We start from the raw sequence: 132,037 nt of genomic DNA, 5'->3' as shown, positions 1-132,037 counted from the left end.
TGGCCCGTCCCAGCTTCGCACGAGAGTGCTCGAGCAAGACCGCGCTGAGTACGAAGCCAATGCTCTGGCCGACAAAGATGAGCGAGACGACGCCATACTCAATGTCATAGTACTTCTCCATGTACGGGATGAGGGCACCAGCCGCACTGTCTACCATGCCGTTGCCCAGGTTGAGGGCGCATACGACAAGCAGTCGAAAGCGATTCATTTATGGGTTCTACACAGACGGGAGAGCTTCAGTGGTCACATCGACGGGCGTGGAAGGACGAGACATCTCCTGGTCGGCCTCACGACGAGGAGTCGTTGGGCCAGGCGGTCGAACATGGCGAGAGGGTATCCTGGACAACTCGATGGATTCTGGTGCCCCTGGATACGTTCTCGATACAACTTTGGCCGGTCATTTAGTGATCTGGTGCCTTGATCGTCATGATCGACGGCTTTGGTCTGGTCGACTTCGACTGCAATGTGTAACGTAGAAGCCATGGCGACGGACTCAGAGACTGACCCAGTGCCAGATCAAAGAAATTTTTCATCTATAACTGGTAAATGAAATCAGGAGCGATGCTCAGCCTGAGCTTCCGACTTATATCATGAACATGAACCCCGCAGAGACTTTTTGGCCTGTCACATTTTTGGCGATCATCGTGACCCAGGAGAAACTCCATTAGGAAACAATCCCCACCGACAACGGTGGCTCATATCACCGATGTAAGCAATCGGAACAGAGTGGCTTTTAGGCTAGAACAGCGGGCCTAGAGGGCGCTGAAAGAAAGGGTGTCGTGATTAAGGGACGTTGTCGGACGCGGTAGGGGCCGCCTGAAGCTTGAATAGTAATCTCCGGGCGGCCCGGCAGGAGCGCACTCGCGATGCAGCATTGACAACTGGTTGAACAGGAGTGTCCACCGTTATCTTGTACAAGGGTTGCATACGCAGACCGCTGTTGGCCAGAGGGAAGATGGTTGATGGTAGGTAGCTTAGGTAGAATGTGGCTCTCCGCAAGAAGCAGTTTCGCAGAGGTTAAGATTTATGCGTTTATCGGAGTGTATGGAATAAAGGAGGGCTGCCCCTCAAGGTACCTTAACAGGTGCGGGAAACTCAAAGTCTCAAACCCCACGTCCAGGTCAGGTCAGGGTCCAGAAAAATATTCCCGACTCTGTCTGTACTATTCACAGTCACCCGCTTCGCGCACAGCCAGACTCCGACCATGGGCCGTCCCAAGCGCAATGTCCTCGCCGCGGCGGAGAATACCCTCTTGCCTCCCACAGCCTTGTCGCCAAACCAGTCTGTCGTCCGTGTGATCAAGCCCGAGGGCAACAACCTCTACACATGCGAGTTCCCCGACACAAAGACCCGACTCCTCGAACTTGCGCAGCGCTTCCGCAACACCATCTGGATTCGCAGAGGCGGATTTGTGCTTGCAGAGCTGTATGAAGGACAGAGTGAGGAGGTCAGGGCCAAGGGGGAGATTGTCAACGTGGTTCGCAGCGAGAAGCAATGGCGCAAGCAGCCGTACTGGTACGTTTGCCTGTCTCTCCTGGCGTCTTTGCAAGCATTAGGGAGTACCATTCTTACATATGTGTATCTAGGCCCAAAGAATTCCACGAAACAAGCGATAGCGACTCAGAAAATGAGTCGACGGTCGGAAAGATGCCGCCCTCCGACTCCGAATCGGACTGAATCATATATTCTTCCTGGATTTGGTAGGTAGCTTGACAGCAGACGCATCACCCTCCAGCCGGCCCCCTTCATTGCCCGCGGCCATGCTTATGCTGCGATCCTCGCGCAGGGCGACAGCGCTCATCCCCGCCACAGCGACCGCCAACGTGCCGACGACCTTGAGTGAACTCAGCGGGGTGCTGGGGAAGGTGTTCCATCCGTCTTCTTGCAAGTAGGAGAATGCCAGCGCAATGCTGATGTTGTTGGGAAAGGCGCGGGCGATGAGGTACGGCGTCGACCACGCGACATAGGCGTAGAATTGGTAGTGCAGACTGCGAGCAAAGAGCATGCCAATCACCATGCAAGTGAGAATAGAGGACATGACAAAGTCCGGAGAAAGGCGACTGGAGATGACAATCTCCTCTTTGGCCGTAAAGGGCGACTGGAGTTTGAGGAATGAAGGGAGCATGGAAAGGAGAGTGCGGTCGGCTGGCTTGATCCATCGGTGGATGATAAACGCCGATAGGACGGTGACATGTCCGGCGAGTAGCGTCAGTGCGAACCCACGAGATAGAAAGATATCCTCGGGAACGAAACGCCAGTTCACTGTCCACTCGTACTTAAATTGCCGAGACAACTCGAATGCCTTTCCAAAGTATCCCTTTGCATTCTTCGCCAGAAACGGCACGGCAAGGGCAAATTGTATTTGCACCATGAGCCAGATGAGTCGAAGACTTGCCCAGAAGCCGCGCCCCATGAAAAGCAGGATCACCACAGCAGGCAAGGCCACCAGCAGTGACATTTTGATCCCCAGGCCCAGGGAGAAAGCGACGGCGCCAAAAGTCCAGAATCGCCGCTGGAACAGGTAGATGGTCAGCCAGAGAAAGAGAGCCGCAAAGCAGTCGTTGAAGCAGCGCAGGACAAAGACACTGTGCAGCCGCTTGGAGACTATCAACAGCGCGAAGACGTATGGGGGCATCTTGGCTTTCCCGTAGCACAGCATGACCAGCGCCAATGTCGCCATGTACAAGACTCCAAAAATCTGCTGCGCGAGAAGAATGTTCTCGCCATGGTCGGTAAGATAGTAGAGCCCGGTGAAGGTGTAAACATGTGCGGCGGGATAGACAAGGGGCCCCGTCTGCCCGGTGATGAGGGTGTAGTCGCGCTCACCGGCGAGGAATGTCTTGATCTGTTGCATGTAGGCGACCCAGTCGATCTCTGTGTCTTTCCCGTGTCAGCCACGTGCGCTCGAAGCCGTCAAGTGAAACAAACATACAGGGGACCTTCCAGATGATGAGTGAGGTGAGCGCTGCGTCAGCTAGCCAAAGCAGCGGGGGGATGTATTTGCCGACGGGATCTGTCCCGCAGAGAATATCGAGTGGTATTTGAACCGGCCATGGCCACTTGCCAGGCGCGGTGGCCTCAAGTTCTTTCGCATCTGCCATGGTGGAAAGTGAAGCTTCTGGCGCGTTAATTCCATGATCGCGGCTCGAAATTGGGGTCTAGTGATTCCAGTCTGGGGTGCAGCGCGATAATATTGGGTACATGCATCGCCCCGATATAGCTATCCCTGAAACATCGGCTGAGCAATGTCTCACCAACTCATGACCGACGAAACACCAAGTAATTAAAGGAACGCTCGCTGATTTACTCAAAGCTTGGCCTTGTGTTGTCTCTGAATCTCCTCCACCAGCTCAACGACCGCTTCAGCACAGCCGTAGCTGCCCTGATACCCCCATCCCGAATGCCCATAGTTGTGCACTACGCATGTCCCGTCTGCCAGCTTCTCCTCCTCAATTCTCACGCCTCCCTCTCGGAACGGCCTCAGTCCAACACCATGGCGCACAATACTGAGTCCCTCCACGCCCTTGTTATCGGTAAGCCCTGGTCTGGCAGCAACAGCCCTTGTCATGATTCGCTGCGCAATGTTCGGGTCGGGTTGCGACTCCCAGTTGCCCTTGTCGTAGGTGCCGCCGAGGATCGTACCACCTCCGCCGGCGCGCTGCATGATATACAGCAGCTCAGTTGGTCCGTCGTTGGTGCCGGAGGTAGAGACCATCGGGGTGCACTCATTCCTCACGACGACAATCTGGCCTCGGATCGGCGCCATATTCTTGTCTTCGACGCCTCCGAGCTTCAATGACCCGAGACCAGTGGCGTTGACGATGATGTCTGCTGCCTTGCCCGTGTGGCTCAGCGCCTTAGCTTCGCTAATGTGTGTGAGAATGTGACGCTTGACCACTACGCCTGCTTTCAGACATTGCCCCAGCAGCCAGGGGAGATAGATGGCTGTGTTTATGCAGATGCTGTCGACCTCTGCGCCCGAGTCGTGCCCCGGCAGCACCTCTGAGGAGTCCAACTCGCGATACTTGGGAAGCACTTCTTTGAACCAGGGGTCCTTCTCGAAGAGTCCGTCCGGGAAGTATCCGCCAACCAGGTCCCCGTCTCGACGGTAAATCAGACTCTCTGGTCAATGTTAGTTTGGTGCCTTGCAGCCAGAGACAAGAAAAAGCCCATTACTTTGAAAGTGAATGCCTGCTTCGGAGACTTGCTCCGTAATGCGTTTGAGCTCAGGCCAAGTTCGACGCTCCCACCTGCTGTTGTCTCTCAGGGACATGCTAAGCTCATCAGTATGCTTAGCAGCTATGTAGAAAGCAATAGGAAGTCTCACGGCTGAACATTAGCACCGGCCCACGGGGAGGCATATTCGATGTCGTAGTCACCGGGCATGTGCTTGGCTACGACGGTGATCTTGTTGTTCTTGTTCTTGGAGAGCATCAGAGCCGATGTAAGGCCTGATACGCCAGCTCTGCAGCCATGATTAGTCTGTATCCTGTTCCAGATCAAGTGGTAGGGCACCCCAAGACGACGATAGTTGTCTGCATTGTGGCCATTGTTGCGACAAGGCCGTGGTGTTGCGTGTACACTTGAATTGATCAATTGCAGGTTTGAATGATGAACATGCACAATAATGCGGCATGAGCAAAACAAGACTTCCCAACAGGTAGTTTCTGTGAGCGGAAGTGGGCACCAGCGCCAGCGGGATGCGCATGGCGTCGGCGTAGCCCCGCTTCGGCTGGTCAACCGTTGGAGACTTGTGTCTTCTCGCCATCATCGCATTTGGCAAGCGCCATGCAAGCTCACATCGTATCCAAGCCTTTTCGTTCACTGCAGGTGGCGATGGGGATGCCATCAGCATCTGTTCCAGCTGGGGATAGGGTGAACGGCTCTGACAACAGCCGCAACTCATGGTTTGGGAACATCGCGTTCAGCGCAGCTGCATCGCAATTATATATTCCATTTAGCCAAGCCAAGACAAGAAAGATGACTTGTATTCAAATCACGTTGCTCTTTGCGACTACACCTGGCGCATAGTCTTCCAATCATTCTACCTGCCAAGACAGGTCCAGGTTTACGCCAGCAGAGCCTGCGCCTTGCTCTTCAGACCAGCGGGGTTCGCGCCCATCATGTCATCCACCTTTTCGCCGTTCTTGAAGAAGTAAAAGGTAGGCATGGCCTTGACGCCGAGCTCCTGCGCCGCGTCGGGGACCTCGTCGACATCGAGCTTGATGAAGTAGACGTCCTTGTAGGCTTCCTCGTTGGACATACTGGGGAGAGCAGTCAGCATCAAGTCGATCAGGGTGAGTGCGTGGCATGCGCGAGAACGTACTCGGCCAGGATGGGTGCGATGGCCTTGCAGGGACCGCACCAGGTAGCGAAGCAGTCGACGAGAACCTTCTCGTGGTCGGCAATGGCGGCCCTGAACTCGCCGACGCTGCAATCCATTAGCTACAGCTGTCCTCCTCGACCCAGAGCTACCGACCGGCTCTTCCTGGAACATACGTGTTAACGTTGTGGACAACCATGTTGCGCGATGTGGTGGTGAATGTTCTGGTAGTGCGGAACGGGGTGTTGTATCGAGGTACAGTACGAAGGGCAGACCGGAGGAACGACGACATAATGTACAAGAGACTGGGGCTGAAAAGGGAGCGAGAGGTGGTGGGACTACTGAGCCAGCAGGTGGTGGTGGTGGTGCAATGGCGGACGGACTTGCGGAACCGCCGTGAACTGTGTCGCAATCGTAATGTCAAGGCATGAAAAGCGTGAACCGAACCAAAAAGCAACGCAAATGCAGTGGAGTCCATCGAAGCTCCGATTTGTAAATCTCAACTGCCTCGAGTGTGGAGAATTCTCGAGGCCACTGCCGCGCTGATTTGTCAAAGGTGCCATGACGAGGGTGGTGCCGTCATCTCAGCGCCTCATAGGACCCCTGTCAAGGGACGCTTTGCAGCAAGAGATCAGTGGCTCAGTGGGATGGATTGGTCTTATCACCTCCGGTCCTTCATTAACTCAGATGTCCTGGCGCTGCTGGCCAAAGCTGTGTGCAGCTCGCTGAGGTGTCTACTGTACACGTACTTGTGCGCCCCAACAGGGGCCCACGGGACATCATCTCCGTCGATATGACGTACCGTAACGTGTCCCGATCGTCCCATCCAAGTGTGCACTTGGAGACCCTGTATCACATTTGACAACTCCTTGCTGAGGAACTACGACATTGAGGGGCGACCTGACAAAGCGCAATTTCAGTACGAATGAGGACATCTGTGAACGTTTGCAGCAATATTTGCTGAATACTCTATCCTATTACCATTATGGTACAGGTTGGGACTTGATGTACACCATGCCCTTCCAGACTATAACTTATCCTGTCGTGTCGTACGCCAGGACGATCCAAGCCTTCGTAAAATGCGCCAAATGCCCCTTAGCTGTACTCCAGACCGGGTATAAATGGTTCTGAAAAGGGCAAAAAACATAACGCCTTGCCGGATGAAAAAAAAGTAGGTGTCCCACAAGCGTGCACTTGGCACGATAGCGGCATCCAACGAGCACTTGACTTTTTGCTCGCTTGAGGGGGGGTATCAGTTGTCGGTATATGCAGTAGAAACCAGAAAATCACCGTGTACGCCATGTCCATTGTCGCTCGAGGCAGGGATTGAAGATGAGCAGCGAACTTTGGTGACTCGACCACCACATTGAGGAGAACTGCGCTTTTTTTGGTGCTTGCTTTCAACCTTTTTTTTTTTTGGTGTTATTTGGTTGAACGAGGGTCGTTTGATGACTTGACTTTTTTTTTTTCTTTTTTTCGGTTTTTATGATTTTTGGTCGTGAGAAGGAAAGCTCATAGAGAGTGGATGGACCAATTGTCCGAGAGACAAGGAAAAATTTGCCAAAAGAGTGTGGCCGTAATCGCGGCATCGATTTGAAAGCAGTTCGTTCCTCAGTGTGGGTGTCGGTGATCACCTAAAAGATCAAAAACTCATCAGCTGTCCACTTGACCTTCGACGCTCATTACTCTTCGCTTTGCTGTCAACAGACGTGCGAGGAGTGAGTTCAAGCAACTTGGCACTACCGGCACTAAAATTGCGGGCGTGCCCGCTCTTTCCTAGGTTCACGCTCTGAGCGCGACGCAAGTCAGCCTGCTCGTGAGGTGAGGGCGTCACAAGGGACTCGCTTTCCGCTTCGTCCCCTGATTCAATGTTGAGGAGCCCTTCGTGGCTCTGCATTGTCATCCGATCATGTCTGTGCACGTGTATCACCTGGGGACGGGCTCCAATGGCGCCCCAGCGAGCACCGGATTCGCGAGTGCCAAAGTCTTCTTCATCGCTGCTCGGGCGCCCGTCCTCCGAACGTCGTGGCGCGGGCATGTGGCCCGAGTGGCGATGGGGCGCAAGGCGAGCTAGGTAGTCGTCGTCGGTAATGGCCAGGTCCTCTTGCGTGCTGTTAGATGGCGAGTCACTTGATTGCTCGCGGCGATTGGCTCGAGCAATGCTGTCGCGAATGGCAGAGCGTTTGGAATTGACACGACCCGAAAGCCACGACCCTTCGGAGTCGATAGATGCCAGCGACATCGACATCATGGGCTCTGCCGAAGTCGAGGAAAGATGGGCTGTTGGCCTATTTGAGCTGGGGATAGCCACTGGCTGAGTGGGCGACTGAGCAATCGTTGCTAGTGCTGGCTCTACATCCGGGGATTGAAGTCGCGAATCAGGGGGAGACATGGGGTACTCTGGCAAGTCCTCGCGGAATCGCGACCTCATACGCAAGGCCGCTCCCGCGCTCGTCTTGCGCGCCATGTAGATGCCTGTTGTCGACGACTCGCCACTGGGGTAAGCGTCCTCTCCCTGCAACTTCGCGAGGGCTTCATGGTGAGCCTGCGCAGGATTTTGCGCTGCGGCCGCGGCTTGCATCTCTTCACGCGAGGTGTTCGAAAAAGAAGACGGTGGGCCTCCGGAATGTCGCTTGCTCTTGCCACCCCATCGAATGAAAGATGTGAGGGAGAAACGCCCTCGCTTGGTGTCGCTGGACCAAGATCCTTGACGGGCGTTGCCTTCTTCGTCAATGATCTCAGGTGGAGGGGACATTACACGGTCTCTTTCCGACGCCAAAGTTGATCTTGACTTGGACTTCTTCGACCGCAGTATCCCGGCAAAGCGAGAGCTTTGGCCCAAAGACGTTGCAGAGCCTTGAGGTTCAACTGCTTCATTGTGGTGTTGCGATCCTGCGGTAATGGTGGGGTGCGCGCTGTCCAGCCTCTCAACTTCATTTTCGTCTTCGCATACAGCTTGCTCGGGGGCATCAGGCATCGGCTCTGACACCGTGGAGTGTCGCAGTGCCGGCTCGGGCTTGGACTCGGGCTCAGGCTCAGACTCAGACGTGATGACCACAGCTGATGCTGGATCAATGCCCAAGCCAACAGCACGCCCTGCAGTGCCTCGTTCAAGATTCTCTGGCGGTGGTGTGCCTGCTGCCCGGTTTGCCGCTTCTTGGCGCTTCTGTCGTTCCGCCTGCCGGTTTAGCCGCTGTTGTGCTCTTTCTTGTTCTTGTTGTCGCTTCTTCTCCTGTCTGCGATCTTCACGCTCAATCAGCTCGCGCAAGTCTCGTGCATCCAGCTCGTCGGCCAAATCGTCCACACGACGATGGCTTCTGATTGGCTCCTCTGCAATGGGTTCTTTCTCAAGGTCCTTTCGCGGGTACGTGGCATGAGGTTGGCCTACGTGTCTGCAACCAGTCCAGCGTGTGCCCTGTGAGTAGCGCAATGTCGGCCGTGGCGCCAACGCATCCAGCGCGGATACCTTGAAAGCTCCAAATTCAGAGTCCGACGAAAGGCTCGAGTGAACAGATCCAGGGATAGGTAGCGAAATGTCCGACGCCGGATGTCGTCCCAATCCAGATGTGGCCTTGACACGCCTGCTGTCCTTCTTCATGGGTCGTCCAGCATTCCATGATTCGGTCGCCGGCCGCACAGGGTGAAACTCACTGAGGGCCTTGATTTCCGCAGCCCTGTCTTTTTCCTCTTGTTTTCTCTTGGTACTTTTCCTTCTCGATGGATCACCTCGGCTTGGCTTGTGGTGCAACGTCGGCGTTCGTGTCCAAGGATATGGTTGTGGTGCGTCCACCTCATCGCGCCTGCGAGCGCTCGGTCCGGCTCGATCTGGCGACGCCTGCCGCCGGTGTGCTGGTTCCAAATTATCCTTCTTCCCAGGTGAGAAGCTATATGTGCGCTGACCACGCTCAGCCTTATTCGTTCCAGTGCGCTGCTTCTTCTTGGAATCTGCTCTGGTGACGGCCCCTTCAATTTGACTCCTGATCGGCGGCCCCTCCACATCAGAAAAGGTGACACCGCTCCGAGGGCGCTTGCGCCCGCTCTTGCGACGGAATGGCCACAGCGGCATGGTCAGATGGGGCGTAAATCGCCTGGCGATCTTCACTGATATGTGTCTCCCGTTGTCACTTGTCTGTCGCTCACTTTGAAGTTACTCGGGGATACGCGCTGTTGCATGGTGTTGGATGAGTTTGATCGGCCGTTGGGATTCGTAAAAATGTCGTCGTCGCAGCTTCTGCTGTGTTGCCGTAGTTCAATCTTCCATGAGAGAAATCTCACGCATTCGAAGAAACGATTAGGTTATCGACGATGACGATATGCGCGTTGACAATCCAGGTGCGCCGAGCGAACCGCGATTTTGTTGGTTTTTTGACTGGAATGTACGCGAGGAGGCCGAAGAATACATACAAGCTTCGAGCTATGGTCGGTGCTTCGATTGATTTGGTGTAATGCAGCGTATTTAGCTCGCTTGGATTAGAAAAAAAAGTCGAAAGCGACAACTCGATGGATCAGGGTTCTCGAAGGAATGTGAAAGGAGAAATGACCAGACGTGACGACTTTGTGTCTCTACGGCCGTTGCGTTGTAGATCGGTTGGATGGAGATCAAGCAAGGTAGACGAGACCTGACTTTGGGGGGATGTGTGGGAAGGCGAAAGTGGAAGGCGCTGGCTGGGGGCGTGACCGGTCCAGGATGATCTGGAGCGGTTTGGGCCCCAGTCCTCTTCCTCTGGGCGACTCAAGCGCCCTGGTTGGCCCAATTCATCAAGCTCCACCTCAGCCACACCACAGCTCAAGCCTACATGTACTGGACACTAGCCACTCACCATAGTCACAGTGAACTAGACTGTACTCTAGACTGGAGACTCGAGTCGAGTCTCGACACTCGACAATGGTATGACAGCCTGCTGTTCTACTTTGCCTCCTGCCCTTTGATTTGCGTGGCTCGGTTACTGAGAGAGTTCGTGTTTATAGAGAGAAGTATGTACGGGAACCTGGGGATGGTAGACCCCGAATTCCTGGCATCGTAAGGAAAGCAATGACGTCTTCATCTCGTGATCTCCCCAGTCCTGGTCGGAGGTCCTCAGAGACTCAAAGACTCAGAGGCTGCCCTGCCTGCCAGGCCCAGTAACCAGTACCCAGCACAAGGCAATTTAATCCTGGGTAGCATTCGTCACCGGATGGCACCAATCAAGCAATCGACTGGAACGAGCGATGGTGGCGGCCGTGGCCTCTACGGCTGTCTGAGCCCAAAGATTGGAAGCGGATCTTAGCTGTCTGCCGAAGAGACTGGGCCAAGCCACAGTGCGTAATTATGGCGGCAAGCCTTCTGTCCAACAGTTTGACAGTCTTCCACATCCAGCAGTACTCCGTACATCGTCCGCATGTCACAATGCGCCGTACACGTACGCTCAGGCTGTGCTGCGGCTTGGCGTGCGCTCCAAGCCTAACCCACCAAAGGGGAAGACGGCTCGTAAAGGCTGGCGAGGCGACAATGAATGCGCAAGCTTACCTTATGCAGAGATCAACGAAAGTACTCCGTACAGCAAATGCAGCCGCGTCCGAGTGAGGGGCGTGCCAATGCACCCGAGGGCGCGTTGAGCCTCGAGGGGTAATTATTCAGGTACCACTACTACCCGAGTGCCGTGGTATTGCCATGCGGGTAGCCTCCTTGCCCAGGCACGAAGCCGCTGGAAAGGGTGAGGCTCATCGTAATAAGCATTGTCGAAGCACACAGCAGCAGCAGCGGCAGCAGCATTGAGGTTTGGTTCTCCGTACGGATACCGGATGCGCTGTTTCGTGTTCCCTTGAACCCAAGACTTGTGCGGACCCGCTGCGCATAACTTCTCGTATCCAGTGCTTTTCCCAGTCGCGACGTTTCACGTATCGGCTGCCAAGCAATGTGGAGAGGGTCACTCGTCGTCGGAAGAGTCTAATTATCCTGCGGAGTCGAGCAAAGGTGACCTTTCTTCTGCCGTTCGTCTCCGCAACGCAATGAGGTCGCAGATGTTATGGCATACTATCGTCTGCAGCCGCCCTTGTCACCGATGTGAAACCTTGCAATGGCCTTGTTTTGTTGAGGGCGAAGTTGGAATTAGCAATTGTCCTGGCCCTGACACAGCATGACGCAACGGATGTGGCAGCCGAAGGCTTCTCGACTCTTATCCGTACCTACCGGTTTATCCCTGAATCGGGGGGCTTATAATAGTAACTTTTAGTATCAACGCTAGCTGTGAAGAGATCCAGTAGCGACTCATGTTGAACTTTCATCACTGAAACGCTACTACGTACATCGAGCAACGCACTCAGATCGGGGGGCTTCTCTCCTGGCGTCTGGCTCGCTGATTTGACAGACACCTGGAATCGCGACTCCTCGCAGTGAACCGTAATTTTAGGTCACACAGCCAATGGGCATGCAAGCATGCACTGACCTTTCTTGCCTGCCGGACGTTGAGCAGCCCTTGAGCGGCCTTCGGAGACGGGTAATCCTATCGACGCCAATGGTTTGCAGTTGCCAAGTTAGTGGCGGTTATTGCTGCGGCTAATGCTAATGATGCTACGGGGATATCCCAGTTCCCCGGGTACAAAGATCAACGACTGGACTCCTGGAGTCGGCATGGCGCCCTCGGGTCTGTACCGAAGAGTCAGATAAGTCAGCAATCGGCAAGTCCACGTGAAATATCGGTCCCGACCATTTGCATCGGCAGGAGAACGTGACGGACGTGCTGGACGTAGTGTAAGTGCGACAAGCTTCCGCGCATCCCCGAGATTGCTGCGACTGTTGTACTCTGTGCAAGGGCAAAACGTGCACGGGATCGGTCGTACTGACGGTCTGCGACTCTGCGATAAGTGAATGCCTGTCTGCTTTTGTGGGTCGAAGAATTCGGCGAGCAAGTGCCTTCCCGTTATAATCACAATATGTTACGAAACACCACAAGAGCACTTAGGTACAGCTCAGCAGCCTTTTTCAATCCTCTATTCGGTCTGACGGTGATCGTTGGCTTTTTGTAAGTGAGGACGGGGTGGCTGTGCTGCTTCGGTACCTCAAGAGCCTGGTGCCTGGGTGGAGGCTAGTGGTAGTACTGTCACGTGATCGGCCTGACACCCTGCGCCGTAGCAACGCGCCCCGAGCGCGTTGCTTTATTGACATTGGCACTAATGACGGACGCAACAGCAACACACACACACGTTGCGGCAAGATGGCATATAATCCGCGGCACAGTATTATACCAAATTCTCAGCAAGGCGGCCAGAATCGCCGGAAGAAAGAGGAAGAGGCAGATGCATTTATGAAGCTGCCGGACAGCGAGATAGTTGGCTGCATCTCCGACATTGGAATTCCCTTCACCGTCGCCGACCTCAAGAAACCGAACCCAACGCAAATCCAGTTAATCTTTGAATGGTTCGCCGAACTTCTTCTCAATGCGACCCGCGAGACAATCGAGCCGCCCATGCGTGCCGCAGCAGAGGATGTTTGCGGCGAATTCTCCGACGTCATTCCACCGGACACGCGCAATCTGATGGGCTTCTACGTGTCGCTCCGCAGATTGCTGTACGAGTGCGGGATTCTCGACTTCACATTCAACGATCTCTACAGGCCGACCTACGAGCGTCTCGTCCGGATCTTCAGCTACCTTATCAACTTTGTGCGCTTCCGCGAGTCGCAAACAAACGTAATTGACGAACACTACAACAAGGCCGAAGGGACCAAATCGAGAATCGAGTTGTTGTACCATGAGAACCAGGAAAAGGAAGGGCAACTAGACGACATGAGGCGTCAGAAGAAGGCGATGGAAGCGCAAGTTCGCGAGAAGACCCAGCGGAATGAGCAGTTGAAGGCCCAATTGCTGGAGCTACGGCGCAACCAAGAAAAGGTGGCTGCGCGTCTGGACGAAGCCAAGGAGCGCAAGGGCGAATTGACGTCTACCTTGGAGCAGAAGACCCAGGACAAGATCACGTTGAAGCAGGAGAGTAGCAAACTACGACCGTATATGCTGCAGAGTCCATCCGCACTACAGGAGAACCTGGCGGAATTGCGGGAGATTCTGAACAACGACAAGGCGCATATCGAGGCGCTCGATCGCAGAGCACGCGCGCTGCAGACTTCCACGGATTCGTTCACAGTGGTTTCGGCAGATGTTGCATCATGCATCAAGATTCTTGACGAAGTCGCAACGGAGCTGCACAAGGAGGAGGAGGAAATGGGGCGCAACGCCAAGCAGCGAGATGCTCTGTCAGAACGCGGTAACAACGCGCGGGAGGTCGAGCGGACGGAAGGGCTGCTGAAACGCCAGCTTGCAAAGTGGACTGAACGCACGGAGAAGCTGCGCGAGCAGAGTAACCAGAAGGCCGAGGAGGCCAAGGTGAAAATGCACGAGCTCAGAGCTCTGCACAAGAAGTTGAACGAAGAGCGCACAGAAAAGGCAAAGGAAATGGAAGTGAGAAGGGTACGGATCGAGCAGACGGAGAAAAAGGTACGAATCATGATCTGCCTGCTGGACTGTTACTGACCACTCTAGATGCTGGACCTCAAAGAGAATATTGAAAATGAAGTGCACAGCGCTTATGAGGAGTATCAGAAGATGGAGGCGCACATCAAGCTGTATATCACAGAGATGGAACAGAATATCCAGTGAGGACTGGCTGACAGCCACATTGGGCTTGCTTCATGGCGTTTACGGTGTATGGCAAGGGCATGATGGAATGAGATACCACTGTTTCGGCGTTGGAGGCGGCTTCTGTATATTTGACATTTCAACAGGCATGGGACGATGGATGCGTTACGTGATGGCTTCTTCACCTGGAAGCCTCTCAATTTCAAACCATCGTCCTAGTATGCGCCCAATCTCGACCATGCGTCCAGCCCAAGCGCCCGACTCTCTCATGACTGTGCCGTTCAGTATAGGCGCTTTCTCCTCTGCGAATGAGCTCCATGTCTCAAAGCCATCGCCGCCGCCTCTTGGCTCCACGATGGCTGCTCTGAACCCATTTCTCATAGCTGCCTCGACGAGACTCGCGGCAGAAGTACCCAGACCCTGAGCTGACCACTCGGTCGTCATACGGTGGACTTCGAGAAAGCCGTACGCAATTAGCAATGGCTGCTGTGAATTCTTTTTCTGCTGCTGCTGAGACTGATGTGGTGGCGGGCTCACGCGCGAGTCTGACTGAGTGAAGACGGACAGGAAACCACGCAGATGGGTGATTGTAGGCGCAAAAGCAACGCGGATGTGTCGCGAGACGGAAGTTTGCAACAGTGTTTTCTGTCGTATCTGGGGCAGCGTCTCTTCAGGAAGGGCATTGACTTCATAGATGAACGCCTCCATAAAAGGCTGCCTCGGGGACCCAACGATGAGTGTGGTAGGATGCCAGTAATTGTGCAGGATGAGTGTGACGACCTCAGCAGGCGTGGCTGGATGCAATATGATCGGCCTTGTCATTGTATACGAGATTTCATCTTCGATGGCGTGCGCACGGAAATCATCAATTTGATCTCGTGGTGTTGGAGGATCTTGTGTGTGCAGGGTGACCAAACCGTGAAGATGCCACTTGCTCATTACCCCACTACGTGTCGGTTGAAGCTCAGGTCAGACCGAACATCGCAGCCCACCCAAGTTACCTGCACGTCATATTCGTCCCTCCAACAACCTCTTCTTTTGCAGCCTGTGGCGCCGCAGTGGGCTCGAAGCTTCAAGATGGAGTCCATCGCCAAGATCACGAGTCTCATGGAGACGGGTGCGTTTCTAGGACTCCATGTTCCTGTCGAGTTTGTACTGACGTTCGCTAGCGAGGGAGCTCACGCTTGATGCCGCCCAGGCGACGCGCAACATGAGGACGACGTCGGCTCGACCGTTGGACCGCACCCAAATGAGGACTTTACTGGATAGCAGGACTGACAGGGACGTGCTGGAGGGTCTGCGTCGCGTGATCTCGGTACGCTTGCGCCCACCCCAGCCCCCGTCTGCGATTGGGGGTGCGTGCTAACGACAGCCAGATGATGTACAAGAACCAGAAAACGCTACCCTACTTCTCCAACGTGGTAAAGAACGTCGCCTCGCCGAACCTCGAAATCAAGAAGCTCGTGTACATTTACCTCATCCACCATGCCGAACAAGAGCCCGACCTCGCCCTCCTCTCCATCAACACGATACAAAAGTCCCTCTCCGACTCGAACCCGCAGGTCCGCGCCCTGGCACTGCGGACCATGTCCGGGATACGCGTCCCCGTGATCAGCCAGATTGTGAGCCTCGCGATCAAAAAGGGCATCGTTGACTTGAGCCCACACGTGCGCAAGGCAGCCGCGTTGTCAATACCAAAGTGTCACAGGCTGGACCCGAGCCAAGAGCCCCAGCTGATTGACTACCTCTCGACGCTGTTGGGGGACAAGCAGTACTACGTGGCCGGAGCGGCGGTGGCGGCGTTCTTGGAGGTCTGCCCGCAGAGGATAGACCTCATCCATAAGCATTACAGGGGACTCGTCCGCAAGCTCGTCGACATGGATGAGTGGAGTCAGCTGGCGGTCTTGAGGCTCATGGCATACTATGCGCGCAGGTGTTTCCCGAGACGGCTGGAGCAAGGCAAGAAAAAAGCGGAGGTCAAGGCGGACGCGGACGACTTTTATGGCGATTCCGACGGCCAGCCGCAAGCCGCTCTGGACCCGGATCTGGTGTTGCTTCTCAACGGTATCCAGCCTCTGTTATCGAGTCGCAATTCGGCCGTGGTTATTGCGGTGACTCGATGCTACGTGGACCTCGGGAATCGAGAATACGTGAAGCAGGCAGTAGGACCGCTGGTGGCGCTGCTGCGAAGCGCCCAGGACGTTCAGCAGATTGCGCTGTACAACATTGTCTCGGTGTGCTTGATGCGCCCGAGTGACTTTGTCAAGTACGCAAACCACTTTTTGGTGCGGGCCACCGATGCGGCACCAGTGTGGCAGCTCAAGCTGGAGATCTTGACCATCATCTTCCCACACAGTCCTGTCCACATCAAGAACCTGGTCCTGAAAGAGCTGGAGCACTTTTCGCAAGGCACAGACAAGGACCTGGTGCGGGAGGCGGTGAGGGCGATCGGGAGGTGTGCGCAGACGGATGCGGCGACGGCACCCAAGTGCTTGCGGCTACTGCTGGGACAGATCACCAGCTTGGATGGCACGCTGGCGGCGGAGTCGCTGACGGTCATCCGGCATTTAATTCAGCAAGATCCGGACAATCACGTTGGTACTGTGATACGGCTGGCGAGGAACTTGGATTCAGCGACGGACCCGCAGGCGCGGGCTACGATTGTGTGGCTGGTGGGGGAATTTTCCGGAATCAACGGCGAAGACAACATTGCTCCTGATGTGCTACGCATCCTTCTCAAGGGGTTTGCGGGTGAATCCGAAGCCGCCAAGCAGCAGATCCTGCTGCTGGCCGCCAAGGTGTATCTGCATCACATCAACCGGACGACGGAGAATGACAAGGAGAAGAAGGATGAGGAGCAGAATGATGCACCTATCATGACAGACGAGCATCCCACCAAGAAATTGTGGGACTACGCTATGCTGCTCGTGCGATACGACGTGTCATATGATTTACGAGACCGTGCCAGAATGTTTCGCGCGCTGCTGGCTGTACCACAACTGGCGACGCTCATGCTCCTCGCGCCGAAACCAGCGCCGCAGGCACCGAGTCCATCAGAATCCAGAAAAGGGTTCCGGCTGGGTTCGTCGACACTGGTCCTGGGCGGAGGCGGTGGACTGCACGGCATTCAGGGGTACGAGGCGTTGCCGGACTGGGTGGCGCCTGGACAGGAGCCCGATCCTCGATTACGAGACTCGGAACCGGCACCGTCGTCACGCTACGACGGGGAGAGGACAGTGGTGCCTGCGGGCGAGAAGCTCGACGAAGCGGCGCGGAGTATGCCTAGCAAGACTAATGGTCTGGGCGAAGCCGTTGGTGCCAAGACACTGGACGACTGGTTGGGTGAGGACGATGAGGAGGAAGAGGAAAGTGGAGAGACAGAGGAAGAGTCTGATGAAGAGTCTGAGGGCTCGGAAGAGGAGAGCAGTGAAGAGGACGAAGAGGAGGAGGAGGATGAATCGGACGATGATGGCGAGCAGGACAGGCTTGTCAAGTCATGAATACACAGAGAGATGCAAACCTGTGGAACGAGGCCACCCAGAAATATTCGACAACCCATACAGGACGGGGCGATCTATGCATATGTAACAAATGAACGCCATCTAAATCCCAGTTCGCATCTCCCCCGCACCCTCGTCTATCTTTCTTGTTCTCCACTGCTTACACGGCCGTCGTCCGGGGCGTGTCGTTGCCCGACTCACCCAAACTACTCTCAGCCGGCTTTTCTCTCGACTCGTCTGCTGCTGCGGCTGGTTCTCCTGCAGCAGTCTTGGACTTTCCGTGCCCGTTGCGCATCTGGGGGAAGAAGATGCCCGGGTGGAAGATGGTCAAAAGATACGTGGCAATGAAGATCATTGTGGGATCCAGGACAAGGAAACTCTCCTCGTGTTGCATGATTTCGGAGCCCCATCCGCCTGACATCTCGGCGATTCTATTGGCATTGTTAGCGAGTCTTGTTGCAAAAGAAACTTTTGAACCAGAGGCCCAAGGACAGCAGGAGCGTGCGTACCGGTAGATGCATCGGACAAAGATGACCGTGAAGGCGCCCATGACCGCAATGCCAAACATGCGGAATTTGCGGTCGTGCCAGACGGCGAGCGACTCGGCCGCGGGGTTGTCGTGGTGGATGAACTTCTTGGCGCGGAGCCAGTAGTCGAAGCCCAGGACGCCAAAGATGAGGAGGACGACGACCTGGAGGACGATGCCGGCGATGATCATGTTGTTGCCCGAGTCGAGGAGTTTCATGTTGTCCTTGCCGGCGGCGGCGGCGAGGCCGCCGCCAATGGCCTGGAGGATGAGGCACGAGAGATCGGCGGGAAGGAAGATGCGTGGGTACCAGGCGGGCGGGATGCGGGACAGGGCCGGGTTGATGGTGAGGGCGACGTGCTTGAGCGTGAGGTAGACGGACACGCAGATGAGGGTCGGGGCGAGGATGATGGCGCAGATCTGTAGCTGGAAGGCCCCCGAGTCCCAAGGGTTGTCGTAGAGGAGGATGCGGCCAATGTAGCCTGTTGTCGAAAGAGGTCAGTACATGTGTGTTATGAACATTCCCCTGGATGTAATTATAAGTCCGGAAAGCAACGTACCGAGCGTCTCGAGCAGCAGGCCGAGGGTAATGGCCGCGCTAAACGTCCACGTCCGCTTCCAGATACCCAGGGAAGCGGCGGCGATGGTGCAGAGGCCAAACGCGATGGCGAAGAAGTAGCTCGACCCCAGATTGGGCTTGTAGCCCAGAACGGTGGCCTCTACTGGGCATTGTGGCGAGAGCTCGGTGCAGGTGTCGAATCGGCTCATGGCGGCGTTGGAGGTGCTAGATACGGAGTCCAGGAAGCCACTATACAAGGTAGAGAGATGGTGATGATGGTGCTGCTACTGCTGTTGACATTGAAAGAAGGTTGAGCGAGGGACGCCTCTTTTTTTTATTTATCCAGGAAAGGGAAATGAATGACAGGAAGGCGGTGTTCACTGTCCGACAGGCTGCCTCCCACTTTTCCAAGTGATGACAAGTCGCGTTATTGAAGAGGGCAAATAGGCAATGCGAATGCGCTTCGGGGTCGTCCATCACCCCGGGCGCAGCTGTCTGCGATAGTAGGTGGACATAGGTGGGCAGTCCTTGACTCCTTGGCTCGTCATTCATCCGGCGTCGCTCCACACACACTCGTTGTCGACATCGGAGAGACTCCAGGATGAAATTGATGAATAGATTGCATCAGCGTATTTGCCATCCAACTAGCTTCGCGCGTTCGACCTGCCCTGATCAACGGATGCTATATGCAACCCTATCGTTTGTCGTCCCTTAGCGTGGATGGCGCTCTACGTTTCGACTGTCGAGACAAGGTGGAGGGACAAAGCAGGATCGGGGATGCGTGTCAGATTTGATTTGGCAGCGGTTGGAGGAACTTCCGGTCCAGCGAGTGGAGATGATGCGGCCGCCTCTGCAAATCTGGGTATTCCTTGCGCGCGGATACGTGTATTTGCGGGAGAACGTTCGCCAATCATGTTGGAAGAGTCAAATACGCGTATGGGACGGGGCCTTTGAATGCGATGCTTGGGGCAGTGCATGCAGCTTGACCCGTGCCTTGTGTGCGACTGTCAAAGACGCAAAGGGCTTCGTCGTCCTCCCAACATCATCGTGTTCTCAGCAGAACCATCCTCCATGGTTCCGCAAAGTGGCCAAGCAATGGCTTGTTCAAGAATGCAAGAGAGATGACCAAAGCAAAACCGCAGGGAAGCGAGGTCAAAGACAGGGTGGTTGACGGTTGAGACTCACGAAAGGGCCTGCAAGGAGTCATTTGGCGCCACAGCACCCTCAGCCGGTTATTGTAAAGGTTGGTATACGATATGTATACGGCCAGCTTTTGCTTAGAGTATAGCAAGTCCGTGATCGTGTCAGCGTAAAAAACGACACTCACTACATGTTACTTTCAAAACTCACCGCAATCTTTCTTTGCGTTCAACTACGCCTCACAGCTCTCCGCCTTGCTGATCACCACCAACATCAAGATCATTCATAGATAAAGCAGGAGCCCCATTCAAGATCGTTCATGAACGTCGCTATATGTAGTCAATCGTCCCAAATGTACTTGCTCTAGACCGGTATGACCTCCATGTCCGCTTCCATGACCACACCACCATTCATTCGTCTATATCCTCAACCTTCGTAGTTGTAGTCGTAGGTCGGCAAGCCCATAGGTACTCCGGGAGTAAATGGCCACCGACCAATGCATTTCTGGCCCTCGGCGCAACCACCGCACATCTCCGCGTCAGCCTCAACTCCAGGCCCGACATGGGTCATCTGGCGCTTTCGGACATCGGCGGTGATAGCCCGGAGCTGGCGCTTCCTGAACAGTTCATCCTCGGGCGCACGGCAACGATGCTCCACAATCAGGCCCAGCCCGATGGCAGGGCCGCCGGGGACTGCGACTGCGACACACTCTTGACCCTAGGCGCAGCCTCTGCACTGATCAACTGTCTGGCGCTTGTGGACGTCTTCGGCGACGGCGCGGAGCTGGCACATTTCACGCGCAACGTCCACCTGGCGCTTCACGCTGCTCGGGACGCACATGGGAGAACTGAATCCGATGGCGTAGTTGTCGCACACGAACCCTTCCCTGCATCCCCCGCAACTGTCCTGCCACTTCTTGTTGGCGACCGTGCAGCCTGGGGAGAGGACCTCTGGGAAGCCGGGGATGCTGTGGGAATCGCACACCATGTTCTCAGGGCAGAAATCTCCGCAGCTGATGCTGCGGCTGGTCAAGGCGTCGTCGACCAAGTCCGCGGCGCTGTTTGTCGCGCGTGCCAGCACGGCCACAACGGTGAGGACTGTCTTGGTAAAGAAGAGCATCTTGAACGGGCGGGTTGGAAGGTGGAGCTTGCAGAACTGTGGTTTCGTCAGGTGTTGAATGAGAAGAAGAAAAACAGAGACCAGCTCTTTAGGGAGTAGAAGTGTATAAGTAAAGTGTGTACGATGAAGTGTAGACTGACGAGCCAAGGACTTTTCTCTGGAGCGACCTGTAGCTCGACTTTACACCCTTTGAGCGCGTTCGAGTTGACCCTTCTCGTTTGGAAGATAATCAGTGTCGCTACGCATCATGAACTTCCTGGGAGATCCCAGAACCAGACTCCTCACTAATGACGTGGCTACGACATGAGCAAGTATAATTCATTGAATCCTCCACGTCCAGAGTCCTCTTCTTCAATCCGGGGGTTTGTCTTGAGAGTGGCGTCGCCTATATGTACATGTACGGAAAGATGTGCGTTACCGTGGCCCCTCAGGGGCGGATTCTCACCCGCAGCCAGCTCGAGTACGACGAAAACCACCACTGCTTACATACTCCAGTCAGGATCGACATGTAGATTCGGTCTTTGAAACCGCTCTTTGCCACACTGCAACCCAACCCATTGATCCTGCCAGCTTTTCGGCCGAGCCCTTTCGTCATCCGTCGGGCCAGTCGATCGACACAAAGTAGCATTGCATTCCCCCGAAACAATGTTAGCTTCGCGCGTCACGGCATCGCGAATATGAGCTCGAATATCAGCGAGCTTCTTGTGAACCAGTGGCGTTCATGTCAGTGTATTAACAACCCGGACGGTGTTGGAAAGCGCAGTAGCAGCAAGAACGTTGATCTGGATCACTACCTCGTCAAATTTTCGGAGGAGACGAGATTTTTGCCGGACGCACGTTGTCTGATACAGTCGGAAAGCATCACGAGCAGCTTGGATTGCTTTCGTTCGTTTCCACTTTCGAAAAATCGCCGGTCCTTGGCCCGGCCCCCCGGGGAGTTCGGACTCGGGGGTACCCGGCAGAAAGTACCCGGCTCCCGGCCCCGGCCCCCGGCCTCCGGGAAGCTTGTCGTCGACCGGCACCGGGGAAGCTTAGCGCTGAGGTAGCCGGCAGGCTTCCGTTCAAAAAGCCGTTGGGCTGTTGTCGCGTGTATTAGCTAATGGTTTATCGTATACTGAAGTTCCCGCTATTGCTCAAATAGTGTACACGAATCTCGGGCTCCTATCCCCAAGTGCATTCACATCCTCGTCCGTCATACCTTCAATCTTGTAGTCCTCCTTACCAGCCTTGCGCCGCTTGTTGATCCTGTGATAATGTAGGAGTAAGAAGGAGTAAATAAAAGATCCCAGTCCCAAAAGCCCCATGGACACCGAGTACCCCATAACGTAGCGTGGAGCATCTGTTTTCGGATATAGCTAGAAGAGTTAGCACACTCTGAAGGAAGAGAGGAGCAACAACGACTTCAAACTTACAAAAGGCGCCAAGATGCCAGAGCAATTGCAGATTGTGATTTGTATACCAGATGCCGTGGTGCGTTTTCCATAGCGCGGGTTATTCGACGGGAGCCAAGCCAAAGGCAGACCAACCGCCACGAAGAGGCCGACGGATATAACACAGATAGCAAAGTAGTGGACGGCGGCGCTCATCGAAGCGAGGGATACCCCATATCCGATCATGCATACGACGAGAGATGCGATCTGGTATAGGCCCCGCAGCTGCTGGCGGTCGGAAATCCATCCGACCGCTAAGTAACTGATAGCTCCCAGAGCGTAGCATGGAATGGTGAGAGCTTGGGACTGGGGGGAAGTCCATCGACCAAGACCTGGAGAACAACTTAGTGTTGATGTCACCATACGAATCTGAGGACCCTGCCTTGAATAATAGAAGGGAGGAAAACGGAGTAGCTGTAGAGCATTGTGTTGACAGTGAACTGTCCGAATGCAAAGCACCATGTCTTCCAGTCTTTTGCCGCCAATATGGCGTCCTTCTTGTCAAAGTCTTCGTGGAAGCCGACCTGGCGCTGCAATCGCGCGAGCAATAACTGCTTTTCATCTTCGCTCAGAAACCAAGCACTGCGAGATTCGTCAGCAAGGATGAAAAGCAGAACGACTCCAAAAACGACAGTAGGTAATCCTAGGTGGATGTCGTAAGCTCAGAGTCTCAAATCGATGGCAGACATCTGTATTCTTTACCTTCCAGGATGAAGACCCAGCGCCAACCCGAGTATCCGGCGACACCATCCATGAAGTTAATGCAGTATGCGAGCAGCCCCCCGGATGCCCCGGCAAGGGCAGAGCTCACGAACAGAAAGCCAATGCGGAGGGCAATCTCTTTCTTCGTATAGAAGAGAGTGAGGTAGACCGTCAATCCGGGTAGGAGGCCACCTTCGAGCAGTCCGAGGAGGACTCGGGCAGCAACGAGACCAGCAAAGTCCTGGACAAAGCCGGTACATGTGGAGACAATGCCCCAACTGACTGTGATAAAAGAAAGCCATCTTGATGGCCTGAACTTCTTGAGGACCAGATTGCTAGGAACCTCAATCAAGACATAGGGGACAAAAAGTACGGCGACCGCGATCTGGTATTCAGATCCTTTGAGGCCAAGGTCCTCTTCCAGTCCAAAGAGCCTGGCGTTGCCGATATTCGTGCGGTCCAGGAAACAAAGAAGATAGGCGAGCATGACAGTCGGCACAACGAATTTGTCGATCCTCCGAACGAGCTTGTCCTCAGCCTGATAGTCAATCTCGTCCATATTGCTTGGAGTGCTGCTGGGAGAATGCTCATCGACCTTGGCGGGTGTTTTTTCAGAACACATTTCGAAAAATTCGCTTGACAAGCGCCACTGTAGTGATAATGGCAGATAGGATTGTTGATCAAGAGAGCCAGCCACGGTGAACGAACCAGGTAAATCAAGGTGCGGAGAAGCAGCAAGCAATTCGAGCTAGGCCCGCGACTCCCTGCCTTTATGTTTTACAGAGGGACCTTGAAGTCGGTGTGTCTCAGCAAAAGCTGTTCGTGGGCAAGTTGTCCGGGGAGAAGGGCCAATGTCTGAAGGGATCTCAGGACTCAACCTCCCCACGTCCCTGCGAGGCTGCGAGGCTGCGAGGCAGAAATATCCGGGGTTGCGTAGCGCGGAACGAGATTTCATGAGCCAAGGGTCTAGACCAGTGCAGAATCAGAGCCCCGGGTAGGTGTAATCGTCGACGGGATCACTGGAGCGGTGAACGGTTATGTCTCCTCTAGGAGTCTAGCAAGACGTAACGGACTAAAATCTAGTCTTTTAGATAAAAACGAGATAAGTGAGATCGCAAAGCATATCGGATTACTGGCTGGCGAGGTCGTCTAGATCATCCACATCCCCACGCAATCAATCCACGTCTGCCAACCACTTTCTAGTCCATTCCACCAATGCAATTTTTGGCTTCACTTCTTCCGAAGCTACTAGACCCAGCAACCACGATGAGGTACGAGCACGTCTGCTGGGGCCCCCTCCACGTGCACCAAACGCTTCATCAGGGACCCGGGAGCAAAAAGAAAATCGCTTTGGCCCTCCTGGTGGCCTGCCTAAACGGCACGCTGTCAGCACGCCCCCCCCCCAAAAAGGCGGAGGCTAGGTAAAATGCAAGGCTCAGGGGGGACGGCCTGCCCAGGGGTTGGGTGTTGTTCGGGAAAAGAGAAAACGGGAGTACTCAACTTTGTAAAACCCCAACTCGAACATCACGGGGAGGAACTAGGGACCGCAGCCCGGCCGGCGAAGAGGTGCCAAGGCCGCGATGGCGAAGCTCACAACGCCGAGAATTTCTAATACTGTAAGCGTCATTTCGAGCTTGAAGGACTTACCTTGAAGAAGAAGAAAAGAGAGAAAAGAAAGAAAAGAAAGAAGGGAGAACGTACGCTGACCCGGTAATATACATCGTCCGCCTCCAATGCACCCAATGCATTTCTGTCAAAGTAAATAATGTCAAAAGTTAAAGTTGTCTTTTTGGAGATACTTTGAGCTTATTTGAGACTGTGAAAGGATCACCGACGCACTCCTTCTGTTTGCTTTACACACGGAGGCGCCCCCTGCTCTATGAAAGTAAACAAAGCTGAATACTATGGGTTTCTCTCGCTCAGAAGACTTGGGTCATACTCATTCGAGTCACCCATGACGTCGAGGACATATTGTTTCTGTCTAGTGCCAATTTTCAACCAATTTTTAGAGTTGTTCCATACATGTACCCATTGCAAAAGTAAACAGAACTAGAGATTCGGGTTAAACTTTAGGATTGTAGTGGGTTTGAGTTTCGAGAGGGATTGCCGACGTACCCCTATATCCAACACTGCCGAAGTACAAATGTGCCTTCTCTTTCAACCAGAACCCTGAGGCAGGCACTGAGCTAATAAAATACTTACCCAAATAATGTACCAAGAGTACGTCCATCAAGACAACAGTAACAGGAACCCCTTCAACAACCCCTCTTCGTCACTGTCGCTTCTTTGAGCCCAAACAGGAGTTACTCGGGCGCAAAGTCAACCTTTCTCAGATCCTTTGCCAATCAATCGACTCGAAGAGAAACCTGGAGTTTGTGCAGCCAGTCTGTTTTCCATTTCATGCCTTGTGCCGACCCAGCTACGAGCTATTAGGTACTCAAAGGCCGTCGCCAGAAACGCTGTGTCTTTTTTTTTCCAACAGACTGAACAGCATTACATTGCGTGCGATCGTAACTGATTTAACATCGGTGTAGCCGCCTTTCCGTTCACTCCGCTGTAGCCGTTCAATGAGTTCCATTGCTCGTTTCATGACTGAATTTCATAGTCGAGCACCATTTCTAACCCGCCGCTCGAAAACACTACAATGAAGCGTAGCAATTTGCAATCGGTGCTCCGCCGCAACTTTAACTTGGGAAGTCGGAAGGCCTACAGTCTTCTCTCACCCCCGTTGGAGACCTTCCGCCGCCGCAGCACATGCAGGTCAGCGAGCCATCAGTAATCATACCGACTTACAGTAAAGCTATCATGGATGATTCAGAACATCAGAACTTGCTCGTTCTTTTCAATTGACATATAGTCGGCGAGACTTGGAGGTCAAGGAGTCAATAGTGTGAGGACCAAAACATCAGTGCACGGCCTTCTTTTCTTCTACAAGGTTCCATAAGTAGCACAGCAGTCCAAAGGAAACGTTTCTATCAAACTTCGTATCTCTATCATTATTGCCCCGGCGCCTGGTATGCCAAAAACCTTCTAAGAGGACCCAAAGCAATAGACACCTGACGGTTATAGGAATTCTCTCTTCGAATGTGCTGCATATACAATCCTTCTTTTGCTCCCTCTCATGGTTCTCTTTTAGGATCGTCTTTCTCGTCGAGCTCAGTGATTATTTTGATTGCCGGTCGTCTTCAACTGTTGCTCTCCCGACCTAACAGCGACTCGAGCACTTGGAGCCTTCGGCCAAGGCCACCACCCTCCAACGGCATTTGAGCATATATAGCATTAAACACATTTTCCGATCAGTCCTGAACTGATAAACTTTCAAATTACACACAATCCACCCGTTTACCTTTGTTACTGTGTCGCGACGGAGACTTTGAAGGTCAAAGTTCACCATCGTGGAGCGACTGCGTGACTACACCTTGAGTTTACCACCGCAACCCAGCCCGAAAGCTGGTGGATGAAACACAAAGGTGCGCTCATGACACGAACTTAAGGATAGAGCTATTCTCAGCCGCGACTGGAGACTGATAGACGACTGGGCGTGGCTGAAATGGGCCGACGTCAAACTGAAGCCTTTCCTCATTAGTTTAGGGATATTAGCGTTGTACACAAGAAGATGTGCACGCCATCCATGGTGAGGGTTTCTGATTAAGTCGAGTGAGTTGAATTCAAAGATCAAATTCGGTTTCTTTCCCCATTGTTCATACTTGGCCTTGGGGCAAAAGTAAGACCACTCTTTCTCGATGATGGCTGCTTCTGACTCGGATGGTCCCAGAGAGGAGTAGGTCGGGGGTGAATCCGATGGAGAACAAGCTGTGTTCATGATACGGGGACTTGATAAAAATCTGCAGTGGCGGCTTGGTTATTGGAAAAGAAGTCATTCATAAAACAGTCACTGGGCGACAACAGTGACTTTATATAGTAGTTGAGCAGTGCCAGTAGCGGAATCGTACACTCAACTATTGTGTTCGAGCTTATTTAACGCACTTCCACGTCACAAGACCGTGGAAATAAGCTTTGTGGTCAAGTCAATTTAAAGTCCGGTCCGTTGGAAGGCTGGCACAGCAGCTTCTTACACGGGATTTAGGGTTATTCCCCATGGTTTGGGTTTTGCGCTCCCAATGTTTGGGCCACGATTATACCGAGTCTGCGCTTGATTTAGGGTCATGAACGTGCGTGTGCGCGTGCGGCGCGCGCATATGGTCCACCCACGAATTACCTCGCTGTAGGACAACCTCACGATCGCGAATGAGGTTCCCAGATGGTCTACCTGCGCAGCTCGAGTATTGTTGACAAGATGTCCATGACTGTAGTGAAGGAATTCGATGTCGTATTTGCAGGCTCCTGGGTGAGTTTCGGGAACCGGATGAGGCATGGACACCAGATGCCATCGTCTGTGGGCCAAACTTTGTAGCCGCGTGAAGGTCGGAACCAACGGGCGGCGCCGGCTCGACATGCTCTGGCACCAGACCCAGGGCTTTCAGTGGCGCAAGTCGAGATTGGGTCAGCTTGTCCGGCCCATGGTTATACTTTCACTCTATAGAATCGCGTGCTAGCTCGCACTAAGGCATTCATGTTTCTTAGGTCTGTTTAGGACATGCAATACTTCTCTACAGCTTGACATGTTGAAGGGGCCTGCATGGGCCAGTGAGGAGCTGTGTACGCTGGATAGGAGAAGAAGGGCCTCTGGCGGGGGGAGACGTCGGGTTTCATACCCAGGTGCCTACACGACGCGTCCATCTGATGAGCTCAATCCAATTTTCACCGCAATAGAGAGAGCCAAGTGCTGAGGAAAACCTTACCATTTGCCAGACATGGCAGTACGGTAGCCAGCATCAGAAAGTATCTCTGGGAGCGTGGCCACCATCCAGTTGAGGTACCGCTCGTATTCGATCCCGGTTTCCCTACGTAGTCAGGGAACTGACCCATGTATCTCTTCTTCATGTACGCAGCTTCATCCATTTGACCAAGACCGGCAATGTGATTGTCGGTGCCAGAGAGCAGCATGGCACGCGTTGGCGAGTATGCCTGCGCGGTGTGAAAGTTGGTCATGCGCAAGCCATCCTTGGCCAGCTTGTCGAGCACGAGCGTGGCGATTTCCGAACCATGCGACCCAATATCGCTGAAGCCATGGTCATCAGCGACAATGGTCAAGAAATTGGGTCGCTTGGCGGATGTCATGTTTCTGGGCGCGCTGCTTCCCGGGGGATGAGGAATGGGGAATCGAGTGGATTTTCCTGCAGGCAAATCTGCAGACAACGAACTATATAGATAGCTAATCAGGATCGATTCAAGTCATGCTGCGGTTAATTCTCCTCACTAGCATTGGCGTATCATCAACGCTCTGGATGACACCAACGCGCATTGTCTGGCATCCTTGGACCCTGTCTTCGGGGGTTTCTCTGGTCAGTCGGTTGACTTGCTGAGCCCCACGCCAAGGCCACCTTGTCCGAGAGTGAACTCCGTGGAGGGTCTACCAAAATCATCGAGTCTCTGAATCCATGCTTCACGTTGGCATGCTGTGTCTATTCCTAATGCGTGACTTGCATCTTGATCTGATTGGTCTGAGATGCCAGTCACTTCCAGGGTTCCACGCTGAGCGGAAACTCCCGCGGCATCGATCGCCTGTTCCGAGAGCACGACATAGGTAATCCGCATGTCGGAACCTGGCTGGCGACAAGCCAGCTGCGATGGCTTCAATCGCGCCAAATCGCATTTCAATGGCGAAGAGCTTTTAAGGTGCACCGTGGGTAGTGAGTTGAGAGCTTCGCCGGCACCGTAAGCTGCGTCATTCGTTACCCTGTCCCTGCATGTATCTGTTGCCGCTCTGGCATGATCATAGGTGCCAGCAGATATACCCTTCCAAAGGGGTCCAGGGCCGTTTGAGAGCAGCGTTTATCGACTCGGATTGAAAAAAGAACTTGGGCTAAGTTGTTGAACTACGTGGCTCTACAGCGTGTGCAGATTAACTAAAACTAGTCTTACAGTGCCTGCCTACCCTGAAGCAGACAGAAGTCCAAATACCTCCCCCTCCCACTGCCTGAGAGTATTTCCTCCGCTCTTTGTCGCTTTTGAAAAAGAAAGGATATGAAAACCGCAATTTTCTGATTGGATTTTCTACAGTACAAGAGCAAAAACGACGGCACAGATGGAGCCGAGAATGGTCTTGCTGACAGTGCGCAAAGAACCAACACCCGGCACACTGGTGGGAGTGGGCACGGCGATGGTCTCTGTATCGGAGGAGCTGCTCGGAACCAAGCTAGAGACAAATGAGGTTGGGTCGGCTTGTTCGTTGCTATGTGTTTGGCCCTGCACCGTTCCAGAATGGCCAGCGTACAAGCTGTTGGCCGAGTACAAGGCTGGCTGGACTGCCCCATTGTGGTCCTGTGTGTGCGCCGCGGATTCATTTTGAGTGAGCGAGACAGCCGCTGATTGCGTCCCCACTGCTGGGGCAGGGATCGGCTCAGCGTGAGTCGTGGTGGAACCCACATGCACTGTGCCATGCTGCGTAGTGACCTTAGGGCCATGCTCCATGCTTTCACAAGTAGCCGCCGTGCAAGAAGGCTGGTGCGTGATTGTGGTACTCGCGGTAGCCTGAGGGCAGTAAGTTGTGGTGAGCGTCAGGACCTCCGTCGTAACTTGGTCAAAGGGGCAATCCCAGACAGTGACCGGACACTTTGTCACCACGTATGTCGTTGTGCTGAAGAAAGTCTCCGTAGTGAGTTGAGGTGAAGATATCGTCGACTGGCTGTCCGTTACAGTAGTGGTTGTGGCATGGTGCTCAGTGGCAACTGTGGTGGAGGACCCCACGGAAGAGAGTTCTGTCTGAGTGGAATGGGGTATCTCTGAGGTAGAAGTTGACGTAAGGCTTCCAATGTGCGTCGAAGTGGATGCCAAGTCACTGCTACTGGGAACCGTGCTTATGGGGGATCCAGATGGCGTAGAGCTGGTGGTCAAGGTCGGGTTAGGGGTCGCTAACGTGGTGCTGGGAGTGCTGACAGGAGTCGAGGCGGGTGAGGAAGTGGGCGAAGACGCTGGTGAAGACGCTGGCGAAGACGCTGGTGAAGAAGCTGGTGAAGAAGCTGGCGAAGACGCTGGTGTAGACGCTGGTGAAGATGCTGGTGTAGGCTTGGGAGTAGGCTCGGGAGTAGGCTCGGGAGTAGGCTCGGGAGAACAGCCTAGTACAGAGGGCACGGCGTCCCAACCTCTGCCTATGGCGACGATATTTGACTCGCACTCGCCCCGGGTGCTCTGAGCCATGTGAATGTTTCGGTTGTCCCAGTCAAAAACGACGTACGCGGCCCTCAAGAAGCTTGCGCCCAACGATGGATTGCCTGCTTTCAGTCAGCTCTTACTGAACTGGCATGCTTGCTCTTGTTCGATCCTCACCTGTGCTTGGAACTGCGCCGAGGTAGCAGGTGCCTTGCAGGTTGACTATGAAGTCGCTCAGCGGCACATTGATGGAATTGACCCCAAAGTCAAAGTTGATTGTTGCGTCGGTATCGGCGTCCGAGCATGGTATGATGTATCGCGAGCTGGATGGGTCAGAAGTGGCCGAGGGAAATTCCATGATCAGGTTTTCGAAGATTGCAGGAGGCAGTTTGGAGAAGTAGGAGCTGCTGTCCAAGCTGATCACCTGGCGGCCATTGAAGATGTTCTGATTCCGTGGAACATTGCCGCCATAGCTTACGGTGATCCCATGCAATTCTACCCAATATCTGTTGCACGTGAAGCACGGATTAGCCTGATCGGAATCTCCAATGCGGCGGCAGTCAGTTGCGCTTTTCCACGCCGCCTTCATGTTCGTACCTCGTGAAACCATCTGGACTCTGCGCAGCCGGTACAATCGGGAGCCTATCCAGGGTGCCCGTGTAGCGGGCAGTGTCAAGGCCTCCAAAGATCAAGGAACCTAGCGATGGCAATCAATGAGCTAGACCATGAGATTATTTGTCCGCAATGATATCAATACCTTCTGAATTGCCTGAGCCCAGATCTAAGCTGAATGCGCGACTTCTTATGAACTCCCCCGGTGATGAGATTGTCCAAAACGAGTGGATAGGGACTGTCCCAGCCCTGCGGCGAAGGGGCCAGACCCAGACGACTAATCGAAACTCCTTGAGAGGAATACACGGCGCCGAGGATTTGCTGGGGCAAGGTGGCAGCTAGAACAAGGAGTCAGTACGTGGCGAGAAGCGGAGGTGGTCGTGACTGACATCCGATCTTGACAAAGTCAGAAACATATACCCAACTTGCGGAGCCTTCGGGATACGTCGCGGTCCCGAATGAGCCCATGTCTCTCAGTGTCGAACTCATGGTGAAGCGCGCCAGGCTGGCACAATAGGCGGGATTGGACGCTCTCGCGCACGTGGGGTTCGCCCACGTCTCATGCGACGAAGTGTCAATCATCATCTTGACCATCTGTCCCAGAGACCCAAGTTGGACGAAGACGGCGTAGGGTGACACTTGCTGGGCTTCGGCTGAGGTTTATACCTCGGTCTGTCTCTTCCCTGCCAGGCCGATGTGCGTCCATGGGGAGACAGGCTCTGGCTCGGTCTCAATGGCGAGTTGCAGCACGCCCTCTGGCACAGTGCCGCGTGTCGCCAGAATGACCGAAGCCAGCAGCGGTGTAAGTGCCAATGAGGACCACATCTTTTGGGCGGTTGGGTGTTGGCATTCACGTTCAGAACGGCCGAATGATTCAGAGACGATGCTGCTATGAGAGAAGGGGGGGAAACCGTGATTCAAACCGGACGACTGGCCAATTTCTGTACTTGGACTGGCAGACTGAGACACGATCACAACACCCCTATTGTTTTCCCACTTTGCTCCAGACCATTGGACTTGAGTCAGGGGAGTCAACGTGTGGCGCATGGCGTCGGCGCATTGATCTCAGCGAAGCCCAAAAGGACTGAGACCCTGCAGCATTTCGAGGCAGGTCTCCCGTACGGATCACTGTAAAAAGTAATAACCAGAGCTTGCTCCATCCAGACCACATGGATGGACCCATCAATAAAATACTAGACTACGTAGCGTCGCCGGAACCATGGGCCCAAAGGAGCGTAGTTTGGGCCGATAGTCTTTGTTGGAATTCGATCTGAAAATAGCCGTTTAAGTAGCGGAGCCCGAAGCTCTCAGCTGAGCCAATTATTGCAGGGATCTGCGGTGGGCGCGGCGCGTCTTGGCAAATCGATGTACTTCTGTTCGTCCGTACATGTATTGGGATTTGGACATTGCCATGGTACAACTGCATTTTCATGCGCGCGCACACCACTCTTCGGTCATTCGCGACGAGGCCTTGAATCCCTCTGCTGGCTGACAAAGCCCGCGTCTGTTACTCAACAAGGTTTCTTGGGAAGCAATCGTACGTGGCCTGCGCTATCGACGGCTAGCGTTTTCCAACAATGACCCGCTGCACACAGCTCGCCAAATTGCACTGCGGTACTCCGTACCGAAAGGGACGAAGCGTCAACAGCTCAGCCGCTGTGTTGAGATGAGGCCAGAGACGCTACACTTCGCCCCTTGCTGGTGTTTTCCCGTTTAGCAATAAATATTGTCTCGCCAGCCTCGCCCGTGGGGAACAGCCGAATGGGTAGCTCCACAGCTTGTCCTGTGTACATCCCGATGGTCAGATTCCAGATCTCCTCAAGGGCGCTCACTAGCTCGGTCGTTCGATTTCCGCCGTTTATCGGCGGCACAGAGCTGAGTACCAAGGAGTCGCAATCTTGCTCAATCTTGATCTGCACATCTTCTGAAGCCTCTGCCTGTGGGGTTGTGTCTGTAACTTGACACGCGCTCTTTGAGAAATTGCGTGCATATTCATGCTTTGCTTGATCCCGGGCTGCAGTGTCCACAGCAGGGACGAGGGCGCGCATCGAGCCGGCCGTCAGCATGACCACGGCGATGCCATGTTCAGGGAGCACTGAGAGTTGGCTGCGGTATGATTGTGCTCCACCACTCTTGCCGTAAATCGTGACCGGGTGCAGATGCTCAGGCGTCAGGTCTGGCAGCTTGGGTATCTCCCATGGCATGCCGACTGAGTTGGACAGTCCCTCCGCGAGTGCATATGGTTTGAGCCAAGCCCTCGTCTGTGCTGGGGTGAGCGACAGTGTGTTCGTCAGCAAACCATGGCTGAATTTGGCCCAGGTCAGAAATTGTAGAGACGAGACCTCCTGCCCTGAAGAATAGAGTCAGCATCAAATGTATCGTCGATCCGACGAGCCAGGGCATCCTCCGGTATACAACTCGGGAGGGTCTCTTACGGGGTGTTCAATCCATAGTCAGAACCCCAACTACTTTCCCCGGGCGGAATGACTCCACGATCGTCAACACCAGGTGACAGATGAGTGCCAGTCATTCCCAATTACGCAGAGACGTAAACCTTCATCATCTCCTCGTAACTCTTCCCTGTGAATCTTTCAAACGCAAACGCAAGGACATTGAATGCCGCATTCGAGTACGCCGGCCGCTCCATGATTTCTGTGGATAGGGTATGACTCCAATACGCCTCGCAGATATTCTTAGTCAAGCAAAGGATGCTAGATTTTGCACTCCCACATTTTACAAGCATCTGGGATGGTCTCTCACCTTGGGAGCTGCAGCCACCGTTGAGTCCTTTGACGCCACATGACGGGTACTCGGAATCATTTAGCTTGGGAATGCCGAGGGCTGTAGCGACATCTTTTAATAAATAATACTCCAAAAAGCCGTCTTAGGGTGTTTAAGGTTAGAGTCAGTCAAAGCAAAGGTTTCTGCATGAAATGCGCAATGTTGAGTCCTACAGTCTGCGGTGACACCGGCTAAATTTGAGCCAAGCATCCTCAAGGAGAGCGGACGGGATCCCGTCCCGTATTTTCCACTCGGTATAGTCGTATGTGAGAGTTGAACTCATTAAGTGCCTCCATAACCATATGCAAGGTTCACGTCGCATGACCAAAAGATAGAGGCGTGTGGAACTCGACAAATGTCCTTTGACGACCCCGGCCCTAACTAGTATATGTTCTCTGGTGTGCACGAAGTAAGATGAACCAGGACAAATTCATCAAGTCCCTAGTTAGCTTATGTCCGTAGATGGTTTCGATAGCGTTGATCTCGATTGGGAGTATCCGCGTGCAGTAGACAGCAGCAGGCAGGAAGAGCATTTCGAGAGCATTTCGAGAGCTTTTCAAAAACTTCTAAAGAATATCAAGAAGGAATTGAAGGGAACAGGCAGGGACGAGTTTAGCAACACGTTGCCAGCTTCAATATGTACCTATGTTTGGCGCCTTTGTCATTGTTCGACAACTATCCGCTAACGTCTACCCTAGGGTACCTCAATCATTTTGATATCCCAGCGATGGAGCCTGACGTTGACCTTTTCAACATATAGGTGCAAAAACTTCGTGGCCCACCGAGAATCGTGAATTAACAGTTCTTGGTATGTCTTACGACTTGCACGGTACATGGTATTAGGCTCTTGATTGTGGGCCTCTTGCTTGGCGTCCATGTGCATCCAAACGGGACATGTAATTGCTACGATAAGGAACTTTTGAGGCAAGAGAAGAGGCCGTGGTCTTGGTGAATTGATGATGTCGATGAAGGATGATGAGAAGTCGCGTACAGGACTATTCAACTAGACTTAGTGAGGCCGGGCCACGTTGCCTCACCTCAAAAAAAGGCTGGGTAGGTCGGCACGTGACGCGACCAAAAGGGGTCTGTCAACAGTAAAACTCAACAATCGACTCCTTGAAGTTTGGAGCACTCACCGCGGGTGTTCCGTCTTCATACATTACATCACTTTCATCCGACAAAGCCCGTCTTTTCTATGCCTCCAACCGACCCACGCGCCCCCACGGGCCCCGTGGATCGTAACGCATATTATGAGCCCAAGGCTTCAATAGAATGTCGAACACCGCTCATCGGATTAATCTAAACGAATACTACATCCTCTGAGACCTATTAGACGTGCAAAGATAGGGCAGCTAAGACTCAAAGGACCCGTACACCTAGGGTTTCACGCTTAATAGTGCCCATCTCCTACCTCACGCCAAAGAGCGTTTTCAGCGTGGAATTACAAAGCTCGACCGTTAGCTCCGATACCGGGCTATGAAGAGACGCTACGCAGACCTCGATCCGAATAGGGAGTACACACAGCTTAAGGCCCGTCCTATAGATAATAAGATACTTCCTTCTTATAACCTTGCCCGTCGCTTTAAATTCGACGTTATCAACGAACACCTAGCTGTAAATACCGCGGTAGCAGGTTGTGAGACCAAGGACAGCGATGAGTATTTCATAGCTATCAGGCAGCATTTCACGCAGTGGGTAGAGGAACACGCTCTCAATACTCTGGATCAATACGTGCGCAACGACCATTGCCTTATTATAGACGAAAAGTCCCTCCGCACGCTCGAAGCGCTACCAGATCAAACACAGCCGCCAGGTCCAGTCGCAGACGATAGCAACGGTTATTTCCTACGAAGTCAGCCTAAAGGTGCTTACGTCTAGATACTCGATCGCGAATGTTTCCAAAAGTATATTCGGGCTCAAGCCTCTGGCGGTAGTGTCCGGCTGCCACCCTACGATCACCCTGATGAGAGACGGTTCGAGCTATGGGTTCGTATGTATCTCTGCGATCTAGCACGTGTATGGTTCTTTCGCCCTCGGGGATTTTCGCTCGCGACGTGGGAATCGGTTGTGGAGAGGGATCGAGAGAAGTTCGACCAAGTGAATTGGTGGGGAGACGCGCGGACTACAACTGAGAATAATCACCTACGAAAGGAGAGGCGAGGAGAGTCTATTCTGGACGTAATGACTGCAAGCTGATTAGAATGGCAGAAACTATGAGAAATAATATCAAGGACTTTATTTTCATTTTTTTGACGTATAAGTAGTTATTTCTGAACATTTATTATCTATAGACAAATACCAAACAACACGGGCGCTCGTCTAACCACGGCTAAGTTACTCCCACTACTATAATACAATATCCAACGGCGGGTCGTACTTCATAAAGGCTATCTACGTAGGATGAGTAGGATCCTAGAGCGGAGGTGATTATCAAGTCGTCGCGTCTAGTGTAGCGAGAGTAGAGGACTCGCTTTGTCTATGTTATCTCATAGGTGCCAATCTTAGGGCTGTGACTCTCAAGTCTGGAAGCACAACCAAGGGTTGGCCACCTTCCATGCCACTAAATTCAGAGCCCAAATTGATCGTTGGCCTTGGAAGCTTCAACCCGAGTAAGTCTGTGCTCTTTCTACAAGACATATTATCGAACCAGTCTTGCCACGGCGCCAGCTGAAACCTCATGAACATCAAGGGTCTTAACATTTCGCACGATTCGCTATTGATTCCTGACTACCACGAACGACGGCCACTTGCTTGAAAAACAAGTACTAAGGCTCCAAGACTCTTTCCGGCGCAGGCCCATCATCTAGAAAAGTCGACCCGGGGGGACACCCAGTCTCTCCCAGCGATTAAAAGAGGGACCGGGTGGATCCGGAGGCCTATGACCTTTTCATGGTATCGACGCGGCACGCAAATAATCCGGGCAAGGGGGAGTGTGAGATGCTCCAGTTGCAGGCCAATAATATCCCATGACTTATGCGAGATGGTCTGACTAGACGAGGCAAGTCTGCAAACGGAGACTAGATATATCACGTTTGAAGCCCCGTCCAATAGTTTCCTGTTTCTTCCATCATCGCGACACTACGTGCGCGTATACTTCCTACGAGACCTCGGTACGACGCCCCAGTGGAAAGCCAGAAGGGTGGCCTTTGCCCCGGACCTAAATGAACTCTCTCAGCTCCGATTTCCTGATCTTAGGCTTGACCAGATCCTCATGTGCAATGCAAAGGAGGTCGCTGGTCGCATTTTGTATCATTTTGAATGGGGTCTAGAGTCCGTCAGCTGTATCAGCACACTCTTTTGTGACATGCCGTTGGACGGGTGGGTGCTGTGGTGGCCCAGACGGGCCAGACCCAAGGTGTCGTACACGGATGACTATGCCGACCCGTGCCCTCGGGCAATGCATGCAGGGAATACAGAGAAGGGGATCGTCTCAATACACTCTGCTGCAGCCTGTATGCATCGCGGAGGAGTCATGATGCGCACGGGGTGGAATGCAAACATGAAGAATAGTTGTACTACATGTACTTTTCTATATTATTTGCTAGGCGAACGGAAGGAAAACCAAACTTCTAGTTAATTAAACCTCACGTTCTAGTCCGTGATATTGCGAATGACGGTGTTAAGTATTGTGTGAATAAAAGCAATAATGATTAATATCTAACTCAAGGGCATAAAGAAGATCATCTGCATGTAAAGATGAAGATACGGAGAACCAAGATAAACGCCTTAGCGTCTAGGCCAGCGCGGCGCAGGCTGCCTAATTGGGTTGTTTGGCGCAAACTACCAGACACCCACATACCCTCGCACATACAACCAGAACCTCAACCTCGGCCATGGCAGCGTCATGCGCAAAACAACCATCTCAGAGTCATCGAAGCGAGGATGGTGGTGGTGTCGGAACCAGCCAGTATCTCCAATCATTCATCACTAGCTTGCATTTTTCAATCGTCACCATGACCGCGTCCTACAATCAAGTCTGCTCTCCACACACCTGCTCCTCCTTAGCTTAGCCCTGGTAATTCATTATCTACGTGCGCTCTCCGCAACGCCCCTCCAACCGCCACCTCCAACTCCTCAACGTCGGAAATGCCCAGGCTTGGCGATCCGATGTTGCTTCCCCTCACTTATAGCGCCTCTCGGGACTCACGCCCAAATTGTCCTAGTCGAAGCGGCAGACATTCGTGGATGGATGCCAGGCGGCCCAGGCCTCCTCATCTCAGCCCGTCCAATACATGTAACGCGTTGCTTGGCGAGGCCTTGCTTCTAGCTCTCAGCCCAAGGTACAGAGACCGTTGAGATCGACGACACATTAAGCAGGCACGGGCATTATCGGCTTGCGATATTGCATCACTTGTTTCTGTGGGGAGTACTGTAGAATTACGTACCATGGTCCCCACAATGTACGGAGTAGGTTCCGGGGCTGTTGTGGAGTAAATCTGGGGAAGCGCAGGCCCTAAAACTACCAACTCCAGGGGGCTTGTTTAAGGTTCTTGCTTAAGGTTGGATGGCCCCCGCCTCTGCGCAGGATGGTGCATTGATGTGCGCGTCAGCAGCACAGATCGGCCTCGTCTAGCCTTTCCTTTCTCAAACTACATGTGCCCAAGACACAAGGCCAAGACAAGACAACCTCGGTATCGTGCTAATTGCGTTTCTTGCCGTGTCTGTCTTGGCTGGGGTAAGGAGCAGCGATTGGTCCCTCTATTCAACATAGCCACGTGCCCCAGGTTTGCCCCCTTGTCTTTCTCGTGCCGCGTGCGTCCGTGCTCAGCAGTGACGTTCCGCTGTCTATTAAAGCCCCAGATACCCCATGAATCTCTCTCGTCGCTCAGTTCCCCCTTTGTCAGTCTCCTCCTCGTCCTCCTCGTCCTCCTCACACTCGACACAGGTGCTGCATTATTCTGACACACTTTCGACATCATGGCATACGACGCTGAAAATAATGTCGAACATAAGGATGCCACGCCTCGGTCAGGCTCCGCCGATCACCACGAAAAGGAGGAAGCCCCGATGGTAGAGGCTCTCGATGACGATCCCGTGTACTCCTACAAGGAGCAGCGCAAAATTATCGGCCGCGTAGACCGACGCCTCATCACCGTCGCTGGTATTATCTACATGAACTCGCTCATGGACCGCTCCAATCTGCCCAACGCTGGCATCGCCGGCATGAACGTCGACCTTGGTATGGTCACCGGGTTCCGCTATGTAAGCCTCGCAGGAACAAACCTTGGAAGCTAGCCAGCTAACCCAAACTAGTCCGCCGTCGCCCTCGTCTTCTTCATCACATATACGTTCCTCCAGCCCCCTGCCACCATCCTCACCCGCAAGATCGGTCCCCGACCCTTTCTGTCCGGCATCTGCTTCGCCTGGGGTGTTGTCATGGTCGGCTTCGGCTTTGTCCAAGATTGGGTTGTCCTCATCCCCCTGCGCCTGCTGCTTGGCCTCTTTGAAGCCGGCTACTTCCCGGGCATCGTCTACCTCATTTCGACATGGTACTCGCGCTACGACATGCACAAGCGCTACGCCGGTTTCTACTGTCTCGGTCTCGTGGCCTCGGGCTTGGGCGGCATCCTGGCCTTTGGCGTGCAGCAGATGGATGGTCTCGGTGGCCTCGAGGGCTGGCGTTGGATCTTTATCATCTTCGGCCTCATGACCGTCGCCGCTTCGTTCCTGGGCATGATCTTTCTCGTCGACTTCCCCGACGTGGCCATTGACAAGAACCATTGGAAGTTCATTTCGCGAGACGAGATTGCGTTCATCATGCGAAGGATCGCCAAGGACAGGAACGACGCCTCCTCGGAAAAGTTTAATTTCCGCCGGTGGGCTGCCGCAGGCAAGGACTGGAAACTCTGGGTCTTTGCGATGCAGTTTTTGTGAATATTGACCACATTACCATTGGAGAGGATACATGTGCTGACACAGACTCAAGCTCTTTGACGACCCAGGCCTATGCCCTCGCCTTCTTCCTTCCCATTATTCTCAACACGAATATGGGCTTCTCCGTCGCGCTATCACAACTGCTCACCGCCCCGCCCTACGCAGGTGCCGGCATCGTCATGTTTCTCTGCGCCTGGGTCGGTGATCGATACCACATGCGCGCGCCTCTGCTGCTCTTCACGGCTTCACTTGGTCTGATTGGTCTTCCCCTGTTGGTACGTGCTTCTCTTGCGCCATCTTCTCACAGACAAATACTGACATATATCTCCCTTAGGCCTACGCTGAAGCCGTGGGCGCCCGGTACTTTGGCTGCTTCCTCATTTGCGCCGCCTCTAACGGCGGAATACCCACCGTCATGGCCTACCAGGCAAACAACATTCGCGGCCAGTGGAAGCGCGCGTTTGCGTCCGCTACGCTCGTGGGCTTTGGCGGCCTGGGCGGCATTGCAGGCAGTACCGTGTTTAGGTCCCAAGACGCGCCGCAGTATATCCCAGGTATCTGGGTGTGCATTGGCCTGAATATCTTGATCGTGTGCACGACAGTTATGAACACAATCATCTTCCGCAAGCAGAACGCCAAGGCGGATCGGGGCGAGGTTGTCTTGGAGGGTGAAGCGAGCTTTAGGTACACCATTTAATGGGAGGAGTGATGGACAAATGCGACGTTCTTTTTCAGCAACTAAATCGATTTGAGTTTGATTGAACACGTTACAATAGGTTGTGCTGACTGTAAAGATGCTGACCATGAGGTAATAAAATCCGTGTTTCGTCGACACTGTGATTAAAGTGTGGGCGCGGTTTAAACACGGAAAGCATCGAAGATGTCCGTAGCCATCTATCTGAACAGCACTACCAGGCTTTGTTTTAGAGTCATGGAGACTCCAGCACGTCATGCGTGGTGTACCACACCAGCCGGCGACTCCCACGACTTTCACTTGTAGTGTTTATCAACCCGCTACAGCCTGGCGCTACCACCAAGCCGTCTTGATTTTCGACACCAATCCTGCATCCCTCATTGCTAAGGATCGTGGAACCGAAGCTCAATCTATCGCCGAATGCCTCGCTTCCCCTCGCTTCAAGAGTAGACGCCATGCTGAAGTCCGCGGCTGGTTTCGCGGTGATATATCGGCCATCGGCCATCTCTGCTCTCTTGAGCCACTTACAATCATATAATCGCTCAGATAGCGACACCGACCGAGCAAGGGTGCATGGATACGGAAATGCTGCTCTGGGAACTCTGGTACAGTGTTCTCCACGCATCCAAAAGGACGTGCCAGAAAGACGAGATAGTGGGGGCAAAATAGCTGAATCTTGCTAGGGCTCTCAAAACGGGGCCAGATCCACCACCGTCAAAGATCAACGAGAGGAGCACTGACAAGATCAACGACCTGGAACACGAGTGATTCTCTGCAGACTGTGAAGCACACTGCGCATGCTCGGACTCTCACCTCGGAAGAGGTGGAATGACTGTTTTGGGTGCGGTGCAGGCTGGACAGACGTTGAGTTGTATGCCCGGACAAGCACTAACGTACTCATGGCAAGGTCAACGACTATTGGCGTCTTACAACTAGCTTTATGTGGCGTGTGGCTACGGCGAGATGCTTGTGAAGCAGATCATCCCAACAATTTGACGGGGAGAAGAAATAGTTGTAATACCGTGGCTATAAGAGCCGTGAAGCTATATAAGAAGCATTAAGCCACGAGTAATCAGAAGGGTTAACCTTAGTCGAGCCATTCAAGTAGCCTCACTCTTAGTCCTAGGCGCTGTAGCAGACTGTCTATCCAAAGGACGGCCACGCCCTCAAGGTGTGAGGACATACTCCACGACATTGTCCTCTACGCGCGGGTAGAACTCAAAAGTAAAAGTGGCAGGCTGTCCCAGACTGACTACCTTGTCAATGATGGCCGCTCGAATAATCACATTGTCACTCTCGAAACTCCACTGTCCTTCCCACGTGCCCCTGGCCTGCTGCAGGGGACCAAGGTACTGTGTCCAGTCATCCACAAGATACGTTCCATCCTCGGCCAGTAACTTGACCGTGGCAAGACGTTCCAAGCCTGCCCACTCAATGGGTATGACGAGATCTTGACCGGTGACAGCGGTTCCCTCGGTAGACTCGAGCATGGGCACATCCCACTGGACGATGGTGACAGTCGTGCTGGCGCCGGCCGAGAACTCGATCGTGAGGGTCTCGTACACACCAGGCTCAGAGTCAGCGGTGATATATGTGCTGATAAAGTCCGGGGAAAAGGTGATATACGAGCAGCCGACAGTAAAGTCTGTGCCCCGAGAGAGCTTGTTTCCCTCGGACGTGGTGATGCTCTCGACATTGTTGCCTTTCAAGAGGTAAGGCAGCTTCTTCTCGGTGATGGCGGCGCCAACTTGGTTGAAAATGTAGGCAGATGTCCACTGTTCAGCGGCCGAGGCATCGACAGTGCTGTCGGGCAGAGAGTTGGTCACACCATTGGCGGCGTTGCGGATGATGTCGACGACAGTCTCATCACGGAAATTGCCAGTCTCGCGGTCGAGATGGTCCAGACCATTGTCCCAGATGGCAACGGTGGCGTCAATGTCCGTAGCAGCAGACACAAAATGGTCGAACCACTTCCAACGCGCGGCGGACTCTGTGCTGCGAGGCGTAGCGTCAAACTCACCGACGTAGATGGGTACGTCTGTAAAGTTTCCCCTGACAAGGTCCAATTCACGGTCCACGGCAGCCCTGTCTTCCGTGCTCCCCCAGGTAGTCCTGCCCCAAGCAGAAAAGACAAAGTCGTACGGGCTGTAGTAGTGAATCTGAAGAGCCCAGGGGTTGGGTACCTCGGCAGGAGGCTCAAACCACTGCGAGGTCTTTGTAGCGTCATTGTTGCCGCCGGCAAAGGTGACCACACGACGGGTATTCCAGTCGCCCGTCTCCGAGAGAGCGTCAAGGAAGATGGTGTTGAACTCGTTGACGTGGGCACCATCCTCGGCGGTCTGAGCCGGCGGCTCATTGATGCTCTCAAAGGCCACAGATGATGGCTTGCAAGCGAGCTTCTCGCCGATCTGCACCCACAATGCCCGGAACTTGGCTTGGATTGCCTCGACGTCCGCATTTGGCATACTCACATCCGCCCACTCCCAGCTGTCGTGGTGGACGTTTGTGACAACAAGAAGGTCCCGCTCCAATGCAAAGTCAATCACATCTGACACGCGCTGCAGCCATTGCGGATCAACCTCGTAATCAGGCGCCTCGCTCACAAAGTGGTGCGTGTACGTGACGGGGATGCGCACGCTCTTGAAACCGGCTGCCTTGACGGCGTCAAAGGTCGCGGCGACGACAGGGGGGTTATTCCAGGAGCCTTCGTCGGGGATGGCGTCGAGAGTATTCCCTAGGTTCCACGCTGGGTTTGAAGCCGCCATAAAGTCCTCAGCTGTCATGTCCTCAAAGGTGCCGCTGCACTGGGCAACCGTGGTTTGGGCAAGGGCGAGCAGCCCTGCGAGACTGAGCTGATATTTCATTTTGGTGATACTTGAGCAAACCTTTGTTGTCTAATGAAGATGCAAGTGCTGGAGAGCGATCCGGATGTCCATTCTTGAAGTATTTAAGCACCCTTCCCAGTCTGTTGCTGTAGCGCCACGCCTGCGGGACGAACACGTTCTCCGGTCCATCACCTTCCGCTGCGCAGGATATTAAATAGAGGTCTGTGTTGGTGGCACCGTTCCAAGTCAGGGAATTGAACAGAAACCAAAGGACATGAACCTGCATCTTGACTATTTGGGCGATCCGGACTGCCTCCGCGTTGCTGAATTGGGTCGGGGATGTGTGGGGTGGGGGGGCAAGCAAATAATTTAGAACGGAGGAATATTTTTGTGGCCGAAGAATCAATGGTTCTCTCATTTGACTGTCTTTGGCTCTTGGATTGACCGAGGCGTCTTTCTAAATCCTATGAGAAGCTTCCGACCAGTGTTTATTGAGATCGTTAGGCGTGACGCAGCAATAGGTGGGAATAAAGGAAGTCGGCGACGATGGGGCGAAGACGCTCAAGGGGGCAAGGAGCTTGTTCAGTGGTCAATGATTCGGCCGAGACGGCAGCGGCTACAACAAGTACGGTGGAACATTACATCAACGGCTGCCAACGCTATGAACGGGCCTGATGACTTGACCAGGCTGATTGTCCAAGGTCAGCGAGGTTATCATCTTGCTCGCTCATTGATGCCCCCGAGAAAAGGGTTGGAATGAACGCCTGAGATGGTGACGGGGGGGGTTCTTCCCGCCCCTCTCCCCCAGACTTCGCCCTCCTCTAGGTTACATAAGCGACGCTAGCTAATCCCAGTAGCTCCGCTCAATAAGAAGCGGAAGCGGGTATTCGTCTGCGACCGTGTAATCAAATCACATCAAATAGCAGGAGGGCGAAGTCTTGGGGTGGAGGTGGTGGGGGGAGAACCCCCCTGGACTTACTAGCACTACGAAGTTCATTTAAGGGTGCCCTTTCAAAGTCAATGTCAACAAACGATGTATGTGGCTTGGATGCGCGCGGCTTCATCATTGAACTCCCGCCAACGTCGACGACGCAGACGACAACGACGACTGCATCCACGTATCGGAATCTGTAATTCAAGAGGCGGTGCTTGGGGGACCGCGGATAGCGAAATATCTTGTTATGGCGATGGAAGCGGTCACAGCGGACGACGAAGCTACATAGGTCTCATCGTGCTGAGACTAATAGGTAGGCAAAGGTTCAAGATTCTAGCGGGTCTGGATCTCGGTCTTGTTATATTATTTTGACTCTTGCGCGTTCGAGAGATTTAGGTGTGGCCCATTGAGAATTGATGGCCTGAAACTTTCACGAGTATTCCAATCATCCATCATGGGCTGCTGTTGAATACTAACTAATTGTAGTATAGTATACAACGCCGATGCTTCTTGGCGTTGCCCGCACCATTCTAGACCCGAAACTAAGCAGCATTTCCATTCAGCTGCCAAGGCTTTAAGAGACAGAAGGGATCCATATATCCGTTCAAAGCTATCGATTCTAATCAGTGTCTACGACGTAGGCACGGTTTTAGTGGAGGCGCATGCCATCGTCTACCAAAGAATGCTCCTCCACATGTTAGCAAAAAGGCATAAGTAGCCAAGGTGCCCCGTCTTGGAGCAAGGCATCTGTCTGCTCTGCTGAGTTTAGCCCACGCTCGCGACCATGGCCACCAATGCGCATCAGTCGGACCTCATCGTCAATCACCGACCCTTTGACGAGTCAGATTACAGTGGTCTACAAGTCGCACCCGATACATTCAATGCTCAGGACCATGCCGCGTCGGCTCCCGAGGCATATGATCCGAGCGCTGTTGACTCTAAGGGACGATTCCTCGGCACAATTGCCACGCAGCACGAGAAACATTCGGGGAAATCCCCGGGGTTCACGCATGCCCAGTCGGCGACGTCACCACACTATGCCGGTCTCGAGGCCGTGCATCCAGATTCAGGAGGCGGTGACGGCGAAAAGGGTCTTTCAGCGGAGACTGAAGTGCGTCAAAAAAGCAAAGGGGCCCTCGGGAAGACCTCAGGGTGCTGCGGACTTCGAAGAAAGACGGTGTTCATCATCGCTGCCGTTCTGATCAGTCTCGTCATCATTGGCGTCGGCGTCGGAGTGGGACTTGGTCTTGGGTTGAAGGGCAACGGCACTAGGTGAGTCCTCTACCCCTCGCGATACCCCCGTTGCCGGTGCTTGTTTGCCGGTGTTTCCCGGTCCTGCCGTTGCAGTCCCTATGGGCATCTCAAGCGACCGGGCGCAATCATCGACATGCCATTATGGCTAGAGGCCCGGATTATTGAGATAACCAGCATAGTGATGGTTTTATCTTGATTCTTTTCTTTTTCCTGCGCTTAATCTGCATTGCGAACATTCTGGATACGGGTGGCCTCGATACTGATTTTGCCTTCACTCTTCATAGTCCCGACGCCGACTCCACGGCCGATTCCACGGCCGATTCCGACAGCTCCGGCATTTGCCCCAAGTATGACGGCAAATCTGAATCATTCTTTGATACCGACGACGACTTGTCATGGGAGAGATATTATACAATTGAATGTGGGCTAGACGCTGCTGTTGCCTCCACCTCACGGGTCTTATGGCCCGGGAACTCGTCATTTGTCACCGCCGACTTCAAGGCTTGTATCTTCAAGTGTGACCAGCAATCGGGCTGCTTTCTGTTTTCTTACAATTTCCCCGATCATAACTGCACTATGCTGAAAGCCGATCTGGTCGATGATGCCTTCGACATTGAGAACTGGGCTTCTGATCCAGAAGTAGCAAGCGGCTGGACTTGACAGCTGAAACAAAATAAGAATAAATTGCATTCGATTAATACATGTATGGATCGAACTCTGTGATTTGTGTCTATTTCGAGACCTTGTTTGAACTACATTCACAACAGGTCCTGACGTGATTCTGCACAAGCCTTCACAGCCGACCAAAGTCGATCCCATACTCTGTAGTTCTGATCAAATTATTGCAACAGTGTGAGGGTCAAAGCAACTAGTGTACAACAACTCTACTCTCGGTCGGTTTCTCCTACCAGCCCTGAGCATGACTCGGTCCTCAAGATATACCATGATCCCCCAGTCGTTCATCGCTGCGGCTGTCACACAGCTCATGAGATTACCCACTTCACGATGCCATGATATCCCACCGAACCCGTCAACTTTTCATGTGCTGTTCTCGGTCCCACACTCGATCTGACCAGCAGGGCCCCCCATGCGAAGAGCGCAGCTACGGTCATTCCCAGCTTAGTGATACTTGGGCCTGCTGTGTGTGTCAGAACACTTGAATGGCCCTAACCGCCATGGGTGATGACTTTCCGCCCATGGAACATGAAGTGCATCCGTACTAATCATTCTGTGTCCTGGTGCCTGCGACACTGGCGTAGCCGTTGGCCTTCATGTTGAATCGTCGTGCACAGCGAAAGCGGGTGAATTGCCATCTCGCTCTCTCTAGCCAGCGAGCCTCCTTGTGAAAAAGTCCTCCTGCGATTAATGTGAGAATATTCCAGCGCCAGTGTGCGAACTTGTCCCATGCTGAGCTGTGAAAATTATGCATGCCAGCATACTCTAATGATCTGGAATAGAAGCCAGCGAGGTTCCAGTCAATGAGCCATAAACGACCGTTGGGACCCAGGATGATGTTGCGAGGTGCTAGATCATGATGCACGAAAACCAGCGGAGTGTGTGTAAAGACTTCGACATCAGGGCAGGTCGAATGCTCGATAATGGTTTTCTTGAATTCACGTGATGTTGCGGTGAAGTTGGCCCAAAAGTTGATAAAAGCGTCAATTTGCTGCCTGCTGGTTTTGGAAGGCAACCCGAAACTATCTTCAAGATAGAACGACCTGCACTGACCAGTTGCAAGTGATCCTCCCGAGTCTGAGCCGATTGATTGCAATCGGTTGACAATGCGACGCATCTAAAAGGCTAGTCGACTACTGATAATCCATCCGAGTCTTGGCCATTGCGTATCAAGCGGGAATCTAGGTACCCGCTCCATAATGCAGTGGATCACATTCTTCAACACGAACGATGCGTCTGATTCGTGGGACAGCTATGCCGAGACTAGCTGCAAAGTCTAGAGCTTGTATTGCATCTTCGGCCTCGATATCCCGATAGACTTTTGACACATACATAAAGCTGAGAAAGAAGCTTAATGTGACGGTGTCCTCGCTGGTAAGGTAGCGTATCGATGAAGTGCACCAGCTAGGTATCGCTCCAAGTCAATAGCTCATTGTTGTTGAATTCCGAGACCATTCTGCTTATATAAGGAGAGGCGGTCGCGACGGCTCCTGGGAGACATTGGTTTGGAGAGGTCTATGTTGTTAAGTTGTCACTGCCTCTTGAGATTTCCAAAGTAACCAGCGCATACTCCTAAGGATTCCCGTTCGCTCCGACTCGCGTAAGATTTAATTCAATAGGTTCAGCCACACTAGGAAAGCTAGATATCCTTAATATCAAGCCTAGGAAATCCCATAGGCCACGGTATTCAAGCCCTTGCTTACGTCATGCCACAGCGTATATCCAGTGCTGCGTATTCGCATGACCATCCGCTTCACGAAGTCGAATAACGGGTCCGAATAGTAGCAAACGCTTTAAAGGGGCAGATTTCTGTGAATAGTATCCACCTGCACCTTCATGCTCGCACAAGATTGTACCATCCTTAGATCCACGTATGCGACACACGAACACGTCTACTCAATCTCCTCCTGGATTCCGGAAAATGGATATCCAAAACCTCTCGCTTATACCCTTCTGGAAAAATACCATTGCAGAACCGCTGCAATGCCAAATGCAATGCCTTGGATTATGAGCCACCCCCAAAAGCCAAATGTAGGAGGTGGTGAGCCGTCTCGGCCAAAGTAGAGGTAGAGGCAGACCCAAACAATCGCCTGAGCAGGCACAAGACAAGCGATACGAAGGAGGAACCCGTTGAAGAGCCCTGAATTTTGTCTCGATGACGTGGTGGTACGTATTGTGCTGTTCTCTTCATGTTTCGAGTCGGCCATGATAATTGTGAATGAGGTGTGGTCGTGCAATGTAGATGAGAGGATGCACGGCTGTAAGCGAAAGTCGCCTCCAGAAAACGATAGTGTTCCCTCGTTGTGTTCTGTGTCTAATCTAGATCTATAGTTATAACATGAGACGCTGCGCTGTTGCCTAATATACACATTCATTCAAAGACAGGGAAATTACACGTGCGGAGTAGGACGTCAAAATGACGAAGAACTCTTGGCATGAAGTCTTGTATAGCACTTCTTTCGTCGCATGCCTCACTTGTCGATGTGGTATCACGTGTCATGAAGCAAGGAAAGGGTAAAGCGTAACCTCGCGGAAGCAATATGCAGGATATTGACCAAAGAGGCAGGGTTGGCATTCCTGAGACTCATCACCTGTACTCATGGTGAAAATTCGAAGACGTGGAGCATCACAGCTCCAACCCAACCACGTCCATGCCAAGATCCAGAGAGTCCTGCGTTCTTTCGAATAAGTTAGGAAAGGAATGGAACGTGGGCGAATTATCAATGTCGCTCCCACGATAAAAGCTCGCAGGATCCGGCTGCTGGATATAATGAAGATACATGCCACCCTTGACAATCAGCGCCGGGACGGTGTCCAGATGGGCAGACGCGAATGGATCAAGTTCGAGATCCAGGTATTGTCGTGCTCTTCCGGGGAAGAAAATTTGGGACAATTATTTCTGCTGTATTGGCTGCAGCACTGGCAATAGCGAATAAGGGGTTCAGGAGCCTTCCACCGGCGATTATTGTGTTTCTGTCTTATGTAATATGCCCCAAGCCCTTATTCGTCCGAGAGCGGGATCTGCACATGTGGGTTGGGACACGTGCGGAAATGGCATCCGTAGTGGAATGCGGCTCATCAGATTGTCGGTTATCGTACATGTACTTGGCGAAGTCTGGATGCGTTCTAGTCTAGTTTCTTCAACCTGAGGCTTGACGGCTGGGCGCGGCTCGTGGGAAACGGCCCGTCGCAGAGCTCACAAAGGCCTTCGAGTCCGGGTTCAAGAGCAGCACGGATAGCACGGCAGACTACAATGACAGAGGAGACACCTAAGTTAGTCTAGATAAAGCCTTGCTCTCTTCAGCTTGAGGACTGAGGCATCGACATTCTCAGCCGCGCTATTGTTAGCCGAAGACCGCTGCGGCCGACGTGTGGCCGCGCTTGTACTATGGGGTTGGAAGACACTGACGACTGCGAGTGTCATCCTGCAAGTCTTTGTCGATGCCCCGATTGCCCAGTGGTGGTGAAGGGCAAGCTGGACGATCGGAACGACGGGATATTGCTCGAGGAGCTGTTCCCGAGAAAGGTTAGTTAGCTCCAGCCGCAGCTGCCCAGGGAATAGCCGCTGAACATTGCATTCGCATTCGAGCGGGCGGCCCGGTCTACTCTCTGCACTTTCTCGACAGCCGTCTTTCTCTCCATGGCTGGTCAGGCCATAGGTAGACAGGACAATGTGCTCACCCTTTCGCCCTCGATGCGGACGATGGACGTGTTATCTCCAATCGCCTCTGGAACACGGGGCCGCCTTCCGGGGCCACTTGCACGTCTCACACGGGACGGGATGCCAGCGCCCCAATACGCCTTACGTCTCCTGCACGATTGACGCGCACGGATCTTCATCCGGCGCTTCGTTCTGGGCGCGACCGCGTGACCGTCCCAGACTAGCTGCTAGTGGTCTGGTTTCCCGAGCGGCTCGAAAGTGTGGGAACCGCGTGCCAATTGATGGAATCATGGAAACATAGATCACCCCATAAAACCAGGTTGAGACAAATGGGGTGCGGAGACGGACATACAGGGACCGTCTCTCCGCACGGGATCTGGCACCGTCTGGGGATGGGCAAATGGCAACGAGCTGGCGTAGCCGAAGATCCGAACCCCAGCCTGGTCCCCAGGGCCCAGGTCACGAACCAGCCACTTGGGGTTCTAGATTGGTGGGGACGGGCAGGGGAGCATGTGAAAGACGGAGAGCTGAATTTACCTGACGCAGGGGACATTGTTTTATTGGCCCTTTGCAGGCGCGGCGAGTGTGTCTGAGTCCGGCGACCCGGACCGATGACCCAGCGGGGTTATATATGTGCGCCTTACTGCGGCGATCCCCAGCATTGCGCTCTGGACTGGATATAAACCATGGAGTGGTCGCCTGCAGAATTGTAGAAAGTCCCAAGTCCCTCAGCGCTTTTGCTTGAGCATCTCAAGTAGCCAAGTCTCTTTCCGACTGGACTCTGCTGCACTGTGCTGTACGACCATGGCTGACTACGATCACAACGCCCACGGCGAGAGGATGGGGGAGAAGGACGCACACGCACCTGTGGTAAGCACTCGAGAATTGCCGCCCATGAATCATAGACAGAAGAGAAGACCTCTAACGCTGCCTGCTTCTACTAGGAGATCGAAGTCGCCAATGTCAAAGTCGCCCAGGGATCCGGCGCTTTCCATGAAGCCCTCCTCAAGGAGCACCCGAGCGTCTTCCACCCGCGTATCATGCTCCTCTTCGCCTGCACCCTCGTTGGATTCTGCTGCCAGACCATGAACGGCTTCGATGGTTCCCTGTTTGGCGGTCTCCTGGCGAACAGCAAATTCCTCGAGTACTTCGATGGCACCAATGACGGAGTCAGTTGTCCCACACTCTTGCCGATCGGCACAATAAATAGCGACGCATGCTAATACGGAGCTTCCAGATTTGGGCTGGTCTCGTCAGTGCTATGTACCAGATTGGTGGCGTCAGTGCCCTGCCCTTTGTCGGTCCCGCCATCGACACCTGGGGCCGTCGCGTGGGCATGTTCATGGGCGCCTTCATCGTCATCATCGGCACCATCATCACCGGCTTGACTCGCCAGAACGCATCCGTCGATCAATTCATGGCTGGCCGCTTCATCCTCGGTTTTGGTGTCGCCATTGCCAGTGCGGCCGGTCCCATCTACGTCGTCGAAACATCCCACCCCGCCTACCGCGGTGTCGCCACCGCGTACTGCAATACCTTTTGGTTCACGGGCTCCATCTTGTCTGCCGGCTCGGTCCTGGGTGCTCTCAGCCTGCCCGGTACTGCGTCGTGGCAGATTCCCGTCTGGCTGCAGGCCCTGTTCTCTGGCTTGATCTGCATCGGCGCGTTCATGATCCCCGAGTCGCCTCGATGGTGCTACGTCAACAACAAGCGCGACAAGGCCCGCGAAATCCTCACAAAGTGGCATGGCTTGGGCAATGAGCAGTCGCCCTGGGTGCAGCTGCAGCTCTCCGAGTACGAGAGTCATCTCAATCTCGAGGGTTCAGACAAGCGTTGGTGGGACTACCGCAAGCTCTTCGACTCGGCGTCCTCTCGCTATCGAGTCGCTTGCAACTGCGTGTTCGCCATCTTCGCCCAATGGGCCGGCAATGGAGCCTTGACATACTTCCTCCCCGCCGTCTTGGACACAGTCGGGTACTCGGCAGATGGTGTCCAGGCTCGCATCAACCTCGGCTACGCTTGCTTCCAGTTCTGTTTCGCCCTGCTTGGTGCCGCCTTCGTTGACCGCTTTGGCCGCCGTCCCTTGATGCTCTTCTCCATGGCAGGCGCCTGCGTCTGCTGGGTTGGCGTCAGTGCGGCTGCCGGTATCTACAACAACTCGGGTGGTGATAACTTGGACGCGGCCCGGGCTGTCATCGCCATGATCTTCATCTTCGGCGCTGTGTACTCCTTTGGTATCACACCTCTGCAGGCCCTCTACCCTGTCGAGGTTCTCTCTTTCGAGCTGCGTGCCAAGGGCATGGCCTTCTGCAATCTTTCGGTCAACGCCTCTGGCTTGCTGAACCAGTTCGCCTGGCCCATCAGCCTGGAGCAGATCGGATGGAAAACGTACTTTGTCTTCCTCGCCTGGTGCGCCGTCCAGACCACCGTCTTCTACTTCTTCTTGCCCGAGACAAAGGGACGCACGCTTGAGGAGCTGGATGACATCTTTGCCGCTCCTCGCCCTGTCAAGGCATCGCTGCAACGCGCCAAGGTTGCCGTGAACAGCGACAACAAAGTCCTGGCTGTGGAGGAGAGCTGATTCTGCGCGATCCATCTTCATCTGCGTCTATACCAGCTTCCTGGTGACTTGGCAAATCTGGTGTGCAGGAGGCGAGGGCTCAAGTGTCATCACATAGGCGACGCGGAATGCATGTACATGAGCCATCGGGGTCACAAAGCTGCGAAACAAATACTCAGAGAATTGGGACGATAGCCGAGGAACTCCTCTAATATTTCTATCTTAACTTTCTTGTATCCTCATTTAATATACCGCGACTAAATGTTTCCTCCGCAATCTGACTCCACGGATCCTGGATGTAGTGCAGACAACAGACCCACAGCTGCCTTGGAAACCACAAAGCCCTCGTTTACACTCCGGCACGGGTCTCGTCTCCTGCCATTCCCGGTTTCGACAAAATCAATTCAATGGAGACAGGTGCTCGGGGAAATCCAACATGTGCTGCTTGTCAACCAACATGAGAATTAGCAGCAAGCACACCTAAAGGTCACACTCGGTAGATCTATTAACAGCCGCCGCCGCCGCCGCCGCCGACTCCCGCAAGTGCAGTCAGCCCCCCTGCCCTCTTTCTCATTTTCATTCCCAAACCTGACAATCCATCTGCAGGGGTCAGTCGTTCCAGATCTAAGAGTGAAGTCAGTAAGTACCGTTCTTCAGCTACTCCATCAAGAAGACGTACGGTCAGTTTTGGCCTGACGACTCTCAGCGACTTGCGACCATATCCTCAAGCACCATGCAGCAACGACAGCGTCTCTGAAATTCGTCTGCATTGCCTGCATGATTTTGAGCTGGGGTTTGTCATCACTCGTCAACGCCTCCTGCGCAATCGTCTGCCCCTGCGAGTCGGTCCAAAAATACTTGCCGCCCACGAATTTGGTCTTTGCGGATAGTGCAGTGGTCGGGGGGTTGTAGAAGAGAGGATCGCTGGAGGCACTGCGGCCGGCGCTGAGCAGGACCTTGTACTTCGTCTTGGACAGTCCTTTGCTCTCAATATTCAGTTCAATGTTGCCGAGGCCGGATTCTTTCGCGCATGTTGCGAAATAGGCTGGTTTGTCGGTTCGATAGTGCGAGTTGAGCGGGTGGACGAGATAAAAGACGAGAGATCTGGAGGTGTTGGACGACTCGGAGTCTACACGTTCGAGGCGGATTGATGATCGCTCTTGTTTCAATGCTGTGAGTTTTCGACTGATACCGTATAATGGTTCTCCGTTCTGTGAAATGTGGTCGTCATGCAGTGTGAGTATTGTTGGCTCGACCTCTTCCTCACATGCTGACGTCTTCAAAGGTGTGGAGTCTGCGGACTTGATCTCACGCAGAGGTGTGCTTTCGTCCATGTCAAGAATAGGTCGCATTCTGGAACTTGGAGCCTTTCAAGTGATAGAATGAACATTGATTGAACATGAACTGATGAGAATAGGAGTGTTGAAGTGGCATCCGTACCACTTGATGAATGGAGCTGGAAAACTGGAGGAGTCAAGTGGCTCAAGTGAGTCAAGTCACGCGAAGCCCCGCCCGGCGCCGTGTGTAACGTGCTCGTGTTCTCCATTTCTCGGCGCGGGCCGGGGTGGGCCACCCGGTGGCATGCCGTAGTCTAGACTGTCTAGTACATGTAGTTATTCTAGACGTTTCCCTAGCAAATAAGCATGATTCCTGAATTACCTGTGCTTGATGTTGTGCCGCTGCTCTGTCGGCGCTATTACATTATCATGATGTTGATTTCGTCAGGGCTTGCTGAGCGACCTGAATGTACATGCACCGCGGTATCTCAGCTCCCCCACGTGATACAGCAATGCCAGCCAGCCAGCCACCAATCATCGAGCTGTGTCAAATCATCCCTTGCGCAACACTGGTGCATAATGGCTACCCTACAACTGCGCGCCGACCCCATGGACCTCCGAAGGTTGCTCGCAATGTTGGATACAAAGCTCATGAAAGTAAGGCTTTGAAGAGAAGCTTTGCCCAAAAATCTTTCGGGTTTCAGATACCAGCAGACTGATGTGTGCAAACAAGCTCTAGTGTTTTATGGAATTCATTTTAAAGATAAAACCTGGATTAATGAAGACAAAATCCCATATCCCTGTGAGTACCAGTCATGGACTACCGGTTCCGGTACCAACCAAGTGGGTCCGGCGCTATCTTCTCGAACCACTTTTTGTGAAGAAAGGAAGACGCTCACCGCCATGGACAGACATGGCTACGACTTTCTCGCGCTCACGAATGACGCCCGATATATTTAGTTTTTGGTGGAGGCAAAGGCAAACACGAGTAGAGTTAGCAGAGAACAAACATCAGAGGCAGACATCGAGACCACACTCGTAGACTCTTTTTGCTTACTTGTTGAGGAGAATCAAGGGCTGAACCGGCAGTGATACCCGCCCCAGAGTCAGCAGCACCAGGCCCCCACCGGGCCCACCCCCCCCCCCCAAGAAAACCCAATTCATCGCCCGGACTCCGTTCCCCGCGTCACATGTACGAGCATTATGAGCCTACCACTGCATCTAGGCTGCGGCGTTGTCTCTGGCTCACTCTCGTACGAGTACGAGTTACTTGTAAAATCTGCTCCTCCAAGTATGTATACAGCAGATATGCTCGTGTTCGGTTTTACAGCAAATTCAGAGCATGGTAGATCCGTATCCGTACATGGTCATCTCATCATCCATACCATGTGTACGATGTACTTGGGTGGGATAGCAAAGAGGTATCTTCAGTCAGTACTCGGCCCTCATCATCAATCATCTTGGATCGATGTCCCCTCTCCACAAAGGCAAATAGTCTTCATCACAGATAATTCTCTCGGCTGGACTACGCCCCCTTTGCCAAACCGGCTGTCCAGCTCCTCCGACGGAACCATGATCGTCTGCGGGAGGCCTTGCACAAGTGGACTGCCGCGAGGCCTGTTCCGACCACGGTCGCGCAGAGCAGAGCCCCAAAGACGAGGTAGTGCTTGCCAATGACGAGGATCAAGGCTGCGTCCCAGCCGTGCCAGCTGCTCGCCCCGCCGTGGGTGAAGAGGGGCGTCGTGACCCTCCCGCGCAGCATGTGAGGCTCCATGCGGCCCTCGGCGTCGGCCAGGACGTACACGGGCTGGTCCTGCCGCCCGGCCAACAGGTCGCGGACATGCGACATCCACCGGTTCGTGAAGAACATGCAGCCGGTGCTCATCATGTTCTCCACGTAGGGGATGCGCATCGGGACGCCCCAGAACATGTCGTGGTGGGGCACCTGGTCGAGGACCCGGGCCAGGAAGGGGTGACGGGGCTGCGCGGCGATGAAGGCGTTGTTCACGCCGGCGGGGTACGCCCCCGGGGTCACCAGGGGCAGCCTGACGATGGGCGTCGAGTCGAGGGCGACGTGACACGACACGTCGAGGTCGAGGTAGACACCGCCGAGCTTGTGAAGCAGGGCATATCGCAGGACGTTGGCTCGCTGTATGTTCTGGGCGTACCCAGTGTAGTGAGGGAGGATGTCTGGGTAATGCTCCTGGAGGAACTCGACGGCCTTGTCGTCGGTCCAGACGTGGTGCTCCCACGTAGGATGAGGCTCGCGGCAGCTCCGTATCGCCTCGTCGTGCTCGGAGACCTGGGTCCCCCCGCCCAGGGCGATGTGGTGGATTCGCTTCGGTACGCGCTCCGGGCCCTCGGCGGGCTCAGGGTATCGGTAGAGGAGCTCGGGGTGCTTCTCGACGAGGCGGTGGAATGTAGCATAGGTGCGCGCAACCTCGGCGACTTGGAAGATGTGATGGCGTAGAGCCAGGGCTATGATGCAGAAGCAGCCTGTCCCCAGGAAAAGAGCCAGGGGCCGGGCGCGCATGGTGGAGATGACTGCAATGTGTTTGCAGGGAGATGTCTAATACCGATACGAGATTGAATCTATTACTACAGAGTACGGAGGAGTAATTCATTCTTTTTATGCGTGTGCTTTTGCCCAACGGAAGCCACGGAAGGAAACTGAGGCCGGCGTGTGCGGGCTGAGCCGGAGCTGTCACGACTCACACAGCGGAATGATGATTCGCGGTCTCGTTGAGCCCCGTTCACATGGTCTGACGCCCGGCTCCGATTGGACTGGATTGCTTGACGCACGCCCACCTTACCACCTACTTACATGCCTCATAGCTCTGTACTACTACTTTTCACTCTCGTTCTTTTCTTTCTTTCTTCCTTCTTTGGTCCCTGGATTCGCAGATGGCACCATGACCATGACCATGAGGCGGTGCGTCGGCGGTTCTTCCATCTCACCTCGCTCCTGCCGGAGAGTGGTGGTTCCGTCCGTGTTCCTGGTCTCTCTGTGCGTGTTGGGGTTCCTCCTGAACGTTTTCGGGCAGGAGAACCGCCACGAGCGGGCATTTGGTGGAGGGTCGGGCACGACATCACCTGCGACGGGCGTGCCTCGTTGTGGCCAAGATCGGGGTCGCCCTACACAGGGTTGCGCGTGGAACGTATCAACCGCAGAGCGTGCGGACCTGATACAGGACAAGTTTACGTATGTCACCATGATTCACTCCGCGCTTTGACAATCAGACAAGCAACCAGCAAGGGGCAAGCACGATGAAGATGGATGCAGGGGGGAGAGAGAGAGAGAGAGAGAGAGAGAAAGAGAGATTTTGTTGGGTGGCCAGAGCTCAAGTAACTGTTCTCTGACTGATCAACTGACGTATGCCATGCGCAGGATGACCATTTCAACCTTCCACCGGCCCAAGGAACTCGGGCGCGTCCTGGACACCGTCCTCTCCGACAAGCTCCCGTCCCTCTTCGAGGTCGTCGTCGTGTGGAACAACTTTGGCGAGACCCCACCTCCAGACTTCACCTCGGACCACGGCGTCCCCGTCAGGTACAGGACGCCCGCCCACGACAGCCTCAATGAGAAGCTCCGCCCGGACCCGGGGTACCGCACCGCCGCCATCCTCCTGTCGGACGACGACGTCTTCTACCGCCCGTCGGACCTCGAGTTTGTCTTCCAGATCTGGCGTGAGTTTGGCCAGGACAGGCTTGTCGGCGCGCTGGCTCGGTGCATCTCGTCCGGCCGGGCCGGAGACAGGCACGCGGACGCTAGGGGTAGCTGGGAGTACAACTTTTGCACCCCTTCCTCCTCCTGGGGTGGGGGCGACGGCGACGGCGAGACCTACTCAATGGTGCTCACCAACCTGGCCTTCACGCACGTCTCGTTCCTGGACCACTACTTCTCTGACGCGGGCCCTGCCGTCAGGATGCGTCAGGTGGTTGACGACGCCTTCAACTGCGAGGACATAGCCTTCAACTACATGGTCTCGTACCTCACGGGGCGTGGTCCGCTGCTGGTCCGCGGCAGGGACCAGTACGTCAACATGGATCCGCCCGCGGGGATCAGCCGTAACAAGGGCCATCTGGAGGCTCGGGGCCAGTGCCTGAACGATTTCGCCCAGATCTTGGGATGCATGCCCCTCGTCGACGTCAAGGGCCGCATGGAGCGCGGATTCAAACACAATGTCTGGTACAAGAGTGTGTGGGACCTCATGACACTCTGAAGGGCTGTGTGTGTGTGTGTGTGTGTGTGTGTGTGTGTGTATGCATACACTATTGGCACCGCCGCGGGAAAACAATAAAGTGCGTGATGAGACAGTGGCTGGGTTACCCCGTTGATTGGCTCCCCTTTCCTACACTGCCGAGCGTCCACACCATGTTTCTGCTGTGCTGGCGAGTGGTACTTGGTTACCGACAGATGCGAAAAGGCAGCCCGAGGCCAGAGAATTCTCATCTACTTGCAAGCATGCTTGTACATAAGTGTGTCCGTCAGTCATAAACCACGACAATGAGGTGCATGTACAGAGTATGTGTAGACGTCTGGCGGCCCCACCAAGGAAAGGGAAGGCTTTGCCGAGCTGTAATTTGCACGGGGATCGTGTTCGTGAGCAGCAACGCTGCGACCGTTGATAAGAGTACAAAGTATTCTACATAAGGAACTTGTATTGGACTTCTGAAGAGATGAGGCATCTGAGCATAAAGGCTTCCTCCATCCTTCCACTCCACGACTTCCGGCATTAAGATTCCCCTCGCGAGATGTATGGATATTGGACAATACGAGCACACAAGACTCGAACCAGAGGAACCAAATATTAAAGGGAACGCCATTCCGGGCCACATGATTTCTTCCCGCGTTGCGTCTCACAGCTCAGATGAGTAAAGTCGTCACATTCATCGATCCACTCGGAGCTGCCCTAGTGCTAATGCCTACCGTAAGTACACTCTGTACTCGTGTTTTCTTCTTCTCGATCACTTTGACAGCTTTTGAGCGCACTTTTCGAGCATTTCCTCCAGTTCCGCATCCAAGTGGACGCTTTCAGGGTGCAGGTGATGGCGAAACGTGCACTTGGGTTTCGAGGAACTTGATATCGACTGCGGAGTCTCGGTATAGGAAGCGCCGAAACGTCAGCATCTTCAACGGTAATGGCTCTCCACAGGCACCGGGATCATGCCCATGAGTGACAGACACAATGAGGATTTCCCTGATTCCGTGGAGCCGCAGACGGCAACGTGCTCTCTGGGATACACTGAAAAGCTGACTCCCTGGAGCGTCCAAGTCGGCTCAGGTGTTTTATCCTCGTACGTAGCCCAGGCGTTGTCGAAAGAGAGTCGACCAGAGCTAGGCCAGTCTTCAGACACTTGGTCTTGCAGCGACGACGCACTCTTCTGCGGTGTGTCCTTCTCAAATGCCCAGATGCGCGCGGTGGCACCGAGATATGTCTCTAGCGACGTCCGGGATACGATGAAATTGGCCAACTTCTCGTCAGGACTGGTGGCGTTGACAAAAGCGACACAAACGGCTCCGGTGGTGATTTTGCTCCTGTGCGAAATGGCAATGCCGGCGACGACAGTGGCCAGACCTGCCACGATCAGGTTGGGGACAAGCTGCAGCCCTCGCACTCGGATCCTCGAGTGTCATATTCTAACCATGCCGTCTCTGCAGAAAAGTTCTCTACCCATGGGACTTGGCTGCAACATCCAATATCACCGCGGGGAACCACGACGGATCCAGACAGCTTCTCCGTCTTCCCAATCAATGACTTGAGCAGAAACGACTCGCCAGACCCGACTCGCCCAGTCATGGCAACACATTGTCCTCTTTTGACTTGCAGGGAGAGGTTCTGTAGGAAAGACTCAGCTCCTGACCAGCCGAACTTGGTATCACGAAAGGAAATAACGACGTCATGATCTGTGGGAGCCAGGTTGACCTGCGCCTCCTTTGCCGTTACAGGACTGTTGGCTGTCGGAGGGCCAGAACGTTCTGTAACTGACCTTGCACCTATTTCCAGGAATGCTTGAATTCTTGCGAAGAACCCTCGCGCGGAGCCGAGGGCTGGCAATGCCTGAAACAAGTGGACCAAGGGATTGCCCAGCAATGGTATCAGTACCAAGGAAGAGAACATGGTGACCGGGTTGAGATGCTCGTTCACGCCTCCACTTGGGCCGATGTGGGCGGCAAAGACGAGCAAAGTGGAAAGGATCAAGGTTCCGCAGGCTGATTTGTCAGTCACTGGCTTTCGCCACGAGGTATTCACTCACACAAAAAGACAGAGACCGTCAGGAGAAGTCGAAAAGACCGTGCTGCCTTAGTCCCAGAGTTTTGTAGCTGAACAATGAGATCGCTCAAACCGGTTTCTGCGCCACACATTTTGACTGCTTTGATGGAATCCAAGACATCCTCGGTGGCACCGATTCGTATCTCCATAGCCTTGAGCCACCCTTGCTGATGGGTTCCGATCTTCGTCGCCAAGAGCGTAGAGAGAGAGAGATCCTCGGGTTGTGATTAGAAACATGAATTAACTACTGTCCATTGTTTTGAAAAGTCGAGAGAAGACCGACCTAGTGCGAGACCGAGCATGGCGAGAGACGACAGGCCCATGAGCTGCTTACGAGGCAGGTTGCGACAGCCGCCTCAATGTGACCAGCCCAAAACTCATAAAGGTACTTGAGTCCAGAGACGACTCTTTGAAAATCTGAAGCCATGAGGGTATTGACTTGTGCTTCGATACTGTTGTCTTCGCGAGGGCGAAGGACCTTTTCGAGAATCGTAATGACTAGGCTCTCATGCACCACACACGCAGACCGATAGACCTCGCGCCCATACCAGCTGCTTGAAATCTTGAAAACATTTAGCAATGAAGTCAAAACAAGGAGAGTGCGATTCATCGCAGGGGGTTTTTCTTACCGTGACTCCTGTGTGGACCAAGACACAGGCCCCAATGAGTCCGTCCCCGTGGCTCGCTGCAACTGACAGGTCGTTGTCTTAATCAAGGTAGTGCAGCACAGCCTGAACGAGAAGGAATTGGGAAAATGTGAAGCCGGACAATAGGAGTCTCGGGAGGAGTGGACTGAGAGATATGCAGCCTAGACATTTCATAGTAGAGATAGCAAGGCTGTTGACTATATACGCTGCAGTCCCGTGAGTGCCCTTCATCATTACAGCCACAAATGCGTACTAAAAAAGGCCAAAGGAAATGGCGGGACGTTACCTTTTCTATTCAATGGGATGGACTCGAATATTGAGGCTGGTTTGAAGCTGTAGAGTACAGGGCTGATTGGGCCAAGGTCGGCGGCTACAATAGCTTTCCTATAGCCATGTCGAAAGAGCGAACTGAGCCACCAAAAGAATATTCTGCTCACAGGAGAAGCACAATCATCTTTGACCGTGTTACTTGTCTCATAGAGCTCTCTTGATTTTGATTGACATTCCAGGATGAGTTGGACAAGTCGTGTCGAACAGCAGAGTAAAGTCGAAGTCTAAGCGACACCCCTTGATCGTCGGTCCAAAGGATCGATCGACATTCGCTGGGCAGCTCTTTCCGGGGAGCTCGAAGCTATACAGATCGTGAAATGATTATCTGGCGCGTGTACAGGAAAGTAATTTGCACAGTGATGAAAGATGCTTTCAGTCCGAATCTGCTAGGACGTGCAGCTAAAAGGTCGACTAGACTTTGGGCTCTGAACTCTGGAGCGGCAGTACGGTAGTGCAGTACTTTTGCCAGCGCTACTGTTTGTCCATGAGCATCCCGTCGCTGGTTGAGATAAGAAGTTAACCAAAGCTGTGGTGCTTTCAGAGGTTCCATGTCGGAGCAATATCCTCAGCTTGCATTAGTGGCGGGATCTTACCGTCTGTGCCGTCAAAGGAAAGGGTGGGACTGGCTGTCTGCCGACTGCCGAGTGCCGAGTGCCTGGCTTCATAGGTTGTACTCTAACAAGGTACTGGGGAAGGCACCGGGGTTCTTGTCTGTTGAAAAAGGGCGACCTTGGTGGAAGACTGAGCGCGAGTCCATGTCAGTTTGCTCCATGCCGTCTGCGCGACGACACTAGGTGGCCACAGAGCGGTCTGGCTTTGCAACGGGGTCCTGAGACTTGAACGCTGTTGTTCGCGGTCAAAAATGGAGAACCAACGGCGCACCCAAACGGGAAGTTCTTGCAGGACTTTTGTCGTGGACAGATTCTAGACCGGGAGCAATTCTCCGGAACAACGCTTTTCAAGACCAAGGCCAGCACCTTGTTTTGCCCATAGAGTGTACATGTTTAATAATGCTCGGCACATGTACCATGCAGGTTCTTATATAGACAAGGGCTGATTTCATCGTCAGGCATCTTGATCCTTGTTGGCCCAATCCTCTAGTTTCATTGGCATCTCCTCCTCCTCGGACTCGCCCTGCTCCTATTCGATCGATCACGTATATCCCCGAACAAGACCAACGCTGCCTTCGCGCAATAAATTGCTGTCGACATTAGTGAAGGAATCTCAAATTGAGCCCCGTGCCGTGTCGACCTCCCTACAGTAAGTATCCCCAGAGCTTTAGCACGCCTAAGGACAAAAGTAAGCCCTTCGTTGATCATTCATTGCGCTATCGAGGGCAGGATCTTCCACCAACATTAAATCCATTGTTTCCATTATCCTAGATGTGTCTGATTCGGCGATCTTTTCGATTCCTTACTCCAGTTTCGCATTATACGGCGCTTGAGACTTTCCAGCTTTCTTCCCCAGCCTGCAGGATTGCTCTAGGAATAGTCCCTTCACGATGCAGGTGGCAGTAGCACGGGACTTGGAGGGATTGCATTTTAGCCTATACTTCACTGTCTCGGCAAATCATTCCCTGACAAACGGGACATGTTACGTACCGTGCGGGGAACCATGCCATGATCACCCTTTAGCGAATACGGCGAGATGGAGATCTTGTCCAGCCGGAGTAATGTGGACCAAGCAAGTCGGCCCAGGGGTGAGAATGGACGGCATTTTCCTGTTTAAACTGCCGGCTAAACAACCTGCGGTTGAAGTTCGAGCTCCCTTGGGACATCGGGGGGACGAACGGTGTAGGTGTATAAATCATTGTCCCGCCATAATGGAGTCATAGCAGAGGTGCAATTTGACGTGGATTTCTTGAAGATACCGAGGAGCCACGATGAAGTTGCTCAGTCTCAACCTGGGACTTTTGGCCTCCATTGGCGCACAAATTTGCACTGCTGCTGAGGCTGATAATTCTTCCTACTACAACCCCGTTCTTCCTGGTTGGCACTCTGACCCGTCTTGTACGCGAGTGGATGACACCTTTTACTGTGTCACTTCCACCTTCATCTCTTTCCCCGGCCTTCCGATTTACGCGTCGAAAGATCTCATCAACTGGCGGCTCATCAGCCATGCCTGGAATCGTGGGGCTCAGCTGCCCGGCGTGAGCTGGGACACCGATGAGCAGCAGCAGGGCATGTACGCGGCCACCATCCGGCATCGTGACGGAGAATTCTTTGTCATCTGCGAATACCTCGGCGTTCCTGGTGGCATCATTGGCGTTGTCTTCCGCACGACAGACCCGTTCAGCGATGAGTCGTGGAGCGATCCTGTTCGATTTGCTACGGATCGTATCGACCCCGACCTCTTCTGGGATGACGACGGCAAGGTTTACGTCGCGACGCAGGGCATTCTGCTCCAAGAGTTCGATCTTGAGACGGGACAGCTCAGCCAACCTCCGGTCTCTATCTGGAACGGAACCGGCGGTGTCTGGCCTGAAGGTACGCAGAAAGATAAATGATACTCACCCACGTGATTCTCACCAAGGCCAGGTGCGCACATTTACAAACGAGATGGATGGTACTATGTGATGATCGCTGAGGGCGGTACAGCGACTGACCACGCCATCACCATTGCTCGTGCCAAGGACATCTGGGGTCCGTATGACCCTTACGAGAATAACCCTATCCTGACGAACCGTGGCACCGATCAATACTTCCAGACTGTCGGCCATGGTGACCTCTTCACGGACACGTATGGCAACTGGTGGGGTCTCTGTCTCGCGACCCGTTCCGGTCCGGAGTACAAGCACTACCCCATGGGCCGTGAAGCAGTGCTCTTCCCGGCTACTTGGCAGGAGGGCGAATGGCCCATCCTCCAGCCTGTCCGTGGGGAGATGTCCGGATGGCCTCTTCCGATCGAGACGCGCGACGTGCCAGGAGATGGGCCTTTCAATGATGATGCTGACGCTTACGAATTTAACGCTGACTCTGCTATCCCCAAGCATTTTGTATACTGGCGGGTGCCACGCGAGGGAAGCTTTAGCACCACCGATGCTGGTTTGGAGATTGTTCCTAGTCGCAACAATTTGACGGGCATTCCCTTCAGCAAAACCCATATCGAGCTGTCGGGCCAGCGTGGACTGTCCTTTATTGGAAGACGTCAGACACACACACTATTCCACTTTAGCGTTGACGTCTTGTTCTCTCCCGAGGAAGTCGGGCAAGAAGCTGGTGTCACAGTCTTCCTCACGCAGCTCAATCACATTGACATTGGTCTTGTGCTCCTCGACTCTGGGCTCTCTCTCCGGTTCCGCGCCACCGGCACCAATGAGGATGAGACCCCCGAGCCAAAAATTGTGCCCGTACCAGAAGACTGGACAGACGCGCCAGTTAGACTGCACATCCATGCGGAGAATTCCGAGACATATCGCCTTGCTGTCTCCCAGGGTTGCAAAAAACCCATCACCATTGCGACTGCGTCCTCGGCCTTGGTTAGTGGTGGCAGTGGCTCGTTTGTGGGAAGTCTTCTCGGTGCCTATGCTACCTGCAATGGAGCTGGCAGCGGTGTCCAGTGTCCTGATGGTGGTGTACCAACCTTCCAGCGGTGGAGATATAGGCCAATTGCCCAGTTCATTGCGGAGGACGAGGCTGTTCCAGCGGAGGACGATTAAAATAGAGTCAGGAAAGATTTATCTTGAACGTATTGTCCAAAGAAAAACCAGTCCACTCTTACCGCCTTGGTTGTGAATGTACGCGTTCATGGCACATCTCTCCAAGTCGTGACTGATGTATCGTACATTGAAGTGCTTGAGGCAAAGGTAAGGTATCATTCTGTCAACGAGTTAAACCTTCTACTCATGATATTGAAGGGTACATGTACCCCATGGTATTTTGCAGTCCCTCCGCAGGCCTCGCTTAACGTGCATCAGTGGGCAGAGGAGTTAAAGAGGGGAAAGTCCGCTTTGATTGTATCTTCATAGTAGATCAAAGCGACGCCAAGGGAGGAAGAGGCTCGAATAATTCGTGGTTGATTTTAACCTCTTGCGATCGGTTTTTGAAGCTTTGATGTTTTTTTGAAGCCTCCAGCGGTTGCAGACAGGGACCTAGACAACGGTGTACTTCTTTCGGAAGGATCAATAGGACGTGGGTCATGAGCCACGGGCATTCATCCTCCGAGACGTAGAGATACACTGAAAGCTTTAACTGAACCAGTACCATAAGGCCAATGGTGTTTGAGTGTGACCTTGCGATCCTTTGACCCCTTACTTTGGCTTCATCATCCACATCCATGTTCAAAGAGGAATACATTCACCCCGGTCTACCTTTCGAGTGAGATCCGCCAGCCTTGCCTGCATTGCCTTGCATTTACATGCAACCACTCCTCTTTTCAATACATACACATGTGGGTGCCTCTCACCAGAGACACCTGCAGGGTCTAACTTGGTGACACGGGTGTGCCGACCTCCGCATTCTTGCAGTGGCAGATGTGTGAACAGGGACACTAGACCGGGAGTGCTGCACAAAAACTGGGGTAGCGTTGAAGATTACTGCTTCATAGGGATCACCCGTGGCACGTCTTTCCATTTGGAGATCTTACGTGCAGCAGTATTGCGTTCTGGTGGACACATTTCCGGAGACTCCTGGTTTTCAGGGAGGTTCTAACTTCTACATGTCCAGTTCCGCGGCGGAGCTTCCCCGTGCTTGCACAATATACAGGAAACGATTTTGTATCAAGACAGATTCGGATGCTCGATTACTTCGAAAGGATTCAGAAGACGTGACGAGAAGACTGAGTGGTTTCCCGTGTAAAGAAGGAGTTGAGGGGAAGGGATGCTGGTGATCTATATAAAGTCCATCACATTCCAGCTCCAATTCTCTTCTCTGTTCTCCAAACCAGCTCGCCTTTCAAGCTTCCTCTCATCTCGCAACGACCACGTCTACACAACAACTTTGTATGGTTGGAGTCTACCCCTTGTTCTTGGATACTTTGGACTGACTTCCTCGGTGACAGCATCATGACGTTCACCACTATCGTCGGAACGGCGGCCGCCTTCCTCGCCGGAGGTGCCTTTGCTGCGCCAGCGCCGGAGGCCGCGCCTCAGAGTTGCGACATTTGCTGGGACACCTGCTACGACAACTGCGGCCAGAAGTGCTGCTGAAGCACGGATGGCTGTGAGAGCACCTTTGTCATTTAGCTTGCAGGCTGACCGGCAAATGTCTGTCATTCTAAGCTTCGATGGAATTCTGAATGAAACTTATAAGGCTTTTGCCTATTGTTGTGGTTTCTGGGAGGTGATGGGTACCGCGTAGGCAGCGTGGGTGGATATTGTAGCTCGAGTCATTTGTTGGCAGATGGCATCGCCCAGGTATTTTTTCGGGAGATGCTGAGACATACAATCTCAATAATCACCTCGGTACTATACGGTTCAACAAAGGTGTGATCTTCATGATGTGTTCATGTTGTCTGTATGTGAGGCTCCGAGTCCGTGCTGCCTTTACCAGTTCTCAAAGCATTATCCGGCTACCCTATAAGGCTGCAAGCACTTCGTGTAGGGGGTCTAGTGGCCGCTCAAGAGATATATATTAAGGCAATTGAAACCTAGACAGAGGCTTTTTAGCACGCGTAACCAAATTCCATTTTTGTTATTTGAATACGCCATAACCGTACGTGAAGTTAGGGTTGAGTGTTTAAAGCATCATGGACGCTAATCAACACGGCACCACAGCTGAATTCAACCGACCCAGTGCGATACATTTACAGTGTGCTTCGTTTCTCAACAGTTTCACAGCACGAGTCACCGATTGAACGACGTATGCACCTTTCAGCTGATTACACGAGCGAACCTTGCGACATTCGGACCAGTACCCACTTTATATGGTAGTCAATGTCGAAGATCCTCATCTCCAACTACCGGCTCGACGCGTCCGCCTGCATGTCTCACACGAGTTATCGTCACTCACCACTCACTCGATCAGAGCGAAACAGCGGCAATCATCACCCGAAGTAATAAAGGCTGAGCCTGTCTTACTCGTATGCGGGACAACAAACTGAGTACAGCTTTCGTCCCGTTGTACGTATCGCGACACACTTGACCAGACGGCACATGTACGCACCGTGCCGCGTCTCAGCTCGGAGATACGGATACACGTCAAACGTATCCAGCTCTTGTCGCTCGATCCGAACCGACGAGACCTTGCTCTTGGACAGGCACGGGCCCAGCCGTCCGAGATCAGGCATGTGGTTGTCTCAATTCCCACATGAGGATCGTCGCCTGAGAGGGATCCGCGATGTGACCCCAGGGATGAACAGATGAATTAAAAGGGCGAACGAACCCCGAGAATCAGTCCCCTTTCTCTCGAGAACCACGAGCACATTTCACCTCATCCTCAGCCTTCTGAGAACAGAGTCAGCAGAGGAAGTCGCTCCCAGACATCATGCGCCCCGTCAGCCTCATCCCCCTCCTGTCCCTCGCCTCCCAGGCTTGGGCTGCTCCGGCTCCAGCTCCGGCTCCAGCTCCTGGCGACGACGCGGCTACCCAGGACGGATGGCAGACCGCGCAATACGACGCCATCATCGTCGGTGGCGGACCGGCCGGCCTGGCAGCGCTGAGTGCCTTGGCTCGCGTGAGGAGGAACGTCCTCCTCATCGACTCGGGCGAGTACCGCAACCAGCCCACGAGACATATGCACGACGTGCTCGGCTTTGATGGCGTCACACCTGCCTACTACCGCTGGGCTGCGCGCGAGCAGCTCTCCTACTATGACACGGTCTCCTGGACCAACGGCACCGTCTCCGACATAGAGCCCCGGGAGAACAACACGTACTTCTCTGTCAAAACGGAGGGGTCCTCCACGGCCATGACCGCGCGGAAGATTGTCCTCGCAACAGGCCTGCGAGACCTGCTCCCAGACACGCCTGGCATCAAGGAGAACTGGGGCAGCGGTATCTTCTGGTGCCCCTGGTGCGATGGCCACGAGCACAAGGACCAGCAACTCGGCCTGATTGACGACCTCAACTCGATTCCCGGCCTAGTCCGCGAAATGCAGACACTGAACAAGGACATCGTCGCCTTTGTCAACGGCACAGACTCGCCCGAAACGCGCTTGCTGGCAGACGAGGCGATGCCCCGCTGGGAAGACTACCTCAAGCTCAAGAATGTCGCCGTGTACAACCAGACGATAACCCGGGTGGAGCGTCTTCGGAGTGCCACACCGGGTGACCCGAGTCTGCCCACGTACCCGGAACTTGACCTGTTCCGCGTGCACCTCGATGACGGCACCACGGTGGAGCGCAGTGCCTTCCTCACAGGCTATGGCGATGAGCAACAGTCGGACGTGGGTGAGAAGATGGGCGTGCGTCTGGATGGGGGCCGCCTCGCCGCGGATCCCACCAAGGGTCTGCAGACAAACATCTTCGGCGTATACGCCATTGGCGACGCCAACGCCGACAATGTGACCAACGTCCCGCACGCCCTATTTAGTGGAAAGAGGACCGGCGTCTTCCTGCACGTGCAGCTGGAGCGGGAGACGGCCGCGGCCGAGCTGGCGGCTGTTCCCGAGGGCAGCCTTGATGAGAGGGACTTGGACGGCCATGATATGCAGGCGCTGTGGAACAGGATGAATGGCGAGGAGGGCGACATTCTGTACGTGAGGGAGGCCTTTGAGGATTCGCTGTGAGCGGGGTGACAAGTTGCCATGGTTGAGATGAATGACACTTATTGTGTCTACATGCCTGATCAATCATGCTTTCTGACTGAATGTGTGTCTCATCAATTACAGCTGTTCCAATATGACACGCCAAGCATGCTTCAATAGTCATGTCCTTCTTTAACGTACAGAAAGATGGTCTAGCTTCTATCTACTCAATGTAGGCTGGTCTGTCTACTCTGTCTACGTGCCATCACGCTCACCATCACGAAATGGCAGCATTCACGCCCGGGATCTCCATCCCGTACCTCCCATAGGGGAAGTTCTCCAACGATGTCATGTACTCACCCCACCCATCGTCAATCTCTCCAAGCTGGTGCATGTCCACCTCGCCAGCCTCAGCCATGCGACCCGCGAGAATCTCCCCCTCGCGCCCATTGTACAGCTTTTTCAGCTCGACGTGCGGGACCCAGATGACACGCATGCCCGCACGACGCCCAGCCTCGACACCAGGGACAGAGTCCTCAAAGACGAGACACTCCTCTGGCGTGATGGGCTTCTCCTCGGGGTCGAGCGAGTCGTTGATCGTCTTGAGCGCCAGCAGGAAGATGTCTGGGAGGGGTTTACCCCGTCCGGGCTGGAGACGGGTGTCGTCGCCCAGGACCCGACGATGAGAGGGAAACACGGAGAACAGATCCTGAAGATGACCCGTCTTGAGCTCAAAGTTGGTCTTGTGCGAACTCGTCGCCAGCGCAATGTGCACCCTCTTCTGCTTGTCCTGCACGTCCTTTGTCCGGCCGAGGTCGCGCAGCAGCTCGACGACGCCGGGGAGAGGGCCCGCCGACGGGAAGAGCTCGTTCTGGAGGGCCTGGTTCTGGGCGACGTACTCCTCCTGGGTAATGGGCAGCTTGGCCCAGTCGTGAAAGATCTGGACAGAGGCGGGGCCCGGACGGCCCTGAAGCTTGGCCTTGATGGACCAGGGGAGCGGTTCTCGGGCGTACTTGTCGAGAATGATGTTGACGGCTTTGGTGTAGAGGTCTTCGGTGTCGAGGAGGAGGCCGTCCATGTCGAAGAGACAGGCGCGCACGGGGGGAAAACTGTCTGGGTTAGGCGATTTCGCAAGGATCGCTATTGGGGAGGGACCGCTTACTCTTGCTGGGGTGCCATGACGGTGGCTGCTGAAAGTATCTGGGGCTATATTCAGTGCTTGGTCTATGTATAGTCTAGTCTTCGGTTCGCACTTGGCAGTGGGAATGTAGAAGCGCGGGGCGCATGTCCGGACGGAGGTTGCCGGTGGGGCTTGGCTTTGTTCAGGGACCTGAGTCCTGGACTCCTGGCCGCCAAAAAGTATGGAGCGCCACAGGAAGTAGGTTGGGCGCTAGATGATCCTTTAGTCCAAACCGCTATTTACAGTTGTTCAGCAGCAGCTTAGTATGTGATTCAATCTTGTCACTTCTTGAATAGAGGAGCTCCTGATCCCACTCAAGTAAAGCTGTCTTGCGGATCGACTGGTCGAGTCTCCTGGAGCGATGTCCGGACTCGGGAGGCCAAGAGATGCGTGGAGGGGCAGCGTCTTATCTTATCACCTTGCAAGTACTCTTATCGATACCGCCATGGCGATCTTGGTTTCCCGTCGCCATTCGCGAACCTCAGATTTCCAATGCCTAATAAAATTGCCCCCCAGTGCGCAGCAGATGATATTCTCCTCTTTTACATTGAGAGATTAAAGAAAGGCCTCCTCCATCTTGAGGAACTCAGTTCGCCTCGTTGCGCTGCTGCCATTTTAAAGACTTCTCTACGTCATTTCCTGGCGCCCCACGCGTATTTTCCAACGTGACATTCGTCGCGCTTTCACCGTCGTAATTCATATCTCGCAACGTAGAAAGCACGACACAAAGAAACGCCGTGATGGGTGCAGACGAAACAAAGCCACAAGACAAGACAGAAAGAAAAGAACCCACAGGACACGACGAAGACGATGTCATCGAGGTGGCCCTCACACCAGAGCAAGAAGCTGTAAGCATCACTCACTCACTTCGCCACTGTCCCCTTAGCGCACCCAGTACTCACACATAACAGGCCGCCCTCGAAGAATCAAACACCCTGAAATCAGAAGCGACAACCCTCTTTACAGCGTCCAGCTTCCAGGATGCTCTAAACACATACCTCTCCGCCCTCGCACCGCTACCCAAGAAGACACGCTTTCCCCGTGCAGTCCTCCACTCCAACATAGCCGCATGCAATCTCAAACTAGAGGAATGGAAAGACGCTATTAAAAGTGCTTCCAGTTCTCTCGACGAGCTCAAAGAGTTCGAAGTCAGCTTGGAGCAGGAGAAGAAGGCAAAACCACAGGAAGAAGACGAAGCGGATGAGGAGATTGTGAGCTCGGGTGCTGAAACGGCGGCGCCTGTCCAGGACGCTGTCGAGAGGGACATTCTCCGGATACGCACAAAGAGTCTGCTCCGCCGCGCGAGGGCGTACTATAACACCGACCCGCCGACGTGGCACTCGCTGTCCTCCGCGCAGTCGGACTACAACACGCTCCTCACGCTGCCCACCACCTTTCTCACGCCGTCGGATCTGCGCACAGTCAAGACGCAGCTGCGAGACCTCGAGCCCCGCGTCAAGGTGGCGCAGGAGCAGGAGATGGGCGAGATGTGGGGAAAACTCAAAGAGTTGGGCAATGGCATTCTGAAGCCCTTTGGCATGAGTACGGATAATTTCAAGATGGTCAAGGACGAGAAGACGGGCGGGTACAGCATGAATTTTCAACAGAGCTAGTGATGGGCGCCATGGCTCCCGGGGAGGCACAAACAACTATAGATCTGAACAACCTGTACTGGGCGCGCATCCATGTTGCGGCTCGACCATGATGCTGCGTTACGACTTGCGAAGTCGCGAATCGCGAGTTGAATACGTCCATTAGATACTGTCACGTGACCCACCCAGCTTCATCATCCGCGTTTCCTGCCAGGCTCTCGCATAGCTCATTTCCAACAAACATCCCATTTAAAATCAAGGATTTCGAAAAGTCTAGTGATCTTGGACTCTAGGGCCCCAAATGAATCCGTCGGCCCCGCCAGCTCCCAAATCCATCTTGCGCGGGCACAAATCCCAAGTCCACGCCTCCGTTTTCCTCGACCATGACACCACGCGCCTGCTCACCGGCGACGCAGACGGCTTCGTCGTCCTGTGGGATCTGACGATTCTCCGCCCGCGAGCTGTATGGCGAGCCCACGAGAGCGCCATCCTTGGCGTCCGAGGCTGGGGCACAGACAAGATCATCACGTATGCTCCCTCGGTGTCTCGAAGGATGTGTGCTGACGACGGCCAGACATGGCCGAGACCACAAACTCATTGTGTGGAAGCTCGCGCGCGAGGATGAAGGCAACATGAGCACGGCACTGCCGCTTGAGGAAGGCGTGCAAAGACCCCAGCCATGGATACTCCATCTCCTCGAGGTGAATACCATGAACTTTTGCGCCTTTGCAAGCTGTCCCGCCGTGCCAACTACCTCGGGTCCTTCCATATCTTCTGTCGACGAGACTCTCATTGCCGTTCCGAACACCATTCTCTCTGATGCCGTATGTTTATCCCTCCCACTGGTCAAGACGTAAACCAAAATGCTGACCCAGTGTAGATCGACATCTGGTCTCTCCCATGCCAGCAACGTATCCACACCGTTCAAGGCTCCAAAGACGCCGGCATGACAATGGCCCTCTCCCTGTTTCACCTCTCCAACACACTCACTCTCATCGCCGCTTTCGAAAACGGCTATGCATCCGTCCATCGTCTCATCAATGGCGAGTGGACGACCACCTATCGCGCCCAAGCCCACTCCCAGCCCATTCTGTCCATCGATGTCCATCCGAGTCTCGTCTTCTTCCTCACGTCGAGCGCTGACTCTGTCATTGGCAAGCATCCCATTCCGGAAACGCAACAGGAGACAATCACACAGCACCTTGATCCGAGTCACCGCGTCGTGGAGGAAGTGCTCGACGAAGAGGACAACGCCAACCATGTTCCCAAGACAGCGTGGAAAGAGTGGGAGTATCCCACCCAGACAGTCAACACGAAGCACTCTGGCCAGCAGGGGCTGAGGATTCGCTCCGACGGCCGTATCTTTGCGACGGCGGGCTGGGACTCCGCTGTTCGCGTCTACTCGTGCAAGACCATGAAAGAGCTCGCTGTTCTCAAGTGGCATCAGGTCGGTTGTTATACCGTCGCCATGGCCAATGTGACACCCGATGCCAACGAGTCAAGTGAGAAGGATGAATCCTCTCCCTCAAAGAACGCATCAGGTGGTGTCACCACCCTCGCCAGCACCAGCATCAGCGTCAAGGACAGACGTATTCACCAAGCCAAACGCACACACTGGATGGCCGCGGGCGCCAAAGATGGTAGAATCAGTCTGTGGGACATATATTGACGCTGGTAAATACACATCTAAAACATCGCTGGTGTGAAGGAACACGGGGAATTGCCCAGCTATAGACGCTGCGCATGGGCTCCTCTATCTTCAGTCTGCCCTGGAACAGGCAATACACACTGCCTGCTGCCATCCGCACGAACCGGCCATCGCTCATACCCGAGAAGCATCGCGGGTCTGACATTGGCCTCTTCTTTTCCTGGCTGGTCATGGCGCTGGCTGTACGGGATTTTGGTCATCGTTGTCACCATTCCGGGCCTGGCGGGCTTGTCTTGGTTGGCCGGACAGTTTCCGCAGCCAACTCCTCAAGGTCCTTCTCACGGACATTCGGCCAGCTCGGTCGGCCCAGATGTGCAAAATCCATGCCGCGACGATCTGAGCACGCTCCTGCTCGGTCAAAGGGTGGTGAATCACGAGCTTCCCATCAGGTGGTTGCTCTACTGCATCGCCCAAGGCCATGTAGTGCTCTGTAGCAATGATACGGTCCGGCTCGCCTTGTTGATGCTGATTCTAGGTGCATTCGAGAGGCGCGTTGGTGTCGCCGGGGTACACCATGCTGAGAATCTTGTGCCATCCGAGCGTGGAGGCCATGGGTCCTTTTTCCCGAGAGACAACTTTGAAATGCTGTTTCCCAAACATGCTCTTTGTGCGCCCGTACTTCAGGGACAGGTCTTGGAAGGCCTTGATGCTGATGGCGCGGTATTTGGGTACCATGAAGTTCTTCGCCTCTTCGTCTAGGGTACGGTGTAAATAGTAGACAAAAGCGCCGGCGGCATCGCCATTGCGATCTCGCTTCCTCATGACGACGAGCTCCCGTTCTCTGTCGAACTCCGCTGCAGGCGTGTCTAGCTCAAAAATACAGTCCAGGGGACTCGTCTCGCCGACTGGGCGCTGCACCACGACATACTTCCCGCGAAGGATCAGAGTTTGCGGGTAGATGTTCTGATGGGAAAGGGGCATGGCGACTCCTGGCCTTCCATGTGACCCGGGGTCGCTGGCATGACTGTGCGACTGTTGCGGCGGGGACATGCCAACCTCTCCGAGGCTTTGCGCGCGTCGCTCGGGCGAGAACGGCACATCTCCCTGCATCTCACCCTCCAATTGACGTTGGGCGTCAGCCTTGACCTCGTCAAGGGTTTTGATGGCGCCAAACATTGTGGCGGTATGGGTCGAACGGCGGGATTGGAGCTCTGTATTGGGGAAGTGGCAAAAAAGGAGCGGTTTTATTGGTAGTGATGAAGGTGTTGATGATGATCGAAGAGCTGGGTAGCAGGACAACAACATACCGGGTAGCAGATGGAGTTGTGAGATAGTCCAAACCCTTCCATGTCTCCAACTGGCAGGAGTAAAGTCTTTCACGGGTCTTACCACCATCAAGAGGCAAGTGCTTGTCATGTGCCGTCGATGGACCACACCGCGGAGGGTATCAGCGTGAGCGGTGTGGACAACCAGGGCACTTGCCATTCCGGCCTCAATCACACAAGTCTGCCACAGAGGCACTTTGGTTGGTATCTTGGGATTAGAAGCATCGCTGGCGACAAAACTCCTACATGTAGTTCAAAAGCCATGCACATGCTAAAGGAAATCGATGCTGCAGTTGCTGGGAGTGCAGACCTGGTGCATATACCCGTGCGAAGAAGACCATTGAACGCAGCTGAATCTTCTCGTTTCACCTGCGGCACTGCGATGGCATTCTTCGACACAGGGCTGATGACTTTGGACTCTTCGTGTCCAATCGCGCCAGTGGTCTCATCAATCGACTCATGCTCGGGTGCGTCAGGCAGCCGCGATCTTACTATTTTTTTCTTCACTGTTTGTCACTCGGCCTCGTTCTCTTATTGAGGCCAAATCCAGAGTGTGAGGCGGACGACTGTCGATTTGAGCGGCTTTCTTACAAACAAGTCCGCCCAAAGTCCGCCAGCGCAATCGAGGAACTGGCGCCAATTCACACTAGGGGGATTGGATCCTATGGTGCTATGCTGCGCCCTATTGTGGCTTCTGTCAATTTTCTTTCCCCTTTTACTCAAGTGCGATACCAACAGAAGATGGAGCGATGTTGAGCTTGCGGTGCGGACTTGTGACTAATTGTACAAATGTCTCTGACCACGCCGCGCGATCGTCTCATCATTCAGGTCGTTATGCCTATGGCTCATGGTGATGCTGACTGAGCTCTTGGTGGCCATCGTTGGTTAGGCAGCGGTTTGGGGCAGAACAGACTCTGAATTAATCGTTGTGGCTCACGCCTAGTGGCAGGTCGCAGAATTACAGATAGAGACATGGGTCTCGGTATTTCTTGCATGTCGGGACTGTTGTTCAAACTCGCTATCCCGGCATGATCGCTTCAGGGTTATCACAATGACAGCGCTAAAGGCTCCAAACTCGACATTTGTAATTGTCTGCGAGCATGCCTATGTCGAAGCTTATGTGGCATGAAATGTGGGTTGCAGTAGAATGGCTGATTGGGGTCATCGTACAGAGACGTACATGTAGCTTATTCCTTGCTTTGCTGCAGTGTGACGGCGATAGCCCAATGTCCACGGACCGAGACCCGGACTTAGCATCGTATCTCGGCGTGATAAGGGCACCATCTATGCCTGGACATGCAAAGTTTAGAGCCACATGTCCTAACAACACGCGGCAGCGGCCGGCCATCTCATGCACTCCCATCCGCCCGCAGCGGAGTTATGAACATGACCGGGCTAATAGACAGCCCGTCGAGTCACGCACTCAACCCATCGCGCTGACTGCCAGACTATGCTTAACAATAAGTCCGCCAGAGTAATGGCGAAGAGAAAACAGGCCAAACCAAGGTTGAGCTTGTGGCGAGGCAGGCACGCCATGGCTGGACACAGTACAAAAGTGAGCTGCCGTCCCCCATTGTCAACAAGAGATCACACTCGGAGCCTTATAAATCCCGTGCCTCCATCAGAACAGCACAATGACTTCATCCAACCTCAAAGTGCCCCAGACGGGGGACAGGTCGGCCTCGAGTGCCTCAACACTCCATGGCGAGCCCTCGTCCCTTCACGAGAAGGACGCCGTCAACGGTTCGGTAGCACGAGACTCTGCGTCCATCGTCACAGGCAAAGCCGAGGCCAACATCACGACCCCGGAGTCAGAAGACGGCATTGAATACCCAACCGGTATCAAGATGGCCTTCATCGTCGTCGCGCTGGTCCTGAGCATCTTCCTGCTCTCCCTCGACATGACAATTGTGGCCACTGCCATCCCCAAGATCACCGACGAGTTCCAGGGTCTCGAAAAGGTCGGGTGGTACGGAGCCGCCTTCTTCATGACGGTCGGGGCCTTCCAGTCGACCTGGGGCAAGATATACAAGTTCTTCCCCCTCAAGACGTCCTTCCTCATCGCCATCCTCATCTTCGAGATCGGGTCCACGATCTGCGGCGCGGCTCCCAACGCCAACACGCTCATTGCCGGACGTGCCATTGCGGGTGTCGGCGCCGCTGGGCTGGGTGCCGGTGCGTACACCATCATTGGCTTTTCGGCGCCGCCGGCGAAGAGGCCTGCCTTCACTGGCATTCTGGGCGCCGCGTACGGTGCGGGCAGTGTCATCGGGCCCCTCCTGGGTGGTGCCTTTACTGACAACGTCTCGTGGCGCTGGTGCTTTTACATCAACCTGCCAATTGGCGCCGTCTCGGCCGCCGTCATCTTCTTCTTCTTCCAGACACCCAAGCAGGCCAAGCCCGAGGAGGCGCCCCTGAAGGAGAAGTTCCTCCAGATGGACCTCCCCGGCGTCGCGCTCGTCATGGGCGCCACCATCGCCTACCTCCTCGCCGTGCAGTACGGCGGCGTCGCATACGCGTGGAACTCGTCCGTCGTCATCGGCCTGCTCGTCGGCTTCGTGCTCATGGTCGGCGTGTGGGCCGCTCTGCAGTGGCTCCAGGGCGAGCGAGCCATGATCTCGCCCCGTCTGGCTAGGAGCCGGACCAACTTTGTCATGTCCGCGTATGCCTTCATCTTTGCCGGTGGCTTCTTCGGCGCCATCTACTACATCCCCATCTACTTTCAGTCCGTGCACAACACCTCGCCCACCATGTCGGGCGTGCGCAACCTGCCCATGATCATTTCGGTCACCATCGGCACCATTGTCAGCGGCGTGCTGATCTCGGCCAAGGGCTACTACCAGCCTCTGCTGCTAGGCGGCGGTGCCGTGGCGACCATTGGCGCCGGGCTGCTCTATACGCTCAACATCCATTCCACCACGGGCGAGTGGATCGGCTACCAGATTCTCGCTGGTGTCGGATGGGGTGTCGCCTTCCAAGTCCCCATGATTGCGGTGCAGGGAAATGCCGAGCCCAGGGACCTCGCGTCTGCCACGGGCATGCTTCTGTGTAAGTGACTTGATAGTTTTGTATGACACCAATAGCTGACAGTCCATACAGTCTTCCAAGGCCTTGGTGGCGCATACTTTGTCTCGGGCGCCCAGGCAGCCTTCCTGAACCAGATGGTCGCACACGTCGTGTCGCGAGTCCCGGATATCGACAGAGCGACGCTCATCCTCACAGGCGCAACCGAGATCCGTCATCGCTTCCCTGTCGAGCTACAGGGTGATGTGATTGACGGCTACATGGCGGGCCTCAAGGTCGTATTCGCCATGTGTATTGCCGCGACTGGCGTCGCTACCCTGGTGGGCCTGGGTACGCGGTGGAACAAGCTGGGCCCAGGCGCGGCTTCTGGCGGCATGGCCTGATGGATGTAGTCAATTTTCATTTGGATCGACAGGACACAGCAGAAGTGCATGCAGATGCAGGCGAAGGATTGCAGTAATGAGGAGTGAATGAGCGGCTACATGTGGACTGTCTGGGATATAGGCGTTGTTGGCTGCGAGTTGCTTGGATAATATGATAGATCTCTTTACCCAATACTGTATACACGCACTCTCATAACGATATGATAGCTTGTCGATCTGAGCAGGAAGTGAGGTCTGAATCCCCGGGGTCTTTGTTATTTTACAGAGTACTTGAAAACGATTAAGTCTTCCAAGCAAGAGACAGCAAGTTGGAAGCCTGGCGCCGGCTACCCCTGATATTTACATACGGACATGCATCTCCGCATATGCGACAAGGCAGTCTCATGCATGTACTGATGCACTGCAACCTCATCTCTCCGCCAGTCCCAGAAATGCGATGCAGAAACCATCACCATTGCTTCCAAAAGCCCCTCGCGCCGCCCATTGCGCTCCGATAATGGCCTCTCCTTGCGCCTCTCCTTGTAATTGACTCATTCCTTTTCGAGCTGCTGCGTTGTATACATATCCACACGCTTCCCCCGCCCCTCATGTTCTTCCGACCTCTCCTCATGCGCACGCAGCACGCGACAGCTACGCCATTCCCCCGAATACCCTCCTCGCAGGTCCGAACAGCCTGCGGCACAGCCAAGACGTCGTCGCCCTCCTCATCCACGCGCAGGAAAATGTCGGCCCCCAAGAACAATAATAAGACGATCCCCAACTCGCCCATCCTCGTCCACCCCTCCATCGCCTCCCTCCATGCCTGGCGCCGTCCCCTCGTCGAGGCCCACCGCACAATCGGCCTCGTGCCCACCATGGGCGCCCTCCACGCGGGCCACATCTCCCTGATCCGCGCTGCCGCCCGCGAGAACCACCACGTCGTTGTCAGCATCTACGTCAACCCCGCCCAGTTCGCCCAGACCGAGGACCTGGACACGTACCCTACCACCTGGGACGCCGACTGCGAGGCCCTCCGCCGCGTGGACCGCGAACTGGCCGACGACGGCGGCAACCTGGGCCGCGTGAGCGCCGTCTTCGCCCCGCGCACGGCGGAGATGTACCCTAGCGGCTTCCCCGGGCAGGAGGTCCACTCCAAGGGCAGCTTTGTGACCATTACGCCCGTTGGGGAGGTGCTGGAGGGGGCCTCGCGGCCGACCTTTTTCCGCGGCGTGGCGACCGTGTGCATGAAGCTGTTCAACATTGTGCAGCCGACGCGGGTGTACCTCGGCCAGAAGGATGTGCAGCAGACGGTGGTGCTGCGGCGCATGGTGCAGGACTTTATGATGCCGCTGGAGACGGTGGTTGTGCCGACTGAGCGGGATGCCAAGGACGGCCTCGCGCTGAGCTCGAGAAACGTGTACCTGGGCGTCCGGCGGCGAAAGGTCGCCGTCGTCCTGTGGAATGCGCTGTGCGCGGCGGAGAGTGCGTACAATGGTGGCAAGACGCTGTCAAGAGAGGAGATTCTCCGCCCGGCGAACCAGCTGCTGCAACAAACCTTTTCTGAGCAGAAGGCGCTGGGCCCCGAGGACAGGTCGCTGTTCGAGGTGGACTATGTCTCCCTCGCTGACCCCGACACCATGCAGGAGGTCGATGTGATTGATCCCGCCAAGGGTGCCGTCCTCAGTGGCGCCATCAAGATGCTGCCCGTGGAGAAGGCAGCGCCAGGTGAAGATCTGGGACACGGCGACGGGCCCGCTGTGCGCTTGTTAGACAACATCATTCTCCGACCTGTCGAGAGGGATGTGTAGAATTTTAATACCCCATTCATGCATGTACATAGTTTTGGGCGTTTGCAGACCAAGATTATATAGAATCAAATCCTCACAAACAGGCTACAACACGGCTCGCGCGTCTAGCTTGCCCCTGCTACGTGCCGCTCTCCGCGCTCGCCGTACTGTATCGCTCTCCTCCGCAGTGAGACGACTGGGCACCTTGTCCTGGCCTACTGCCTCTTCAAACAGCGCGCGACCCAGTTCATCCGACAGGCGCAGGACCCTCGAGCTGACCGTCGCGCCGTCTCTCCTGTTCTTGCCCTCGCGCCGCGATTTGGCAATCTGCTCGGTAAAGTCCCAGAGTTTGCCCTCCGCCAGGAGAGCGTTTGTCTCGGGGTCACGGGGCGGCCGCCACGACGGATCAAGCTGGATGCGCGGGGGCACCTTGGGATCCTTGGATTTGACGACGTGGACCATTGTCTCTTGCTCGAAGCGGAGGTACGAGTTGCGCAGGGTCTCCTTGTTGACGGCTTCAAAGTACGAGAGATCGCCTTGATGGTAGAGTGTCTTGCCGAGCTACTCCATGTTAGTAACATGTAAACCCCTTGCAAGATGATAGGGGAAACTCACTAATTGCGCTGTATTTTGCGCCTTGTTTAGCTCGATCCAGGTATCCTCGTGCTCCTTGCTCGGCGGTGTCAAGCCCATCAGGGACACGGCAGCCAGCCAACTGGCCTCGATGAAAGGCCATATCAGGAAACAGTAAAAGTCGTAGTTCTCCCGTCCAACATTCCTCTCCTCGTCCGACAGCCCAATCTTGACGACCTTTCCACTCTCATCACGATGCACATGGATGACGTGGTCCGCCTCGAGGCCTTTGATGGTCTTGTCCAGATTGGCATCGAGACCCTCATTGCCAAAGATGAATTCACCTCGGAAGAGGGTCGACAGGAAAAAGACCTGGTCGCGCAGCTCTTCGTGCGAGATATCTTGCATCGACGGCCCGCCGCCCACCTTTACGCGCATGTACATAGCCGCACTGACGAGCGCCTCGTAGATGAACAGGTGGATTGTCATGTTGCGGTAGAATGAGAGTTGGAAGCGGTCGACGGCATAGTACGTCGGCTCCGGGAGTCCCTCGACAACACCCACGAGGTCTTTGCCGAGTACCTCTAGGCCGCGATCGACAATTTCCGACAGCGGTGCATTGCCAAAATGAGCAACGCGACCACCCTTGGCACGGACGCGTTTGGTGAGCCACTCGACGCGGCGAATGAGCTCGTCCTTGCCGACACCGCGCCCGCGTAGGGTAAGGAGGATGGTGCCGATGAGCGCGGTGGGCATGACCACCGATACCTGGTTGATGTCCCCGAGGACCTTGTAGCCCAATATTCTCAGCAGCTTCTCACGGATGGCTCGCACTTCCGGGTTGTGGTGGTTCGTGGAGAGGCCTGCGGGCACCTTGGGCAGTCTCGACAGCTGCGTCTCGAGGAACATTCTCAGACTCCACGGCTTGTTGAAGCGCACGTCGACCCGACCGAGCTTCAGTGACAAGACAGACGATCCGCTGCTTAGGAAGTCTGCCAGGTTTTCCTTCTTCTTCGGCACGCCGAGCAACTCGGTGACGTAGCCTTCCGTCTCGATGACCTTGTCGTACTGCGTGCTGACCGGGCAAATGATGGTATCCTCCACTCGACCTGACAGAATGCTGTCGAGGACGAAACTCAGGATACCAAACTTGGGAGGCAGCAGCTTGCCTGTACGTGACCGACCTCCCTCAATGAAGCACTCGAGGTTGAAACCCTCTTGCAGCATCGTGTCAATGTAAGCCTGCACCAGCGTTCCGTACAGCGCATCGTCGCCGAATGACCTCCTGATCCACATGGCACCTGCGTGCTGGAGGAAGCTACCCAGGGCAGGGATATTGAGATTATCGCCAGCGACGACGACGGGGAGGGTCAAGCCCAGGCGGTAGCAGATGAGTTGCAAGGAGACGTAATCCACGTGGGAGCGATGACTCGGCAGGAAGACGATACTCTGCTTCTTCTTGGCGGCCATGTCGGCCACCTTTCGCAACCGCAGAATCTCCTCGCTCGAGACGTGGATCCCCTGATGGTACGCCCGCGTGAGGAGCTGCGTGCACAGGTAGTACGCGCTTCTGATGAACGGCTTGCTCTCCATCTTGCAGATCATGTCATCTGTCAGCTTCTCCGCGACCTCTTGCAGGGCACCCTCCAGTTGGCTCTTCCTTTGCGCCCTCCCCATGGCGTGGTCTTCTGCCGCCTTGTTGATCAGACCCTCCTTCTCCTCCACCTGCACCCTGCTCTCCGCCAGCTGCGCGATTCTTTTTTGTAGCAGAGGCGCCGCCATGACCATGCTCTTCATGTGGTCCGAGAACCCGGGGTAGAAGACGGGCTGGCCGATGACGCTGTCGTAGGCGCGCCATCCTTTGCCAGATACGTAGAGGGAGACTTCGCGGAGGAACTGGAGGGGTTCGGCACGGAAGGAAGCAAACTGGTTCATCAGCGCCTGCTCGTGCTCGGCCGAGGTCGTCTTCTGCTCGACGAAGCCGCTAGGCTGCAGGGTGATCTCGTCGCCAAGGATCTGGAGATCCGGCGCCGAAGTGCTAGCCGGGTCGATGAGGTCGCCATTCTCGTCCATGGCGGCTGAGGGAGGGGTATCACAGGTACAACAGACGAACAGATGTAGAAGAAACAAATGCTTGAAGTTCTTGGAGCGTCAAATCACGGGCAAAGGCACGGATTGCCACTTGGTGTGGCTCGCGGGAGAAGAAGCCATGTCAAAGCTGGGGAAGGTCGAGCTTCCGAGGTTGGACTGGGAATCTGGGGTCGATCGACCGTGTCGCGTACTGTTCTTTACACTGTATTAAGTTATGTGGGGAATCAAGAATAATGTCCATCGTCGAGCTCAGCATGTGACGCAGCACCTCCAGGCACGCAATGGCAACCAACGCAGAGAGCGCCAAGGCGACGCGCGATCTCCTCGGGAGGGCGCATTCGCCCCGATCCGTGGAGAGAATCTACACAGAGAAGATCCAGCATCGAAAACTGCACTTGCGCGCGACATCTCCACCGCCCTCGGAGCTCAACACCCGCGCTGCGCGACGCAGAAAGAGGCAGGCAGAGAAGGACAAGAAGAAGCAAAAGCCGGCACCACTCTCAGCACGCGAGAAGAGGCGCTTGGGTCTGCACGACATTCCTCGCGAGGGTCAAAAGTACGACATCTACGAGCCACTCAACAAGCTATGGCAAGGCTACATCAACGAGGTGCTCGGCAGCGACGTATACACCGGCGGACCCAACACGGCGGCGAAGCTCGCGAGCGCCGAGTTTCACGGGGCAATTGTCAAGGTTGTTCGCAGCCGATGTCCTGGGCGCGTCGGCATCAAGGGAGTTGTGGTGAGGGACCGCAAGCATGTCCTGGAGGTAGTGACGAGGAAGCAGGGCGTGAAGATGGTGCCCAAGGAGGGGACGACCTTCCGCGTGGAAGTACAAGTCCCCGGCAAATCAGCCAAAGGCACTTCAGCCGAGCCGGCGACAGAGTTGCCAGAAACCACTAGCGACGACAAGAAGCCGACCCAAGGAAACGTCTTTGTCTTTGACTTGCTTGGGGATCAGCTCATGGTCAGGTCAGCGGACCGTGCGACGCGCAAGTTCAAGGCGCATTTTCTGAAGGAGCTTTGATTTGAGCTGTATATTCCAGTCGCTTATGTGGCTGCCGGATATCCTCAGCTTTGACCTCCCGCGCATTTTGAGTCTCCTGCTGCGCCAAGCATAAACATGGGACCGACGAAACTACGAGGAACAGTCTGCCCTGCGCGATGCTTCATCAAGGGACAGCGCCTCTTGCGCACTTTTTGTTGGACTGGCATCCGAACACAAGCCCCAGCTCACCTGGAGATTCCCCTCGTCCCACTCTCCATGACGAAAATACGCTGCCGTCGCAAAGACATTGGTCTTTACTCATATAGAAGGCCTGCTGTGTCAGTCTGTGGCTTGTTTGAAATCTCGGCTTGGGCAGAACGGCGATTCTAATCTGCAATAAATGCTCACGTGACCCAGTCTCCGACAAGACCTCCATGGCAGTAGAGGACACATGTTGGGCATAAAGGGAGAAAAAGAACAGGGCCGCGAAAATGGTTCTTTCGGGACCAGTTTGATGCATCTCGAGGCTCCATCATGTCCATATGGAAGCCACACGAGGCGGTCGAGTGATTGACATGGCAACGCACTGGCAAGACGAAGGAAACGCACTCCCACTCCCCAGGCACGGCTTACGTTAAATGACGCCTATTCTCCATATGCTCGTCGTATCTTGCACAGCAGGGATACTATGTATGCTTTCGCCGCAAGTTGTGCAGCGTGGCTTGCTTGGTTGGTGGCCGCACCGTGATGGTAGGAGATGGCTTGTGTGAGGATAAGGATGCATTTTTGAGGAGGGCCAATTTGGATCAGCACATCGCAATCACAATCTCCAACAGTTTGACCCAGCGATAGAGAGCAGGATGGATGACATGACTTGCATCTTGATTCTTGAATTCCATGCCCAGGCCCTCTGCAATCAATACATTACAGCACGTACCCTCCCCACTGTGATCCGTGCAGTGCCGACGAACAAATGACGATTGTGACGTGTCCAACTGGTGCTGTTAAGGCTCCTGGCAAGCTGACCGCGCTCGGCTAATGTGCGGCTGTCGCACCACCTGCCTGGGACTGGACCCCATTGCCCTATGCGGACCCAGCATCCAGGACGGACAGCAGCAGCTGCCACCTTCAATTTTTCGTCAACGAGGACGAAACTGACTTGCACAGTCCACACGCATCCAGTCAGCCAGCCAACCAACGTAGCCAGCATTTTTCCAAATCCCGACTCCAGTCGCCCGACTTAACCTGTCACCTCTTACCTCACGTCACGACTTAACCAAATATCACCTGCGAGCATTTCAACCCTTTGGAAACTTTTCAATTGTTCCGCAACACGTCTCGCATGTCGTACCTTGCCGACTCGAATTTCGCACAACTACGTTGAACCCTCATCAATTCTAATAGCACGCGCCACCACCGAAGCTGTTAAAAGCTAATTGCACCCACGAATTTTGCATCGGTGCTTGTCCTCCGTTCCGTCTACGTAAACAACACACACGAAGCGACGCGTTGCACTTGTTGAATATGCCGTCCAATCTACCTTCAAGCTTTGCCTCAGCTGCTGCAGGCCAGAACGCGACTCGAGGTGGTCGAGGGGTAGGCAGTGACTGGTAAGTCCGTCTTGGGAGCCAGCCAGCCATATTGACTTTGGGCTTGTTTGTCCCAATGTGACTGGCCTTCAGTCTTGCTACGTTGCCCTGGTCTCGTGTATCTGGCTTTCTACACCCACAAAACTGCACATTTCGATCCTACTTCTTCTCAATTTGCCCTTCGCACTCAGCGCTCGATCTTCTGCTAATACATTCTTCTTTACCAGGAATCGACGTGACGGAAGGTCTACAAACGGGACACTAACGCTTCGTCGGTCATCCACCACTCCACTAAGTCACCACTCCCAGACACCTTCCATCGACAGCGGTGTCCCTCTCTCCAGTACTGAGATCTCGGCTGCCGCCGCGCAGCCCGTATACGAAGTGAGTCCCGCGAGATACAAGAAGGACGACCTCCTCGCCATGGCACAAGGATCCCGGTCGCCGCGCGACGTGTCTAGCTTGCTGCACGCGGAATGGAACGCCGGCCACGCGAACGGGGGCGCCAACCCGCGAGCCTGGGGGAAAAGCAACGAGAACCACATACCACAAGAACCAGGCGCATGCTGGGACGACGAGGGCGGCAGCACCGCGCTGGGGCTGCAGAATTTGACGGCGGATGAACAGGAAGCCTTTATGGGAGACGTCAACTCCACCGTGAAACCCCCCACATTAAACAAAGACGGCACCAATTCAGCCGGTGTCAACGGCCGCAAGGCCTCCTTGTCGCAGGGCGCTGGGAACAACTTTGGACTCGGCTCCCCTTCCTCGGCAACTCGACCTGGCACGAGAAGGAGGGAGACCTCTGACGCCAACCAGTTCGGGCTGAGCTCACCCACGGCCGGTGCTGGGCGTGGCGGGCGTGATGATCCTCCCTGGTTTTCGCGTCGGAACACGACCGACGTCAAGGAATCGACGTCGGAGGATGCGGAGGCTGAGTCGCAGGGAGGTCGACAGTTGCCCAACCCCATAGGCAGCTTAATGCGTACCAATACCTCTGGTAGCGCGGGCATTGGAGGGATATGGAACTCTTCGCAACCCAGCACGCCCAGCGCCACAGGCGGTTTCGGAAACTTTGCCCTTGGGGGCGCGGTGGGCGAGAAGCGCGCAGCTGCCCTCAGCGGCGGAGGCAGTCGCCTTGCCCATCTGATGCCCAAGGACGCTGAGAATACGCCCGGTCGGCACGCTGACAGCCAAGGTCAAGGCCAGGATCAGTCGGCTCTCAACCAGTCATCCTGGCGCTCTCGCCAGCGTACCGACACGGATCCCTTTGGCGAGGACCTGCCGACAGGCAGTGCCGCCTTGGGTGGTGCTCAGGATACTGGCCCGCAGGCTAGTCGTGCTGGAACCCTCGGTACACCTGTGAAAGGATCCGCGGGCGACTTTGGAATGTCTGGTCTAAACCTTGGTGGCCATCAAGAGAACGGCCCCGCCAGTCCCTCCGAGACGAATCCCTTCCGCAGCCCGCCCACAGATCGCCAGGAGCGTGACGACGATGACGGCGCGGGCGGAGTCAACAAGCCATACCAAGGTTTCGGGCAGGATGTTCCTGGCTACAACCCACTACAGCGCGCTTTTGGCGGGAATCTGGAAGGTCACGACAGAAGTCAGACGTCCAGTGCAACTGGCCGAGGCTTTCCCCTTGGACATGTCTCGGCTTGGGGTGCCCCTGGTACAGCCACCCCGGACCGTGAGCGCGCTGGCTTTGGCGGTGCGCCTTTCTCGCCGGCCGCTTTCAACAACCCCGACAATGCGCCATCACCTGGGCTGGGCAACATGAGCAGCTTCTTTGGCAGCGGTCCTAGCGCTGGACCAGGTGCTATTGGAACCAACAGCATCGGCCGTGGCAGCAAGATGGGCTCCCTCTTCCCAGCTGCCATGCAGGCGCAAATGCAGCAGGCGCACGAGCAACATGAATCGATGGGAGAAGCGGGTGCGGATCCTCGCCTAGCCGCTCAACTGGGAGCCATTGGACGCAACAACTTCCCTGCGCCAGGGCGCGACTCGGAGAGTCCTATGCGCTCCGGACGCGGAGGATTTGAGAATCTGTTCCCCTCTATGGATCCCAATCGCGCCCAGCACGGCCAGCTCTCACTACAAAATATGTTCGATGCGTCCGATCTGGGCGGCATGGGACCAGTGCCTCAGTCTTTCACTCCTGTCAGCGGCAGCATGCCCTTTGGAGGTGGGAGCCAGCCCGGTATGGAACAGCAGCAGCAATCGGCCAGAACCATGGTCATGCCCGACCGTATGCGCTGGGTGTATCTCGATCCCAAGGGCGTCGTTCAAGGCGCCTTTACTGGCCTTGAGATGAATGATTGGTACAAGGCCAATTTCTTCAGCCCCGATTTGCGCGTCAAGAAGGTGGAGGACGTCGACTTTGAACCTCTGGGACAGCTCATCCGACGTATAGGAAATTCGAGAGAGCCGTTCCTAGTGCCCCAGGTGGGCGTCGCCCACGGCGATCCATCGCCTGCCGCTGCCTTCCCTCCCAGCAACACCGGTGGTGTCGTGCCACCACTCCACAACCTATTCCCCAGCTTCGGCCGAACCTTGACTGCCGAGGAACAGAATAACCTCGAGCGACGTAAGCAAGAGGAGCAGATTGTGCTCGCGCAACAGAGGGACTTTGCCATGCGCCAGCAGGCCATGGCCAGGTTCCCCGGACAGCCAGGGCTTCAGCATCACTCGAGCGCGCAAAGCCTCCAGAGTCAACCGAGCTTCGGCAACATGGCCCAGGGACAAATGGGTCAGCAGCCCGGCGGCATGCAGAATGCTTTTTTTGATCAAGCTGGCGAGGGACACGGCGCCCAGGGGCTCTCTAGTCGTGAGTTCCCTTCTGGTGCCGAGGATCTGACCAACATGTCTCAGCATGACCGTCAGATCTTGGCCGACCTCGCCAGCGATGAATCCTCCACACAGGCCATTGCTGCAGCTGTCGCGGAATCCAGCCTCCATGGCGTCTACCAAGATCTTGACGATCTGGCTAACGACCCGGAGGGATTCAAGCAACGACTCAACGAATTCCACCAGCTGCGTGCGGAGCGGGAGACTCAAGACCCTGCCCACCAGGCTGACCCCGCCCGCGCTGCTGCCGAGGCTGCCCAAGCGGCCGACGCCGCAGCCTCTGCCCAACAAGCCCCCCAGGAAGTGCCAGAGGGCGAAGAGGAGCTCGCGCCCAAGGCGTCCAAAGCGCCTCGACCCAAGGGCAAGGGCAAGCCAAAGTATGTGCAGGACCCGAACCTGTCCTTGACGCAACAGGTGCAGCAGACACAAGCCGCTGCTGCTGCTGCCATCGAGGACATTGAACCCGGCATGCCAAGGCCCTTTCCTCCGCCATCTTCCACAACGCCGCTTCCTGCGCCCACGGCCCAGCGCGTCCGCTCCAACCTCCCAGACCAGTACAACCGCTCTCGCTCGACCAGCCCCGCTGAGACACAGCCCCCACCAACCGCTCCCTGGGCCAAGGACTCTGGTAACAGTGAGGGATCCAAGGGGCCTTCCTTGAAGGAGATCCAGGAGGCTGAGGCTCGCAAGGCGGCCAAGGCTGAGCAGGCTGCATCCGCCATCCGCAAGGCCGCCCTGGAACAAGAGGCTGCTGTCCTCCGAGAGAAGGAGAAGAACGCAGCCGCCGTTGCCGCCGGTCTGCCTGCCTCGAGCACCTGGGGCCATGCGTCACCTGTCGACCCTGGCAGCCCTTGGACGAAACCTGGAGCGAGCAAGCCCACTGCTGGCGTGTCCGTCACACCTGTGAGTGCAAGCAAGAAGACACTCGCTGAAATCCAGGCCGAGGAAGAGCGCCGGAAGCAAAAGGCCAAGGGATCGGCCGCCCCGAGCGGAGGTGCGCCGCCGAGCACCTCCAAGAGCTACGCCAACCTTGCCGGCAAGCCAGGTCAGCCTGCCCCCCCTAGCGGTTCTGCCGCGGCGGCTGCCTCTGCTGCTGCACCCCCGCCTGGGGCTGGCTGGGCGACGGTCGGCGCCGGTGGCAAGGTCAAGGCACCCGTCGGGCCATCTACCGGGTCTCCTGCTCGTGCCGTCAGCGCTACCTTGTCGAAGCCCGCCAACGTGCCCTTGAAGCCCATGTCGCGGCCAGGTCCCGCAGCCGCCAGCGCCAACAGCAACAACACGAACGCTGCCTTGGACGAGTTTCGCAGGTGGTGCCACCGCGAGCTCAGCCGCGGCATCAGCGTCAGCGATGGTATGTAGTACCTTGTCTTGCTTCTACACGATTGTCTTGCTAACGGCGACAGTGTCTGGTTTCGCGTCCAACCTCGAGGCGTTGCCTCTGGAGCCTGACTTGATCGCCGACGCCATCTACGCCAACTCTACCATCATGGACGGACGTCACTTTGCGACCGAGTTTGTCCGGCGCAAGAAGCTGGCCGACCGAGGCGTCACTGAGAAGGGCCCCGCCACGCTCTCGGAGAACAAGGCGAGCATCTCAACCGGTGGCTGGAGCGAGGTCGCCAAGAAGACGGGCGGCAATGTGGCATCGCCTGCCGATGAGCCTACACCTGTTGGCTTCAAAGTCGTCGCAAGCAAGAAGAAGGCCAAGAAATAGAGTTGGACCATGGACTCTGAATATGTTTCGGACTGAGAAAGTGCCCGCGTGCGGTGGCGTTTTCTGTACGATGCTCAAGTAGTAGGTAGCGGGTAAAAGCGTGCGCGCGTGAGCGTGTCAGAGACTGCATGAAAGCAATGTAGAGCAGCGGAATGAATGGACCACTTTTCTACTATTTCGTAATGTTCTATTCCCATCTACTCATTACGCTTTCAATCCATCCATGATGCCCTGGAGCGTCTGCCAGCCTTCGGTATCCTCCCAATTCTCCTTGCCGCGTCCCATGACACTGCGCACCGCGCTCCTGACCTTGCCCTTCCACTTGGGCCCAATGCTGTCCACCTCGGGACCATAGTTCTCCAGGGCCGAGGCGAGTTCATCCGTGCGCTGCACGACCACCTCCCACGCCTCCCTGTCCTCTGTCCAGTTGTTCTTGGACGCCTCGCCCGGCGTCAGGGTAGACGACGCCGTCGTGGCCGTCCGCCATGCGCGCTCCGAGGCCTCGACGGCACCGACATAATCGCGCCGCCAGGCACGGAGCTGGGACGTCAGCGACCACAGATCCGAGCGATGCGTGATGATGGGCACAATATCCTCCTCAATGAGACGGGCGACGAGCCGCTCCATGGATCCGCGGGGTGGTTCGTAGATGCCGTCCACCTCGCGGCCCGGCTGTCTCTCGGCACTGAGGACGACGTCCTTGAGGAGGAGGGTCAAAATGTCGCTGTCAATGCAGTCCTCGCTCGTGCGGATGCGGATAATGTTCGACAGGGCCTGGACCATGTCCGGCACGGCGGGGGGCTGGAGACGGGCGGCGAGGGTGAGCACATTGTCCCAGATGCGCCAGTTGGAGTGGGCGATGGAGGCGCCGCGCTTGTAGGCTGCGAGGGCCTTTGTGAGGAGCACGGGCGGGTCGTTGGCTGGGATGGTGGAGTCGAGCTTTGCGAGGGTCTGGTCTTCTTCCTCGTCTTCGTCCTTGGTGGCGGCCGGCGACGGGTCTTTGGCGATGACCTCGCAGTAGAGACTCCACAGGGCGCTGCCGAGGTTGCTCCACGTCTTTGCGCCCTCGCCGCCGGTGAGGTCAGTGGCCGCGCCGATAGCGCGGGTATATGATTCGGCGGCGTCTTCGAAGCGGCCCAGGCGCAGGTTCAGGTCGCCCAGGCGCGACCACATGTCCGTGTCGAGACGGTTGACGGCCGTGGCCTTGATGTACGCCTCGCGCGCCGCCAGCCAATCTTTGTGGGAGGTGTGGTGCTCGGCCAGGGAGCGCTGGGCGCGCGCGTAGTGATGGTGGGAGATGTCCCAGGCGCGGCGGTAAAAGTCTGGATTCGACTCGAGGTCGCCGAGGATGCACCACAGCCGGGGCGCATCGGGGGCCGGTGGCACGCGCTCCGGTCCCGTGAAGGCGGAAGGTTGGAGGGCAGCGACATCCTCAATGGTCTCTTCGTCTGGGTCGGTGGGCGATGTCGTGTCTGTGCGGTGGAAGAGTCGCCAGCGGACGATGCCCTTGGCCTTGGCCTCGCCGCCTGAACCCCGTCCCTCGGTGTCGTCTTCGGCGGCGGCACCGCGCGAGGCCAGACAGAGGGCCACCTCAGCCCAAAGACGTAGACGCTTGAAGATCTCGAGTGCCGAGGCGAGTGAGCCGACGCCTGCCCAAGCGTACGCCAGCTCGGATTCGAGATGCCATCGGGGAGGCGATGAGAGGGCGTGAATGTATTGCAGACGCACATGTGCTGGTGCCGACTCGGAGGGTTTCGGTGCGGGCAAAAAGGAGGTGGCCACCTTTTCGGCAGGTTGCTGCTGGTCTGGGAGTGTGACTTGGATCGACGGCACCTCATCGCCGGACTCTGATGGTTGTTGTATCTGCGATGCTTCGCGCGATGTGGTATCGGCAATGACCTGGTCGGCGACGGCTTGTAGCTGGAGGACGCCGCGCTCGAGGGTCCGGCTGCGGTGGACCTCGATGCGCGAGCGCACGAGGAGGGCCTGTGTGTAGATCTGCCAGTTGGTGGGCTTGTCGGCCAAGACGCGGACGGCGTACGGGAGGATCTCCTCGGACGTGAGAGTGTCCACGGGCGAAAACGCGTCCTTCATGGTCGCCTCGGTCAGGAGAATAATCTGATCGAGGGGGGAGAGCTGAGGCTGATCGTCCGGTGACAAGGCAGCCAGGGATGCCGACAGGCTGTCCATCTTGGCGGCGCTGTCCTGGTTATCCTTCTCGAAGGAGATTTCCTCCAGAAGCGTGTCATTGTTGAGCTGCAGGGCTTCCGGCTTGGCTGCCTCTTCCACGTCCGTTGAGGAGGCAGCGTCCTTGCTCTTGGCAAGCACAACAAGCTGGCTGGTGCTCTTCTCCTGAAACTTTGTCCTTTTACCCAGTGCACCCGAGAGCGCATATTCAAGCCCACTCTGTGCGGCCGCTTTGCTGAGCATGTCTTTCGCCAATTCGTTTCGTCCGAGGAGAATGTAGTAGTTGGCCGCTTCTACAAGAAACAGCACCTGGTCCTCGTTGGCCCAAGCATTCGTGCCCTCGGCCCAAATCTCCTCGTTGAGGACCTGCCTCCTTGTCGCCTCAATGCCCTCGAGTATTTTCCCACCAAGAGTTGGGACCTCGCTCCACTGTGAACTGCGGGTAAAGTTCGACCCGTGCCCTAGGGATGGCTGTGTGATGAGCTTGTAGTGCCACGCGTTCAAGCGAAGCCTCGTCCAGACGATGCTGTGCTTTGTGGTCCCACTTTGCGCTGATGATAGTTCGACGGTGTCCTGTTCTGATTTCGACAGGCATGTCTGGATGATGTATCGTGCGAGAGCGAACAGTTCGAGGTTGGGAATGTAGGCATAGGGGGCCACCCCGTCGACCTGAAGTGCCTGTAGGCACTGCTTTCGCAGACGGTCCAGGTCGGATCCCTCAGATACTGATCTCCAGCTGTCCAGGAATAGCTGATCCACCTTGTTGGAAAGATTTGCTGGGAGGACTGGGCCCGTGACGTTGGCCTGGAGGAAGGCTTCGAGAGCAGCAAGCCCCAGGCTCAGGAGCTGGGCATCAGACGTTGGACTGGCGTCTGGCTTGGCTGATTTCGACAATGACGTGAGCTGTGATACAAAGTCATTGATGCGTTCTTCGAAGGTGGGTGTGTCAAGAAGCACAGCCAAGGCCTCCTTGTGTGTGTGGTCTTGTGCCTTCATGATGTGACGTCGAGTTGCCAAAACCTGGCCAACACGTCGCAGCTCTGGACTCTGGGGGGTCGAGGATCTCGTCAGGCTACTTGTGAGACAGTTGGGTGTGTTAATCTAATGATGTCGAGGCCGTAGTTGGTCATTCACATGCCCAAACTCGTCTTCATGCTTCTCAAGATTTTTTTATGCGAATGTGCATCTCCAAATAATCACATGGTGGGGGCGGGGTTACGACTTATCAATCTCGTTCCGTTCGGCACGAAGCGACAAAACACGACAGCAGCAGGTACGTTTGGTTCGTCGCCGCAATAGCGCGACTTTCTTTAACTTCAGAGATAGGAAGTATGTATTCTGCAGACGCCTATTTGAAGCAGAATTCGGAAGAATGGTCATTGTGTCGCGGAATGGACGATTGCGCAAAAGACGGAGTCGTATGTTCAACCGCACCCGTGGTTGCGCGCTGTCTGTAGGGTAGTTCAATGCCACGTGAGGTCGGGCGTGGTTAAAAGGTCACGTTACTCATTGAAAAGACGATCTGGCGATGCCTGAGAAATAGCGCTAGCGGCGGAGGCTGACGGGGAATACTGTACCGGGCGTATCAAGATCTGCTCTCCGTATCCGTAGTCAGGACGGTAGTAATTTACGTTGCTAATTCCTGGGCGCATGCAGCTCTGCTAATTTGCGCTCGGATTTCTGATTATCTTCCGTACCACTCTAGTGGGCCACTTGTCTACGAATTTGGCCTACGAAGTACGTGGTAGTCACGGCTTTGGCTGCTGGTTGCAGCCATCAGCAGCTTACAGATCCTTCGGGATCAATCAAAGATTTAAAACGTGGGATTTCGGGCGTTTCTAACTCAATCACGTGCATGAGGGCAAAAACGCCGGCAGTGCTTGGCGCAGGAAGGACTACTTGTACGGGTGGACAGAGGCTAGACACCCTTGACGGTAAGTTGGCCGCGAAGAAACGGAGCCACCGCAGAAAACGGATCAGAACGAACTAGCGCGTTCTTATGTTGGGTCTCAGTTTCTTATTATTTTATTATTTATTGACGGCTGGCTGGAACCTGGGGATGATTCCATGTCGCGAGGCACTGGAACGTATTCCGTTCGAGGCCTTGCACGGAGACACCAACGCGTACGGAGTAGCAATTCAGCAAATAAGAAATAAGAAAATAGGCTTTTGTCCGATGGGTTTTGAACGGGACACAGAGGGCCGAGGCCAAACGTGAAGGCGACCCAGGGTCCAGTAGGGTCGAGCGGCCTCCGTGGACAGTGGACTGGACTCCAGTCCGTCGCGGCAACAGACGGTTCAAGTCTAACAATTAGGCGGGTACACTACTATGCATTACACCAGTGACCATGCGGACCACTAACTTGATCGTACAAAGCAGTATTTGTGCGTAATCATTACTCTTTCAGCTGACTTGGCCTGGCTCTGCATCTTATCCGCTCAGGATGAGAGAGGGAAGTGATCACGCGACATCCATCGGGTGGCAATGTCAGTCTTTGGGAGGCTCGTCTATGTATGATCTGTCAGTGCTCTTCCAACCGCTGACAACAGTGTGCTTGTCATATCTTCGTGAGGGTCCTACAGCCCCATTATTCTTGACGCATATACTACGGGGATTCGTGGAATCGTGGAGACACTAGTAATAATGGATATTGTCAGCCATCCCCCAGTGTGGTAGTTTCCCGGTCATCCACTTTCTCACCCAACAGCGAAGGGAGTCGAGAAGTTTGCTGGCCTGCCGAGGGTTCTCGACCAGGAAGCCTTTCTGAACTTTATTTTTCCTGCGTGGTGAACAAACCTATTGTATGCTTCAACCTCGGCTTTGGCGACAGTACGATGCCAGGGCGAATTAAAGTTGAGGTGGACATGATTCAATCTTCATCATAGTAGGGACTAGCGGTTTCTCCTGCTACAGACAAACGTTAGCGTGTGGAAATCTGGGCGGCTGGGTCGGCTGTGCCTTGTCCCTCGATCATTGATAGAGAAAGCCTGAATGGGAAGCATCTCTGAAAGGGCCCAAAGGGTGCTCTTTTTTTTTTGTGATCCAGTCGTCAGGGTGCTGGCAGCTGCTGCCTGGCGGCGCGATACCGCAGGCCACCCAATTCCGCCTTGGCGGCTGCACAGTGTTCAACAATTGGCAGCAAGAAATTAGAAAAGGGGAAATTCGGAGCATTGGCACACAATATCGCGCACAATCTCAACCACGTTTTCTGGACCTGTTGCATTCGACGGCCCATTCCGTCCCCAAGTTCGAGGCCTCCTTGATACTGTGACGCAGCCTGCCGGCAACTTTTAACTTTCAAGGCCACTGGGCACCGGTTCAGCATCGTGCCATGTGCTCAGGCGGCCAGGCTAGCGAATTTGACTGCATACTTGGACATCGAGCTATGGGAGGCTGTGAGGCACCTGTGCACGTTGCCAGCCTATAGTGCCGTCGGCGCATTATGCCAAGGCCGCCCGGACTCGCAACGTCGGCTTGTGCAGATTGGCGACTTGATGACTGCATGCTTGAGTAAGATTCCATACGTACTTGCAAGGCTCTGTTCAGTAATTAAAAGATACCTTGCCTTTGGTTCGACAGACCACTGGCAGTTTGCGCCTGCGTTTCAGCCACCTGGTAGGTACGTATGCTGCAACCGTGCGTAAAGTGCGCCTGAACTGCCGTGGGCACTGTCTGCTTCCAGCACCGGATGCGGCTCAACGGGTCGCTAGGCCCTGGGGCGCAGCGCAGGGCCCAGGCTGATTCCAACTTCTGGGCGCTGCAGCACTGCAGCAGTGTGTGTTCGGGTCATGCACGCGGCGGGCCCGGACGTAGGCAGTTGCCTACCACTCTTCCTGCCACCACCCAGAAGAAGACAGTTTGGCTGAATTGCCATTGGCTCTCACGCTCGGAGAGCAACAAGTCAAGTCAATCCCAGTGCTCCTTCCTGACCATGCAAGATCAGCAGATCTACGTTAAGGTATCGCTGCAATGCCAGTCAGCGTCATCAGCGCAAGCTGAGCAACCACCTCGGTTTTGGTGATAACATGGGCTCTATGCAGGCAGGCAAGGCAGCCTCTGAATTTTTTGCCTTCCCGGTTGGTTCAGTGAACCCTTGACAGCCACAGCCGGGCGCGCGCTAACTGATTCCAGCGAGCGGCCACCGAAGGATGCCAAGTCGGCCTAACGGTCGCTGTCGAGTCCAGTCGTCCTCGGCGCCCACCGATCAGCTGACCGGCCATTACGGCGAGATGCACCGCAAAGGACTGTTCTCGCGGATCTCAGCACCGAGGATGCCGTGCTTTATCCGAGTCTTGAGTCGGATTCAGATTTGGAGGGTGCAGTCTGGTGATAAGCGCAACGACTGCAGTTGGGAGGGTGAAATTCTGTCACCGGGTCCATGTCCAAAGCGCCCAATCATTTGGCCTGCAATTGGATCGCCAGTGGCTGCAAGTACTGGAACGAGGCTGACTTGCCCGACCCCACGCGGTTCGACGTTGGTGACTCGGTGCCCGGTGGCGAGGGGGGCAGGCGGTCTCACTGTTCTCTCACACACACACACAGACAGACGCCACAACCGCATCGGGGGGTTTTTCCTGTCCGTCAGAGGGCCAGAGCCAGCCAAGTCCTTCCAGAAGCAAGCGGGAGGACGGGGCCACCGATGTTGGATGCCTCCACGCGCATCTTCACCCGCCGCCCGCGTTCATCGATGCCATCGATGGTGGGCAAACCCTTTTTTTCGGAAGGCACCTTTGCAGACACAGACCCTGCAAGCATGGCGCGTCGCGTGCTCCTTTGTTACTGCCCGTAGGTGACAGTGCAGCAAACAGCACTGTCGTCAGGGCAAGCACAGGCACAACGACATCATCCAGGCCCCGCCAGGGTTGTTTCCATCATCTCGCGCTGCTGGACCGCCCAGGGGGCCCCGGTGGGTGTGGAGCAAATGCCGAGGGACCAAGATGGATGCTACAGGGACTTCCCCATGTACTCCGTCGCGGGGCCGCCACCCCAAAGGTACCTTTAGCGGAAGCTCGTTCGCCTGCGGCCTGGCCGCTCGGACAGCTGGAATGCAGACCCCACTCCCCCTTCATCAACATCCACAAGTGGACCCCCGTCCACCTCGCGCATCCCGCCGCTCGTGGTGGAGAGACATGGAGGGGAGGAAAACCTCTGAACGTATGCAGAGGATGCGATGCGCTGCTCTAGCCTAGCCTACTGTTCGCCGCATGCGACATTTATATATGCCTCGACATGCGCCTTGTCGCATCCTCGACCGGCTCAGGTTCCTTCTTCCTCCTCCCGTACCATTGATACATTCTCCTTTCTTCCCCCTTCCATCACCCTCATCCTCCCTTACCTTCCTCCACCACACACAGACGAGAAGGCGTGAGAAAGAAGTGACCACCGGTGTCACGACACGTTATTCGTCATGTCGTCCCCAGAGGCGGAGAAGAAGTACGATGGCCAAGTCTCGGCGGACCCCGAGGCCGAGAACAGTCACTTTGCAGATAACGCCGACGGTCTACAGCGTCGCCTGAACAACCGTCAGATCCAGCTCATTGCCATTGGCGGCTCCATTGGCACCGCGCTCTTCGTCAGCATCGGAAATGGCCTGGCCCGCGGCGGACCAGGCAGCTTGCTCATCGCCTATGTGCTCTACCCGTGTATCCTCGCTCTCGTCAACAACTCGATCGCTGAAATGACGACGTATATGCCCGTGTCTGGTGGATTCATCCGTCTCGCCGGCCACTGGGTCGACGACGCCCTCGGCTTCATGGCAGGCTGGAACTTCTTCATCTACGAGGCACTGTTGATTCCCTTTGAAATCACCGCCATCAACCTCGTTCTCGGATACTGGAGTGAAGAAATCAAGAAACCCGGTCCTACGGCCGGTATCTGTATCGGTGTTATCCTCCTCTACGCGTAAGACTGGTCCCGCTGGAACGTGTGGAAAATCCCCGTGACGATGAACCGTCGCCCGATTCCCATCGCTCTAGGCCAATTTCCCCCCCAGAAAAGAGACATTTACTAAACATTGCCTCGTGATATAGTGCACTGAATCTGCTCGCCGTCAAGGGCTATGGTGAGGCCGAGTTCTGGCTGTCCGGTGGAAAGGTCATCCTGATCTTCATGCTGTTCTTCTTCACCTTTATCACCATGGTCGGCGGCAACCCCACCGGCAACGCCTATGGCTTCTATCACTGGGTCAAACCCGGGGCCTTTGCCGAGTACATGTCCTCCGGCTCGCTAGGCAGATTCGAGGGCTTCCTGGCCGCGCTGTGGAACGCCGGTTTCGCCGTCGTCGGCCCCGAGTACATCTCCATGGTCGCTGCCGAGGCCAAACGCCCCCGATACTACATCAAGACGGCTTTCAAGACCATCTACGCGCGCTTCGCCATCTTCTTCTTTGGATCGGCCCTCTGCGTCGGCATTGTGCTGCCCTACAACGATCCTAACCTGGTGGCCGTGGCGACTGGCGGCTCCGACGGCTCAGCTGCGGCCTCGCCCTACGTTATGGCCATGAACAACATGTACATCTCTGGGCTGCCCAGCGTCGTCAACGCGCTCATGCTGACCTCCATCTTCTCCGCCGGCAACACCTACACGTACTGCGCCACGCGCTCCCTCTACGGCCTCGCCCTCGAGGGTCGCGCCCCACGCTTCCTCCGGTACACATGGAGCAACGGTGTGCCCATCTACTGCTTCCTTGTCGTCATGATCTTCCCCTGCCTGTCTTTTCTCCAGTGCGGCAGCGGCTCCGCCGAGGTCATTGGCTGGTTCGTCGACCTCATCACCGGTGGCGGCATCATCAACTTCCTCGTCATGAGCACCACCTACATCTTCTTCCACCGCGCCTGCAAGGCCCAGGGCTTCGACCGCAACAAGCTGCCTTACAAAGGCTGGTTCCAGCCGTACGGCGCCTACATTGCCATCTGCGTGCAGCTCTTCGTCTGCCTAGGCTACAACTACGCCGTGTTCAAGGACTTCACCGCCGAGGGCTTCTTCCGCGGCTACACCATGCAGGTTATCATGCCCATCTTCTTCATCGGCTGGAAGGTGATCAAGAAGACGCGCTTCGTGCGCCCCCACGAGGCCGACCTGATCTGGGAGGCGCCCACCATCGACCGCTACGAGTCGCAGTTCACCCACGACCCTCCCGGTTTCTGGATGGAGATGGGCTGGTTGGTTGGCATCAAGAGACACACAAAGCACGCTGCGGATTAAACGTGAAGCGACGTGTGACGGTGTATCATCTTGTTGGAACATATCGAATCGGAGTATTCGGTTGTCTCGTTGCTGTGAAAACGAGGCCAAGTAGTTCACGTTCTCGGCTGCGCGAGGATGGACGGACAAATCACCTGTTGAGGTGATTAATAATTGCCATAGTATATACCCCCCAAGGTCTGATAATGATCAACTTGTTCAAGTTACATCTGCCGCACCGTGATAGTTACCGCGTTGTGATTCAAGGATATAAATGCCCAACGTGACGGACGCTGGCGGAAAATTCAACTCGGGTCCAATTCGTACTGTACACTAATAGTTACCAGAATCTCCCACCTTAACGCAGTCGCTCATTCCATTAATTGCAATGCCAAACCTTTTCTGCACGGCACCCTCATCTCCCTTTTCCCCCTTTACCTTCACCGCCGCCGCTGCGCAGACCATACCCATCACCGGTTCCACGCGCGCATAATCTCTTGCATGGCCGCCCTGGAGTCCTCATTGACCTCGCTCACGCGCATGTTCTGAAGAGCATGGAGATTGCGCTGGTCCGCCACGATAAGGGCGGAGGGCACGGACATGCCGCCACCTCGCCCGCCGGGATGCCAACCTCGTGCGCTTGGCCACCCTCCTCGGTCCCCTCGGATCCTTTGGCTACCTGGGATCATTCGGCGACCACTTGGGATCATTCGATGGCTACCTGCGACCATTTGATGGCCACTTGGGATCATTTGTTGACCGCCTGGGAACCTTTGATGATCGATTGGGAACATCCGATGACCACCTCGGACCATTTGTCCACCTCCGAACATTTGACCACCTCGGGGCACTGGAAAACCTCGGGGCACTGAAAAACCTCGAGGCACTGGACCGTGTCCTCTCCCTCGACCTCGCCCCTGCACGGCGCCCATGCCATTCTCCCCATACACATGCTGCAGAGCAGCCACAGCCCGCGCGTGCCTGTGGCTCATCCTCGTGCCGTAGTCGTCTCCGAGCTCCCGGAGGTTGGGCGGCAGTAACATGTGCGGGTTCATGTGGGCAATGTGCTCTGGCGAACCTTCGAGGTAGACCTCGCCGCAGGTACATCCCAAGACGTTGATCAGGTTGCCATGCGCATCCCTGCGCCCCATCAAGGCGTTTATCTGGGCTTCTCGTGTAATGTGTCGCATACGAGCCTCGGAGAGCATAAGGGAAGCTACGGGATGGCCGCCCGCGTCAGTATTCGTCACGGTACGGATCACAAGATGCGGAGGGAGAGCAGAGGAGACGGGCAGGACTTACATCGATCGCCGTTTACTAATTCATTTACAGCACCCTCGAGACGAGTGTCAACGCACATTCACCCACTGAAACGGTTTCCCCGAGGGCGGGGATCGGTTAACCTACATTGACCGCTCGCAAGGTCGGGAGGATCGCCCCCGGTTGAACAACACGGAGGTTGTTGATGGTCTTGGAGTGGTGTGGACCGCCAAATGTACCGGGACCAGGAAGTGGTTTATGGCGCTTGGGACCCGCCGCGGGTCTGCCTCGAGGCATGAGATGCGGTAACAGCTGCGTACTGGACGTTGTATACGAGGCATAGGTCAAGATGATCGATCACTATCGGTGGGTGCTTTGCATGTATGTATGGTAGCAAGTAGATGGGCATGTGTGCACGTATTTAAAGGGGAGAGGTGGGACACTTGTACGGTAGCAAGGTTTGGCACGAAGACTCTGTTTACTCACTTGTTGTGGCGGTTGGCTACCCAAACTCTACGTCAATGAGTTCAGCCACTGGCACCAGTGTATAGGACCCTACAACCCTGAGATACAGAATCCCGCGAGACTAGTATGTATCAAGTGCCCGGAAGACAAGGCGTAGCAGAGCGGAACAAGGCTCCGAAATCGTGGCTCTTGAAGAGCTGTGCCTTCATGCTAATATGACAGCACAGTGCTGGACCATGACATACCTCATCACAGGCCTCTGGACCTCTTGTGGCTCGTCAGCGGACCAAGCAAGCAGGCAGCCATATCCAGCATCTTGTGTTCAAGGGAGGACGACGACACGCTTGTCATGTACTCAAACCTTGTATTGTACATTGACTTTGCGGAACAAGCTTGACTACAAAGAACAGCACTCAGCTCTACCCGGCCGAGGAGAAGACTTTCCGGCTGAAGACCATATATGAATCCAAACTCGCCACTTCGTGGCGCCTGGCCTTGACAGGCCCAAACTTCAGTGGCAGAAGACTCGAAGCTTGACACTCACTTATACCAAAGTCAATGCTCGCCGGCTCGCCGGATCTAAACTTTCCACATGGTTGCCTGTTCTGCGTTTGAATTACGACGATGCCGGCAAACTATGTATTGCGTTGCGGCGCTAGGCAAACTTGTAATATAAGTTTGCGTCAGTGGGCAATTTGACACCAAATCTTTAATATCAACCTTAGCTTAATGCCCGAGAATGCACGTGCACCGAGTCTTTACCACGTGCTAGGATTATTTGTATAACTCAATCCCGTGACACTTCCTTACTGGGCTGGACGTTGCTGGCTTGCCCTAACGTGGACTAGCATACAAGACCACAGTGTACACACACACCACCACCGGAAAGCCGGTCATCACTCAATTCAAGACACGCAATTTGGTCGTCACGAATTCATTGGCTCTATCTGTCGCCATTTCCTCCATGGCGTCTCAGTGACAGTAAAAGGTGGGCGAACCAAGTCAGTACAGGTCCTCCAACCCATCCGACAGTCCTCCCGCCCCCGGTACACACTATCGCCCGAGATGTAGTCTAGTCTAGTAAAAGAGCATATCATGAGTTCCTCTATCCACAGCCAACGGGTATGTACGTCGTAGGCTGCATCCATTTGAGACCAAAAAAAGATTCCGGCCAACCGGCAAGAAAGAAGGTACTTTTTGCTCAGGGAATTCATTATGCGACAAAGGAAAAATATAATCATGCTGAAGAGGGAGGGCGGGCTCGTCAGGGTCGTGTGGGTGGATGCGTATCGGGTAGTAGAAGAGGGGGTTTGTTGTTCTCTGCCAGAGGAAGCGCTTAGATGTCGTCCTCGTCGGAGAAAACCTCCTCACCACGCTTGCGGCGGGCCATACGCTCTGCAAATGATTGTTAGCATTGGTCGCAAAAGTGTCAGTCAGATGGGGCTACTTACCCTTCTTCTTCTTGCGAGCCTCGGACGAGGTCAGCTTGGCCTTCTTCTTGGTGCTGACAATCTTGTTGCCCATAGCGTCAAACTTCTCCTCCTCTTCATCGTCGTCGCCCTTGAGGCGGGGACCAGAGCCCTGGCCGGACACCCAGTTGTGGCCGGAAGGCGTCATCTTGCCGTCCATGACGGCCCAGACCTCCTCGGTGATGTTCTTGGTGAACTCGGCCGAGTGAGTGATGATGATGACACCACCCTCAAACTTCTTCAGGGCCTTGGACAGGGCACCGAGGGAGTCACGGTCCAGGTAGTTGGTAGGCTCGTCTAGGACGATCAAGTGAGGGCGCTGCCACGAACAAGCGGCCAGGACAGTCTTGACACGCTGCCCACCGGACAGACCACGCATGCGCGAGTGAGAGACGAGCTCAGCATCGAGACCAAAGTTGGCGCAGTGGGCCTCAATCTCCTTACGGACAAGGGGACGGAACTGACCAGAGGCGAGAGCCTCCTTCATGTCAACGTCGGCAACCATCTTCTGGTGAGAGGCCAACAGCTCGGAGCGGGGCAGCCAGGCATTGTCGGCAGACATCATGGGAACCCAGCGCTCGTTCTTCATGCCAAGGTTCTCACCGAGGGCGAACGAACACTCGTACTCGTACGAGTTCTTGAACTTGCGGCGGGAGTTGATGCCAATGACGCGACGGGGGGTACCCTCGATCTTGAAGACCTTGTCCATGGCCTTCTCATCGGCGTCTGTGATGATCTTGTTGGCACGGTCCATGGTCTCGCGATCCTCACCAGTCTGGAAGCGCCACTGGATGTACTCGGAGGGAGTGGAGTCCAGGTGGTCGTCAATGTGGGCAAAGGCGTGCTGCTTGATGTAGGCAATGCGGATGTTCTCATGCTGGTAGATCTCACCCTTGGTGGGGATGAGCTCACCGGTGAGCACGTTGATCAGGGTCGACTTGCCAGCACCGTTGGGGCCAATAACGGCAATACGGGAGCCGAGCGAGCACTGGAAGGTGATGTCCTGGATCTGGGGCTTGGAGGTACCGGGGTACTGGAAGGTCATCTTGGTGGCACGCAGAATGGCCTTGGCCTTGGTCTTGACACCCTCGAGGAAACCGGGCTCAGGGAAGGTGAACTCTATTTCGGAGGCACCGAGCTCGTAGTAGGACTTGGCCGAGGGCACGCGCTTGACAAAGTCGGCCAGGTTGCCACGGTAGCGCTTCAGCTTGAAGCGCTCGTAGTGGACAATGTGCTGGCAGATGTTGTCGAGGAAGGCGGAGTCGTGGGAGACGACGATCGAGGTGCAGGGGGAGTTGATGAGGTACTCCTCGAGCCACTTGACGTTCTTCACGTCCATGTGGTTGGTGGGCTCATCCAGCAGCAGAATGTCGGGGGCCTCGAAGACAGCACGGCACAGAGCCAGCTTCATCTTCCAGCCACCGGAGAGAGCGGTGATCTCACCAGAAATCATCTCGTTGTTGAAGCCGAACTCACCAAGGCGTTTCTCGACCTCCTCACGGCTAGTCGTGACCTCGGCCTCTTCGAGCTTCTTCATGGTCCAGTCAATGGTGGTCATCTCAGTATCGGCAGAGTCAAGGTCGTGCTCGACGAAGACGGTCTTGACCTCGGACTGCTTGGGGAAGCCCTCGACCTGCTCGTTGTTGATGGCGCGCATGAGGGTGGACTTGCCGGAACCGTTGGGACCACAGAGACCGTAGCGCTGACCACGCTTGAGACGCAGGTGAGTCTGGTTGAGAAGAATCTTGGCACCGTAGGCGAGGGAGAAGGTGCAGTTGCAGAGATCCTCACCCTCCTCCTCATCGGGCTCAACCTCGGCCTCGTCGGCAGCACCGGGAGATGCCTTCTTGCGGAGAGTCTCAATGACGGCCTCAGCGTTGTCAATACCTGTGATGACGGCAACGTAAGGCTTTAGGTTCTCGACCCAGATCATGGGCTCGGTCTCCTTCTCGTCGACGAGCTGGCCGGCAATAGCGGAAATGTACTCGGCGAGGGGACCCATCTTCTCCAGGTAGCTGCCGTACTTGGGCTTGAGGATCTCAGTGAGCTTCTCGAGGACGATGTTGAGAGCACCATCATTGCGGGCTTCGGGGATGACACCGTTCTGGACGTTGCCGACACGGTTGAGGGTGTCCAGAGCCTGCTTGGTCTTCTCACGAGCCTCGGGATCAGCCAGGTTCTCGTAGTTTTTCTGGAGACCGGGCATCATCTTGGGCAAGAAAGGAGCAACAATGTTGGGGTCATCGACAAGCTTGCACATATTGTCGACAATGACAGCGGCCTTACGCTTGATACCAGTCTCACGCTCGGCGAGACCACGGTCAAGCAAGGGGACCATGAGAGCCAGAGTAGGCTCCTGGACCTCAGTGACAAAGGTGGTGGCACCGAGCAAGTGAACGGTCTCGGGGACGTTCTCGGGCTTGGCGATACACTTGATGAGCTCGGGGATGAAGCGCTCGATATCACGGTTGACAATGAGCTGGCAGAGCTTCTCCATAGCCTTGTAGGCGCGGTCCTTGACATCTTTCTTAGTGTCCCACATGGCCTCGGAGATGACGGGAATCAACTCGGGGACACGGTAGGCGATCTGGGCAGGGGCGGAGACGACCAGGGCGTCGATGAAGTCAAGAGCAGCCATCTTCTCCGGCCACTTTTGAGCGTTGCGGATCGACTCAATGATGTGGGGGAGGGCAGCCTTGGAGGCGTTGCCCTTGATGGCGCCAGCGATGGCGAGGACAGCAGCCTGGGCGGCGTTCTTAACGTTGACAGACTTGTCACCGACGGCAGCCAGGACCTTGGGGAGGAGGACCACGAGGTAGGGCTCAACGGCAGCAGAGACCTCGGAGTGGGCAGCAATCTGCTCAATGGCGACGCAAGCGCGCTCACGGGCGACAGCATCCTTCTTGCTGGCCAACTGCTTCTCGAGGTTCTCAATGAGCCTATCAAATTGTTAGTACGTTGAACGGGCGTCAAATTGAAAATTTTTAGTGGGCGCCGGAATTGCTGGTGAGGGGCAAAAAACGGCAGCACCCTGGCGCTGGCGCTGGCGCTGTTTCCCCCTCCCTCCTTGTGCACTTGGGTTATAAGCTTTATAAAAATGTTCGCCCATTCCAAGAATACAGAGCAGTCTGCAACCGCAAGCTTTTCAGAGATTGGCAAGACTCACTTGTTAGGCACATCCTGGTCCTCGATACGGCCGTTGACAAAGCCGGCAATCTCGCCAGAAGTCTCCTTGATGGCGGCGGCCTCGGTGGAGACGGTGAGCTTCTGGAAGAGCTCGTCGAGCACCTTGACGGACTGAGCGTTCTCGGAAGGCATCTTGTCGGTTTATATAAAAAGGTCGGAAGAGATTCGTGGAGGCGAAAAATTCCTTGGATGACAGACTAGTACGACTGAACGTCTGAGTCTGGTGAGGGCAAGAGTGTCGATGGAGGGGTCGAACTCTGTGCTGAGAGTGCGGGGCTGTTCGTGGAGGAAACGAACAACACGTGCAAGAGGAAAGAAAAGAGATCAAAAGGAGGACAATGAAAGAATCAAGTCCACGCGGTTCGTCTTGGAGGAAAAGACGGACCAGTCTCAAGAAGTTGGATGATGAAGGAAGAAGGGTTGGGAGAAGAGGGAAAGATACTTGAGGAGGGGAGGGCCAGGTTTTTTTTTTTTTTTCTGAAAAAGGCTCGCCGCCGAGCACGACCACAATTTTTTTTCTGCGCAGTGCTCCTCCCCTCAATGAACGCTCAAGCGCCCAGTTTGAAAAACTCTGCCCCTCCATTGGCGGGGCGGCGCATGCTTATCGTGGCTTATCGCGGGCGCGCTAGGCCCAGAAGGGGGCGAATCGCCAAAGCGGTGAACCTGGGATGGCATTCCGACTTTTGGTTCCAAGATGTTGAGGTGGCCGGTAAACGTTGCTCCATTGAATATCTGAGCTATTTCGCTCTAGTACAGCTGTTTCTCTAGACAACTATCTCTCTATTGACGCGCTCAGAAGCCAAGGGAAGGGTTGATCCCATCGCTAGCTTTCATGATGTGATTCTGGACCCTGGGCAGCTAGTCCAAGTTAGGATTCACCGATTCTGATGGTGGCAGAATCTTCCCGCTCATGATGACATTTGCCACACACTTACTTTAGGCATATTGCGGACGATGATTCTGACCAAGTTTCAGGGCTTCGCTGAGCCACATGGCGCTTTGAGATCCCAGGCAATAGGTGGCCTCACCAGTCTTCATCACCGTCTTCGCCAAGCAAAGCGCTGTCGCTCTCACAAATCCAGTGTCATCAAGACCCAGACGCTATAAACGAACATATCTTCGTATCAGCCCCAGTCGAAGAGCCACATTGTCACACTATCAAGCTTTGAGTGGCCCCGGTCTATCTCCCACCATTACATGTACCAATCCTTACGGCCAACTCTCTTTAACAACGTGGCAATGAGTGGCACAGAACCGAAAAGTATCCCGCATCTATGTACAATGTGCAAAGAGAGAGGTCTCGCTATACTTTGAAGTTTGAACCCCTTCACGACGCACTGACCCCAGGCTGTTCGCGGGGCCCCGGACGATCTGAAGGCTTACATGGGCCTTGCTCACCGACAGTTGCAATGTCTCGCATAAAACTGCCAGAAGGCCCAGAACCATGCTAAGGGAGTCAATCTGAGCTTGCCTTGCGCGATGGCTTGAGGCTGGCTACTATAGACTCGCCATCGGCCGGATCACCTTGTAAACTTGGACAAGCATGACAGTCTTCTCTTTATTTGATATTTCGCATGTAGTCGTCTATATTTTATAACACCCACCGGAGTGCCCATCTCGCCACGCACTGGCTCCCTCGCGCGCTCGCTTTCATATCAGATAACATATCCCTCATTTCTTGCCTGCGTCCTCCTTCAATGATACAATCCTGTTGAGCACAATCTTGTCTTCCGTGGTGTCTGTGTCCAGTGCCTGCCACATGTTAGTCTTTGTCTGCATTGAAAGATAAGAAAACCTACAAAGTATGCCACACGCATAGCCTGGAAGCGCACACTTTCTGGACCACCCTTGCCCAGCTCGCTCTCACCAGCAGCCTCTGGCCATGGCGCCCGCCTCCTCACCTCATCAAAGCCGTTCTCGATGATGGCATCATGGTATATCACCTCGCTGTCTTGGTTGATATCATTCAGGAAGCCACCCTCGACATCCTCTGGTTTCTCGCTCTTGAAGAGCTGGTTGTGTACGCGCGCCTCCACCTTCTTGGAACCCTCTGTACCAACCCAGGAGATGTATGTTTTGGGCTTCTTCGTCTCCTTGTCAAATACGGCGCGGACCTCGGTGACTTTTCCTGTCTCGGGGTCCTTAGTAAACGACGTTGCCTTGATAGGATACTGCACGTTGAGCAGACCGACAGACTTGTTCGGTGCGAGTCGGAAGTAGTCTTTGCTGTCTTCCTCGCGGAAGTCGGAACGGTCAATGTAGATTGTGGAGGTGAATTTGACAATGTGAGAACCCATCTTTGGGTCTTTGGGCGAGAATGGAAGTTCAATGTCGGCAGGCTCAGCATCCTCTACCACAACTGGGATAGGGTCGAGGATGAGCATGAGACGAGGCGTGGTCTTTTCGAGGTACTTGCGGACAGATTGCTCGAAGCGGTGCACAGGCAAAGCTGTAGCATTGGTGGTCACCCCGAGCTCATTGATGAACTCTAGAATCGCAGCGGGCGGCACACCGCGGCGCTTGATGCCGATCAATGTGTACAGTCGCGGATCATCCCAATCGCGCACAATCTTCTCCTCGACCAACTTCATAATCTTCCTCTTTGAGAGAACCGTCCCAAAGAGATTGAGTCGGCCATACTCGCGCTGCATCGGCTCATAGACCTTGAGGGTTTTGTTCAACCACTCGTAGGATACTCGCGATTGGATGAATTCCGTCGTGCACAGAGAGTGAGTGATCCCCTCGAAACTGTCACACAGACAGTGGGTGAAGTCGTACGTCGGATAGATCTTCCAATCCCACCCCGTACGATGATGGGGCTGGTCAGTCTTGATGCGGTACGCGGCCAAGTCCCACATCTGAGGGTTGCCATCGGTAATGTCCTGCTTCATGCGCAGAAAGACCTCCTTGGGCTTGTATTTTCCGTCGCGCATGTCCCGGAACTTTTGCAGGTTATCCTCGGCTGTTTGCTCGGCGTGCGCACATCGATACCGCTCGTGGGCACCTTTTTCCCCGCCTCGTTGAAGCTTGATCTCTGTGTCGTTACACGAGCAGACGTAGGCTTTGTTCATATTGATCATCTCCTCCGCAAGGTCGTAGAGCTTCTGGAAGTTGTCGCTGGAGTATGTAATCTTATATGGCTTGAAACCCAACCATTCAACGATATCTTTGATCGCTGTGAAATACTTTTCCTCCTCCTTCTCGGGGTTGGTGTCATCGAATCGTAGGTAGCAGACACCGCCGTGGTATTTGGCGAACCCAAAGTTGATCGCAATCGCCTTCGCGTGGCCGATGTGAAGGAAGCCATTGGGCTCGGGAGGGAAACGGGTGACAACATTCTTCTCTGGCCTCTCCTTGTAAACATCTGCCAACCAGCCGACCTTGAACATCTGCTCCGGGTCAGTCGCGGTCTCTTCAGCCTTTGGCGCGGTGGCTTTAGGCTTGGCTGGCGCAGAACCAGCGGCAGCCTTTTCGGCGCGAGCCTTCTCCTGCGCAGCCTTCTTTGCGCGTTTCTGCTGGCGCTTTTTGAGTTCAGCTTTGGAGACCATCTCGCCAGTCTCCTCGTCAAGTTGAAGCTTGGGCATGTTCTGGGTGATTTCCTCAGCCATGATTGCGTTTTCAGGGTGTTCCAAGTCGAGAGTTTGTGCGGATGGATGCTTGGAAACGTCTCTCAACTTTTGGATCGCGTGTCGGGAAAGTGAGTCAATGGCCGACTGGGTTATCAGGACGATTGCTACGAGGGGCAGAAGAAAACAATCAGAGACCCCGCCAACGCGGAACACGATAAGCTGATAAGAGCTTCAATAGAAACGGGCGCAAATAGACCTGAATATTAGCACCTTCCCGTAGCTGAGCTGGATCGACTTTCTATGTACTTTGATGTTAAGTTAATTTTCCACAGACAAAATTGGCTCTCCCGGTATGGTGGCTGCCTGTCAGATTTTCCAGCGTAGTGTCAGAGTGTGTATAGGTTATCTCATCCATCCATTTAACTAAGTTTACTAAGTTAGACCTACCTCACTGATCACTCTACCCGGTGAGTATGCCTTCACGAGCGTGTTCAATAAGTTATAGCTCTACTGGCAACTCTAGGGAAACTGGTCGCGATGAAGATATTGCATCGGTACGTACAAAAAGAACCACGAGTACCGGTCCCTTCACTCTGTATTTCTCACCGTTTCCAATTTACGCATGAACGCGCTTCCACGTCCCGAAAAACAGTATCCATCAGAGAGGTCCAACGAATTTCGTGCGGCCTAGATCCATACAGCTCTTCTCATTGCTCAAGCTCACTCGAATCCATTAAGCCCGCAACCACCAGAGCCGTCACGACTCACGACTCAAATAAGACACACAAAGAGCGATCATTACTGCACTGAATGAGCGCTGCGCACAGAGTCTCGCAGCTACACCGCACAGGCCGGACGACTCGCTCCCCGGTACGGTTGCAGACGCAGTTGACTCGCCCTCTTACCACATCTACTATCCAACACCGTAAGAACGCCCTCGCGCATCCACGTAGACCGTGTCTACAATCTCAAGAAACCCAAAGAAACCCTGACCAGTATTGCTTTGCTACATTAAAAATGTCTCGGCATGGCGATGAGGTCGATCTGCCCACGGTCACCGACCTGTACAACCGAGGTGACCTGGAGCCCAGCGACAAGCCCCGCAAACCATATTCCGAGTCTATCAACGCCCGCGTCTCCCTCATTGAAGGTGACATCACAGCTCTGCCGGTCGATGCCATTGTCAACGCCGCCAACTCAAGTCTACTGGGCGGAGGTGGCGTCGACGGAGCGATCCATGCCGCCGCAGGTCCTCGCCTGCTCGCCGAGTGCAAAACCCTGCAAGGTTGCCAGCCGGGCGAGGCAAAAATCACAAAGGGCTACGAGCTACCAGCGGCGCACGTCATTCACACAGTCGGGCCTGTGTATTTCAGGACGTCCACTTTCCAGGCGAAACAGACGCTAGAGAGTTGCTACGAGGAATGTCTGCGGGTAGCGGTGAATAACGGCGTCAGGACTCTTGCTTTTTGTGCCATTAGCACGGGCGTATATGGCTATCCTCAGGACGATGCTGCGCAAGTTGCTTGCGAGCAGGTTCGGAAGTTCATCGAGACGGAGGATGGTCAGCAATTGGATAGTGTCATCTTCACGACATTTACTACACCAGACGTCGAGGCTTACGACAAGGCGGTGCCTCAATTCTTCCCTCCGGCATAAGTGTCGTGGCCGGGCGTGATGCACAAGACGGAATCCGAGGGGACTCTGGGAGTTCAGCCAGAACCGCCAATACACATGACGCATACTGAGACAACACTGGCACCGAAGATGAATACCTTACAAAGCCCATCAAGCTGCATAGCACAGGCAGAGGTAGTAGAAGAAAATCTGCATTGTGACCAACTTCGCTTGCCTGGCATATTACCTACGAAAAAAACATGACTCGCCTACTCCGGGCAAACCCGAAAGCCTTCGATAGAACTTCAAAATACATTGGAGCTGTAGCACATAGCCTTTCCTTACATCCTCACCTGCGTCTCAAGAGCTTTTGCTCGAGCTACTGCTCGAGCTGGAGCTCTCTCATTGCAGGAATCGCTCAGCTAGCTGGGCAGCTCGGTCTCCCTACTCAGAGCTGCTCGCACTGCCTCGCGCCCCGGTGACGTCTTTCTTCTTGCCTTTGTCCTTTTTTTTCTTCCCGGCATCCTTCAGGACCGGCTCACGCTCTGCCTGTTCCTCCTCAACGGTTGCCACGGCCTTGTTCGCGTCGGCGCCGACGGCCTGAGAGATTTCTTTGAGCATCGCCTTGAGCTCCGTGACGTCGGTGCGCAGCTTTTCCAGCTCCACCATGGCGGGATCGTCCTCGACATTGGACTTAGCGGCATCGCAGACCTTGGCCCATTCCTCAGATTGCACGTCAACATCGGAGGACATTTGCTCCCACTCTTCGATCACATCGTCGTCCTCTTCACCGCGCGAACGGTTGAAGCGAATGTCAGCCGCCTTGCGGGTCTCGAAAAATGCGGCAACAACCAGCAGTGGCGAGTACAGCACGCCCATGACGCAGTCGTTGAGAATCTCGTACGCGTGGCCGGGCATCCACCACTCAAACAAACCGGAAATGACAATCTCGATAAGGTTGAGAGGCGGGATATAGACGTTCTCATCGGGAGCACGGACAAACTGCATCGCCTTCTGGGCAAGCAAAGCCAGATACTCATCGTCGGCATTGCCGTAAATGTCCTCGTACGCCGAATTGTAGAGTGCAATGAGGATGTTCAGCAAGATGATCTGGTGTGGTTAGCCAATTCGGTTTCTGTGAGCCGGCGGAAATACGAACCATCACAATGAACGTGAAGCAGTAGTACAGGATCAGTCCCCATGGATGACCAAACTGCTCGAATCCATCGAATTCTGGACTGCCCAGGATGGCCTTGAGCATGCTCTCCATGATGAACCAGACGTCATCTGCCACAAGGTCATCGGCAAAGTCCAGGCCAATAAAAGCCTGAAGAAAACCAACGATGATGATAACCAACAAGGCAAAGAAAATGACGGACTCTTTCATCATCACCTTGAGGACAACCAGCATGGCACCGAAGAAGCGGAAGCTGTCGAGGTACAGAAGCAAACGACCCCAGAACATCGGTGCAACAAAGGCCAAGATGTTGTAGCTCTGTTCGCTCCATTCTGTACGGTCCGTGGAGCCCGCGCGATGAGAGAGACCGAGGGCGCGCAGGACGAACGATGCCGTCAAGAACGAATACAATATGCCGTTGAAAGCATCCCAGAAGCCGAAAATCTGGTGCCCGGCCTTGTAGAATTTGACAACCTGTTCGCAGACAAAGCCAATGGTGAAAACATATAGAAGAACCTCGGCTCCGTCGAATTCGCCCGATGGGTTGATCGAGTTGATAGCTGACGTGTAGAGGATCAAATAGATGATGGAAAAGAGCATCTGGGCCGCATTTTGATACATCGGTGCACGCATGCGGTCAGGGTCCATGTGCACCAGAAAGTTGGGATTGGCCTTGTCCTTGTAGTCAACGAAGACGGTCGGATCGTCCTCGTCCTGAACGAGCCAGCCTCGCCAGAGGTGACTGATGCACTTCTGGTACCCGGAGGACCCAATGACGCGCACTTCGTGCAAGTCCACAGCCCTCTCAATGGCGTTGAGTGGGCGTGTGGCCTGGCCATTGATCAGGAATGAATATCGGCGAAGGAGAACGACGTGCATGAGATAGTCATTATCTTCCTCTGTCTCGATGCTGGACGCTGTCAGTGACTGAATCATTATATAGTAGTGCTGTGTTCTCACATTTGCTTTGCGATCACACCACACGCCACAGCTCGTAGTTGATGCAGATCGGCATCCCACAGCTCGACATTTGCCTCATGGGCGAACCATCGCTTGTTCACCAGCAGACAAAAAACCACACATCCTCTCGCTTCTTCTCCGCCGGCTGATTTAGCAGCGTCGATGACCTTTTTCGTGATGATGCGGCTGTGGGCCCTGGTAACCTTGCTCTCTTCCATCTCGCAGGGGATACATTCCTGGATCAGGTGTCGTAGCTTCAGGCATGTCTTGGCCACATCAGCAGGCGGGATCGCGCTGTGGGTATTCTGCCCGTGATGGGGGAGTACTGCGGTCTTTGTTAGCGAGGCGACACCCAGAGTGCAGCAAGAAAGAAACGTACAGGTCTCCTCCTCGTGAAGCCAGGACAAGCGATCGGACCGGTGGCCCTCGTTCGAGTGATTATTCCAGCCAAACATCCTGTCCAGTGCCTTCCATCTTCCCATGTTGACCATTTTGAAGAGTCGCGAGCTGAAGCAACTCTATCGCTCAATCTGTTGAGTCGCGTCCGTGATCAGCGCTCAGGCACTTGGGCGGAACCCAGAGCTGGCAGCGACGAGCAAGACTTGGGATCGCGTGCCCTTGGGATTGCGATCGACACGGTGTAGGTAGAATACAGAGAAGGGTTGAACACTTTGCTGTAGTAAGGAGGGTTGCTCAATTGCGAGCAAGATTTGGGTGAATGCCAGCCGCCTTGTGCTCCGAAACCAATATGACGTTTTGTGAGGCCACCCACAGACCACAGGCATTGGGCGTTAACAGTGATAGCTTTTATCGCCATAATTTGCCGCTTATCGCTGTTAGTGTCTCGCGCCAGGCGGGCGTTTCCCCCCACATCGCGCTAGCGGGCGTCTGGCGTTTGCACTGCAGGCCGAACCAAGGTGGTCTGGACTTCATCCAAGTTTGTTAGCGTGGGCCCTGCCTGCTTTGCTGCAATACGAAAAAAGATGGCGCACATGTTGCATCGAGATTCCGATGTACATGAACCACAGCCTCTCCGTTGCAGGCTCGCAGCTGGTACGAACAGCTCCGATCAATGGCGAAGCCTGATTGCTGGTAGAGATCACACATTGACCAGGACCTCTTTCCGCCTTCTCCTGCATCCTCGACTGTCTGGCCCACAGTCAAGGACGACTCGCTTATGTACGGCAGATGCAGGCAACGTCCCAAGTTTGCGGTCGCGCCATGCCCTGCCCTCCAGAAAAGACACTGATACCAGCCGACGAGTATTGTCTGTTGGGAGGCGTCACTGTCTAGTATGCGCATTGCAGATAGTTCTGCGCGGCCAACGCATCCGACCGACCGCCTTTTGAATATTGGCGTCTTCGAGACACCAGACCTCATACAGCGACACGGAGCCTGCCAGACTCGCTTCCGGAGAAGGAATTTGCGACCGTCCTCATGTTGCCTCTGCCGCCGTTGTTCGCTCGATTGCCAATCTTAGATGGATTATGCGACGGCAAAAGGCAGACTTGGCCCTTGGCAGCAGCGAACCAAACTCATGCTGCAGCGCAGCTGGCTGCTGCACAGAGGCGCGGCGTTGCGAGGATGGCTGGGGATTCTCGGTCAGCCATGTTGCTTCACAGCCCTCACCGACTAAGCACCTCCGTTGAAGTGGGCAGCTGACGTGAAAGATGGCCGTTGGCATTACGGGTGCTAACTACAGGTGCTGTCTACGTTGAATTTGCTGATAGGCGGTTGAAAGTGATGCCCAAAGCCCTAAACCATCAGCACTTTGTCGGTGCGACCATTGGTCACTGTCGATATCCCTGCGATTCAGCTGACACGGCCCATACTGTCATTGTGCATGATGGCAAAAGCAAAGCGACAATTCCTCAAGGTTTTTCATCATTTGTGTCCTGGCGGTTTGCACTGAAATGACCGCGCGCGAACACGCACATACAAACAAACAAGAGGTCTGTTTGTCTACGACTTCATGCAAGCATCTTTCAATTGAGACGATGGCAAACGACGGCAGGCCACCTTCGATGGCGTACGTACGCAGCCACATGTCCCGAATGGGGCGAGGCAAAGCCAGCAAATACCAACAAATCGCCAATGGTGTCACGGTACACGATCAACATGGCTGCCTCAGCACGAGCCGTCGCAGCCAATCCAGACTTTTTGAACGACAGACTGTGGGCAGCTGCTGCCTAGGTACGTGCGTGAGGCAAGGTATCTGGAGTCGTGCAGCCCAGCACGATGCGTCAGCTGCCACTATGCCTTGCAGTCATCGTTGCTGACGAGAACTGCGTCTGCAAAGTGGTAGCTGCTAATTCTTTTTCTCTGCTACACCCGACATACATTTTCATCTTTCAACTGTTTGTCTCTGCTTGACCGTGACTCACTGCCAACGTTTGCGCATCACGCGCTGCCTGTTGAGTCTTGACGGGACAAGCAGCATATGATTGATCACCTTTCTTTCATTACATTCGTCTCACGACTATTCGCAGCCTTCAAACCCCGTTCAAATTCCATCATTCGATTCTTCGGCATCGTATTCTCTATTTCTCCACAACACGCCCGGACGAGGACGAGTGGGCGCGTGAAGACCAGTGGCCCGTACCATCCGCACGTATCCATCTTTGTCGCGCGGCTAATCAGCCTGTAAGTAGACGCCGTCGCAACTTGTTTGTCCTAGCTTGGAGAGGGGACGTACAACAGACGACTAACGCAACATACAGTGAATGTTTCACAGGGCCAGAGTGAATGAATCTCTTCGCGCCCCTCACCGGTGCATCTGATCTCGTTACTCGTTTCGTCTGACGCCTTTCACGGTTGGCCCTATCTCTCGGCCACCGTTAATCTCCCCTGCTCATCCCTTTCCACCATCCTTCCTTTATCCTCACAGTTTCCTCCTTTCCTCCTCACATTCTTTTTCTTCTTTTGACCACAATCTTGATCATGGAGGACGTCGATACCGGCGTTGCGTCCAAGAGTACGATGACCCACCAGGGTGAGCCACGACTAAGTCGCACGGCCCTCGACCCATCGCCTGAAGCACAGAATCCCGTGGCATCGAAGGCCAAGAAGCTAAAGGTGGTCACCAAGAAACACAAGGATACAACTCGAACCTCCAAGGGGTCCAAGAAGGGGTCCAAGAAGGGATCTAAGAGCCAGCGGGCGAGAATCTTGGGGGATTCCAGTGACTCTTCTTCGGACGACGAAGGCGAAGAAGATACCGATTCCGATACTTCTACTGATTCTGGTGACAGCGATCTTGATACATCTAGGAAGCCGCATCGCAAGTCTCAGAAGAAAACCAATGGCAGCAAGGGAGGCAAGCGCAAGAGGAAGAGCAAATTGACTGCTGACGACGTCGCCTCAGACGAAGACAGCTCATCCACAGACTCCAATGGAGACGCACCCCGTGGAAAGAAGGCTTCAAAAAACAAGAAAAAGGCCGCAGGACAGCTTGGAGGCATCGAGGAACGCATGCAGGCCCTCGAGAACCTGATAACATCTCACGTTGCCACGCTCTCTGTTCAGCCACCGTCTCCATACCCGCCACCGCCAAGCTACCCGCCCTTCTCCGGCTCTGTTGCTCCTCCTAGCTTCGGTGGTGACCGGTTGCAACGCTCGTATGATACGGGGCAGTCACTCGGCAGAAACATGCCTCCGCTCCCGCCGGCCCCAGGGCGTGCCACCACGCTTGCGGCGCGCGCCAGGGGATTTCGTGCTTCTGCACCGGTAGATGACGATGGCGAAGTAGACGACGACGGCGACGTGGTGCCAACAAAGCCTGACTACAAGAGAGTGGACCTGGTGTGGGATTCGAGCTTGTACATGTTCAAGCTGCAGGGCACGATGAAAACGAGCGTGGACACGCGGTACGACGGCTACGTTTTCCATGTACGCCGCACATTTGACCACGAGGGCAAGTATCGCCGCACGTTCGTGGACATCAAGAGCAAGCTGCTGCGCGAATGTCTGCAGGATGTCATTAAGAATGTCAGCGGCATCAGCTTGGTGGATGAAGTTCCCAAACTGGACCCCAACCTGCTCTATCTCTACTATAATGAGCTCAAGGCGCATCTGAGTGCACTGCGAGAGCTTGAGCCAGCGGGCGACACGCGGAAGCGACGCAAGAAAAATCAGAAGCGTCTGGATGACAAGAGAAAACACCTGCGCGTCCTGCTCAAGTATCTAACCAAGGACTACCACAATATCAAGAACACCCTCGATCCCATGCTTTCGAGCGGTTTGATCACGTACGACCTTCTTTGGGCCTTGTGGAAGCCTCACACCCTGGTGTACGCGCCCACCTATGGTCAGCATGACACTCCAGGAGTCTTCAAGGTCGACGTGGCCGAGAAGCACTCCACGATGATGAAGGGCGAGTTTTACCACATCACCGGCAAGTATTTCGAGTTTGACGGCAAAAAGTACGGCTATGGGGCCACGACCGAGGAGATCGCCGAGTTCAAGGGCGCGAGGAAGATCACGTCTCTCCCATGCTATCCACTCGAGTACCACAAGGACGCGGAAAAACTGCGCAACGACCTCATCGAGCGCGGCAAGAAGTTTGTTGCCCTCAGCGGCGTGCATTTCAGGGCATTTTCAGGCATGGCTTTCATGAAGCGGAAAAAAGGTGTCTTGAAGTTCAACATTACCAACAGTCGCATCATGGTGGACCCGGCCATCTTCCGCCGCACCAACCCAAACTATTACATCTCCAGCGTCAAATCCAAGGACCACGATACCGTCACCATTGGAGACAATTCGGACGCGTCGGATGAGGACACGGAATGCGAGTGTGGCGAGTCGGACTCTGGTGACGACGGTGAACCGGGCGCTGCAGATGGCACCACAAAGATCAGGTATGTGACCAAAGCAGTTCAAGACGAAAGCGGCACAACGCATCTCGTCCAAGTACCGAAAGACTCGTCTAGCGAGGAAGAGACCGAGCAACAGCTCGAGCAATTGCCCAGTAAGGATGGAACTGGCGGACAAGAGACGCCGGAAGCTTCAACATCCAATGAGACGGCAAAGGAGGTCACAGATGCTGAGGTGCCCTGTCTCACGGACGAGGAGTACTTGATCGCCTCGCCATTGGTGCTGGGCTTCTCGTTTGCGGAAAAGCAGTGGCTTGAATTCGATGTCGAAGGGATCAAGGACATTTCCTGGAACGACAAGGCTTGGGACTCCCTGGTGCTCGAGGCCGGGACCAAGGACCTGATCAAGGCGCTGGTGGAATCGCGCAAGTTCAGCGCAGCCACGACAATCGACGACGTGATCCAAGGAAAAGGCAAAGGCCTCGTTAGTGAGTATTTTAAATCCCCTTCGGCGGCCCAACTAACCAAGTCACCAGCTGTCCTTCACGGACCCCCCGGGACGGGCAAGACCCTCACGGCCGAAGGCATCAGCGAGCTACTCAAATGTCCACTCTACATGGTCTCGGCTGGTGAGCTGGGAACTGATTCGCGCTTCCTCGAGCACGAGCTGCAGAGGATCCTCGATATCTGTCATGCGTGGGGCGCGATACTACTATTGGACGAGGCGGACGTGTTCCTGGAGAAGCGGAACATGGCCGATATCCACCGCAACGCACTCGTGAGCATATTCCTACGCCAGCTCGAGTATTTCCAGGGAATCCTGTTCCTCACAACAAATCGGGTCGAGGTATGTGCTTCTTTGGCTTCTCATCAGAGGCAATGTACGGGACTTGCTAACGGTTATCTGCAGACGTTTGACGAAGCCTTTCAATCCCGCATCCACGTGGCTCTCCGCTATGATAAGCTCGATGCTAAGGCGAAGCGTGCCATTTTCAAGTTGTTCCTGGATCGCGTGACGGCCCATGGCAAGATCGAGGTCAAGCCATTCTCGGAAGATGACATGGCGGCTCTCTCCAAGCACGATCTGAACGGCCGCGAGATCAAGAATGTGTTGGGCTCTGCACAGGATTTGGCCGTCAACAAGGGTGAGCCACTGAGCGTGGCGCACGTCAAGCTTGTCCTCGATGTGCACGCGAGGTTTGGGAGGGATCTCAAGGGCGGCACGGGCTACGAGGATGCGATGAGGAGTTACTTCTGATGAAGTACCCAGCATATGCAGAATGCCGGGGAGTACGGAGGCTCTTCCTTGAGTCACAGATGACTGGTGCCATTTCGAGGGTGTCCATGTGGGCGGAAGCGAGAAGGCTGGCTAGCGAAGTCCAAGGCAGCCATGGTGAGGGATATCTCGATGGAACAGAGCGATTCGAGGGTCGTAGAGACTGAAGTCACTGGACAGCGAATCATGCTGAGGGCGTCACCCGGAGAACTACTTAGCATATGTCAAGAACAATGGAGATTGGTGGAAGAAGCAACAACAAGACGGCGAGGCCCTGGCGAACTGTGATGCCATTTGTCGAGTGTGGGGAGCCAGCGCATGTATTGGGCACTGTGAGGAGACGGACGAGTGAAGACCTGTTTTTCTTGGTTGGGCGCACATTCGTCCGTCCATAGTGTGTGGACTGACATAAGTTGAACATCATGATTATCAAAGTGATGAGAGGTTTTGTTGATTCCACATCGGGACCTGACGGACGACGTTCCTGTGCTGTGGGTCATTTGGCTTGAACTTCTGCACAGTCCTCCCCTCCCTCCTTTCGAGACTCGCGTCGTCCACTCGGAGGGATCCCCGGACGACGTCGTGGCCCGAGAGGGGCCGCGTGAAAGGGCGCAGTGTCTTGCTGTCGATTCTACGTAACAGCATGTACGTGGTCGTCGTCAGCTCGGACGAGGCTGAGCAGGCGCGCTTTGTTATGATTGCTGTCGCTGGGACGGGGCGACGCCTTGACTGGAATTCGGCACGGGGGTTCGAGGCTACGACCCTGTCAGGCTGTCTCAGGCGAGTGGGCAGCTGGTCGGTGAGAGGTGAAGACTGGAAGGCTGGTGATTCTATTGTTGGCACTGGAGGCCTGGACGTGGACGGACCTGGACTGCGAGGTACGTACCCGCCCCAGAATACTGACAATTCTCCTCCAGTGGACATGTCCTCTGTAAGGACGGCGTGGGAGGCGAATAATTTTGTGGGCGGTCTGACTCGGGCGTTCTGCGCGCCTGAGCTGGCTCCCTCGCGGCCCGAGACGTGACACGTGAAGAAGCTGTCACTCTCACGAACACTGCAGATTTGGTTGTCGCACAGAGACAGGTTGAATGCATCCCCGGATTCGCGTGGCGCTGAACAGATGAAACCACGTTTGCCAAGGCGAGGTAATTGGGGCCTCTTCATAATTTCACATTGAGATTGGGCGATGGCGACCATCTGCCGGGGGCGACTGGGACACGCCATGCTGTGGCTGCCCCGGCACCAATTTCCGTGCGCACAGGCTTTCTGAACTTTGCACAACTGATATCAAACTCCGCACAAATCACAGCAAGTTTTGTACACAGAGACGGACACATGTTGGGTGAGTATGATTCACCGCCAGCGAGCCACGATTCCTGCGATCTCTTCCGCTCCTTACCGGCTGGCAGCATCGGTGACGTGGATCCCGTGAGGAGAAGAAGAAGAAAACTCTTCTCGGTGCTCCATCGTGGCCTGCCTTTGTTGGCTGGCCTGGCTGCGTGCCTGCATAAGAGCACTGTACAGCTTGCACAGTGACACCTGGCACTTATGCACAAGACTTTTTCCCGTGGAGCAACTTCCAAGAGAGAAGCCGCGAGGAAATGGTCGATCCGCCGAGGTGTGTGGATCAAGCCTCCAGTCGACCAATCATGGGAGGCCTGTTCCTGGCGAGCCCATGAGCTTAATCGCGCCCTGACATGCGCTATGACAGGAATGGACTAGCCCATTCTGCGCTGTTGTGGCCGCCTGGGCCCCCTTTGGCTCGGCCCTCCAGCGCGACAAAGCAGGCACGGCCGTCGCACCCCTGTCAGTCCATAAAGACTCATCTCCTCCCTGGCCCGTCTCGATTTAGATTCTCCCCTTCTCACCGTCAACTCTCCAAGTCGTCGCGCATTCACGTTAAGGAAACCCTTCCTTCTTCACTCCTTCAATACCACTACAGACCACCCTTCCTTCAAGGTCTCTGTCCAACTCCCGCGCTGCGCGCCCATACTCTCTCTATCTCTCACTCTCCAAGCAAGCCTCTTGGACACTACACATTCCCTTGGAATCACCGACCTTCAATCAATCAAAATGAAGTTCACCACCACTGCTCTCTTCGCGGCTGCCGCCATTGGCGCCTCTGCCCACCCCAGCGGCCACGCCCACAAGCACGCCCATCGCTCCGCCGGCGCGGCCAAGTTCGTCCAGTACGTCCAGCCTCAGCCTTCCGTCGAGGCTGTCGCCGCGGCCGAGCCCACCACCACCGCCGCCGAGGCCCCCGCGAAGACCACCGCCGCGCAGGCTGACCAGGATGATGACTCCTCCTCGTCCGGCGGCGACTCTGGCGTCGACACCTACACCGATTTCTGCGGCGGCAAGTCCAAGCGCGCCACCGTGGCCGAGATTGCCTACACGGGCAACATTGGCACCGCCGACGACTACGGCTGCAACATGATGCTCGTCAAGAGCAACGTGGCCAAGAAGTACAACTACATTGCCGCCATCAAGAACGCCTCCGACAAGCAGCAGGAGTGCGTTGCCTACCTCAAGATCGGTCCCGAGAACAACGAGATCAACGGTTTCTTCAAGGGCAAGGAGGCCAAGAGCTTCTCGATCCCCGCCGGTGTCACCCAGCACTTGGCCGTGGACGAGAACACCCAAGGTGGCGTCATCTGCCAGGTCGGCGGCATCGAGACCACCAAATGGGGCGAGTACGCCTCCACCTGGGCCGAGTTCGACATGGCCAACACCAGCAACGACGGCTGGTCCGGCGCTGACGCCTCATGCCTGGTTGCGTCCCGCTACGACATGACCATCCCCGGCCTGCAGATCTGCGGCCATGACACCTGCTCCACCATTAACCCTGGCGGCACCGGCACCAACGCTTTCCTCAAGGGCATGGAGGCCGAGGACGGCTGGGGCCTCAACATCCCCGCTGGCGATGTCTGGCTGGACATCACTGTCGGCTACGAGGGCGGCAACTAAGATGCTCTGCTGATAGAACTCTTGGTCTTGACGGGATTGTGCGCGGTGTTTTTGCGTTTTGGCTCTTTCTCTCGAATTCGACTCTTGAAAAAGAATTGGGTTGGCTTCTTGGATGCTAGTTTCTGGAAGCGTTCCGGATTTAGCGAGGACATATTGTACCTATACACTCTTGAATATATTGACGACGTGACTGGATTTATCTTCTCGTGCCTGGGCGACTGTCGCGACCGTGAGTGAGATGGACCGTGTGGGTTTCTGGGCAGGGACATGGATCTCCACGCACATCAGCAGTCGGCTGGTTCCCGCCTTGGCGGCCTTGCAGTTCGAGTTCTTCGAGTCGTCCGATTCTTCGACAGCGAAGTTGCGGATAGCGACTGCCGACAGTCATCCCGCACTCGTCCCCAACGCTGCCATCCGGTTCACGTCGATTCGGTCCATGGGCGCGCGCACACTGTACCACGAGTCAAGACCGACGTCCCCAGCTCACGTCGTCTCTGGATGGATTTCCACGTGGTCTCCACCCCCGCCGTATTCAAGAAGGTTTTTTGACTTTAGACCGCGTCAGGAACCTGACATGCGAGGCAGCCTCTCGTGACGTCTCCCACCGTGCACAACAGCGCGGCGATTCATGTTCTTATTGTTGGAGGGCTCGGAAAACTGTTACGCCGTGGGGTTTCGGTTCATGTTTTTCTTTGTTCTTTTGCTTTTTGTTCTTCTGACAGCTGTCATGTCATTGTCAGAACCGTGCCAACCGGGTCTCCCGCTGCCATGATGAAGTGGCGCTGCCGGGCACGTGATAGGACCTTTGTCCTTCATTTGGCTGCCGGCACGACAGTGAATTCAGCTTGTAGCCCCGGGTGTAAGAGGACAGACAGGAACATAGTTCGTTTTGTTTGTGTGTATTGCCCGCAGGGTCTGCAGGGTCTGCAGAGTATCAGGTATCTGCTCTTGTCTAGTCGTTTATGATGGATTTGACTACCCTTGAGAGCCTTCATGCCACCGTCGCTTGCGTTGCTTAGCCACTAAAATGGATGATGTGACCCCCGGGGGGAACAGATAATGAGACGATAACTTCAAACTTGCGCCTCTCAAATGACAGTAATATGAATCGAGCTGCGGTGAGGGAAATGCGGTGGGCTGCTCCGCGTTTCTCACAGTGGTCTGATAGGACCACAAGTTGAAATAAACGCTGAAAGGTTTCCGAAGACTTCAATCCATTATTCAAATTTCCACACGCAAACCTACGACGAAAAGCTGTCTTTGTGGAAACAAACTTCAGAAACCCTCTAACGGCCCCTAATCACATCAGTCTGTACAGACGCCGCGACCTGTCCCACATCATGCATCATGGAAGCCAGACCTTGGCAGGCAAGCTGTTGTCCTCGCTGCTGTCCGCGGGCGAACCGTGCGCGATGCAAGTGTGGTGGATGTGAATAGTCAAGCCCGCTATCCGTGCCGCCTCCTTGTTTCCCTCCTTCGTCTGCTGTGCGTCCAGCAGCGCCGCGATGGCGTCTAGGTACCATCTCTTCAGCTCGAGATCGCGTGATGACAGGACCAGTGTCAAATTGCGGTCTTGCGCGACTGCTGCTGTCAACGTGCACCGGGCGACAAAGTCCTCAACCAAACCGAGGGTGAACCCGGCGCTGGCACCACCGGCAATGACAACCGCGTGGTCGAAGCCGCTGTACCATCGGCTCTGCATGCCGCCGTACGGACCGTCGAGGAGTACGCGTACCGTGGTGCCGGGGTTGGTCTGGGCCATCTTGGCCAGACGTCCCGTTCAAGCCCCCGCGAGCTTTGACGTGAAAGACCATCTGGTTCTTGCCGTTCCATCGAGACCCAGGGAGGCAGCAGACGGTGAACGGGTGTGCAGCTCCAAGGTCAGGAAGCTGAGGTACACGTGCTGGCCGGGCGTCCACTCGACGGTGGTGTCAATGGCGATCTTGAGCGTCTCTTCGCCCCCGAGGGCCAGCCATTCCTTGTGCTGCAGGCTGTACTCGAGGTACGCGCGGCGGTGCGCGCACAGCCAGGAAACAGCGTACAGGGAGGGCAGCGGCGGCGATGAAGTAGTCCCAGGAGGTGAAGATGCCGTCGCAGTGGAGGAAGAAGAAGAAGAGGATAAAGATGAGCGCGGCGAAAAAGCGCGTCATCTTGAAGATCTCGTAGTACCGCTCGCGCAGCCAGCGGAGAGAGAAGAAGGTCAGCCAGGCCTGGGCGACGAGCGCGATGACACCCGCACCCACAGCCCGCCGGTGTCCCACTGCTCGACAGTATCGCCGGCGTGGATGCCCTGCACGATAAAGGGAAAGTTGTAGAACAAGGCGAGGATGAGCATGGCCCAGGCGACCCAGTTGTGCCAGACAAGTAGGTTCTCGTGGAATGTGCCGATCAGACTAGCGGTGAGGTTGGCCTTGGTGGCGAGGACCCTGGCGTGTCAGCTTTTGTTCAGGAGAGGACCTTGTCACGTACAAGATAAAGGGCAGACGGACGAAGAGCCATCCAGCCCGCGCGCGTCGCGATCGGGGGCGAGTGTACGTAGCTCATGTCCTTGGTGTTTGGCCAGTAGTCAGTGACTGGTATCCTCTTGACCACAAGGATCGCCTAGACATATCAGTGAAGAAGACGAATCCGACGAGGCCAAGCATGTATGCGCCCAAGGACTGCGTGCTCCAGCTACGGACCCGCCAGCGCCGATAGGGAGGCCCATCGCGTCGCGGCGGCCGCTCTCCTCCGAAGCTTGCTCTGCGTCCAGCTGTTCGGGCCGTAGGCGTCGAGGGTGTGGACGACGGCGAAGACGATGATTGTACACAAGAACAAGGCGAGAGTCGGGAAGGCGTACCTGTGGTCGGCCTCGTACCAGAACAACCAGTGGCGCTGCTTGTAGGCGCATTGCTCGGGGGTGAGCATGCACATGCCAGTGTCCCGGCTGGAGTGCAGCGTGACAGGCTGCGACAGTCCAGGCAGAGACATGATGGAGGCTGCCAATTTCTCCCAGATATGGCTCAGAATAATAATGTTTTGTATGAATGGCCGCTCTTCGAGGACGAGCGCAGAGACTAGATGTGGAGGTGATCGACGACAGCCGGGGCAGCCAAGCCTTTTTGAGCCTCCACCGAGCAGAAAAGGCGATGACTTATTATACGCATTAGCCTTTCAATGCCCAAAGAGTCTCGTCTCGCGTGCCGGGTTGCGGGCTACCACATACATGAGTGAGCAAGTTTCCGAGAAACGTGCTCACACATAACGGAGAAGCCCGGAAGTTCACAGCTGACCAACCCCCGCGCAAAATCAGCTCTGATGGACATATCATCTATGGCGGTCGCCTCTTGCTGATCGGTTCCTCTTCCCCTTCTTGTGTACAGCGAGGTGCCCGTGGCAGCCCAACGTTGAGTCTTTCCGAACAACCTACAGACGCCATCATGTCTCTCCCACGCCACGAGGGCCCCAACCACGGCGCGGACATGAGCGGCGTGGATATGGGCGGCGACAACACCACAGGCACGGGCAGCAGCAAATCGACGTCGTCCATGTCCGGCATGTCCATGACCTTCTTCCTCTCGTCGCGGACGCCGCTCTTGTCAACGCAGTGGACGCCCGCCACCGACGGGCAGTACGCCGGCACATGCATCTTCCTCCTCTCCCTCGCCGTCCTGCTGCGCGTCCTGCTCGCCCTCCGCCCTATCCTCGAGACCCGGCTCTGGCGGCGGACCGCGGCCGCCGCCTCCGAGGCTGTGGCCCAGTCCGAAGTGGACGACGAAAAGGTCCGGCTGCTGGCTGGACAGCCACGCCAGTCGCTGGCCATTGTCAAGAGGGACGTCCAGCGCAAGTGGTCCGGCTGGCGGGTGTCTGTCGCCACAGCGAGGGCGACGTATGAGCTCTTTGTTGCGGGGATCGGGTACCTTCTGTAAGTGCGACATCAGGCTCTGCCGAACGGTGACTGACACCTGGGAAGCATGTTGGCCGTCATGACGATGAATCTGGGGTACTTCCTCTCGGTGCTCTCAGGGGTCTGGTTGGGGACATTTGTTCTGGGCGGACTTTCCTTTGACGACACGGGCAGTATCCACTGCTAGATGGAAAGGAGTCAGGGACATGGCCCACGTATAAGACGGGAGCTATGCGAGAGAGCGAGCAGTGACTCTGGCAATCAATGAATGGAAGCAGACTAATACCAGCAATTCAACGATGAGTATATCAACTATGTACATGGAAAAAAGAAGAAGAAAACTCGCCCGCCAACGCCGCCCCTGCTGCCCTGCCCTGGCGCTCCGTCTATCGATGCCCGTCATACGATCGATCATGCGACGGCGCGTCAAACCGCGGCGACACGGTACCATTATAGCTCATGTGCGGTGAAGCCGCCGTCGTGGTCGTGTTCGTCGCTGTCCCCGTGGCATCCAGCTCCGAGTAGCGGTGCGGGTTACTGTCCACCTCGGCCATCGTGGGCGACATGGGCGGCTTGTACATCTGGTACTGGGTGTGCTGCGGCGACGCCATGCTCGTCGTGTCGGTGCACAGCATATCCTCTTGGTCATGAACATACGGGTCGACGTTCTGCTGCTGCGCTGTCACTGCCGACTTACTCATGGCCGGCGCGGATGCCTGTTGTCGCGCCTTGAGGGACCTGTTCTTCTTGAGAAGCCAGAAAATGCCGAGTAGCGCGACGAGCGAGACGACGCCAAAAACCGCGGCTAGACCAATGGTGGCGTGCTTGTAGGTCTCGTAGCTGTGCGTGGCGCCCTGAATGACCTCCTCCTGGATGGGGATGGAGAAGGCGTCCTCCCCCGAGCAGCAGGCTGTCGTGTCGCCGCAGCAGTACCGCCCGTCGCCGCACGGCGTCAGCATGACGATGCCGGTGACATTCCCGCCCTTCTGCTCGGTTTAGTGAGCAAATGTGCAAGCCTCTCTCAGGGGCCAACGTACCGACTCGTCTGTGCAGACGTTGACGCAGGCGGCGCTCTCCCAGCTCTGGTCCGTACAGTACCCGCGCCACAGGATGCCGTCGTTGTTGCAGAGACCCGTCTGGGCGCAGAGGTCGCGCTCGTCCGTCTTGCCGTCGAGGTTGCAGCAGCTCGAATGCACGCCGTCCTCCTCGATGCCGAGCTTGTTGCAGGGCACGTATGTCTCGTTGTCGGCCTTTGTCTTGCCGTCTGGTGCCCAGCACGTCTTCTCGTGCGCCTGGCTCACGGAGACTAGGCCGAGGCCAAGGGCCAGGACGTGTGTGGTGAGGGCGAAGCGCATTGCTTGTGGTGTGCAAGCAGACGGAGTGTATATCTGTGTGCAAATGGCGGATAGGTGCAGATTCTCCAACACCAAAGAAAGGCGGAAGAAGGAAGAGAAGAAGAAGGAGAGGGGAGAGGCAGGACACTGTTCACCAGACTCGCGGGAGATCTCCCTCTCAAGCAAGCTGACTGTGCTGCCCTTTTGGAAGATGGCAAGACAAAGAGGCAGGCTCGTTTGGTCTGTGCATAATTCCCATCCCCATCCCACGCATGAGAGCACGGTGCTTTCGAAGGATTCTCAACTGTACGACGATCTATCCATGCTCGTCTGTCCGTGCTGGCAGCCTGGTTCTGCCGCCTGCACGACCATGCGCGGTGGACGGCGGGCGATTGGCGAGCGACGCATGTCGTGCGGCACAGAGCCTGGAATCACTCTGTTGAGGAGAATCCACGATGCGAGGACGAATGAGAGAGTGAATGTCGAGGCGTCGCCGAGTTACTCGGGGTGGTGTGGTGGCGGTGCCCGCATATGGCCAGTGCGTCGGTTGGAATGCAGGCGAGGCCATCATGGGGCAGACCACCTACAACAGTCCGGACTGATTGTCTGCAAGGCTCTGGGCGGACTTTGGAAGCAGATTCACCTCTAGCAATCCCTTGCTGATCTAGTCAGAATATGAGCCTTGCCCTTGTCCTTGTCTTCTCGGTTCGGTTCGAGGGAGGCCCACTTGGTTTCCCAGCAATGACTGGACATGTAGATCAAAATATGATCTATCTTTCTATACCTATGGTCAGTCCGTTGGTCGAGATGGGCAACCGAGCTTGGAACCGTCATCGCTTGGCATCGATGAGAACCACTCATAAGGCAGATTCAGATCGGCCTGGCAGGCAGGTCAGGGGAACATGCACCGGTCATTCAGTAGGAGGCTTTTGGACGCTGATTCCTTCTTGAGATGATGAGCATTGACAAAGCTACAGAAGATCGATATCTACCACACCACGCCAGTTACACATTGTATTTGCCCGTGACCTCAATCTGAGGCGTCTGGTATACCGCCCAGTTGTTCGCCGCATACGGGTCCCCAAACGGCTTGAGTGTCGCGAAACGCATGCTGCAAGATTCATCAGTCTCTTTATTCCCCGTCTTGAGTCTGCCAACTGGAGGTTCACGTACGTGTACTTGCCGGGCTCAATCTGGCTGCCGTTGCCCAGCTTGCCGAACCACCAAAAGTCGTGCTGCACAGACGTCGTCTGCGCGTTGCGGATGAGATCCGTGCGCGGGTACGTAAACGTCTCGTCGGCGTCGTGGATGCTGGGGTCGAAGACGTCGACCTGTCCCGAGCCGACCCACGACGCGACCGAGCCAATGTAGCCGTTCTCGCCCTCGACGGGGGGGTACTTCCAGTTGCGCTCGCGCCAGCCCGCCTCGAAGATCTTCACGTTCTGTTGTCAGTCTCTTGGTTACTCTTGGGTCGAGGGAGAAAAAATGCACTCACGTCCCATCGGACCTCCCGTGTGCCCCAGACATTCTTGGACACAATCTTGGGAAAGTCCTGCGCGTCGACGCTGAGGTCGAAGCTGTAGGAAGATTTGGTCTCGATCGGCGTGTTCTTCGTGGTCGAGGTCGAGCGAGGGTATCCGGTGCGGTAGAGCGCCTTCATCTCGGTCTTGAGGTTGGCGCCCAGGCCATAGTACGGCACGGACAGCTGCTCACCCTTGCTGCTCGCCACGAGGATCTTGCCGCTGTACAGAGGCAATGCCGTGGCGTTCCAGCCGAGCTTGTCCGGGTTGTCAAAGTTGACGCTGACTGTCTTCTTCTCCCCGGGCTTCAGAGTGAAGTCGCGCGGCAGACTGACCTTGGGCTCAAACTCGGTCGGCTGGAGCTCGGCCAGGGTCCGGACCCTGTACTCCCCGCCGCCCGTGGCCAGGGGGAACCAGCCAGCTGCCTCGACACCGGCGCCGGGCTGCGTCGAGAACTTGTAGCTCACAGAGTCCTCGGCGTCGTTCTGGAGGGTGACGTCGTGGTAGCGGCTGAAGTAGTGGGTGTCGTTGAGGGCGATGGGCGCAAAGTCGACACTCGAGCTATACGTCACGACCTTGAAGGCGTCGATCAGACCCGTGCCAACCTGGGCCACTGGAGCGATCAAGGCGTCCTCCGGCACCGCAATGTTGTACCAGGGCACCGCGACGCCACTGGAGATGATGCGGTTCTGAAGCATCTTGGCGAAGCCCTTGCCATGCTCCTTGCGGCCGCCGTGGACGCCGATGTACAGAGCGGCGACGCCGGCAACATAGGGGCAGGCCATGGATGTGCCCGACAGGACCGCGTAGCCACCGCCGGGGTAGGTGCTGAAGATGTTGCCTCCAGGGGCGCCCACATCAGGCTTGAGCTGCAGGTCGTAGAGGCCAGCCCATGAGGTAAAGTCGCTGGGGCGCCCGCCAGATGGGTACTCCAGGCCGTAGGGCTGTTCGGGGTTGACCGAGAAGTCCAGCGTGACCTTGCCGCCGTCCTCGACAGCCCTGATGAGCAGCTCGCCCGTGTCGGCGGTGATCATGCCAATCAGCGACGACGTGCTGTCCGTGGAAGGGGTCGTGATGGGGGACTCGTTGTTGTAGATGAGGATGTACTTGGCACCCAGGGCCTCGAGGTTGGCCTGTTTCTGCGCAAAGGTGCAGCTGCCGCGGCGGACTAGAGGGATGGCCTCCTCGATGCGAGGAGTGTCTTCGGGGTAGGGCTGGCAGCCATCGGCTGGGTCGCTCGTGTCAGGGTTGAGCACGACAACGGGCCATTCCTGGACCGCGGCGGGGAAGTAGTTGGTGGCCGGCAGATAGCCAAAGGTCGTGGTGTTCTGGGAGCCGTCTATGTCAAAGGTAGCCTCAAAGGGTGTCGAGGGCAGCTTCTCGGCCGCGATGGAGGCGACAGCGACTACGTCCGTGCCGGCGGCTCCTGAGCTCCCGAAGAAGGGGCCGGCAGACCCGGAGTTGCCGGCACTGATGGTGACAACGACACCTTCGCGGGCGATGCGCGACGCGACTTCGGCCCAGGGATTATTGGACCATCCGCTAGGGCCACCGATGCTGGCGGTGATAATGTCCATCTGCAATTGTAAGCGCGCGAGCTGGTTGTGATCATGATTGGGAGCAGATACTGACATCATCCTCATATGCCTTCAAGAAAGACTCGATCAGCGTCGCCGAATCGGTACTTCCCTATCGTCTTGTTAGCTGCGTACAGAATCGAGCAGAGGCTGTGGCTGGACGCACCAGATTACCAAAGACCTTGTAAGCGTAGATGCTGGCATTGGGTGCGACACCCACCCAGCCCCTGCGGAGACAGAGCAGTCAGCGATCGAGGATTCAGAGCTTTGAGTGGACGTGTACGCACTCTCCATTGTTGCCAGCTACGATACCGGCAACATGAGTTCCGTGACCCTGCACGTCCGTGGGGTCGTTATCGGGGCTCTTGGGCACAACGGGCCAGTCTTGTAAATGATCAGTGTTATGAAACGAGGGGAAGTGATCTGGGCAACCTACCAACTTCACCAATAAAGTCATATCCGCCTGCGACCTTGCAGCCATCGCCAAAGCAACCGCCGAGCTATTTGCAAAACAAGTCAGCCCTTTCGCCTATACACCACTGCAAAGGAGCAGAGGAAACTTCATACATCGTGGTGGTCATAGTAGACACCGGTGTCTACAACACCAACCTTGACGCCCTCGCCAAAATATCCCATTTCGTGGAGCTTTGATACGCCCGTGGTAACATGCGTGCTGTAGTCGCCCGAGTCCGAGGCGTCGGCATGGAGTTCTGCGGTAATGGGATCGAGCTGCACTGGTATGTTGGGCCAGACGCGCGCCACGTTGGGCAGCCTGGCAAGACTGTCCACATTGAGTGTCTCTGTCTCGACTGTAGCGCCAGAGAAGATGGCGCTGTCGAAGCTCTTGACGACCTTGAGGTCATCGCGGGTGAAGAGGCCATCCCGACGTTTCGCAGAACCCTGTCGATCTGTCAGTCTGGAGATACAAGTGGAACGTCTGCAAACTCACCGACGTGTACTCAATAATGAAGCTCTTGGCCACGGGGTTCGCGTTGTTCGCGTCCAATGCATCCTGGGCACTGACGCCGTATGAGGCCGCGGCCGCCAAGGCGACTGACAGCTTGAGCAACTGCATACTGGCTAGACGCTGCTATGTCTGGCGATCACAGTACCTTGTGGGCAAGAATCAGGGAGATCACTGAGAACGGGGGTCAGCGACTTTTATAAGTCGCCTACGATCCCACGATCAAACCGCAAACCCGGTGGAACGGCTCCTCACACAACCACACGAGTTGCACCTCATGATCGCGCGAACGCGTCGCCGGCAGGCCAAGTCGCAGGACCTTTCGTAGCCACCGTACGGGCGCGTAGGGAACCTTCCTGTTTGCGGATCCCTGCCCTCGGTGTTTGGTGGAAGTCAGTCTTCATTGGAAGCACCACCAGCCTTGGGACGTGGTGATCGCGTGCTTGGTACGCCGTTGGCGCATCTGTTCCATCGATTGACCTGCCTGTTTGGGACTTGCAACGACCCTGTCACATTGGATCTAGAACTGGGCTCCCTGGTCGCCAAGAATGGGGTCTCCGCAGATAAGGAGGGGAGGAAGATCGGGCGGCGGCGATTAGTCGGGTTATTATGGCATGGCGAAGGTGAAGTTGTATATGTACAATTGAATGTGCGGATGGCTGCGTGTTGTGTATCGCAGGCCAAGTTGATCAGCTCCTTCCCAGTGTCCATTGGATTTCGCAGGGTCCAAGCTTGCCCCTGTGCAATTGTATAGAGTTGACGAACTCAGTATCGGTTCCTGAAGGACGCCGTACTTCCGAAGACGATGCCAAGCTCTGCTTGGTAGCTGCCATTTCAGGGCAGAGGTACTTGTGTATCTCCTGCAGGACATCCAGGCTATCGTTTTCTCCATGGCCTCGGTGCCGGCCGCCATCAGGGGCCCGGCTGTTTCCATTGGCCCAAATCAATGTCTTTGCGCTCCATCCAACGAGACTCCTCGCTCGATGATGGGGCTATGATATTCATACGACGCTGTCAAGCAAGTAATCGGGCCGGACCGGCGCTTTCAGTTGATCAGGGTCCCTATGCTACGTACCATCACGTGTTGACAATGTCCCTGGAGTCTCCGTGGGCGTCGGGATCGTGGACTGGGCTGGATGGCTGCCTTTCAGTGCATTCGCTTCAGGCTACTTGCTTCAAGTAAATTTGAGCACCCGTCTCGTGAAGTGTCTAGCTGTCCTTGACCTAGTGATGCCGGCATGTAGGATTTGCTGAACCTGTGGCGTTGAGTAGTCGGAACATTCGTGTGTCGGGAGGCAGTTCCGCTTGCTCTTCTGTCATCAAGTTTGACAGGACTTGGAATCGTTCCAGAGTTTTCTCCTGGTAGGGTGCTATATTCTGTCAGTCAAACATAGGGCGACGGACAATAACCGGCTGTGACAGAGTTGTAGAGTTGCCTGACGTCTTGGCCCCTTGGGACGTGAAAGCAAGGTGAGAGGTCGCCGCTGTTCTTGTTCATACTTTACCTTACGATCTGACTAGGAGTTTGGTCTACACTTCATTGTGCCTTGGGGAGCAAAGCGTCGAGCCTGCCCATGTAGACGTCATGGTGCCTCGTCCCTCAGAGATTTGGAGGGAACCATGACAAACTGAGGGGGTTGGAAGGTACGGTGGGCAGGTGCCATGACCCGGATTGATGCAGAAGCTCTTAGAGAAAGGGAAGGAAGGCCATTCTTGGCATATCCAGTTCATCAGGCACCAAGTTGCCATTAGTGCTTCTCACTCCCAAATCAA

General features: G+C 55.2%; 46 protein-coding genes across 46 annotated transcripts in view; 20 read left to right on the top strand and 26 right to left on the bottom strand.

The window, feature by feature from the left end:
• J7T54_000938 (Bypass of stop codon protein-like protein) overlaps nucleotides 1-208 on the bottom strand; it is a gene marked incomplete at both ends in the record, with an annotated part of 1,189 nt that extends 981 nt beyond the window's left edge. Inside the window, one exon of the mRNA XM_051504979.1 lies at nucleotides 1-208. This exon is cut by the window's left edge and continues 857 nt beyond it. Within this exon, the coding sequence (XP_051363651.1) occupies nucleotides 1-208 (208 nt within the window).
• A 996-nt stretch (nucleotides 209-1,204) lies between these two features.
• On the top strand, nucleotides 1,205-1,677 carry J7T54_000937 (uncharacterized protein; the record flags this gene model as incomplete). Its single annotated transcript, XM_051504978.1, has 2 exons — nucleotides 1,205-1,515; nucleotides 1,587-1,677. 2 exons carry the CDS (start codon nucleotides 1,205-1,207, stop codon nucleotides 1,675-1,677), a joined length of 402 nt encoding a protein of 133 aa, XP_051363650.1.
• A 1-nt stretch (nucleotide 1,678) lies between these two features.
• Nucleotides 1,679-3,101, bottom strand: J7T54_000936 (Dol-P-Man:Man(5)GlcNAc(2)-PP-Dol alpha-mannosyltransferase-like protein; the record flags this gene model as incomplete). Its single annotated transcript, XM_051504977.1, has 2 exons — nucleotides 1,679-2,880; nucleotides 2,933-3,101. The coding sequence occupies 2 exons, from the start codon at nucleotides 3,099-3,101 to the stop codon at nucleotides 1,679-1,681; spliced, it is 1,371 nt and encodes a 456-aa protein (XP_051363649.1).
• A 206-nt stretch (nucleotides 3,102-3,307) lies between these two features.
• On the bottom strand, nucleotides 3,308-4,434 carry J7T54_000935 (D-amino-acid oxidase-like protein; the record flags this gene model as incomplete). Its single annotated transcript, XM_051504976.1, has 2 exons — nucleotides 3,308-4,120; nucleotides 4,336-4,434. The coding sequence occupies 2 exons, from the start codon at nucleotides 4,432-4,434 to the stop codon at nucleotides 3,308-3,310; spliced, it is 912 nt and encodes a 303-aa protein (XP_051363648.1).
• A 634-nt stretch (nucleotides 4,435-5,068) lies between these two features.
• On the bottom strand, nucleotides 5,069-5,522 carry J7T54_000934 (uncharacterized protein; the record flags this gene model as incomplete). Its single annotated transcript, XM_051504975.1, has 3 exons — nucleotides 5,069-5,264; nucleotides 5,327-5,431; nucleotides 5,500-5,522. 3 exons carry the CDS (start codon nucleotides 5,520-5,522, stop codon nucleotides 5,069-5,071), a joined length of 324 nt encoding a protein of 107 aa, XP_051363647.1.
• A 1,443-nt stretch (nucleotides 5,523-6,965) lies between these two features.
• J7T54_000933 (uncharacterized protein) lies at nucleotides 6,966-9,389 on the bottom strand (the record flags this gene model as incomplete). The annotated part of the gene is made up of 1 exon (XM_051504974.1): nucleotides 6,966-9,389. One exon carries the CDS (start codon nucleotides 9,387-9,389, stop codon nucleotides 6,966-6,968), a length of 2,424 nt encoding a protein of 807 aa, XP_051363646.1.
• Nucleotides 9,390-12,516: 3,127 nt separating this feature from the next.
• On the top strand, nucleotides 12,517-13,953 carry J7T54_000932 (kinetochore protein nuf2; the record flags this gene model as incomplete). Its single annotated transcript, XM_051504973.1, has 2 exons — nucleotides 12,517-13,755; nucleotides 13,837-13,953. 2 exons carry the CDS (start codon nucleotides 12,517-12,519, stop codon nucleotides 13,951-13,953), a joined length of 1,356 nt encoding a protein of 451 aa, XP_051363645.1.
• A 144-nt stretch (nucleotides 13,954-14,097) lies between these two features.
• J7T54_000931 (uncharacterized protein) lies at nucleotides 14,098-14,754 on the bottom strand (the record flags this gene model as incomplete). Its single annotated transcript, XM_051504971.1, has 1 exon — nucleotides 14,098-14,754. The coding sequence occupies one exon, from the start codon at nucleotides 14,752-14,754 to the stop codon at nucleotides 14,098-14,100; it is 657 nt and encodes a 218-aa protein (XP_051363644.1).
• Nucleotides 14,755-15,009: 255 nt separating this feature from the next.
• Nucleotides 15,010-17,432, top strand: J7T54_000930 (AP-3 complex subunit beta-like protein; the record flags this gene model as incomplete). The annotated part of the gene is made up of 3 exons (XM_051504970.1): nucleotides 15,010-15,049; nucleotides 15,102-15,247; nucleotides 15,309-17,432. 3 exons carry the CDS (start codon nucleotides 15,010-15,012, stop codon nucleotides 17,430-17,432), a joined length of 2,310 nt encoding a protein of 769 aa, XP_051363643.1.
• Nucleotides 17,433-17,592: 160 nt separating this feature from the next.
• J7T54_000929 (Sphingoid long-chain base transporter-like protein) lies at nucleotides 17,593-18,726 on the bottom strand (the record flags this gene model as incomplete). The annotated part of the gene is made up of 3 exons (XM_051504969.1): nucleotides 17,593-17,863; nucleotides 17,942-18,440; nucleotides 18,519-18,726. The coding sequence occupies 3 exons, from the start codon at nucleotides 18,724-18,726 to the stop codon at nucleotides 17,593-17,595; spliced, it is 978 nt and encodes a 325-aa protein (XP_051363642.1).
• Nucleotides 18,727-20,083: 1,357 nt separating this feature from the next.
• Nucleotides 20,084-20,776, bottom strand: J7T54_000928 (uncharacterized protein; the record flags this gene model as incomplete). The annotated part of the gene is made up of 2 exons (XM_051504968.1): nucleotides 20,084-20,374; nucleotides 20,420-20,776. 2 exons carry the CDS (start codon nucleotides 20,774-20,776, stop codon nucleotides 20,084-20,086), a joined length of 648 nt encoding a protein of 215 aa, XP_051363641.1.
• Nucleotides 20,777-21,909: 1,133 nt separating this feature from the next.
• On the bottom strand, nucleotides 21,910-23,467 carry J7T54_000927 (putative MFS transporter; the record flags this gene model as incomplete). The annotated part of the gene is made up of 3 exons (XM_051504967.1): nucleotides 21,910-22,021; nucleotides 22,666-22,788; nucleotides 23,022-23,467. 3 exons carry the CDS (start codon nucleotides 23,465-23,467, stop codon nucleotides 21,910-21,912), a joined length of 681 nt encoding a protein of 226 aa, XP_051363640.1.
• A 4,031-nt stretch (nucleotides 23,468-27,498) lies between these two features.
• Nucleotides 27,499-28,089, bottom strand: J7T54_000926 (Arylsulfatase; the record flags this gene model as incomplete). Its single annotated transcript, XM_051504966.1, has 3 exons — nucleotides 27,499-27,631; nucleotides 27,711-27,756; nucleotides 27,834-28,089. 3 exons carry the CDS (start codon nucleotides 28,087-28,089, stop codon nucleotides 27,499-27,501), a joined length of 435 nt encoding a protein of 144 aa, XP_051363639.1.
• A 1,783-nt stretch (nucleotides 28,090-29,872) lies between these two features.
• J7T54_000925 (acid protease) lies at nucleotides 29,873-31,557 on the bottom strand (the record flags this gene model as incomplete). Its single annotated transcript, XM_051504965.1, has 6 exons — nucleotides 29,873-30,086; nucleotides 30,206-30,242; nucleotides 30,298-30,626; nucleotides 31,037-31,070; nucleotides 31,122-31,326; nucleotides 31,399-31,557. 6 exons carry the CDS (start codon nucleotides 31,555-31,557, stop codon nucleotides 29,873-29,875), a joined length of 978 nt encoding a protein of 325 aa, XP_051363638.1.
• Nucleotides 31,558-32,381: 824 nt separating this feature from the next.
• On the bottom strand, nucleotides 32,382-32,936 carry J7T54_000924 (Beta-lactamase-like protein; the record flags this gene model as incomplete). The annotated part of the gene is made up of 1 exon (XM_051504964.1): nucleotides 32,382-32,936. One exon carries the CDS (start codon nucleotides 32,934-32,936, stop codon nucleotides 32,382-32,384), a length of 555 nt encoding a protein of 184 aa, XP_051363637.1.
• A 5,494-nt stretch (nucleotides 32,937-38,430) lies between these two features.
• J7T54_000923 (uncharacterized protein) lies at nucleotides 38,431-40,084 on the top strand (the record flags this gene model as incomplete). The annotated part of the gene is made up of 4 exons (XM_051504963.1): nucleotides 38,431-38,715; nucleotides 38,767-39,383; nucleotides 39,440-39,662; nucleotides 39,722-40,084. 4 exons carry the CDS (start codon nucleotides 38,431-38,433, stop codon nucleotides 40,082-40,084), a joined length of 1,488 nt encoding a protein of 495 aa, XP_051363636.1.
• Nucleotides 40,085-41,247: 1,163 nt separating this feature from the next.
• J7T54_000922 (uncharacterized protein) lies at nucleotides 41,248-42,945 on the bottom strand (the record flags this gene model as incomplete). Its single annotated transcript, XM_051504962.1, has 1 exon — nucleotides 41,248-42,945. The coding sequence occupies one exon, from the start codon at nucleotides 42,943-42,945 to the stop codon at nucleotides 41,248-41,250; it is 1,698 nt and encodes a 565-aa protein (XP_051363635.1).
• Nucleotides 42,946-44,624: 1,679 nt separating this feature from the next.
• Nucleotides 44,625-45,754, top strand: J7T54_000921 (uncharacterized protein; the record flags this gene model as incomplete). Its single annotated transcript, XM_051504960.1, has 3 exons — nucleotides 44,625-44,951; nucleotides 45,015-45,112; nucleotides 45,379-45,754. The coding sequence occupies 3 exons, from the start codon at nucleotides 44,625-44,627 to the stop codon at nucleotides 45,752-45,754; spliced, it is 801 nt and encodes a 266-aa protein (XP_051363634.1).
• A 4,480-nt stretch (nucleotides 45,755-50,234) lies between these two features.
• J7T54_000920 (general substrate transporter) lies at nucleotides 50,235-52,011 on the top strand (the record flags this gene model as incomplete). Its single annotated transcript, XM_051504959.1, has 3 exons — nucleotides 50,235-50,300; nucleotides 50,375-50,599; nucleotides 50,668-52,011. The coding sequence occupies 3 exons, from the start codon at nucleotides 50,235-50,237 to the stop codon at nucleotides 52,009-52,011; spliced, it is 1,635 nt and encodes a 544-aa protein (XP_051363633.1).
• Nucleotides 52,012-52,599: 588 nt separating this feature from the next.
• On the bottom strand, nucleotides 52,600-53,324 carry J7T54_000919 (uncharacterized protein; the record flags this gene model as incomplete). The annotated part of the gene is made up of 3 exons (XM_051504958.1): nucleotides 52,600-52,614; nucleotides 52,701-53,119; nucleotides 53,183-53,324. The coding sequence occupies 3 exons, from the start codon at nucleotides 53,322-53,324 to the stop codon at nucleotides 52,600-52,602; spliced, it is 576 nt and encodes a 191-aa protein (XP_051363632.1).
• A 1,468-nt stretch (nucleotides 53,325-54,792) lies between these two features.
• Nucleotides 54,793-55,800, bottom strand: J7T54_000918 (glycosyltransferase family 32; the record flags this gene model as incomplete). Its single annotated transcript, XM_051504957.1, has 1 exon — nucleotides 54,793-55,800. One exon carries the CDS (start codon nucleotides 55,798-55,800, stop codon nucleotides 54,793-54,795), a length of 1,008 nt encoding a protein of 335 aa, XP_051363631.1.
• Nucleotides 55,801-56,179: 379 nt separating this feature from the next.
• J7T54_000917 (Exostosin-3) lies at nucleotides 56,180-57,490 on the top strand (the record flags this gene model as incomplete). Its single annotated transcript, XM_051504956.1, has 2 exons — nucleotides 56,180-56,469; nucleotides 56,656-57,490. The coding sequence occupies 2 exons, from the start codon at nucleotides 56,180-56,182 to the stop codon at nucleotides 57,488-57,490; spliced, it is 1,125 nt and encodes a 374-aa protein (XP_051363630.1).
• Nucleotides 57,491-58,400: 910 nt separating this feature from the next.
• On the bottom strand, nucleotides 58,401-58,916 carry J7T54_000916 (ABC transporter; the record flags this gene model as incomplete). Its single annotated transcript, XM_051504955.1, has 2 exons — nucleotides 58,401-58,871; nucleotides 58,914-58,916. 2 exons carry the CDS (start codon nucleotides 58,914-58,916, stop codon nucleotides 58,401-58,403), a joined length of 474 nt encoding a protein of 157 aa, XP_051363629.1.
• Nucleotides 58,917-62,401: 3,485 nt separating this feature from the next.
• J7T54_000915 (uncharacterized protein) lies at nucleotides 62,402-64,177 on the top strand (the record flags this gene model as incomplete). The annotated part of the gene is made up of 2 exons (XM_051504954.1): nucleotides 62,402-63,005; nucleotides 63,057-64,177. 2 exons carry the CDS (start codon nucleotides 62,402-62,404, stop codon nucleotides 64,175-64,177), a joined length of 1,725 nt encoding a protein of 574 aa, XP_051363628.1.
• Nucleotides 64,178-66,941: 2,764 nt separating this feature from the next.
• J7T54_000914 (Ferredoxin--NADP reductase-like protein) lies at nucleotides 66,942-68,183 on the top strand (the record flags this gene model as incomplete). The annotated part of the gene is made up of 1 exon (XM_051504953.1): nucleotides 66,942-68,183. The coding sequence occupies one exon, from the start codon at nucleotides 66,942-66,944 to the stop codon at nucleotides 68,181-68,183; it is 1,242 nt and encodes a 413-aa protein (XP_051363627.1).
• A 235-nt stretch (nucleotides 68,184-68,418) lies between these two features.
• On the bottom strand, nucleotides 68,419-69,320 carry J7T54_000913 (uncharacterized protein; the record flags this gene model as incomplete). The annotated part of the gene is made up of 2 exons (XM_051504952.1): nucleotides 68,419-69,250; nucleotides 69,304-69,320. The coding sequence occupies 2 exons, from the start codon at nucleotides 69,318-69,320 to the stop codon at nucleotides 68,419-68,421; spliced, it is 849 nt and encodes a 282-aa protein (XP_051363626.1).
• A 741-nt stretch (nucleotides 69,321-70,061) lies between these two features.
• J7T54_000912 (Tetratricopeptide repeat protein-like protein) lies at nucleotides 70,062-70,934 on the top strand (the record flags this gene model as incomplete). The annotated part of the gene is made up of 2 exons (XM_051504951.1): nucleotides 70,062-70,169; nucleotides 70,233-70,934. The coding sequence occupies 2 exons, from the start codon at nucleotides 70,062-70,064 to the stop codon at nucleotides 70,932-70,934; spliced, it is 810 nt and encodes a 269-aa protein (XP_051363625.1).
• A 280-nt stretch (nucleotides 70,935-71,214) lies between these two features.
• Nucleotides 71,215-72,582, top strand: J7T54_000911 (ASTRA-associated protein-like protein; the record flags this gene model as incomplete). Its single annotated transcript, XM_051504948.1, has 3 exons — nucleotides 71,215-71,441; nucleotides 71,488-71,737; nucleotides 71,794-72,582. The coding sequence occupies 3 exons, from the start codon at nucleotides 71,215-71,217 to the stop codon at nucleotides 72,580-72,582; spliced, it is 1,266 nt and encodes a 421-aa protein (XP_051363624.1).
• A 510-nt stretch (nucleotides 72,583-73,092) lies between these two features.
• J7T54_000910 (uncharacterized protein) lies at nucleotides 73,093-73,737 on the bottom strand (the record flags this gene model as incomplete). Its single annotated transcript, XM_051504947.1, has 1 exon — nucleotides 73,093-73,737. One exon carries the CDS (start codon nucleotides 73,735-73,737, stop codon nucleotides 73,093-73,095), a length of 645 nt encoding a protein of 214 aa, XP_051363623.1.
• A 1,783-nt stretch (nucleotides 73,738-75,520) lies between these two features.
• Nucleotides 75,521-77,293, top strand: J7T54_000909 (drug:H+ antiporter-2; the record flags this gene model as incomplete). Its single annotated transcript, XM_051504946.1, has 2 exons — nucleotides 75,521-76,934; nucleotides 76,986-77,293. The coding sequence occupies 2 exons, from the start codon at nucleotides 75,521-75,523 to the stop codon at nucleotides 77,291-77,293; spliced, it is 1,722 nt and encodes a 573-aa protein (XP_051363622.1).
• Nucleotides 77,294-77,880: 587 nt separating this feature from the next.
• On the top strand, nucleotides 77,881-79,080 carry J7T54_000908 (Pantothenate synthetase-like protein; the record flags this gene model as incomplete). Its single annotated transcript, XM_051504945.1, has 1 exon — nucleotides 77,881-79,080. One exon carries the CDS (start codon nucleotides 77,881-77,883, stop codon nucleotides 79,078-79,080), a length of 1,200 nt encoding a protein of 399 aa, XP_051363621.1.
• An 84-nt stretch (nucleotides 79,081-79,164) lies between these two features.
• On the bottom strand, nucleotides 79,165-81,705 carry J7T54_000907 (Dihydroxyacetone phosphate acyltransferase-like protein; the record flags this gene model as incomplete). Its single annotated transcript, XM_051504944.1, has 2 exons — nucleotides 79,165-79,620; nucleotides 79,675-81,705. 2 exons carry the CDS (start codon nucleotides 81,703-81,705, stop codon nucleotides 79,165-79,167), a joined length of 2,487 nt encoding a protein of 828 aa, XP_051363620.1.
• A 299-nt stretch (nucleotides 81,706-82,004) lies between these two features.
• Nucleotides 82,005-82,748, top strand: J7T54_000906 (Ribonuclease P protein subunit-like protein; the record flags this gene model as incomplete). Its single annotated transcript, XM_051504943.1, has 1 exon — nucleotides 82,005-82,748. The coding sequence occupies one exon, from the start codon at nucleotides 82,005-82,007 to the stop codon at nucleotides 82,746-82,748; it is 744 nt and encodes a 247-aa protein (XP_051363619.1).
• Nucleotides 82,749-84,233: 1,485 nt separating this feature from the next.
• Nucleotides 84,234-88,859, top strand: J7T54_000905 (uncharacterized protein; the record flags this gene model as incomplete). Its single annotated transcript, XM_051504942.1, has 3 exons — nucleotides 84,234-84,319; nucleotides 84,643-88,496; nucleotides 88,549-88,859. The coding sequence occupies 3 exons, from the start codon at nucleotides 84,234-84,236 to the stop codon at nucleotides 88,857-88,859; spliced, it is 4,251 nt and encodes a 1,416-aa protein (XP_051363618.1).
• Nucleotides 88,860-89,063: 204 nt separating this feature from the next.
• On the bottom strand, nucleotides 89,064-92,042 carry J7T54_000904 (TPR repeat-containing protein-like protein; the record flags this gene model as incomplete). Its single annotated transcript, XM_051504941.1, has 1 exon — nucleotides 89,064-92,042. The coding sequence occupies one exon, from the start codon at nucleotides 92,040-92,042 to the stop codon at nucleotides 89,064-89,066; it is 2,979 nt and encodes a 992-aa protein (XP_051363617.1).
• Nucleotides 92,043-96,454: 4,412 nt separating this feature from the next.
• Nucleotides 96,455-98,250, top strand: J7T54_000903 (General amino acid permease-like protein; the record flags this gene model as incomplete). Its single annotated transcript, XM_051504940.1, has 2 exons — nucleotides 96,455-96,948; nucleotides 97,077-98,250. The coding sequence occupies 2 exons, from the start codon at nucleotides 96,455-96,457 to the stop codon at nucleotides 98,248-98,250; spliced, it is 1,668 nt and encodes a 555-aa protein (XP_051363616.1).
• A 3,040-nt stretch (nucleotides 98,251-101,290) lies between these two features.
• J7T54_000902 (mRNA-nucleus export ATPase (Elf1)) lies at nucleotides 101,291-104,741 on the bottom strand (the record flags this gene model as incomplete). The annotated part of the gene is made up of 3 exons (XM_051504939.1): nucleotides 101,291-101,349; nucleotides 101,406-104,362; nucleotides 104,590-104,741. The coding sequence occupies 3 exons, from the start codon at nucleotides 104,739-104,741 to the stop codon at nucleotides 101,291-101,293; spliced, it is 3,168 nt and encodes a 1,055-aa protein (XP_051363615.1).
• A 1,539-nt stretch (nucleotides 104,742-106,280) lies between these two features.
• J7T54_000901 (glutaminyl-tRNA synthetase) lies at nucleotides 106,281-108,217 on the bottom strand (the record flags this gene model as incomplete). The annotated part of the gene is made up of 2 exons (XM_051504937.1): nucleotides 106,281-106,361; nucleotides 106,409-108,217. The coding sequence occupies 2 exons, from the start codon at nucleotides 108,215-108,217 to the stop codon at nucleotides 106,281-106,283; spliced, it is 1,890 nt and encodes a 629-aa protein (XP_051363614.1).
• Nucleotides 108,218-109,195: 978 nt separating this feature from the next.
• J7T54_000900 (Macro domain-containing protein) lies at nucleotides 109,196-109,834 on the top strand (the record flags this gene model as incomplete). The annotated part of the gene is made up of 1 exon (XM_051504936.1): nucleotides 109,196-109,834. The coding sequence occupies one exon, from the start codon at nucleotides 109,196-109,198 to the stop codon at nucleotides 109,832-109,834; it is 639 nt and encodes a 212-aa protein (XP_051363613.1).
• A 402-nt stretch (nucleotides 109,835-110,236) lies between these two features.
• Nucleotides 110,237-112,420, bottom strand: J7T54_000899 (Calcium channel-like protein; the record flags this gene model as incomplete). The annotated part of the gene is made up of 4 exons (XM_051504935.1): nucleotides 110,237-110,902; nucleotides 110,952-111,879; nucleotides 111,930-112,254; nucleotides 112,309-112,420. 4 exons carry the CDS (start codon nucleotides 112,418-112,420, stop codon nucleotides 110,237-110,239), a joined length of 2,031 nt encoding a protein of 676 aa, XP_051363612.1.
• A 2,449-nt stretch (nucleotides 112,421-114,869) lies between these two features.
• J7T54_000898 (uncharacterized protein) lies at nucleotides 114,870-117,998 on the top strand (the record flags this gene model as incomplete). Its single annotated transcript, XM_051504934.1, has 3 exons — nucleotides 114,870-117,228; nucleotides 117,277-117,587; nucleotides 117,651-117,998. 3 exons carry the CDS (start codon nucleotides 114,870-114,872, stop codon nucleotides 117,996-117,998), a joined length of 3,018 nt encoding a protein of 1,005 aa, XP_051363611.1.
• Nucleotides 117,999-120,089: 2,091 nt separating this feature from the next.
• J7T54_000897 (Allergen Asp f-like protein) lies at nucleotides 120,090-120,983 on the top strand (the record flags this gene model as incomplete). Its single annotated transcript, XM_051504933.1, has 1 exon — nucleotides 120,090-120,983. The coding sequence occupies one exon, from the start codon at nucleotides 120,090-120,092 to the stop codon at nucleotides 120,981-120,983; it is 894 nt and encodes a 297-aa protein (XP_051363610.1).
• A 1,345-nt stretch (nucleotides 120,984-122,328) lies between these two features.
• On the bottom strand, nucleotides 122,329-123,953 carry J7T54_000896 (Ferric/cupric reductase transmembrane component 7; the record flags this gene model as incomplete). Its single annotated transcript, XM_051504932.1, has 5 exons — nucleotides 122,329-122,736; nucleotides 122,884-122,967; nucleotides 123,026-123,193; nucleotides 123,253-123,409; nucleotides 123,661-123,953. The coding sequence occupies 5 exons, from the start codon at nucleotides 123,951-123,953 to the stop codon at nucleotides 122,329-122,331; spliced, it is 1,110 nt and encodes a 369-aa protein (XP_051363609.1).
• A 449-nt stretch (nucleotides 123,954-124,402) lies between these two features.
• J7T54_000895 (putative ctr copper transporter) lies at nucleotides 124,403-125,056 on the top strand (the record flags this gene model as incomplete). The annotated part of the gene is made up of 2 exons (XM_051504931.1): nucleotides 124,403-124,887; nucleotides 124,936-125,056. The coding sequence occupies 2 exons, from the start codon at nucleotides 124,403-124,405 to the stop codon at nucleotides 125,054-125,056; spliced, it is 606 nt and encodes a 201-aa protein (XP_051363608.1).
• Nucleotides 125,057-125,255: 199 nt separating this feature from the next.
• On the bottom strand, nucleotides 125,256-126,224 carry J7T54_000894 (uncharacterized protein; the record flags this gene model as incomplete). Its single annotated transcript, XM_051504930.1, has 2 exons — nucleotides 125,256-125,855; nucleotides 125,907-126,224. 2 exons carry the CDS (start codon nucleotides 126,222-126,224, stop codon nucleotides 125,256-125,258), a joined length of 918 nt encoding a protein of 305 aa, XP_051363607.1.
• Nucleotides 126,225-127,208: 984 nt separating this feature from the next.
• On the bottom strand, nucleotides 127,209-130,375 carry J7T54_000893 (Minor extracellular protease vpr; the record flags this gene model as incomplete). The annotated part of the gene is made up of 9 exons (XM_051504929.1): nucleotides 127,209-127,314; nucleotides 127,377-127,645; nucleotides 127,699-129,300; nucleotides 129,356-129,412; nucleotides 129,467-129,527; nucleotides 129,588-129,684; nucleotides 129,737-129,800; nucleotides 129,868-130,200; nucleotides 130,250-130,375. The coding sequence occupies 9 exons, from the start codon at nucleotides 130,373-130,375 to the stop codon at nucleotides 127,209-127,211; spliced, it is 2,715 nt and encodes a 904-aa protein (XP_051363606.1).
• Between the last annotated feature and the right edge of the window lie 1,662 nt (nucleotides 130,376-132,037).

Source organism: Emericellopsis cladophorae (genome assembly GCF_022114955.1).
Source record: "Emericellopsis cladophorae strain MUM 19.33 chromosome Unknown NODE_11_length_583618_cov_114_125112, whole genome shotgun sequence".
Taxonomy (NCBI): domain Eukaryota; kingdom Fungi; phylum Ascomycota; class Sordariomycetes; order Hypocreales; family Bionectriaceae; genus Emericellopsis; species Emericellopsis cladophorae.
Note: the sequence above shows the minus strand (reverse complement) of the source record. Positions and strands in the feature narration are given on the sequence as shown.